The following is a 144179-nucleotide window of genomic DNA, read 5'->3' on the forward strand; positions in this document are numbered from 1 at the left end:
ACAGTTTCTTCTTATGTTTAAAATAAATATGAAGCGTGTTATATGCATTATTTTCATTAGATAACTATTTTAAATTTCGTTTTTTGAGTAGGTAATAAAAATTAAGTTTCAAAATTGTGTCTATGTGTACGTAATATTAGCAATTTCTATTATTTACGGAAATTAAGTTTAATAATATTGCGATGTAGGAATACAATGCATATGCAAATTAAATATTATGTGGAATCTAATTAAATGCTCCTTGATGACGAAATAGTAATATGGTTAAAAGTACGGCACGTTTTAATATTACATCATTCGATCTCTACTTTGCATTCAGTAATTCAAATTGGTAAACTTAACAAATGATTTCGTGCACTTGGATACAACATTCGTCATAGCGTACAGGTGGGCCGCGTCATCCGCGACACGTGTTCACATATAAGGGATCGGTATGTAGCTTCTGTTATTACGTCTCGAATTTCAGTTTCAACATAATGCATTATTAATGTATTGTGCAATAATTTAGATTACTTCAAATTTATCGTATTTAACTTGGCAATTGCATATAATTATAATCTTACCAACTTTTGACCATATTAAACTGAACATTAGTATTTAGAACTAGATTGTTAAGAAATAATAATGTACTTGAATGTTTCAGATTTTTTTTCTCAGAATTGACTATATAATGTTTTACGGATTTAACAATGTGTGGAAAATGTGTAACAATGTGTGAGATCTAATAAGAGATAAAAAGTTGGATTATTTTTAAATTGGTGTAAAATGGATATGGAATTTGTTGGTATATGAAATGTTTTTGTTATTTAGGTATAGGAGTGTTCAAGTTTTGTTTTATTTGCGACGGAGTTATGGCTAGAGGTTTTATTAATGTAAAGGGTGGAATAGAAAAGAATGGTTTGTTTTTTTAAATTAGGTATGTGTGCGAGATTTTGGAAGTCGAGTAAATTGAAGCAGGTAAGTTTTTCAAAGAGCGACTGGTCTGATCAACCAAGGGTTGTTGAAATTCTTATTTGTTGAAGTTTTATGGTGTTGGTTTAATTGTGGTTGGTATTTGAAAGTTTTTTAATGAATGTAACTGAATAGAAATAATTATATGCCTATTGTCTCTTCGGCTGCCCAAGAGGGGCCTTGAGCGATAGGTATAGCAAGGGTATGCCAGGATACAAGGCAGGCTAGGGAATCCTTGGAATCTGATCATGATTCGGTCGAGTACCAATCGTGAAGACTCCTTGGACACATGGAAGGTTATTATGAAAGGACGTGTTAAAAGAACTGCCTGTGTGAGTAAATATATTGTATGTGTGCGCGCTTAAAAATAAATATCCTTGTATCCTGAGCAAATAAATAAATAAATATGTAAGGTCGGCCGGCCAGGTAAGTAAATGCGTTGTGTACCCTTGCCATAAAAAAAAAAAAAAAGAGAAGCACGCTTTAGATGCACAAGTAAATACAGTGTTATTATTATGATAAAAATAAAGTTAAGACGTCTATGAATGAAAGTAAGACTTGCAAGTAAATAATGAGATAAATATGATGTTCACCCAAGGTACCCTAGATTGGGAGTTCATACTCGTACTGTACGAACTATCTATTTGGATTTGAATTGTATCGACGGATACTTATTTCACTGTGGATTTTTTTTTATTTACTTAGTGTAGTTTTAAGTTTTGTGTTAAGTCTTTGATGTTGTTTACATTTTGTATTCTGGTTATTTTTATACAAATATGTATAATTGTTTATTAAACGATTCGTCATCAAAGCAAGCATAGATAACTAAGTGTATAAGTTGTATAACCTTTATAAAAATACATGGGTACCCACCCATGGTAATAACTATTGTATGGTGCCCTTAGCGTATAATGGAAATTTGTGTTTATTTTAGACAAATTTTATAAGTAAAACTTATAATTTTCATTTACCTATTGTATAAGTATCTCTTTAAAATTATTTTTTTTTATTCGTCAAATATTCTTTCTTTGAACTTCAAAGTATTTTTACTGTATGCCTAATACCTATATGTGTAAAAAAAAAATGATTTAATTTTGTATAAGATATACATTTCCTGAGAGCTTTTGCTTACAAAAGATACCTTTCCTTACTTTTTTTTTTAATTTTGTGGAATTCTTTTTTTTTATATTTAAAAAAAATATTCCTCATAGTATAGACAATATTTTTTTTTCTCTGAGGGGGAAGGTGTAGTGTGTGTACCACACCTTACCCACACATGTGCATAGCTTAGTATATATTGGCATGTACTTGTTATTTAAGACACATTAAACGTATACTCCATACGAAGTAGTTATCATTTACGCTCCACATCCCAACGTAACCTAACATAATTATGTTATTAAAACAATTTATTAACGTTTAACAATATTTTTTAGAACAGCCAACGAATTTTGGAAATAATTAACATCAAAATTTAATTCTCGGGTCTACCAGTTTTTACAAAAGTTTCTGTGAGCTCTAACGATCGCTAAGGTTGACTTGACACACGGCATGACGTAAACATCATATATAGACAGAGCGATTGTCACTGACATAATATTATTGCAAGCGGAAATAGACCTTGTTGTCTCATGACGTTTAAACGAACCTCACCCGTAGGGTGGTAAACCACATTTTTGGTCGACATGTGTAATATGTACTTTAAAAAAAGTCGTAGCACACACGACGAGGGAATTCGTGACTCGTGTCTCTTACTTCAATGTTTTAATTTATTGCCACTCGTTTTGAAAGTCCTCTGTTTTATTACATTATGTGTAAAAATCTCTACCACTTCAGGCGACCAAGATTTTCAGGAGCTAAGTGGATAGGAATATAGCCTAAGGTAGGAAACGTCGTTATTCAGCTCTTTATTATTATTTTTGGCACGAACTTCATAATGAAACAAATTTCAAGTGAAATATTAAGCTCTGTAAACTGTTTAATTGATATTTCAGCTTGTTGGCGTAGAATTTGATAGTTAATTTTGGTTTATTAAGGTAATCTTAAGTAATTCAATCTATGGTAAACATTATTAATGTTGAAATTAGTTTTGTCCTTATTTTAGAAGCTTGTTTAACAACAAAAAGTATTTACGTCTAATATTATTTAAAGGAGATGGCGGGACGACTAACCCCCTTATTACCCTTATAAACATACACTAAAGTTATCAATCTGAGAAGGTTCGTTTGTCCCTTTCCGACGTATTGGTGCGATAGAAAGGGACAAACGAATTTTATCGGCTTGGTAACTTCATTGTACGTTTGTGAATAAGGGGGTTTTTAGAAGTTAGACGCATTCTACCTAAAATGGCGGGAAGCGCCGATGACAGGTTCGAGTGAAAAATAAATTTCTACGAGGAGAGGCTTTTGAATACTAAACAAGTTAACAAGCTAATGAAAAAGTTTAACTATTAACTAAGATAATTACATTGCTTTAAAGAACTAATAATTCAACTTTATATATCTTCAAATACTCTCTAACAGCTACTGATAGACTTCACTTACCCATCACAAAATAAATAAAACTAAGGAAATTCGGAACACAATAAAATCCGTCCCAGTTTATTGCCTCTCGAAGTAGGTAAGAACAAATGTTGGCAACTAGAGCAATAATTGCAAGCCGGAGTTCGGTCATTTCCATTTCAGATTGAGTTCTATTGGATGGAACTTTTCGAGTGAACCCAGTGCTTTGATTCCTTTGATGTCAGAATACGGATGGTGCAGTAAGGGTATTCGATTTCATACTTAAGGCCCAGTCCTAGCAATAGTCGTAGGTTTTTTTTGAATAGTCGTAAATCATAAAATTTTAAAAGCGCTACCTGTCAAACGGGATGAATAGTGAAGGCCGGGATTAAGAGGCCAAAAGATAAATAACACTTTACAAAGCTGAAGTCCGACCCTGTATGGAGTATTGCAGTCACCTGTGGGACGGCTCAGCTAAATACCAACTCGCTGCTTTGGACTCAGTGGAGCGCAGAGCCAGGAGGATGATTGGCGATAAGAAGCTAACGGCTAAGCTACAGTCTTTGGCTTTGGCTCATCGGCGAAAAGTCACCAGTCTGTCGGTGTTTTACAGGTTGCACTTCGGGGAGTGTGCTCAAGAGCTATACGAGCTTATTCCACCATCCCCATTCTACCATCGGACTCTTAGACGCACGGCCGGTTTCCATCCTTTCTTGGTAGATATTCCGCGAATTCGCACGAAGCGCTTTGCTTCTTCTTTTCTTATGCGCACTGCCACGGAGTGGAATTCCTTGCCGGCGGCTATATTTCCGAGCTTATATAACCCGGCGAGCTCACTCCATCGTAGGCAACGTCTCTGCCTTTGGCTAGTCTGTGGTCAAGAGTAAGCCCATACATAATTAAAAAAAAATGATTTTCTTGGCAATTTCTTCAAAAGTAGCCACAGAAATGTTCAATTGAAAGGAGTAGAATTAGTATGATAAACTTGACGGTACGGCTTTTCTGAGTTTTCTGAACCTAATAATGCACATTATGGTGAAATTTCTTACGTTCTTACTCCCGTTTTAGTGCTAGCAAAAGCTATTCAGACGTTTTGACAAAGATTCTCTTGTGACTTTCAAATAGGATGCAATTCATAAAACGTGATGATACAGGTATTTTAAAAAATGTTTTTTTTTTTTAATACGAATCATTGGATTAAGTACCTAAAATATTGGCGATTAAGAGTACATCATGCATTACATCATACATTATAGTATACGCTACGATTTTGGTTAAAGATGTTAGCATTTGTAATATTTCGCTTCTTCGTATCATTTGGGCGTTAGTACTCCTCAAACTTTATGTACTCAATGTCATAATATACAGAAAACTATAAGTATAACACCAGTGTAAAACTTTCTCCTAACGATTAACAATAATCGATTTGATATCGAATTGCAATTCTCCAATTATGAAGGCGATTCCATTTCTAAAAGTGCCTTTGTGTTGATACTACATAGAAATCGCAGGGCTTAAATGCTTTTCAACTTAAATGACTTTTCCTGATAGCGTCTGCAAGTATTTGTATTTGCATAAAACATTTTATCATTGAATTAATGTTTGGAGAGGGTAATTTTGAAACAGAAAGATTGCGGTGGAGAATGTTGTTAATATATTTTCGATGTCTTCCTCAAAATGGCTTAAAGGCGGAAGTCTTTTAGAAAATTACTTTATACACTTCATGGGCATTTATTCACTACAGACTAAAAAATCCACATGGCCTGTGCCCACCGGACGCGTGTGCACGTTGTAATATAAGACCATTATCGGAGACGGCACATAGCTTGCGTGAAGTTTGCGTGTAACATTTTAGTACCCGGCTCTGACCACAGTTATCCAAAAAAACGAAGAAGTCTCAATAAGTTTTACAAGCACACAGCGACCATTTTGTCCATTTTAGTTTTGCTGTATCATCGCAAACTCAGTTTTGGGCTTAAACTAATCCGAGCCTTAGATACTCCTTGAACCTGTATGGAAAGAGCGACTTCTCTCCTTCTAGAATATATTGGGTGAATTGGGTCCCTGACATTTCACACCACAACTCTTGTCTTTCCGCACAGACTTTATCTGAGAAGCGCCCCTTTGTGTATAATCATATGAACCTCATTTTCCTACCTGTATAATTGTTCAAGCGACCTTATAGTAAAATAATGTATTTGTTTGCAGGCGGACATAGCACATTCGGCCAAAGGCTACGAGTCGGAGGATGAGAACGCGGGCAGAAAGCGGCATAAGGCCAACGACGACCGGCCAGCCAGCAAGACCACCATGTACTCTAAGCAGGTAACTATTATTAATCCAATTACCTGCACCTCCTCAAAGAATCCTTTACAGGATTATGATATAGCAAACTGCCATCTACCTAATTCCCTATCCTATCCAGAATTGGAAATTGAACTTAACTGTCTGAGATATTCGAATATGAAGAGTTATGACTTCATCGAGCAGAATGGAGCTAGGAAAAGTATTTGAAGTAAGACAGCCTTAGATCACATCACAATCTTCTACCTAATCAGAAAATGTAACATTTCTTAGTTTTCCTCTTTGCTGGAAACTGTGCTCCACCTTGTTAGTAGGCAACTGGTAAAATGCCATAAACTGAAATAAAACCCCCTTAGTACCCCCCCCCCGCGAGAAGCGCGACACCGAATTATATTTTGTGCGAAAAAGTTAATACCTATCCACTATACTTTTGTCCAGAAACAAATTTGACTTGAAATGTTTCAAAAGGAAGAAAGAAACTTAAAACCCATTATTTCACAGGAATTCCGGGAGCAGTACTGCATCAACAACAAGCAACTGGATCTGCTGGAACTGGAAAAATCCAAGAAGGACAGATTTCTTGGATGCCTCTCCCAGTACCACATCGAGAGCCCCTGTTCAAGAGCCAATCGGTGAGTTGACATTACATTTTTTACCAGTGGCTTTCGATGACAGAAAGGCCCAGCCCCGATATTGACCTAAGCTAAGCGCGACAGCGGTGAGTGGCAGCCATACGTGCGAATAAAAAGTCCTATCACTGTGTCTCGCTCCAATGTATGGCCGCCGCTCACTGCTGTCGCGCTTAGGCCAATGGCGTGGCTGAAGGGCATTGAGGTGAATCTTAGGGAACTTTTAGGCCTGGAAGATTTTTTAGGGGTGACTCTCAGTACTGCTTTAGTTTAAGAGCCAATTGATAAGTTGATATTGCGTCACTTTTTAAAGGACAATGTGAAAAAGGTGCTGGTTTATATGGAAAATATGTCTTTTAAGTTTTATCATTGCTTGTCGCCCACCGCTGAGGATAATGCCTTTGTATTTACACCATTTTTTTTTCTAGTAAACAATTTTAGATTATCTTAAAACTGGTATAACCAACTAAGCTAACTTTCTGCATAGTGAGATGGTCATATAGGTACGTTGATATAAATTTGACTTTCTACACTTCGTTATTAGTTTTACACATGCCGTTCAGAGTTAGCTAGGTGCGACTATTTTATGTATATGAATCAAAAGTGATAAGGACAGAACCATCGTCGTCAACCCAGAGAATAGAATACCGCTATCAAACAATTTAAATGAATTCTAACCCTGAAACTTTCAGCTTCACATAATTTTATGATCACTTACAACCTATTGTTTTACGTTCCTTAATAGCCAGACTTCAAGGTTTTGTATTTTTATTATATCATTTAGCTTATAAGAATAATATCAAAAGGTCTTTGCAAAATATACCCCGAGGAAACTAATTAGAAATGTATCTTGGCAACCCGTGATTAAAAGGAAACCTTGTAAAGGTCAACGTTTCAAGCTTGTAATAATAAAATAACCATCTTTAGTAGCTACAGTAACGCTACTATAAAATCAGTATCTATAATTAGATAAGTACAGTCAACCAATCTGAAAAGCCACTGTAGAACCCTTTCACAGTAAAAGTCGAACTGACTTCTATAGCAAATAAAGCACGGTGTCAATACGACAGGGTTCTAGAGTTGCCTAGGATTCTAATTGGTTGACTCTACATTAACTCATCTTTCATTCGGAAACACGACGTAACGTAAATGTTTCGGCAATCCTCATTTGTCTCGTTATTTTACCAGGTTGCACTAGCCGTGGTTACGGAAGACTGATGTCCCTGTCGCAGAGAAATGGCCAAAACAGAGATTTGATAAAATCTCTAAGGAGTATGATCAAATCACGTAGGATGTCAAAATGGCGAATCCATTTCATAATTTCTCTAGAAAATTTCAGTCATGTGACTAAATCCCTGACCCAGTTTATTAGTGAAATCACAAAATATTATTGGCGAAATAATAAAACTAGTTGACTTTATAACCTCGTTTCGTCAACTTACTGTCGTGGTTCAGGGGTTTTATCAAATCCCTAAACAAATCTAGTGAAATGATAAAAAATGGCGTTTCTATTGGCCGATTTTGTAATTTCACTAAACAGAGTCAGGGATTTAGTCAAATTACTGACATTTTCTAGAGAAATAATGAAATGGATTCGCCATTTTGACATCCTGCGTGATTTGACCATATCCCTTAGAGATTTGACCAAATCTCTGTTTTGGTTATTTCCCTGCGACATCCCCGCAAAGTAACAATAGAGATACAAACAACACTAAACTACTCGATATTGAAAATGTATCGTTTCCGAATGAAAAATCACTGAGATCCCACCGACTGCGCCATGTAGGTAATACTTGTATTGTAATGAAAGATAGTTTAAAGGAATCGTAAGTAGGTACATAAGTAAATATTATTTAATTCACTATTAATAGACTCACAATTTGAATTTCTTTCAACCCCTTTTTGCCAAGAGTGGCACTGAAACTTGAGTAGTTCATACTACTCCTTTATCATGCCTATCCCTTTATTTATTGGATACAGGCATGATTATTATAAATGGGCTTACTCTTGGCCACAGATTAGCCAAAAGCAAAGACGTGACCTAGCTACGAACCTTATTTGAATATATGGTTATTATTTTACGGAGTGCGTACCTTTGAATCAGCTAGCTTACAGGAAATAGGGTGTTGACATTTGTACACCATTTCAACCAAGGATGCGTTCGGAAACAAGATACTTTACCAAAGACAGTGCATATGTGTAATCCTTTACCATCGTATTTTCACGAAAATGCACGAACATGATACGCTGCGATTATGTTTATCAATTTCGTACAAACAGTACTGATGTTGATTGAAGTAGTATGAAATATAGGAACGTTTCCGAGAAAATACAGGGACAAAGTTTGTACTTTATCTGCATTATCGCGTAATAGGCTGCAGCAGGGCAAATCTCGACTGGGGGGAAATTGTAACTGATCCATGTTTTCCATTATTACACTATAATGTTGAGTTCTACATATATCCACTGAACGCACCTACCATATATAACCGGTGGGCACTCAATTTAATAATGCAAAGATTGCAAAACGTGGAAAAATGGACCAGTTACATTTGCCCCCCAGTCGAGATTTGCCCCGCTATACCTCATAGCAGTTCGCGTCCTAAGATATTTGTTAACATTTAATTATTCTGCATATACTTTGTAAGTACGAACTTTTTCCAACAACCGTTGTTTAGACGCGTAGTGTGTGATTATGTATGTATAATAAACTAATATTAACACTTTCGAAACCGGGCTCTACGCGGCGCTACGACATTTTCGCTACATACGGGGAAACCCATGTAATCGGCTACGCTTCTACGAGCGGTGTGCCCGACAGTCGGGTTCTTGGTAGCGAAAGTGTTAAAACGAAAGTGTGTCTGGTTCTCTTTTGCCTCTTATCTCATTAGACTACTAAGGCGCTATACTTGCTCTCTGGCTGCCGATACTATAACTCTGTACTTTTAGTTATTCAAAAAATCGTAAAACAATAATTTGTACAATTGAGGGTAGTTACTAGTTACATTTGTTTGGGTAACCAACCACTCTTGCATTTTGAGGGTAGATGTTGTTTACATTTATTTAAATGCTTAAAGATACTAATTCAACGCAAAAATAGCGTCGAGCAAAAAACAAATTGATTTTGTGTTATTTTATCAACACAAAACAACAGGAAAACCACCTTATCGTGCACTATCCGTATGATAGCCATTTACTATAACGAACTAAGCACCGTTTTCCTCAATAACGTTACACATAAACTAGCAACGTAAAAGATTTATCGCATAAAGTTTTATGCTACTTTGCGAGAACGTTTTCGAAGTGTATTTACTACGTGCGTAACTGCGTGATCTCTTGGGGAATCGTCGATTAGCCAGTTTTATCATAATAAATTGGAAACAGAAGCGGAATTGTTTTGGTTAGCACTTAAAGTGTTGTTGGGTGTGTAGGTTACAATATGCTCTGAATCTTTGTATAGGCTGTTCTGTATTGTATTGGGCGTTTTTTTTTTTTTTTGGTTAACAAAACAAGTAACTGACATTAATACAAGAAGAAAATACAATGTTATTTAAAGTACTAATCTAGCCTATAATTGTTTACTTACATACAGGTGTGCACAGAAAGTGTACTCACGCCTGTATCCCATGAAGGGGTAGGCAGAGCACATGAAACTACTCAAGTTTCAGTGCCACTCTTGGCAAATAAGGGGTTAAAGGAAAACGAAACTGTGACATTGCAGTGACAGGTTGCCAGCCTCTCGCCTACGCCACTATTTAAGGCCATGCATCGATAAATATTAGGATTTTAGATTCACTGGTGTGCTTAGCCCCGGAAACCTAGAGATCTCATTTTTGGATATGTATATCTTGACTATATGATTGAAATTTTTGTACAAGTCGAAACACGAAAGCTTACAATTTTCTCGATAGAAATCTAACCCAAAGAGAGGTCTTAATTTTTCGTTTAACTAACATTGTGAGAAAAATATGCAACTTTAATCAGCCTAACCTACTTTAAAGTGAAGGTTTCTAAATTATCTAGTCTCTCGTAGAAGGAAATATTTTTTATTATCGTATATACAAAGATTTATCATCATTTACGATATCATGAATTCAACAGAAAACGGCCATTTTATGCGGTTTCGTTTCTCTTTCTTTCATACGTCAATAGTATACTCGCGTCCCTTTTGTCAAAAATGTCAGACGGCCGGCGGGCCCTGAGGAGGCAAGACCTATGTCAAATCGCGCAGCGTTTTTGACAATTTATTATTACGAAAATTTGGACGTAGTTTAGATAAAAGGATCCATTCCCAAAAAAATGACATTGAAATTAACGACTTTTCCTATTGACAGAAAGTTTAAATTCTATTGTCAATTTTTGTGTGTTCGGTCCTTTGACCTTAAACTACGTCCATTTTGTGTATTTATTATGTATACGCATGTGTGCGTATTGCCAAAGCTACGTCAAAGTCTATACTCTTTGAGTTACAAGATGCTATGAAATTTCGACACGAACGATAATGTGTCCGTGGCCCTGTGGTAACAGCCATCAGCTAAATTTGCTAACTTCTAGGTGCCTTTTTTCCATTTTATTTCGAAATTTCTACTTTTTGTTTTTTTTTTCTTTCTTATTATACCAAATAAATTATAAAATAAAGAATTTAATATTGATTCATCTTCAAAAGAAGAAAACCTTTTCTGAGGGAGCCTAACCTAATTGTCTACAATGTTGTTTTGTATGTTGTACATAATTTACACAATTATAAGTGAAATAAAATAAAACAAAAATAAAAAATACATTCATTGAAAAATAAGAATATATATTGCAATAAAAAAAAATTACAATGTTTAAGTTGGTTGGCCACGCAACGGGATTTGAACCCACAACTCTGGAGTGAAATCCTTACGTGTACATATTGGACTGGACTGGTCCTGCCGGCCTGCTAAAGCTGATGTCCCTTGTTCGAATCCCGCCAAGGGTATTTATTAATGTGACGAGTACTTACAGATATTTATTTGGCTCATTTTCTCATTTCATCATCTCCAAGAGCATTTACATAAACGACTCATGGTTTTATAGGTATTAGGTACTGATAAGTTGGATGTGTTTCAGTACAATTTTAAAATGTTAGATCTGCCGTTTCGGCTTAGCTATTAAAACATAAGTAGTTATGTCGTTCCCTGCTATAATTCTTTGATATTTTATACTTAGTACGTACTTCGCTGTCAAACAACCTGTATGGTCTGTGCAGTGATCTTTCTGTTCTGCGGTTGTTTGTGATTAAAACTCGTTGACGTTAGTATGTCAAAATATTTTATGTAGCGTATGCTAAAAATACAAAAGATAAAAAAACAACGGTATAATAAAGGAAAAAGACAGACTCCAGGTACATGGTTATTTTTTAAATACATCCAGCAGCAGGGCAGGCAGGGTCCAAGGTGACCGACCTACGCGCCGTGTACAGAAGTACCGCCTTCTGCATCTCACTCCTAGCGAGAGTCGCTCACTTTTGCCTATGAGATCGTTCGCCGAAACGACTAGTCAGGGACCAAACGACCTCTTTTACAAAAAGTCGTCGACATCTCTTCTAAATACCTAAAACAGGTATGGATGTGTTCCTCGTTATCTCCAGATTACGAATTGACCTGTTTTAGTTTAAGGAGGGGGGACGGGTTGAGAAAAAGGGGGAGAAAGATGGCGGCCGACCATCATAGATATTTATTCACATCTCGAGTCCTATGGCACCAATCTGTTCGTGCAAGGTGTCGTTTGAAAGCTTATTAAACCTACTTTAATTGTTTTTAAATAACTATACTCATAAAAGTAACCGTTTACGAAATATTTGAAAATATGTGTTTTTTTATCGCGCATTAATTGCACAAGTACTAGAAAAAATGCGTGTAACTCAATAAACAATAACTTTACCGCAATTGATGTTATTATAAAATTTTCGCGTCTATTCATGCTCTTTCTAAAAATATAAGTTTCATTGGTATATGATAATATATAACCATGTAATTACGAATTTGGTTTAGCAGGAGTCACTCTGCCCGGTCGCAGAAATGGGCGCTGACCGTAGTAAAGTATTCAATATTTTTGAGGTCCTATTTTACGGATCCATATGCGAGAGGTATCGTTTCAAAGCTAATTAAACCTACTATATTTTTTTATAAATAACTATAATCATAAAGGTAGCTGTTTAGAAAATATTTGAAAATATGTGTTTTATAGACCATGAGTCGCACAAGTACCTACTGGTAAAAAAGGCTTCTTAATCAATAAACAACAACTTTCCGGAATTGATGTTAGTATAAGATTTACGCGGAATTTCGTGTGCTTTCTAATAACATAAGTTTTATTGGTGTATGATATTATATAACCAAGTAATTACAAATATGGTTAAGTAGGGGCCACAGCGCCCGGCCACGTATGGATGCTGACCGTCGCCAAATTTTCTATATTTTTCAGATACTATTTTATGTAACAGGAATCTTTTGAAAGCATATTATGCGTACTATCATTGGTTCTCAATAATTTTAGTTGTAACTGTAGTATAGCTAACAAAATATTTGAAAATATGCATTGGAACCGATGTGAGTAAAACATGCTTCTAGCTCAATGAATTATATTTTTTCCGCAATTGATATAATAACAAAATAAACGGCGAAATGTAGGACCTTTTCAAATAATAAGTTTTGTCAGTATTGCATAAAGAATTAATGTTAATTTATCCATCATACTCACTGCGCACCGTCATATACATGGATGACCATTTTCGTTGCCGTTTTCATAATTTTTAAGATTGTATCTTGGTGCATGACCAATAAACAATAACTTTACCGCAAATAATGTTATGATAAGATTTACAGGACATTTCATATGCTTTCTAAAAATATAAGTTTTATTGATCTATGATATTATACAACCAAGTAATTACGAATTTGGTTTAGCAGGTGTCACTGCACCCCCGTGACGTAAATAGGTGCTAACCGTCGCCTAATTTTATGTATTTCTCAGATCCTATTTTAGCGATCAATTTGTGAGAGGTATCATTTGAAAGCATATTATGCGTACTATCGTTACTTTTTAATAATTTTAGTCGTAATTGTAGAAGTTTACAAAATATTTGACAATATGTGTATTTTTACTGTATATGAATAGCATTCGCACTGATACGAGTGAAACATGCTTCTAGCTCAATAAATTATATTTTTCCGCAATTGATATAATAACGAAATGAACCGCAAAATGTATGGCCTTTACAAAAAATGAGTTTTGTTAGATTTGCTTAAACAATTAATGTTAATTTGTCCACCATACCCACTGCGCACGGTCAATCGTCATATAAACGGATGTCCCCCGCCGTTGCCTTAATTTCTTCATCATTTTACAGATTTTATTTTACTGATCAATTAAGTATATAAGTAAATTCGATACGTGATAGATTATATTTATTATGAATATACGATTAGTGAAATAAAATCTGAAAAATCATGAAAAAAGGCAACGACGGTGGACATCCATTTATATGATGGTGCGCAGTAGGTGAGCTGAACAAATTCAAATAAATTGTTTATGCAATACAAACCAAACTTATTTTTTGTGTAAGTCATACATTTTCCGTTTATTTTGTTATTATTTCAATTGCGGAAAACTATAATTTATTGAGCTAGAAGCGTGTCTTATCAATGCCAATGCTATTCATGCACAGTAAAATACACATATTACTAATCAAATATTTTGTAAACTTCTACAGTTTCGACTTGAAATATTAGAAATAAAGATAGTACGCATAATATGCTTTCAAATGATACCTCTCACAAATTTATCAGTAAAATAGGATCTGAGTAACGTAGAAAATTTGGCGACGTCAGTCAGCACCCAATATCGTGACAGGGCGCAGTGACACCTGCTAAACCAAATTCGTAATTACTTGGTCATATATTATCATACACCAATAAAACTTATATTTTTAGAAAGCGCATGAAATTTCGCGTAAATTTTATACTAACATTAATTGCGGTAAAGTTATGGTTTATTAAGTTAGAAGCATTTTTTATCTGTATATGTGCAACTCGTGCTCGAAAAAAAAACTCATGTTTTCAAATATTTTGTAAACAGCTACCTTTATAACTATAGTTATTCAAAAATAATTATAGTAGGTTTAATTTTCTTTCAAATGATACCTCTTACATATGGATCCGTAAAATAAGAACTTAAAAATATTGAATACTTTACTACGGTCAGCGCTCATTTTTATGCGACCAGCGGAGTGACCACTACGAAACAAAATTCGTAATTTAATGGTTATATTATCACTTACCAATAAAACTTATATTTTTAGAAAGCTCATGAATAGTCGCGTAAATTTTATAATAACATCAATTGCGGTAACGTTATTGTTTATTGACTTAGAAGCATTTTTTACCAGTACTTGTGCGATTCATGCTCGATAAAAAACACATATTTTCAAATATTATGTAAACAGCTACATTTAATACTATAGTTATGTGTAAACAATTATAGTAGGTTTAATTATCTTTCAAACGATACCTCTCACATATGGATCCGTAAAATAAGACCTCAAAAATATTGAATACTTTACTACGGTCAGCGCCCGTTTATGCGACCTGGAGGATAACCCCTGCCAAACAAAATTCTTAATTATATGGTTATATATTATCATATACCAATGAAACTTATATTTTTAGAAAGAGCATGAATAGACGCGAAAATTTTATAATAACATCAATTGCGGTAAAGTTATTGTTTATTGAGTTAGACGCATTTTTTACTAGTACTTGTGCAATTCATGCGCGATAAAAAAACATATATTTTCAAATATTTCCTAAACGGTTACTTTTATGAGCATAGTTATTGGAAAACAATTAAAGTAGGTTTAATAAGCTTTCAAATGACACATCGCACGAACAGATTGGTGCCATAGGACTCGAGATGTGAATAAATATCTATGATGGTCGGTCGTCATCTTTCCCCCCCTTTTTCTCGACCCGTCCCCCCCTCCTTAAACTAAAACAGGTCGATTCGTAATCTGGAGAGAACGAGGAACATATCCATACCTGTTTTAGGTATTTAGAAGAGATGTCGACGAAAATCGTGAAGGAGACGACTTGTGGCCAAATTGGCTCTAGACTAGACGGTCAGGACAATGATCGTCGAATCAACCAAGTATCTCGACCATTTTCGAGAACTGGCGCAGGTGAGTACCTACTTTTAGCACGGTACGGTCTACAAGACTGTATGGAAAAAACAAGCTGCTGGTGAATTATCCTGGCTACGAGGTCATGTCTGTGCAAGTACTCCCCGTTAGCAGGAATACAACAACCGAAAATGATGTGCCCGAGTCATCGAGATAGTGGCATGTACGACAAACGTTATTATTATTATGTATATAGCTAAGCTCAAGCTTAATCCAGAACAGTAAAATAAACCTTAGCACTGGCTTTCTCTTTTTTAGGGTTTCATACCAAAAATATAGGCACAAAAGGATAAGGTGTGTTTTCACATCATCCGATCCGATATTTACCAAAAACGAATTCAGAAAAGTGTAAATAAATAATTTTGATATTCAATAAAATTCCTAATACAATAAAATTGGAACCTGAAAATGAATTATTTAAAAGCAAATATAAGAAATTACTAATTCATAAATAATGATAATATTATAATTTGGATAGCATACAATAATCCTATAGAATATTAAATTAATTATATTTATTCAATGTACAACTAGGGAACAAATAAAATTATTTTATTGAATACTTTGTGATTTGTTCTTACGACGGCGGGCGGGTGGTCTGGTGGTGAAGACGTTAGCCGCGTAACCTGAAGACCCGGGTTCGATTCCCGGCTCGGCCACCATGGGCCTTGTCGTTTTTTCTTTCGTGTATGATATCTATTTTAAATTTATAATTTATTCAATGTAGTCAAATGAAATCATTAAATTAATTGTTATTATATAATAATATCTAAAGATTAGTTTTTATTAGTCTAGTTTTAAGTTTATGTTGCATGCCCTTCCAGGGTGTCACTTGTTATCCGCCGCCTCAAATCTCTCAAGGAAGGACGGTTCTCAATTCGTCTTCATGTTTTTTAACCCCTGACGTAAAAACGACGGGGTGTTATAAGTTTAACGTGTCTGCCTGTCTATCTGTCTGTTTGTCTGTCTGTGTGTGTGTCTGTCTGTGTGGCATCGTAGCTCCCGAACGGATGAACCGATTTCGATTTAGTTTTTTTTATTTGAAAGCTGTGTTAGTCAGGAGTGTTCTTAGCCATGTTTCATGAAAATCGGTCTACTAGGTCGCGGTCGGGGGTTTTTCAAAATTTTAATTTTGTGGTTAGGTTAGTTTTATATTTTTTTTATGTTTGTTCCACGATATCTCCGTCGTTACTGGACCGGTACTGAATTTTTTTTTCATTGAATATATATGCATACACATTGGTCCCATTTTTCTCAGGACCCAGTTCTGATGATGAAATCCTGGAGAAATCGAATGAACTCCTCAAATCTGAAAGACACGCATATGGTGATTTTTGTGTTTTTTAAGGAACAGCATGTATTACGTACGGAACAGTGCCATTTGGTGCAGTGGAACTGCTGATGATGGTGAGAACGGAACTCCTCAAATCTGAACGGCACGCTTATAGTGATTTTGGTATTTTTATAAGAACAGCATGCCCTTACGTCCAGAACAGTGACATTTAGTGCAGTGGAACTCCTGATGATGGTCAGAACGGAACTCCTCAAATCTGAACGGCACGCTTATAGTGACTGGTATTTTTATAAGAACAGCATGCACTTACGTCCAGAATAGTGACATTTGGTGCAGTGGAACTGCTGATGATGGTCAGAACCGAACTCCTCAAATCTGAACGGCACACTTATAGTGACTTTGCTATTTTTATTAGAACAGCATGCATTTAAGTTCAGAACAGTAACACTTATTTAGTTATGTTTGTTAAGCATATTGAGTTTTCAAGTCAAATTTTGTCAAGCTTCGATTTCTTATAATCGGATTCATGAGAAATTGAGGAAAGTCCTCAAACCTTAACGGTATACGTATATTGATTTTTGTTGCCATAGAATAATTAATGCATTAAAAGCAGTTACAAAAATACCTACACATTTCTACATTATCCAACATTCGCAAGTAGCTTTCATCAGAACTTTTTTTTCTTAAAAATTAGACCTTATTATGTAACATCTTAATTTTACTGTACATGACTACAACAAATAAATGAAATAAATGAAATGAAACTTTTCAACGACGAATTTAACGAGTTAAGTTTTTTAAGCACTTTGAGGTTTCAAGTCAGATTTTGATCATGCTGGAGTTTTAGTGATGGTATCCACTTTTGTATTATGACTAAAATCTCTAATGTTTTGGATTATGAATCAAGTAAGTCCTTCACGAAGTGAAACTGCTGATGATGTTCAGAAAGGAATTCCTCAAAAACGCATTGCTCATGTTAAGAGATTGATGAAAGAACTGCTGATGATGATCCGATCAGGAACCCTTCAGTCACACATAGCTCATGTTAGGGGATTTGCTCATTTATGCCTGGCTCGCTTTTGTGTAGTGTTATATAAATCCGGATGTAAGGCTCGGTCCGTGTTATCAAGGTCCGGGTACCCAAGTTACCCGTATGTCCGGATTCACGGATTCTAAATATAGTCCAGTTTGCTTTCTACGTACAGTTGAATGGATGTGTTTTTAATTATATAACAGTGAGGAATGTAAATCAATCTGTAAAGGACGGGTTCGGTACCTCGGCAGCTTAGTAGAACGGGTACCTTTGGTGACTTTTGACAGAGAAGGTCTTGGTAATCACAACTATCTAGGAGGCAAATGTTAATTCGTTTTCATACTTTGATTTGATAATCCGGTTATTTTTTTTTAATGGTTCAGTTATTCCGAAATAGAATATTCATTTAGTCTTTTAATATACAAATAGTTATAAGCTTTATGAATTTATAGTTATGGAGTAGAAGAAGCTCATGTGTTAAGGAATGGTACTTACGTGGTAGCTTTTACATGTGATTAGAAGACTGTAATCAGGTCCAACTAAATAGGTCCGTCCTTGCCACTAAAAAGCGCCGTGATATCATCGGACAGTGACGGATGAGAGAGTGTTTTGAAAGATGCAATAAAAATTCAATAAAAAACGTAGGGACTTGAATATCGACCTGTGGTATACTGACGTATGTGATACCTATCTGTGTATTCCCGAACCATTAGCACTTTTTTTTTAATTGTTTAGGTGTATAAACGATCAATTATGTACAGTAGGCAATTTTTTATATTTTCTTCTATATAGGAATAGGAATCGAAGATGGTATGATGGGAAGTATTAGATAGGTCCAAAAATATCCTTGTACTGCATTAACGCCATCTTCATAACTAAAACATACATAATATCTGTAATAGTAAATACAAGGAATCTTTGGGCAACTTTGTCCGATGAAAAACCAAAAAAACTATTCATTTTAGACTGCGTTTTTAAATAGTTTAAGAGAAAAATATTTACATGTTCATAAATATTTTTCAGAAAATGCACAAACAATGAATGCGTCTGTTTCTACATGATTACGTGTAACCATCATCATAAATATAATATTTTCTTAGCACGAGGAGTATACGATAAGGCATAGCATCGCTTCTGGTATTTGATAGTGATATGATACTTAAGAGGATTGATCATCACTAAAGGAGACTGGTATAGTTAAGTTAGAGAGTTACTTCAGCTAATATACCTATGAAGGAGGTCCTCTTCGACAGTATTAGGAAACCCTAGGCTTGGTTCATTCCTTGGCCAAAGAATTTAGCGAGTAATATTGATGTAATAGGCATACTCGACTACTCGTACTTCCAGCGGGAATTCATTTTGGTGTATTTTTTGGTTATTTTTAAGTTAGTCTTTATTTATTGTGTAAGTTTTTATTTCCGATACCGGATTTTATACAAATAATGTATAATATTTAGGTCATTATATCTAGTGCTCGACATGCTAAACAGTCATACATATAAGTACAAACTAAGCGTGGGTATGTAAGTCTGTATTATGAATATTATGATTATTTCATTTATTAACTTCCACTAATTTTAAGCCACTATTAATAAAAGTGAACAGAGTAGTCCCCCTAGGTTAAGCTAGATTTAGTTAGATTTTAATTGTTTAATTTTTTATTTCTATCCATCATATTGAAAAAGATTTTACCTCTGTAAATTAAAAAACCTATACAAAAATTGTATATTTGGTTATCAATTTAACTAAATAATAGCAATATTTTTAATCTTTAGTATAAAAAGATTAAAAATAACTCTGCTAAAAAACCTTAGTTTACGTTTAAAAAAAAATAGTTTTGTTTTATATTAAATCAGTTTCGTTTTATCACCTGTTTTCATAGCTTCAGGTTTTTTTTATCGATGACATAAAACTTGTCAGTAAGTAAGTAAGTAAATAAGTTAGTCCGAAATTTTAATGAATTGGGCAATAAAGTTTACATAAAATAATATTTAAAAACATACATACAACTAGCCTGTATCCCATAAAGGGGTAGGCAAATCACCTGCAAAACTACTCTTGTTTCTATGACTGTCTTGGCAAATAAGGGGTTGAAAGGAAACGAAACTCTGACAAACTGTAAAATAAATTAATCACGTGGATTTACCTTGTACGTTAGTTTGACCTAGCCAGTGCGTTTAGGTTTAATTTACAGTTCTAAATTAATCTTGACTAACTTGAGCTTGGCTTAAAATAATAAATAAAATTAATACCATTCTGATGGATTGGACCTGACTAAGGGGATTCTAATGTCATCAGAGCATCCTAGCTGTCAAAAGTGATGAAGATAATTATGTTAGTGACTAAGGATCTGTCTACAGCTTCAACAACGGACATTTTTTCAGTAAGAAGGTACCTGCTAATACCTAGGTTTTTTGTACTATGTTTATGGGACAACATACGTATGATCTGAAATAAGTTCTGGTAACAATAAGCAGTCATAACTACTTGTATTAATTTGTGCCTCAATCCTGTGTTCTAGAAATTATCGTCCTGTCGTGTCGAATTCCTCGACGATTTCAAGCCCTATTTTTGTTGTTACCGTTATTTTGATTTTTAAATGAACAAAAAATTGTAACAAAGCCTCTCTCTTTCAGTTCGAACAAAGAGATTTTTCATGTTCACCGGTTCACCTGATTTGACATCTTTGTTTTAAAAACGTAATTTTACTACCTACTAAAAAATTTTAAACTTTCAGTTACATGTCAACAATCAGGAAAAGGTTTCGCTTTCACCGTGGCTGCAGAAAGAGGAGCCGCCGGACTACCCAAGTCGTATTGAAGATCACAACCTTCTGAGTGAGAATAACTGAGAGATATAGAGATTCTCTCAAGACATGAATATTATACACGATGTTTTCATAATTTCGTTAATTTTAAGGATACATTCCTATTACTCCTAAGCTTATAAAATAATTTACACCTGAGCTTGCATACGATTTTAATTAGATTGCAGACCATTGAGGTCAAATCGACTCCTGCAATTTAATATCATCAAAAAAATTAATTTGCATATAGCATAACCTGTATTCTTCATCTTCTTAAATACATACCTTCAAAATAAAACAACATAACTACCAATTTGTTTATTTCAATCAATTATTTCACTCAATCACATCCTTTTTTGGTTGTTTGGGATAGTTTGTGTAGCACATGATAACCGCGGGAGTATGTCGCCGCGAGATAGATGACACGTCTTCTTCTAACTGTATTAATGACATAAGGACGGGTAGACTATCTCGCGGCGATATATACTCTCGCGGCAATCATGCGCTAACCCTGCAGGTACCTATATCTCTAACGATTAAATCGTTATTCTTTATTTTAAAAATGTATATTGATTCACTGTGTCCTCATAAGTATACACAATCAATATACTTAGCCCCATTGAGTAAGTTTTTTTTATGAGGTGTCAGATGTTTGTCATTTTTTAAATAGGTATATTGAGTAAGTTTTTTTTATGAGGTGTCAGATGTTTGTCATTTTTTAAATAGGTATGTGGTTTATTAGAGTAAAGCTGTAGGTGAAGTAAAGTTGCACCCTCGCACAGAGGTAAAAATATGAAAATAACAAATCTGTTATAATTATTTATTACCAAACAGACCTCTACATGTTCAACATAATAATATGTAATAGACATGTTAGACTACATTTAATAATAGTAAATTAATAATAGGTAGGTTAGGTGCAAGACATCACATAAAAAAATGTTTTAATTGAAATTGGTAGGCAGCACGGAGCGTTGGGTTTTATGCTTTATATGGTTTATATCCGAGTTATTTTAAATATATCAATCGAAAGCAACGTTCCGAAACTGCAACCTGTTTTTATTTAATCCCATTAACTACATTAAGGGAAGGTTCTTTAGATGAAATAAAATTAATTTCTATAAGAAACTTGCGTATTAACTCTTACGGTTATCGAGTTATTAAAAAAATATAAATCTGCAAGACGAAACACGTACGTGACAACCTTTACCAATTCCTAATGTAGAATTTGACATGTGCCGTCAATCACTTGACATGCACTTGACACTAACTTGAATGTTATTCTTAAGGGTCTCTCACATTAATAAATTTATTTATTATGTATGAAAATTATGAAAAAAATTTTTTTGCGAATTTAACTAAAAAAGGGTGATTCCTGATTATGAACTTAGCTACGTGTCGAATTTAATGATTATATATAACAGATATACCCATTTTAGACCATCGCACGGTGGGCTGGATGGCTCGAAAAGAGGACATTCGCACTTTTTTCAAAAAATCATTTTTTGAAAAATGCTATTCGATAGAGAATTATATAGGGAACAATAAATGTAGTATACATTTTTTCGAAATAAGGCATATTGACAGCAGGAAAAAATGAAGTCTAAATATTGGTACGAATATGTATATCAATCACGCCGACAAAGTATTTTCGGAAATAATCGCTCCTAAAGGAAAAAATGTGCGCCGCCCCCCCCCCCTCTATACTTTGGAAACATATGTTTAAAAAATGTGAAAAAAGTCACAAAAGTACTTATAAAGTCTTTCTAGGAAAATTGTTTTGAACTTGATAGGTTCAGTACTTTTTGAGAAAAATGCGAAAAGCTACGGAACCCTACACTGAGCGTGGCCCGACACGCTCTTGGCCGTTTTTTTTAATATCACAGCAATCTGTTGTTGTAATTAACAATATTCAATTCCAAATAAAATTCCATGAATTCGGACATAGGATGTAACACGGGTACACGGACGTTCATTACATGGACCCTAATTCGGATCCATGTAACAACGAAGGTGACCGCAAACTCAACGTTATTTTTAAGAATGAAAAGAGATTAAATAGCGTATTTATATGTTATATATATATATAGCGTATTTATATAATTTACTTGTCAATATCATTATATCCTGATATTTTCCGACGACGACATTAAAAGCTAGTTTTATTTCACGAGTAATAAAATAACTATCGCCCTAACCGAAGACAATATATTTATAATGTAATGTAAGTCTATGTTGATCGGTGTTTGCGTTGTACCTGAGGTGCCTGTGAGTTAGGTGGCGTCCAGTCAGTTCTAAAAGATATTGAATGAAGTTAAAAAATTAACTAACTAAAACTTTATATGCAGAGAAAGTATAATATTTGAACAAAATAAGAATTCGACATTTTGCTAAAGTAAAAATTAAACATTCCGGGAAAGTCAACGCTTGGGATTTCAACATTTCAGGAATTGAACTTCCTGGTCCTGAACAAAATAAATTAAATTGGGATTTAGTTATCAATATGTTATCATTAGGCTTTGGACTTTTTATCTCAAATTTTTGCACTTGTACTATTTCAGCACTCTACAGACGGTGCTTTTATATTACACGTACTAGTGCGAGAAGTGGGCCATTTTTGTCAGATCGAAATTTCAGAGAGCCACATGTACTGAAAAATGTAGTCCTTTTTTCCGCATTTGTATCGTAATGAGGCATTTTCGTGAATAAAGATTCAAACATTTTTTTTTCCCAAATAGGTACCTATACTTGGCCATTTTTTTTTTCAAAGTTGTTCACCCCACTTTTTTTTGGATTTAGAAATTTTTACGTGGATTCCACTCAAAATCGCGAGCTCTTTCAATTCTAATAGGAGAAAAAAAGTGTCCCAAGGTTTTTTCCCATTCCGTTACCATATTTTCATACATATTGTATGGTGATAACGGAATGGAAGGTTCGAAAAAATGTATGGAAATCTTGGGATATTTTTCCTCCTATTAGGATCGAAAAACCTCGCGATTCTGAGTATTAACCGCGTAAAAAATACCTATGTTACAAAAAAAGAGGGGTGGACAACTTTGAAAAAAAAAATGGCCCGCTTAATGTTTTCCTAAAAAAAGGGTCTCAAATTTAATTTTTCCACTTCGTTGCCATTTTTTAGACACTTGGTGTTTTTTAAGCACAAGTTTACATAAATACTAGGATATTTCTTTTCATGTCGAAATTTCAAAGGAGTGTACGAGTTTCCGGACTTGTATAGTAATGTAGGTCCTATATCATACAGAAATAAAGCACCGGATAACTGGTAGAACATTAGTTATTATTGAATTAAAATTGTATTAAGTCTGATAAATATATATTTCAAAAAATAAATAAATATTTATTTATATATATATCATATGATAAAAGTAAATAAATGAGTTGGCCGTGGCGTCAGTAGCTACTTAGTTGCTTTTGGCTACTCTAGTTCCTAGCTCTGCTGTCACCTCAGTGAGACTCAATTTCATATTAATTCCGTATCAGAAGAAAGTTCAGAAATTCGTTTTGACAGTTATTAAAATGAAGTTTTTTTTTGCACCCACAAGTTTTTTTTTTCAAAATCTGTAAACGCCAATTTTCATTAATTTCAAATCTAGAGGTTTTCTAAGTTTCCGTATAGCAGCATTAGCAGCACCTGCATTTCGCATAGTGGCATAGCAAGATCTGGTAGCTGCTGCGCGACGGGTGTGAAAAATGGAACTAAAAAATGCTGTAGAGGCGGCTAATGACTCGCTGTAGGTACGTAGTGCGTTTTCTCATTATCCGATCCGACATCGGATGTAGGAAGGATTTTCAAGGAAAAAATCAAAGATGGCGGCGTAAATATATGTGATCAGATAATGTAAAAACGCACTTGACCTACATCACGGCTTGCAGTGTTACAGAAGTTATGGTATATTCTAAAAGGTAAGTAAATTAGATATTTATCGTAGCAAAACAAAACAATTACAACGTATATTAATGATACCTAGGTAGCAAGGAAATTTTATCGTAAGAAGGGAATTACCTACTTAGACCTATATATACCCAAGAATAATTCGTAATGTACATATCGATATTATAGCTGTCTCCATAAAACTCCTAAGGCGCATAATATGGAGTGTAGAAAAAACTCTATAAGCCATAATAACGTATAATAGCTTTGATAGGAACATTAAGAACCATTCGTTTTGTTATTTGACATTGGGCGTACGAATTTAATACAATACTAGTTACAACGCCATCTGTGAAGCGTGAAATTGTCTTATGTCATTTTGCCTAAATATTTTTCTTTGGCGGACTACCGATAGTTGTAGTTTACATTCATAAAGCTAGATGGAGCTCTATTGCTCCGCGGATCGCATTTCGGCGCTTCTATGTGTGCGTGCTTGCGGGGGCTGAGGTAATTGACAAGCGTGGCCTATGAGCTGTCAGTCGCTCCTTTAGTAGCCCCTTAACCCATATCCCACAGTCGCCTTCTACGATAACCACGGGAAGAAAGGGGGTATGGCGGGGGGCCGGGGGTTTAGGTTAACAATAAAAATAAGCGCTAGGAATGTGAGATGTCATCTTCCACATTATTGTTGTTATTCTGTATCATTTGATGTGTGTGTCTGTCTGTTAGTCTGTTTGTCCGTCCGTCCGTCTGTCTGTCTGTCTGTCTGTCTGTTTGTCTATCTGTGTGTGTGTCTGTCTGTGGCTTCGTAGCTCCTGAACGGATGAACCGATTTAGATTGGAATCGAAATGGTTTTAAATATTAAAATGTAATTAATGTATATATATGTAATAAAAAATAAAAAACATTAGCTTAGTTCTAAACAAAAATATTTGCTAATTTACTGTGAGTTTCCTAAGAGCGTAAGTTATAATCGATGTAACATTGGAGCATTGAAAGTGGAACCAAATATTTGGGTAGGTCAGATATATAATAATTATGATGATATAATATGTGTATGTCTTGTTATTTCCGATCACGTCTCGGATTTCGCCAAGTGTGTAGGGACTATGATAACGCTATTGCAACTTTTTATCCTGTTTGTGATGTGTGTGTACTTTCCGTGTTTTCACTCGCAATGGCCCCGACGGAAGATCAGCGTTGGCCCTCCCAGGCTAAGACCATGCTGAGTCGGGACCATTTTGTGGCAATTATTATGTATGTACCTATATTTTTGTGTTGTGTAAATAATTTCTGTTTTCACTTGTCACGAATAAGGTGGATGTACCACTGCTCGACAGGTTAAGGGAAAATATTTATGTGTTTCGTGATATTACGATAATTTACCCATCTATACAAAACATATCCATCTTTTTTGGGAGATGTGACCTTTAACTTTGTTAAATGCAATTAGTTTCATACAGTGATAATATAAAAAAATCTCAAAATTAAATAAAACCTAAGTCAATACGCTTGTCCGAATAACTGACAGGTGCTTTTGCTGGCAGTCCTAATAGATGACATCTAAGTATGATTCAGGAAAAACAGTAAAAAACAAGTGTTTTGGGTTAAAATTTACTACAAAATTAAATAATTTAATAAAAAAAAAACGTATTCTGTTGATAACATTTACTTTTTACGTGTTACATTTATGTAATAAAATATGTAATTTACATTTATGTAATTTCTTTGCTGCCGAGGCGATGGACGAACCCCTTAACACATCTTCTACGAGTATGGCCTTTTCTAAGTCTTCTTGAGAATATCTCTTCCACTGACCTTTATCAGGCGGCATTTCTGAAAATATGTATACCCAGTTTTGTGAAAAATGACATGTCAAGCACTACCCAAAGAAATTATACAGATTTCACTACATTTAACGAGAAAACATATCAATAAAACCGTAAAAGATATACAAAAAACTGTCTATGTGCATGTAATTTGTTTTTTTCAGTAAAGTTAATGTGACTTACAGAAAAATATGCTGATAATATGAAACTGTAAACGATTCGTTTTGGCTACTTTAATCGTGATATCCTGAAAAAACGGCTCGACAAACATTGGGACTTGGAAAATAACGTAACAGTCCCAATAAATGCCAGCCGTGTCGAGTTTTAGACTTGCGACGGTTTTCAGTCCTAATAAATGACACGCTTGTTTATCACAGTAACAATGAACGAAATCGACATTTAATTACTTAAATATCTTCCCGCACATTCTAGCACCAACACAATTATAGAATATGTTCACAACTTACCGTGAAAGTATTTCAAATAAGTCAGCAAATACGAGCAAAGCTTTACCAAATCGCTAACAAAATTGAGAGATTGATTGCTCATGACAATGTCATCACATATATTATTCATTAATTGAAAAAAGTTTCTATATTTTATAATATGGCGTATGAAATGTGAAGGCTACAAACATTTCTCATCTAATAAATCTAATTGCGATGAATGTAACGGTAATCTTATCTTATTAATCGCTATTTAAACCATGGGTGACGAGTACTAGTACCGCGTCGAGCACTAGTACATCCACCTTACATATGTCGGTGTCAAAAATGACGTTTTTGTTTAAAAATCGTCTATTTGACAACAATGTTTCAAAGTTCAAAGTTCGAAAACTTTTATTTGCTAAAATGCACGTACATCATCATAGTATAATGGTGATGGTGGAAATATAAACATATAGCATCAGTGCATTGACCCATATGGCATGCAAATAATCATAAAAATATACCTAAATTAAAAAAGTCATATTTACAAAACTATTTACAGCATACTTACACGACAAAATTAAAGCAATGTGTATGTTATTTATTAGTATGTAAGTACTGTATATTTTCCAAACAAGTTATTGTTTAATAATATTTCCGTTTACTTGAACCCAAAAAAACTATGATAGTACATAATCCGCGAAATCCTTAATAATTCATGCCTATTAGGGCCGCCTAATGAAGAGAAAGGTCAGGGGGGTTACCATGACGTGCTAAAGCCGTTCAGTTTAGGTTGAGAGAGCGGGACGGAGCTATGTAACTGCTATAGCTGTGTCCCTTTCTCTCAACCTAAACTGAACGTCTTTAGTACGTCATGGTAACTCCCCAGGTTATTAATGATTTAAGCTGACCCTCCATTGTGAGAGGCCATTGTAGCACATAACAATCTGCGGTGGAGGAATCCCTTAATGACAGACAGTCTCGACATCGTAAGGCCCTTAATAGATCATTGAGACGTGAATCCATATACTTATACGCCGGATGATTCGAACATTCACATAAGGTACAGGGTTCAATTTCGACTGGGGACTATTAGAACTGATCAATTTTTTTCTACGTTTTACAATGGGCCATTTTTTTTTCAAAGTTGTTCACCTCACTTTTTTTTGGATTTGGTATTTTTTATGTGATTTCCACTCAGAATCGCGAGCTCTTTCAATCCTAATAGGAGAAAAAAAGTGTCCCAAGGTTTTTTCCCATTACCATTTTTTAATACATTTTGTGTAGCGGTATCAGAATGGAAGGTCTGAAAAATGTATGGAAATCTTGGGACATTTTTTTTCTCCTATCAGGATCGAAAGACCTCGCGATTCTGAGTATGAATCGCGTAAAAAATACCCATGCCACAAAAAAGTGGGGTGTACAACTTTGAAAAAAATGGCCCCAATATTAACTTGAGGTTCATATGTCCACCTAACAAGAGTATTCTGTATGACCAGTAGGTACCTACTCAATAATGCAAAAATCGTTTAGTTGAAATTGTCCCCTGTACTAAGGTACCAGAATGATAGCTATCAGAAGATAGGTATATGATTTTTTTTAGGTTTTGTACATTTTGCTGGGTAACCCAGCAATGTCTTACGCGTAATTATTTTAAAAATCGGAACAACGCTGTCCCTGAAACATTGGAGGTCAGTTTAATATGTATTCACACACGATTAAGTCCCGATTTAAAAAATAATGATGTGTAATAATCGTCAGTTTAAATCAGTGTAATGTCTTACGCGTTCACTTCATAAGCGTTCGTAGCCAGTGTGCATAGCCGAATTCACAAACTCTCATGAAACACTCACGATAATATCTCTTTCGTAGCTATATATTTCTATCGCTCTTTCATATTGGCACTACAGAGCCAGACTACATTTCTGCGGCGTTTTGGGGGCGTTTCGCGTCATGCCATTTGCCTACGGGGCCTACTCTTCCTACGAGCGACAGCTCTGATTTTCTATAGTGGCGCGACAGAGCAAGACTGCGTTTCGAACGACACGTTGCTTCAACGGTAGTCCCTTCGGTTAGACCGGCTCACATAGGGGTATTTGACTAAAAAAGCTGGCCAAAATTATTTATATACATTTTTATATGTAGTTCCATCGTGTCAATCCAAATATGCTATTTTTATTTATTTTTATTTTTACTTATTTATATCGACTAATGGACAGCTTTTTTAGTGAAGTACCCCTATGTGCGGCTGGTGTCAATAGTCCTGGGTACGTAGCCGAATGGCACAAACGCTCACGAAACGCTCGTAGATATCTATCTCTATCACTCGTGTCGTGCGTATTGGCGCGACAGAGCCAGACTACCTTTCGCGGCGTTTCGTTTTCGATTCGCGTCGTAGAAATGCCATTCGGCTACGGCACCTGTATGCTGGCTCAAAAGTACGAGCGAAACTGTCTCAGTTGAACGTCATTCTGTTATCGGAATTCCCTCGAATTGGCCTGGGTCTCGGCACGTTAAACCCTTTAATAGATTATTGTGATGTGTATTCCACACTTGATACACTCATATTGGTGAGGTTTATCGCGGTAAGGGTTTTGATAGGCGATTTTATGGACTAAGAATTAGATACACATTTAAACATTTAAACATTTATTTCAAATAATTTACACGGCATCACAGCTTAAGCCAATACACCGAATAATTAAACTAATTACAACTATAATTACAGAATATGTATTAAACTAAGTAATAAATAAAACCTCAGACAATTTACATGCAAGTGCTGGGAATCCTATCGTGCATCTTCTCACAAAACCTCAGACACTCTCGGCACACATTCGCCCATCTGCATGCAAACAAGTCACACTCCGGTGCTGATGTCAAGAGTGCATTAAGCAGCGATAATGCGCGAAGTAAAGGCGAGTTTCTGTGAGATACAGTGCGCGCTGCCGGCACGGCCAGCAGTGGGCGTGTCCGCGGCCTCAAGCCGACTCGAGGAATATCCGGAACGTACAACCTCACTAGTCGACCAACCAGTTCCGGGCAGTCCGAGTCTCCGCGCAATATTCGACAAGCCGTAGTCAGCAAGATGTTGTTTCGCCTTACCTCTAGAGAATTATATCCTAGGCAGCCAAGTAAAAACTTTGTCGGATACAAAAATGGATAATATCCAAATCTTTTTTTATACAAAAATCGCAAAAAGGTCTTTTGGATTTTCTCCAGAAGTAAGGCGTATGACGACTCGTATGGGTTCCAAATAATAGATGAAGTTTCAAGCTTACTCCTCACCAATGCGTTGAAGACCGAAGCAATGGCTCCGGTGTCACGGAAATCCTTGACATTGCGGGTTACAAAGCCAAGCTTCCTAAAACAATCCTTGGTGAGTGTTCGCATGTGTTCATGAAAAGTTAGGCGCTCATCAAATAGAACACCAAGATCTTTGACAGAGAAAACTCTATCAACAACCTCGCTTCCCATTGTGTACTGAACAAGAAGAGGGGTCGATGAACGACTGAAAGTACACACACAACACTTTGCTGTGTTAAAAAGAAGCCTGTTTACTGTACTCCAGTTGACCACCGAATCAATGTCGTCTTGCAAAGAGGCACAGTCTTCTCTGTTTTTAACTGGGTAAATAAGTTTCAAGTCGTCGGCATACAACAAGCATTTTGCATTCATGACGACCGATTCCAAGTCGTTAATCATTATCCCAAATAAGAAGGGACCCAGTATCGAGCCCTGTGTTACGCCAGATCTAGTATGGTATGGGGCCGAAACGAAACACCCATGCCGAATGTACTGCTTTCGATCACGCAGATAACTGGCAAAGAGAGTCAGTAGCTTTGGCGAGAAGCCCAAAGCGTTTAGCTTGCTCATCAGTGCATCATTATCTACGCGATCGAAAGCCTTTTTAAAGTCGAAATACACGACATCCACTTGATAACCCCTGTCCAGATATTCAGAGATGGTGTCTGTCAGAATTAAAAGGTTGGTATTAACTGAGCGATTTGCTCTGAAGCCATGCTGGGAGTTAGACAAAAAGGGTTTTAACTGCACTGCTAATAATTTATGGACGATAGATTCAAATAACTTTGCCAACGTCGACAATATAGCTATTGGTCTGTAATTCTCAACGTCGGCAACGTCACCGGTCTTCGGGATAGGTGTGACCCTTGTCGTTTTCCACAGCTGCGGATATGTTCCAGTTGATAATATTAGGTTAAATATGAAATAAATAGGTAATATTAGCTGGTCTATGCATCCTTTGACTATAAAAGCTGGAAGATTGTCAGGCCCAACAGAGCTCTTAGCTTTGAGCTTCCGTATACCAACAGTCACCTCCTGGATAGATATATTTGAAATGTTAATACATTGCGCCAAGCTACTCTGGTTATAAGGTTGTAGCGAGTTTACATTTAGTCGGGGCGAACTAGGTAAGAATACGCTAGAAAAAAACGTTGAAAAAGCTTCAGCTGCTTCGACACCAGAGTATCGCTGCCCTTCAAACACGACTTCATTAGCGAACCCACCCCTAGACTTAAGAGTCTTAATATGCTGCCAGAACGAGTGAGGATCAATTTTCACTTTACACTGAATTTGATCCACGTATCCGTCATAAGCCAAAGAAATTTGAACCTTAATATCTTTCCGTAACCGGGAAAACTCGTTGTAGGCCTCTAAACTCTTTGACGCCTTCCAGGTCCGATGGACACTAGCTTTTCGCGCTATTGCAGTGATTAGTTCTGCTGTGTACCATACTGGGTAGCGTCTGCCAGTCTTGTTTGTGCGAACCTTTCTGGGTATACTAAGATCAAAAAAACCATGAATTATCTCATAGAAAATGCCCACCGCTGTGTCAACATTTTTAGCCCGGAGAACTTTTTGCCAGTTTTCCGAAGATACCAATCTATACAACATTTCATAGTTTCCCTTTTTAAAATCCCAGTCTTGTCTGGAGTCTAAATTACTGGCACTCATACGCTCCGATGTGGGTCGCAGTGTAACTTCGCTTAAAGGGACCAATATCTCTAACGGTGGGTGATATGCATCCCTATTAGGTACCAGTCCTCCGCCCGCGATTTCAGAAACGCTAACACCACGAATGCGCTCCGACACCAGCACAACGTCTAATTTTCCACCATAAGCATGCATCACCTCATTCCTCTCATGCAAACCACAGGTTTCTAAAAAATAAGCATAATAATATTGAATATTTTGAGACGTATAAAGAGGATTTAAGTTTAGGTCTCCAACTATGATCATCAATCCATTAACATTGTTAAGCATCTGTTCCACATTTTGAAACCAACACAAGTACGTATCGTCTGTAGCGCTCGGAGGAATGTAAACCACACACATATAACAAACAACACCAGCAAAGGTCACGGAAATCCAAAGGTCCTCTCCAGTAGGGGTCTCGAGTTCTCGACGTCTCTTCATACTGAGTCCAGGACGAGCTGCAAACAACACGCCACCTCCACGCGAACCGGTAGCGCGGTCCCGGCGCATAATGCTCCACTCCCCACAAGAAAGTTCAGCATCGTTGACGGAATCAGTTAGAAAGGTTTCAGTAACAGCAACGATGTCACAGTCTAACGAGAGCAAGTTCAATCTAAAATTCTTCAGCTTCGTCTTTAGACCCCTGACATTTTGGTAAGTGACATTCAGCATAGATTTTGAATTTGCCCTGGGTTTGTTATTGGGAGTGCGAGGGGTGTTTTGGTCTCCGAAATAACCACATCTTGACTCTAGCATTGTCAGGCCAGACCTCCGCTGAAAGACACTTATCATAAATAGCAGGCGGCACTCCAATTTTGAAGGATTTATACTCCCCCTTTGGCTTAAGTTCCTCCACCGTGCAAGTGCTGTTAGGTGCTAAAGTTTGCAAATAGGCTCGAACTTCATCTGCACCCGAGATCATATTCCAAAGGTGAATATATTTCCTGTATTCGACAGCCTTCAGGGATGTGACATCCGGACCAGCAGTACCCCGTAGAGATGCGTAGCGCCTTTTTCCATATCGGACTTCTGTGTATGCTCCACCAGAGTGTTCATCTTCATCGGTGTCATTTTGCAGCTCGTTGCGATCGCTAGATGGCGCTACAGGTAACATTTGGGATTCACGGTCCAACTGCGCTACCTCATTCTGTGTAGTCCCACTTACCTCGGGCTCTTTTGCAGTACCTGACGTCTGCTTTCTGGTACGAGACCTGCGCTTTCGTTTTGGCTTTACCTTTGTGTCAGCGTTGTTATAATCTGATAACGAGGACCCAGCTTCGCAAGACTTGCAGGGATGTGTTGACGATGCCTCTAAACGCGTCAGTCGGTCGCTAACAGCTTTGAACTTCTCGTTACTGATCGCAAGCGCGGCCTGGTATTCCTTAATTACAGAGACTGCCTCCGTCAAGTGTTCAGATAGCCTGTTCATTTGTTCCCGAACTTGCTGTAACTCTAAGGCCAGGGGTATCGGATCAGCGGTCGCGGCTGGTGATGTTGAGTGACGTATTTCGCTCTTATTCCTGAATGCGATATTTTTAACTGTAAGCGGCGTCCCGACCGGGGATTCACAGTTACGTCCGCTCTTTTTAAAAGTAATACAGCATTCAGGACATACCCATGTGTCCTTCTCTTCCGCAGTAAGTACTCTGTTGTTGCACATATGAAGGACCTTTAAGTTTAAAGATGTGTGTCGGTCCTGACATCTGAGAGTGACTTTATTTAAACAGAACTGTAAGTGAACTTACACAAAATACTGGTAAGGTACAGCGGGGCAAATCTCGACTGGGGGGCAAATGTAACTTGTCTATTTTTGGCGTTCTACAATGTTTGCATTATTAAATAGACTCTTATATATGGTAGGCGTGTTCAGTTGATACAAGAATGGATTAGTTACAATTGTCCCCCAGTCGAGATTTACCCCGCTGTACCTTAAATATTTGACGTAACATTGACATTTTTCATACGTTAGACGATAATGAAATCAACCTATTTTAACCAGTTTTTACCTCTCGAGTGCGTATGGTTCAAAAAATCGGGGGTTCCAACCACGGTAATATGCCATGTAGGGCAAAAAAATCGTTCCGGAAAAAAATGCAAAAAGATGACCTAATTTTACGCACGGCATACGACGGGTTAATAGGCACCATACCGTCCATGATTGGCTTGCAGAATATGGTTTTTTTTACTACGAATACAAATACTTAATGTAGTTACGTATCTACTATGAATGTGCTAAAATCAATCAGTTGATCAGTTTAATTCTCCAAGATCATTAAATTCTATGTCGGTAAACATCCTACAGATATATCGTAGGCCACGTCTTTGCCTTTGGCTAGTCTGTAGTCAAGAGTAAACCCATTCATAATTAAAAAACCGGCCAAGTGCGAGTTGTACTCGCGTTTCAAGGGTTCCGTACACTACAAGAAGGGCTTAAGGGCCTCCTTTTTAGTAGGAACTTAAGTAATTTTTGCGAATAATAATAAGCGATATTTTGAACGAAACGAAACAGAAATGAGTTTATATGTAATATTCAACCGCGCTCACACAATTTCAAGAGATTTGGTAACTATTTGCAGCGGCAGTGAGTGAAATTCGTAATTTGATTTTTTTTTAAGTCCGACTTACGCTTTACTGTAGATTTCTAATAGGTTTTCCTGTAATCTATAGATTGAAAACTATCTCGTGTATTTTTTTGAAAATGTTACGCTTAGTAGTTTCGGAGATAAGGGGGGAGGGGGAATGGTAATTTTTTGCCTATTTTCCTAAATTAAAAAATATATTTGAAATACTTATAAAAAGCTCTTTCATTTGATATGTAGCACAATATAGTTCTAGAAACTTTGATTTTAAATTTTCACTTTTACCTCCCAAAAGTGCTCCCCTATAATAAAATTTTCTTAATTTAAATTACATGCCAATCTTTGGGTCACTGGTTTACATAATATGTGTGCCAAATTTCAAGTTAATCGGTTCGGTAGTTTCGGAGAAAATTGGCTGTGACAGACGGACAGACAGACACACGAGTGATCCTATAAGGGTTCCGTTTTTCCTTTTTGAGGTACGGAACCCTAAAAAAATATATATTTCATTAGAGCAATATATCCTCTATTGAAATATACTTTTATATACTTAAATACTTATTTCACGAATTCATACTTTCATTTTAACGAAAACAAGTTCATTAATTTCAGAAAAGATTATTTAACTTGATCAAATTCATTTAAGCTCTAAATGGTTTCGGTGATGTTATAAGCTCTTTAAAGTAATATTGATCCGATTTCGTACCCAAAAGATGTTGCTGCTTTGAAACTGCTAACATTGAAGTAAATTTATATAAACTTAACATAAATCTTCGTTATTTTATATAGTACCTAAGCCACAGGATATTAAACCTAGAAGCTATTATCCATACTAATATTATAAATGGGAAAGTGTGTGTGTCTCTTAGTTTGTCCGTCTATCACGGCAACACGGAGCGAAGAATTGACGTCATTCTTGAAGTGGAGATAGTTGAAGGGATGGAGAGTGACATAGACTACTTTTTGTCTCTTTCTAACGAGTGCGAAGCCGCGGGCAAAAGCTAGTGGTTTATATATGGATAGGCAGGATAATTTCGTTTAGCTTTAGATGTCCAAAGGAAAACTGCGTAGAAAATAGTAGCGGGAGAGGACCAGCGGGTATTCGTCAACAATGTTATTTTTACTGTTCACGATATGACTAGGACTTAAACTTTCTGCCGGATTCTAAGTTCTGCCTCCGCGCCGCTTTATATTACTGATCAGTAATTTAGACTCTAGAACTTACGATATCATTCAAATGACCCGACGATAGCTAAAAGACACCATGAAGATACCTTTCTTATATCAATGTACTGAATTGGTCTGTACAGTAGTTAAACTTTCGAGATCGGTATTTGCCTCTCTCGCACGCGCCGCGCGCAACCTTGGCAGCGCTACGCAGCGCGGCGCATACTGACGCGACCGGCATCATCCGGTTCCGCATACATATAACGCCGTGGCTTGCGTGGGCGACGGTCGCGCGATGGTCGCGCGACGGCGATGCGACGCATACGAAATCAAACCTTATTGATATGGAAGTAGACGATGCGATGAGACGCGACGGCGACGGTCGCGCGACCGTCGCCCACGCAAGACACGGCGTAAATTACTCTCTGCACCTCGCTCGCGCAGAGCGCTACTCAAGGACAAACCGCGCGGAGCAGAATTTTGTTATAAGAATTATTACTAAGTCGTCCTTATACTGTGGTCTGTTATCTGTAGTGTATGACATTGTGCACAGTTTCCCAGCCATCTATGACGTAATAGAAAGTTTGTTACTAACCTCGCTTTAACTATACCAACTTCGCCAACACTTAACCACTTCCCTCGACTACTAGTTACTACCTAGTTAGTTTTAGGTAATTTGCCTGTGTAACAGTATACCCCAAAGCTCGTTGTCTATTTTAATTATGAAACTGTTTAGTATTATCTATTTTGACGCTTGATGTCATCCTTAACATTTTCCCTATCTTTCGACATTTCTCCATTATTACTTACCTGTCAAAGACAAATTTATCTCAAAGTTACTGTAAAAAAGACCGAGGAGTGAAAGCCATTAAAAAAAAAGTTACTGTAGTTTTTGTGAATCTTATCTAACTTCGCCTATTGTATTTAAAGAAATCTCAAAATTGATACTGTTTCAACCTTGTTCGTTATACAGTTAGCTGGAAAATTACCGGGCCAGAATACGCGTCAGAAGTATGCCTACCATTGTTATAAAAGAGATTTGGCTCTTTATTAACAATTCGACTAGAACCGACACTTTGAACGCGAAATCCAGAGATTTATCTCCTCTTTCATCGGAAAATTGTTGGAGACTGGCAGATACTTTTGGTGTGTTACTTTATCTGCTACTATTAAAGCGAAACTGGTGGTTTCTCAAATTATTCAGTTCGTTATAACTCTCTATTTTGTGTTGTTTCACTTTCATTGACATTCATCAAGATTTAAAAGTTGATATAATAATAACGGCATCAAGTATACAACATTCAAGACACTTTTCAACATTTATCAAACTGAACAAATTGTTTAGCCTTGTGTATCTTCCTCTGATCCCCAATACCCTCGTGAAGCCTACTAAGCCTAATGACGTGATATTTTAGAAAAATACTGCCACTGTGTGCACTCGATGTAATATATTTATGACATGGAGCCCTTAAAGGACACCATATGCGTACTTTGGTTCAATTATATCTATAGCAAAATGTACATTATTATCGTCATTAGCTTCAACTTTCTTCTGTTTTGAGTTACCTCGTTCTACGCTACATTATTTAACTAGTCTTGTTTTTATTCTTATTTATTATTCTCTTCGACCTTTGCTGTTTCAATATTCAATTGACTAGCACCCTAAGCAATCAAGCTAATAATTGTCTTAAGCATCCCGGTGTTTCTCTTATTCAACACAAGTACAAAGGTTCCGTATAAAACCCGGAGGACGGCCCCCAGAGTAATTTACGATTGTTTTCATTAGAACCGAATTAGACAATTCCCGACTTCTGCCATAGATCCGGTTCTTAACTAAATAGATTTCCAAAATAAATAGAGACCTCTTAGAAAGGTAAAGGTAACAAATTGAGCATCTTATTATACTTTGCACCCTTGTAATCTTATTACGTCTTAAGTGGGGTGAACGGACGGTTCTTGAATTTTATTTGAGCATTTGCTTGGGCTCCTTTTGACCTTCCGAATAGCAATATATATGAGAAATGTATGTGCGCAATAGCACTCTGGAGAGCCATAAGATGCTCTAATACTTGTCCTAAGAAGTTGACCCATATTCAATGTGTTGGGATGAGTATTAAGATAAAGGAAATATTTATAAGGGTTATCTTAGCAATATTCTAGATGAAATTTGAGCAACAGTAAACTATTATATTTAGTCCGTATTTCATCGTAGGAAGTTGTTAGTGATACAATCGCTGTAGAAGATCTTTGAGACTGTGGGTTTGTAATAAGGGCGCAAAAATAACTAAGGAACTTGCAAGATTTTCTAGGATAAAGTATGAAAAGAAAATTCACCTCGAAAATAAAAGGTCAGTCGGTTAGACTTGGTCAGGCGTAAGTCGGCATAAGTTAACGAGATCAAGGTAGCAAAGTCTACAATTATTGATAGAAAAAGCCAATCGAAACTTTATTATGATAGGGAATGACTCCTGTGATATCTTCAGCCTTTGTTGTGTTAATACGTTTCATTTTATTTTTGTTCGGCTTTTGTCCAAGTACGGTTGTCGGTTGTCAGTTATAGTATTTATTACCCTTGGCTTCTTTCAGAAATATCCGCGTTAACACTCTAATAGAAACAAGAAGAACGAAATCAAATAGGTACGTCTCTAAAACAAGAAACAATATTTCTTCCACTGAAGCCTAAAATTCAACTTCAGCGGAACTCGATTGGAAATTTATGTCCCAAATTGCTACCGTGATACCGTAATGTCTGTTAATATCCCATCTAAAATCACTTCCACATAGATATGCCGCTCCTTGACTCGTTGGCCCAAGTTTTAACTAAGTAACAACTCTTGGGGTTCGAAACACTTTGTCGCGAAGCCCCTTAACGGTACTTACATGACGTTAATAATGTATAATGTTCGGCGTTCAAGGTTAGAATTGTGCCCACTTCAGTGGGTTTTGGAGGGTTGTGTAACTTGTAATGGAATTATAAAGTCTAAACATGGAACAATAGGTAACTCATTCAAGTTTGCAAATCAACGAGTTAAAACACGTGACTTTTATAAAAATCTGTTATGTCTTCTTGCGAAATTATAAAGGAAAAAATTACTAGGTTAATAATGGGTGGCTAAATGTCAAAGTTTTCAGCCAATTAGTGTTTCGATTTTGTTATGAAACTACAAAGTGTCTTACACGATGGTGTGCGGATTGGTCAAATCTGACCTCTGACATGGCAATACGATCAGTAAAAGCATGCATTTTGAATGTTACACTATATACTACTAGCTTTCGCCCGCGGCTTCGCTCGCGTTAAGTTCGAAAATTAGGGAAGTGGGGGGTTAGAAAGAGACAAAAAGTAGCATATGTCACTCTCCATCCCTTCAACTATCTCCACTTAAATAATCACGTCTATTCGTCGCTCCGTTTTGCCGTGAAAGACGGAAAAACAAACAGACACACACACACTTTCCCATTTATAATATTAGTATGGATTAATTGTTACTTAAGGGACCAACATTGTCCACATCTCCATAATAAACTCGACATCTCCATATATATTATAATGTCCTACTTGCGCTTGATTCTATTATGCAATGTCCAATTATCGTAATACACTATAATCCACATTGTCTTGCCACTACTAAGTAGATAGGTAGTTGAGTTACTAAACGAACGTTAACGGTTGTTAATTAGGTACCCGCTAATAAAATTAAAAATGATAGTTATATTGTTGATATAGTGTGTATTTTCAAATTGTAAATTGCGTTTTATCGCGTTGTCCAATGGATTCATCTCTTCTTCCTCGTTCCCTCAATGCTGAGGATCGCGACCACAAGTAGCGTGTTTCCATTGAACGCGGCCATAAGCCACGTGGACTGCACGGTAGGCTGCCGCCAGTCGACTTCTTCACACAGTCAGACCATCTCTTACGAGCCCCACCCTAAGCGCGTTTACCATTCATTCGCTCCAAAATTATACACTTCTCCAAATTATGCTGGATTCATAATAGTTACCCTTAGTACATCGTGAGTTAGATAAGAATTTATTATAATTTACATTATGTCCTTTAGGAGAGTAGCGTACAACATGGGAAATAATTCATATCAATCTGGCCAAACCCGTAGGTTTTTTTTTGTCAACGGGCGTACAATTATTGCTGCACGAAAAACAAGCCTTGTAGCTGCCGAAACTATAATCAATCCCTGATTTGTACTTACATGAAATTGTCAAATGTGAACATTGTCCGAAAAATTTTTCTTGGTCAAACATTGACATTTTCTAGTTACACGTTATAAATGATACTTTTTTGGTCTTGTTTCAGAGCATCATTTCTATCCGTATGTGTCCGTCGTCGAGTGCCCTCGGATGAGAATCTCAACACCGACTATGCACCCATACAGAGGTATCCCAGGTAAGAAGGGAAACACACCATGCACTAGGAATCCAGAAGTGAGGCGTCAATTAGATCTAGGTATGGGCATTGAAACGTTTAGAAAAATTAACACCAGACCAATGCTTACCGCCTGCGAACGTTTTTAACGACAAGGATAATTTGCTATATTAAAAGATACTGAATACTACTCTAAAAGGATTTTGTATGAAGTGGAAAATCGTCCTGTTCGTACGAAAAATATACTAATTGTGAAAAAGTTGCCTTTACTGACTATTGAAAATCAAAATTGACGCTTCGCTTTTGATTCCTCAATTTCGTGCTAAATTGATAAAATTGATTTTACAACCATGGACCTTTTCCGATAATCTGAATAGTAAAACCGCCCATTTTGCTTGTCTGTCTGTAACTGGACCACCTCACGTTAGCAGAATATGTAAAGTAAGCACAATTAGATGTGATAGATGTCGTAATTTACATGTCGAAAGGCCAAAGTAGCTCAAAATCTCTGCATGAGTACCCTATCGCTAGCTAGTCCTACTGTTTCTTGAAATTGTCGGATATTTCTGCATCAGTGCTTACCCCGATTGGCGAGAATGCTACAAAAACTATAGGTTACTTTAGTTTCCGATCGAAACTTTAGTGTTGCGATAAGGTTTTATGTACACCCAGGTTTAATATTGAGCAGTTCCAATATCGTGGCAAATATTTGTTGAAGGTTCGGCCAACCATCTCCCGCGCCACCGGAGCTATGTGCCCACGACGCCGATCTGGAGTGCTCGTACTTTCGCCGCCGGCCAAGATCCGTGTGCAGCCAGCCTGACCCCAAACGGTACACGTGGATGCCTGAGGATGAAGACTTCACCCGGATGGAGTGGCCACAGTGAGTAGAATTCAGAAGATATTTTACTGGGCAAGATATATGAGCAAGCTTAGAGATTAAGGGTTATTTTCTACGGGGAAATTAATCATTGACTTGACATATGTCATATCATAAATACACACACATACAGATTACCTTTAAGACACAAACAATTCCCACTTGTACAACCCAGATCCGATTATTCATACTACTTTTTTCATCGCGAACTTACGGGATGTTCCTAAAAGACGTCCTTTTGGGTAAATGTATGTATAATCATCAAAACATTGACTTATGATTTCGGAGAAAGTTAACAAGCGGCCTAAAATCTTTAAATTAAAACAATCATTCGTTAAAATATCCCTGGTCTTTCATTTCCAGGCGTACAAATAACCGTGAAGTGCTCCTGCGTCACCTTGAGAATTTGCATAACTGGGATCAGAAACGTTCGTTAACTTGACAAACTCGCGGAATTGGTGTTTGCATAATTTGCTCACAGGCCTTTGCGTTTGTTGAAAAAAACCTTCAGATATTTGTCGTCGTTTTTATAAAGTTTCTTCGATGGGCGTACCAAGTGTTGAGCCAAAGTTGGAATGTTTTTTCTTTTAATATGTTGAAAGTGTGTTCTCTCGCAGTTTTACTTAACGGATTTCTTTTAGTTTTTAACCCCCGACGCAAAAACGACGGGGTGTTATAAGTTTGACGTGTCTGTCTGTCTGTCTGTCTGTGTGTGTGTCTGTCTGTGGCATCGTAGCGCCCGAACGGATGAACCGATTTAGATTTATTTTTTTTTGTTCGAAAGCTGAGTTAGTCTGAAGTGTTGAAGCCATGTTTCATGAAAATAGGTCTACTATGTCGGTTTTTTTTTTTTTTGTGGTTAGGTTGTGCAGTATTTATTTACTGCGATAGTAGACTACTTTATGGATTTAACCTCTCCGACGCTGCTTTAATAATATAAAGCACATTATGGTCCGTACGAAATTCTAATTATGCTCTTTGGACTTAAAACTGCTCCACTTGTTGTATTTAAATGTTGTGCAACTATCACCATTGTTTACTTTATAACATAGTTCCTGTGTCAACACGCTAACAAAAGAGACTAAGAGGTGAACTACTTTTACTTTATCACTAGAAAGTGTCGACCACCGCATTCCACGCTGTGGGGTCGGACGACCGCGGTGTGACCTAGAATCTGCGTCCTACATCCGACCTAACTTAACGCTTCATATATATCTCATCCTATATGCCCTATAATGTTGTCTGTTGATATTTTAGCGAATAAGGCGTGCACGATCGTGTTTAATATCTGCACGGCCAATATAGCATCCAATTCAGATACACATGCCTACGCCTAGCGTGCCAAACAGAATGTATGTACGTTTTTCATAACAAGAGTGATAATATGAGTTCGGGTAGCAGTCTGATAAAACATTTGAAGTTTACTTTGTTTGTCGTAGGGGAAGGTTGCGATCATTGGACCAGCGCTTTGATTGGACCACTTCAATATTTCAAAATCTAATCGTGCTAGATGGAATCCAGTAAGGTACAAGGTGACCTTAGGCCTCACCTTGGGTCACCCCGTAACCTCAGTCGCGCCTCGCTTCCTGGAAAAGAGTGACGCGTCCAAGTGTATTTCGAGCGCTGTTGAAGTTAAATTACGCGAAGGAATAAAATCACGAAAGTATAAATACATTGACAATTGAATTTGTGTGTTGACGTAGGTATAATGCTTAAATATTTATTAATGAGCAAATGAAAAAAAAAATTAAATATTTATTTTTCAAGTAGGCATATTACAATGCTCATATGAACGTCAAATAAAGCGACGCCGGCTCTAACCCTACGCCTCAGCCTCGAGAAGATTTCAGTCCCCCCTCAGTTGGGAGGGGGGTATCCACTGTGGGACCGGCAAGAAACTCGGCGGGCAACTTCTTTTCAAAACATTACATCTTATAATTAACATGCATTAAATAACAAGATACAATTTAACATGCAAAAGTATTCATCAAAGAATATGAGCAGACTATGTACTCTATGGAAATTAATTTCAATAAATTATATTATTGCTTAATAATACGTCGTTCTTCTTTAGAGAAAACATATATTATCAAATAAATAAATTTAAAACAACAGTTTCCAGGCATTTGTTTTCTTTATTTTTTAATATTTTTATTTGTGATGTGATACCTAGTTGCTATGAATGCCACCTGTGGGTTCTATCATCGGACCGGTCCAATCATGGCAACTTTTTTTTTAGTATTATTCACCCGTGCGCAAATAGACAATATGTAAGAAAAAAAACCGGTCAAGTGCGAGTTGGACTCGCCCACCGAGGGTTCCGTACAAACTTTCAAACTCCCCAGTTAAAATAATCTCATGTTTTCACATAACTCTAACGACTTGACTAGAAGACAAAAGTATAGGTACTAATGAGCATTATTGTGTATAGCGCCATCTCTCGGTGAATTCGCTAACTAATTTGCGCGACCATAGTATGTTGGTTTTTCAGGGATTATTCTTTATAATGTTAACCGATTTAAACAATTTTTACTTTATTGGAAAGAAGATGATTTACGTAACATCTCGTATTAATTTGAAGTACTATATACAATGCAAAGGTGGGTAAATTAAAAGTAAAAATGTGAAAAGTTTTTTGTGAATTAAAAAAAAAGTTTTCAAGATACAAACACGATTATATTTTTCCTGTAATATTTAGCATAAAACCAATGTTTCCTAAAATTTTCATAATTTTTCGTTGGTAAACTTCGGGTTCGGTTTTTTTATTTTTTTCTTTATAATGTTAACCGATTTAAACAATTTTTACTTTATTGGAAAGAAGATGATTTACGTAAAATCTCGTATTAATTTGAAGTACTATATACATCCGCAAAGGTGGGTAAATTAAAAGTAAAAATGTGAAAAGTTTTTTGTGAATTAAAAAAAAAGTTTTCAAGATACAAACACGATTATATTTTTCCTGTAATATTTAGCATAAAACCAATGTTTCCTAAAATTTTCATAATTTTTCGTTGGTAAACTTCGGAGATAGGGGGGGGGGGGGAACGGTATTTTTTTTTACATTTTCCTTCAAATTTCTTTTTTTTTTTACAACAAAAAAATTATAAAAAATAGTTTATTTACGTTCAATTTAAGCTCTTTCTAACGATACCCCACTTGACCTAGTAACTTGAAATTTACAGTTTGCCCCCCTTTCATTTTGGCCATTTTCTACAATTAATATTAATAAATTTAAAAAAATTATACCGTCTATTTGTAGAGGTTCACAATGTTCACAACTATTCCAAATTTCAAGTTGATAGCATTAGTAGTTCTCGAGATATTTAGGAATGTGACAGACGGACAGACAGACGGACAGAGTCGCACCATAAGGGTTCCTGTTGTACCTTTTTGGTACGGAACCCTAAAAACTAGTACATATGAAAAGAATATATATATATATATATATATATTAATTATAAAATTTGTATAAAAAATATTTCATTAAAAACATTTTTTTTGTCGATTTCCATAAGTTTCCTTGATTGGTCCATTGGTCTAAATTTCCTAAGTCCATTGGTGGCGACTTTGTGGTCCAATGAAGGCGACTCTAGTCCAAAGAAGGCAACAGCTTATGAAAAAGTTTTCACGAATTTTCTCTATTTTTTTTTTTTAATTGTGAATAAGGTAATTCATAAATAGATGTCAAGAATTAAAACTTCTCAAACTTCTGAGCATATTCTTTTTCGATATTTCACACAGCTCAATCACATCCTACTCACATAAGATGCTGTAAGCTGAAAATTCGTAGTTGACGCTGTAAATAAACGTTCAACTTTATAAGCAAATAAACGCTAGAAAGATTTCTTGTAGTCTGAGTCAAATAGTATTTGCTATTAGTTACTATGTATGCCTATTACATATCTGTACATCACTCGTGACATATGGTTATCTGGCAGTGCGGGAATCTGCATAGTTTGGAAGTTGGCCTCATCGGAAGTTGCTTAATTGTCCTTTGTGGGCACATATAAATTAACCCGTTCCGGAAAGTTTCGGGTGAAATGTAAAGCTAGGAACAAATTATGGGACGCGGACGCGCGTCCACTGCCGCGTTCTAGATAATTAATATACACTGAACTGTGCAAATTATCGGACGTAAGCCGTGGGTGTGGCCTTGATCGCACGGACGTCCGGACGTCATCTGGCGCGCTGGATGTTTTAAGACTGTGCACACTTATCGGTCGCGGCCGTCAGCCGCGTCCGTGTGACCCGTCCCATAATTTGTTCCTAGCTTAAACATTGACCTTCAAAAAAGTGTTCATAAATATGCGCATAGATAAATTAATTTAAGTGTGATGTAATATTTGTATGATTTTGCAATAAGTACCTACTTTTAATTATATCTCATTAAAATCCTCATATATTAAAAAATACAAGCTTATTTTTTGCGTAGAACAAATTAGTTTTGAGAAGCGGAATGACAGGAAAAACGTCCAAAATGCATTAAAAGGTCAAGAATTAATATACTATTAAAACTTTGGTTGCCAATTAAAATTTATTTCAAAAGTTCTTTTATTGCATGAACATTGAGCTTAAATTGAATGAAAACAGACTTTTTGCAACAAATTATGAGAGTTACTTCGTCGATATGCCCCTACAGACTACTAAGGGGAACTTTTAGCGAACTCGAGGCTAATACGTAGTTTTCATAAAGCCAGAACAACTTTTGGGCGTTTGATCAAAAGTGAATTTTAAACTTATATGCGAAAAGAATATTTCAACAAGCCAACCCTGATATAAGAGTCAATGATGCGTTAATAACAAGTCGTCGTTAAAAGTGGAAGTCGTAGTAAATCTAAATATGGTACCGATTTTTAATTCTCCCAAATGGGGTATGCAGAGCACATGAAACTACTCAAGTTTCACCGCCACTCTTGGAAATTACGGGGTTGAAGGAAACGAAATTGTGATAATGCATTGAACGGTTGCCAGACCATCGCCCAGACCACAATTTGAACCCAAATCCCACAGTCAACTTTCGAAACGCAACCCATGGAGAAAAGCAGATGGCGAAATTCCAAACCCACCACCACATGGAACCTACTGTATATATTTCTAAACATACAAAATTAAATAGTCTATAAGTAAATGAAGAGAAATGTAGCGAAGAAGATAAATGTTGCCCAATACTCTATCATAAATTTCTAGTCGCTTTTCGGTGAAGGAAAACATCGTGAGGAAACCGGACTAATTCCAATAAGGTCTAGTTTACCCTTCGGGTTGGAAGGTCAGATATGGCAGTCACTTTCGTAAAAACTAGTGCCTGCGCCAAATCTTGGGATTAGCTGTCAAAGCGGACTCCAGGCTCCCATGAACCGTGACAATTATGGCTGGGTATGGCTGAGAGCGACACAAACAGCTTCACAGGTGCGAATGGTGTCCGGTAAATTTTCAGCAATCCCATAGCCTTGGGTCGACCCTGTCGTAAATTACTTTTTTACTGCTGACTTACCACAAAGCAAATTTAGAGGGTAATAGAATTAATTAACTGTCGTCATAAAGTTTTACTCACGAGTGAATAAAACCTACGATCCCAGATAAAAACATATAATTCATTGTAAAAGTAATTACGCCCGTATTTGAGTTTTTTGTTTGCGCTTAGGTACCTACTAATTTTGAACTAGAATTTTCAGTGCAATTTATTCTAGTGCGGAGTTTATCTGAAGGCTGAACAGCGTTTGGCGGTCTTCCAAATTGTGCAATATTTTCACAGGACTCTTATCAAGCCAGCGCTTTAAAGTTTTAAATTTAATTTAAAATATATAGAAAAACAAAGTAACTTTGCTTTTTAGGGCAACTCAACACTCTCAATCAATAAGTACTGGAGTGGATTAGGCAAAATTCAGTATTATTTGATGATATTTAGCAAATACCGTATGATTCGGAAACGGAAACTAGGAAAGCATTAAGTCTATTACTTTGAGGAAAATTTATTGATTGTGTAAACTTTAGTATTGGGCCAAATGGGGAGCTAACAAAATCTGTGGTAGGTATGTGCCCGAATATGGGATTTAGGTATATAAGTTGCACAGCTAAGTGACGTCCCTTCGCTGCATATACATTTGTTTGTCACTCAACTGCAGCTTGCTATAAATAATTGCTACGTTGCCTAGAACTAGACCGACCTATAGGGTCCATGAGCACGTAATACTATTTATAATACCATGTATGCAATAATTGAATATAAATATGAATATGGACGTTGTTTTAAATACAAATATTTATAATTTTCAGATCGGTAATAGAAGATAACGCGGGTTGGCCGCAGAACTATAATCTGGACCAAATCGCGTCAGTTACAAGAGGGGGCTCGTTGCCGAGGCCACCTTCAATAATACCGTACGTATCATTTTACTGTCATCGATTTTGAAAATATCATCTACATTTGACGAAAACTAACAATGAAACTTTACCCTTCCCTTTCATTTTTGCCAATACGCGCTTGTACCCTGTACTACTACTGCGGGTGAAAAAAAATGTAAGATGATACCAAATATTGGGCTTAGGACATACTTTCGATAAGCCAGTGTTTCAGTGCCTAATTCAACATTTCTTCTCTTACATATGAAACTTCAAAGTTTTTAACAGCACACACCTTCGTCATTATGCGGTTATGTGACCTCCAGAGTGATGCAGTCCCGCGCGCCTAAAGTACATGAATATTTCACGTTTTGAACCACATGCCATGTAGGATATGACGACCTCAACTGCCAAAGTCATAGGCACAATCCCAACTAAAGGTCGCGACCCCTCATTTTAAACAAAAAAAAAAGCAAATTCAGGTACATTTTATTACATTTACATCATGTTTGTATTCCAGATGAAATTAAATTCCCTACAAACACAAAAAAATATCAAGCCTATTCAAAAGCACCAATTAGGCTTCTGTTCTTATTTTTCCGAGCTAAGAACAATAGAACCCTTTTAACCTTTTTCCATGACGCATTCGGGCAATGCTTGTCTTTCTAACTGCTTAAGCTCTTTAAGGATAAGACGGCTAAAATTCTGATGCTCCGATTTTCTCCGATCACATTGGGAATTTTGCTTTGTTATATTGCGAATATTTGAGAAGCCGGAAAAATATCATCGTTTGCTGAGTCAATGGGCAATTTTACGGAAGAGCTAAAAGCAATTACATCAGCAGGTTTCCATAAAAAATGTACCAGTTTCGTAAACTAGTGAAATGATAGATTGAAAAGTCGTATTGTGCATTTAGAATTGAGCTATCGTTATTTGCCCTACATCCGAAAAATTCATCGATCCAACAAGATTACACTCTTCACAAATACAGAACAGCCATAATTTTCAAATAAACAACATATTTATAAAGCTGACTGTTTCCAACCCAACTACTTCATGAAACGTTCCACTGAATTCGATTACAGTCGAAGAAAGGAAACTTCCCCTGTAAAATTACAAAGATGTTTGTTTTTAATTTCAGCTGTCCCGCCCACACTCCGATACCCCCACCGCCTCCGCCGCCACCTCTCACAATACCCCCTCACAGGTAATGGTCCCATGTCGCAGGTGTCACCTCGAAACCAGTATAAGTCTGACCTTGAAATCCTTGACGTTCTTGCGTAATCGAAGTCCTCCTTATAATGGATATGTTGAGCGATAGTGATACGCATAACAACGTTACCATACTGCCGGGATATTGGGTTGGCACAAAAGTAATGAGACACTTGGTTTACGTTTTATATTTTTTATTATTATTACAATACAAAAAGCTTAGTCGATGATGTAATCACCATTAGCATCTATGATTTCTTGCCAACGATCCGGCAAAGTTTGGATGCCTTTCGCCCAGAACTCTGATGGCTGTGCCTCGAAAAAGTTGTTCAACTCCACCTGTACATCATGGAAACTATTGAATTGTTTACCCCGCAAATGTCGTTTCAGGGCTCTAAACAAATGAAAGTTTGATGGTACGAGGTCTGGAGAATAAGGTGGGTGGGGTATCGTCTCCCAGCCCAAGTTATGCAGCTGTTGGCGAACGGTAGATGCGACATGAGGTCGAGCGTTATCATGTAGTAAAATTACAGTGGCTCGTCTTCGTCGTTTTTTCTTGATAGCAGAAGATAGTTCGGTGAGCTGTGTTGAATATTTGTTAGCGTTTACAGTTTCATTGTGTAATATTTCATGAAACAGCATGCCTTGCGAGTCCCAGAAACAACAACGCAAAACTTTTAAGCGGTTCTTTTGACTCAGCTTCGGTTGAGTTGGTGGCGTTTCTTCTCGAGGCAGCCAAAAAGCACGACGTGTATCGTTCTCATAATAAATCCATGATTCATCTCCCGTAACCAGATCAGTCAAAAACTCTTTACGTCGGGGTCGCAGCAAAAGTGATTGACAGATGGCGACACGGACTGCACGACTGGCGTCGGTAAGCCAAACTTTTCGATACCCAAGCTCATGCAGATGGTATTCCACAGCGTGGTGACTGCAGTTAAGTTCTTCCGCTAATTCACGAGTAGTAGCATCAGGATTCGACTGTAGTTCGCGGCGTAAATCGTCATCATTAAATGCAGGTGGTCGCCCTGAGCATGACTGACTTTCAAGGCTCCTGTCTCCTGATTTAAAACGGTCAAACCATCTGGACACCGTGGCATGGCTTGTACTTCCAGCGCCCAATGCAGTGTTGATATTGTCAGCCGCAGCCCGCGCACTGTGGCCTAACAAGTACTCGTATAAGTAAAGTGTTCGAACTTGTCGCTCGTCCATTTTATTTCAATCTAACTAAACCAATCACGAGGGCGGCTTTATATACCCTCACATTAGAAGTACCTAGAATGTTCTACATACTAGAATATTATCGAAAACAGTTAACTTAAGAAAGGAAATGTATAGAGTTTTGTAGAGTGTGTCATTACTTTTGTGCCAACCCAATATTTTGCGCATGATTAATTTTGTATCGATTATACACAATAACCAAGGAACGTAAACATAATGTTTGGGGAAATAAGGAGCTCGGCGTATATTGTAAATAAGTAAGTACCTAGTTTAACGAAAAGATTAATTCGTTTTGGTGGAGCTAATGATATGATTCCAGGCAAGGAAAACGTGCATGTGCCAGTAAGTGTTATACCAAAGATCACAGAGTTTGTAACCACCCAGCTAACTTTTCGCCTCTTTCCACTCTTAGATTTGGATATTAAATGTTGTCCAGCCCAGCCAACTTACTCGAGTACCTAATTTCTATATCATTGCTATATCGAGTTAGAGTAGAAGTAAAATACGGAATTCACTAAACAAAACGTAAGAAAAACAAAAGCTGCTGAGTGTCTACTATCCCTTCGTAATCTACCAGTTGAGTACCCATTCTTAAAAGGGGAAGCTTTTGATTAGATGTGAGCATGAAATTGACAAAAAACGTGACTTTCCAGGGCTAAACACGTATCTTTCGCTCGCTCGCACACGCTGACAACATTCGACGACTCAGTCATGCCGGCCGCTGTCAGCAACAATAGGTTTAGAAGAGACTGCGAACGGCTTATCGATGGCCGTGTTATTAAGGTAAATCACTAGAATAATGACAAGGTTTCTCAAACGTAAAGATCGACATTTCGAATTTCAACATTCAGCATTTCTCATCGTTTTTTATACTGCACTTGGATGTAACATCAAAGTTCTCTATATGAGTCGATAATAAGATTAATGAGTTATGTAATTTTTGTGAGGAGCTCCTGTCAACACTTATGTTACTATTCGGGGCTAACAAAGCACTGTTACAGTCGTAACGATGTATTCCATCTTCAAACAGTTGCTCTTCAGTTAAAATGTGATAAGTAACTCTTAATGGAAATTTTAAAAATCCTGATCTTTACATTCCAGCCTGAACCAAAGCCGTACTCCACACTGCCAATAATGTTCCAACCGTTCACACCATACCCGCAATACGTCACGCAGCCGCCAGCGCCGATGCACTACCCGCCAATAACGCCACTGCAGCAGCACGCGCCCACAGTGCCCATCCAAACACAAACGGAACAGCCGAAAGTCGTCGTGCTCGGTAAAGTTTATAGGACAAGTAAGGGTTTTAGAGGATTCGTGCATGCTGACAATTTATTGACAGCTTCTGGCACTTTCTTGGTTATAGGTGTTTCGCTAAGGGGTTCATTTGCTAGTATTTGAGATTTTTTAGAATATTTTATTGCATGAGAAGTCAAGACAATTGCGTAAATAGAACCAAGTGACCTCGCCCTGACCAAGTGCTATATCGGGTATATTTTTGGTACTCATCTGCAAAACCTTAAAAATATATTTAATAATACTGTGTTTTAACTCGAAGTACTTATACTTATAATCGAATAAGTAGTCTCTTCATTAAGGAGATTTAATAACATGAATAAGATGCAATGCGAAATACTAACATATAATTTTGACGAACCGACAACGACATTTGGAATCGCACCACAGCATAAACATATCGGTTATTAAATATCTATGAAGTTACTCATCAATGTAAATGAAATGATTGTTATTTTTCCTATGTTTAGATTCAATAAAGAAAGGGGTTATGCGGACACAAGCGACGCAGACTGAAGTGTGCTTGGGGAGGAAACCACTACCACCGAATTACTTGTCTCTTAGTCCTAGGACCATTAAAAGGGTAATTAACCACATAATTAACAGTAAAATAGCTAACATTTGTATGAGTTTGTGTTAAGTCACTTCTTGTTTCAGGTAAAAATGGTAGCTGCGGGTGTACAAACAAATGGAATAACTGTTGGGCCTCGGAGGTTAACAAAATCTTTCTCTGAAGTCGGCGGGGACCGTTTAGCTGGAGATGCTCAAAATGATATCACAGCGTCTGTGGAGAGGTATAATATTTGTATAAATAAACCACAAGAGCGATGATTATAACACCATTAAAAATCATTTCACAAGTTTCTATTGTATTTTAGTTTCATTGGTATTGATCATGAAAAACTTCATCGGACGCAGTCTGAGGAACCTCCGAGATCACCTCGATCACCCACTTCTATGGTTCCACCATCACCACACATACAAAGAGGGGATTCCGAAGACACTACCTCTTCTCCCATGAAATCAGTAGCATCGTCACAAATAGACAGATCTTCCGAGCTAAGCGCACTCCAAAGACAAGCTCAAGAATATTTTCAACAAAACTTCCAATTCATCCATGAAAGTGATAGGGACGACACGATAGATGACGATATAGAAACTATTGAAAAAAGTATGGCGCTAAATAGAAGAAACTTAGAATATCTTCAACAAGAAATTGCAAAGCAAGCCAAAGGAGAAAGATCATTAAGATCAATTTTATCTAAAAGCACTAGTGATACGTCTCAAAAAACAAATTCTCATCCATTTTCAAAAACTTCTACATTCCAATCTGAACCTTCAACCGAAACGTCCGTTACGACGACTGACGATAGTGAAAAGAATGAAAAGGAAATTATTATAGATTTTGAACCAAGGCCTGATGATGAAGCAATACCGTTTACAACTCTTCGTAGAAATAGACGTCTTCTTCAGAAAACTTTATCAGAAGGCGAAATATTATTAGATGTGTAAGTATAGTAGTACTAATTGTATTGCAGTTTAGCAAACACTTGCATATATGATGTGTAATATGTATTTGCTTTTGTCCAGACGTAAAACGGAAATTTACACCAATGGAGATGGCGTCAAAGATGCACCTCTTATAATGTCTACTAGCCAAGAAAATATGACTCGGGAAGATCGTGAACGAGAAGCGCTTTACCTGCAATATATTGGTCAAAATTACGTTCAAACGCCTATAAAGGATGAAGGTATCTTTGGATTTGAACCAGACGGATCTTTCAGGTAAATATTAAGTAGACTAGTCTAGTTGAATATGCCTTTAGAGCTGAATCACTTAGACATTTTCCATGCACATAACACTATCCTTAGATCTACACATACACTGTAAGTAATATAATATTGCTTTGCTAATAAAGTAATGACAATAAGTACATAGAACCATTGATGCAATTTCTTCAAATGCTGCTAGTTCTTATAGATCTTATTTTTGAGGTTGGTATGCCGTGCTTTCATTCATACACATGCATTTAATTTTCTTCATAGTTCTTCGGACGGCAATGCACCATACGAAGATTTTCATGAAAAATACATTAGTTACAAGCATGATTCTTTTAGAATTCGAAGCGTAAGTTTTGAAGAGCAAATCGAAACTGCTGATGTAAAAAAGGATGACATTCCTGCAAACAGGTATGGTACACATGTGTAGTAGTAATGAGGCAGTAGATTGATGCATTTTTATATTGCTGCTAAACTTAATGGAAGACTAAGAAGAGAGGATAAGTAATATACAAAAAAAATCTTTCAGATTCTCACGTATTTCTGTAAAACCTTTCGTCTCCTTTGATATATCCTGCATAAGATCCAGATTAAAGTACATAAAAGAAAAATGTCAATGAATCATTAATGTATAATTAATTATACAAGAGTATTCGGTGTTGTTTACAAATTGATAATCGTAGATCACCAAATCAAACTTTTCTCTTAAATTTTCAGCACCGCTAAGTCAAGCCCAGGGTCTCCAGAGCCAGTTAGTCTTGATATTGACATTGACCATAAAGCAAAAAGATCTGTTGTATCAAAAACTGCTACCACTCTCACTCCTTTGGATAAGATATCGCCATGTGCATCGAATGAGTCATTAACAGTTGATCCTAGCAGGTAAATATTCAATCAACTCGTATACCTACTGTTTTCGGCGTTGATTATTGGCATGATTACTAAAAATATTTTTTTAGGGATCATTCTGACGGCATGTGGAATGAGTCTCAAACAACTGTTTTACAAGTTGATTCGGGAACTGAAAATGGAACTGTTATAAGGTAAGTAAGTCATGACTGTATTGGATAGTTCTTAATTAGAGAAAATGTAAATTCTAAACTCATTAATTAGAGAAAATGTAAATTCTAAAACATTTTTCATTACAGTTCGTCGGACTTGAGCTCATTGGCAGCATCACCAGGGGCTTTAGCATTATTAACTCCTACATCTAGAAGAAAACAGTTATTATTGTTACAACACCAGCAAAGGTCATCTTTAGATACAGATGTATTAGATGAAGAGTTTGATGCTTCGCAGGTAACATTATGTTCGGGTTTATGACTGAAAAAAATAATGTAATGTAAATAATATGAATTACATTTAAACTATTTTCAGAGCCAATCACCAACATCACCTAGAAACAAATTAGATACGTCCAGTTCAAGTTCTCAAGCAAGAATCTCACTCTCACCGCCAGCCGTTGTTCCTAATGTCACATTACCAATAACAAAACAACCAATGATATCAAAGACTATTTCACCAATCGCATCTATAAAAGCTAATCATACACCGGCTATTGCTATCACTCATCCTAGTTTAGATTTAGCGGATGTTCCGTTTAAAAGAACTCCGAGTTTTATTAATAAGAAGAGAGAAAGAGCACTGAGCCCGTCAAGGAGAAGAGATTTACAGACTAAAGCTAAGCCAACAGAACACAAGCCAAATTTACCGCCATTAATATCAGAGTCGCCGTCAGAAACAGCGACGCTTTCAAAAGCCGGCAGTAGTGAAACTAATTTAGCAAGAACTGATTCTGGAAAGACGAATACTACTGATGTCTCGGAAAGCACTACTACTACTGAAGACTATGTTACTGCTAATTCTGATAGTTCTAAGAGAAGTACTAGTAAAAATCAGAATCAATGTAAGTATTTCTTAATTAAAACTAGTTACTTTAAATTGGCTCGTAATATTCTGTTAATGTTTACATTAAATTTGTGTTTCAGATCCTGAAAATAATAAGACTCAGGAAGGTTCATCTTTTGAAAGCGCGTCCAGTTTATATTCAACTACTCGTAACGATAACGCCACAGAAGACTTAATTGTGCCAAGTTTTTCTCCACCTTTAGAAATCAACGACGATTTTATAGTACCAAATCTTACCTCCCCTCCGTTACCTTTGCCCGAGAGGTTACCAAAGAGGACGGTAGAAAAAATTGAGGTAAAAGCAGATATAACTCCACGAACTGAATTAATTAGGAGAGATAAGACTGATAAACATAAATCTAGTGACGAAGTCCCTAAACCTGTAAGTTATTTTAAGTTTATAAAAGATTTGTAGAATGCAGTTATATAAAAACAAACCGACACACAAGACTTCTATTTCAGAGTACGACACGTGACGCGGTTAGTGGTAAAAGTAGTTCTAGTGGAAGTTACAGTTTAGGTGGTTCAAATCCTACTATGACCGAAGATATGGGAGACAAAACACCAACAAATAAAACAAAAAAACTACCAGAAAAAATAGAACCACCACAAAAAACGAAAGAGGACAAAGTAACAAGTCCTATAAGTAGTGTTCATCGAGCTCCGAAAATGATGGTTAGTATAGTATCTAAAAAGAGCCTCCTTACTTATTTGTCGTGTTGTCTTTTCTTCGACATCGTGTGTGTCTCGTTGTCGTTATATTTTTCATGTGTGATAAAATATATAACACACTCGATATTCATTTCAGGGATCGCTCTCTGATGACGAAAGAAGTGTGCACTATTCATCATCAGGATATTACGAAAGCCCTGTGGATGATGATGACGACGGTGGACTAAGTATGATTGCAATATAAAGTGTGAAATATACAGCTGTGTTTGTTAATTTACTAACTTGTACTTTCGTTTTCAGCGTATAAACATTCTCAAAAATATAGATCCTCACAAAGGCAAAAAACTTGGTTGCTGGATGAAAAACGGAGGAAAAAGAAGGCTTTTACTTTGGAGTTCTCTAAATCTTATGACGATTCAGTTTCAACGTCTCAGGATGATTGGGCTAAGAAGCCAACAGATCCCGATAGTATAAGCCAACGCTCTGAACGAAGTTCATTAAAAGGAGCGAATTTAAAATCTCCAGAAGAGAAACCAATAGAAGTAAGAAAAAAGAAAACTCATTTTGCTGATAAAACAAAAAGCATACAATCGTCACCTAGAGAAGCAGTTGATGTTGAAAAAGCAATCAAAGAAAAGATGAAAAAAGATAAAGAGTCAGAACCTAAGCGGTTAGAAAGAGAACGGTATGTAAAAAGGACAAAACTAAAAGCTAAGAGTCCAATTCAAAGTAAGCCAACTGATGGAAACCATAGACCTCAACTTTACGATAGAAGGGATAGTGTGGGACCAAATATGAAATTACATTTAAATATCCCTACCTCAGATGACTCTAGTGAACAATATCGAAAAGATGGTATGTACCCAAATCGTAGACTTACATTCTATTAATTTTGAAACATGCTTACGCTAGTTTCTTCTCTATGAAATCATATTTCAGGGCCAAGTAACGGGAACATTTCTCCGAGAAAACATAGACGTTTACGGGATAGTCCAAGAAGGAAAACTACGCAAAAAACTAATTTAGTTAGTTCTCCAACGTCAGCTAATGCTCATTCAAGTTACAGGTAATTGTCCGGTTTATCATCATCATCACAGATTAATTTACTAATTGAATTTCAATTAAAGTGACTTGTTTCTGATTATAATTATGGTATTATAATTAGGTACCATAAAAAGACTGACTATAGCTTCCATAGATTCAAAAGTTACTGACCCCAGCCTAGGACTTATTTGTCTTACCAAATCACAACATATCTATTTACAAGTTTTTCTACTTATATTATTTCTACAGTTGCCGTCCAAGACGAAAAAGTGCTTCTAACGAAAGTATATCGCTTCCTGGAAGCTTACCTAGAAGAAAACAGTCCATTCCTATAGCCGCTGGTCTCAGTTCATTAGAAGCCGAAGACATTGAAACGACAAAAGTTCTTACCAGTGCCGGATCAAGATTGACTCCATTACGATATGTCAAAAGTCCGACGTCATCACCTAGACATCATCGCAAGCAGGATAAAGGTAAAATTTACGTTGACGGCAATCCCTTCCCTCGAAACCTTGGAATATCAATAATTGGCTTACTATTAATTTTTGTAAAGGTTATCTTAGTACGACACAGATATTTGTATCGTATTCGTTGTAGTAAGAATAGTAAAATAGAATAGAATAAACATTTATTCATGAAAACAGACAAGACAAAATACACATAATAACAACAAGACATAAAGGAATGAAGTGCCACGAAATGGCCTCATCTCAGCATGTTGCTGGTGACTTCCAGCGCTGATCTTTCGATGAGACCATCAAGTGAGAAATGTGTACAGAATACGATGCCACCCGACGCATCCGTGTCGTACTAACCGCGTTTAAACGTTAAACATGTTCCCGCCGCGCGTCTTAAGCCTGCCCTTTGCCCTTGCTTTCAAAATTCAAACTCCGCGATTCAATAAGGTTTTCTTTAGAAGGGAAATTCGCTAAAGCAGCATCTGCAGAATCCCTGCGCTCGGTGTCTCCTGGGTCAGACTCTGTGTTTTATTCAGAGCAAACGGAGCACAGTTTCGCTGGGGCCGATGGGGAAGCCAAAGCACATTGTTTACACTGCGGGAAGGAGGTGCATATTGTGACGGCGGCCCATGAGCATGACAGTTTGGCTTCGAGGACTTCGCATACTGATGTGAGTTGCTTCAGAAAATGTATCTTTATCCATGAAGAAGTCCACACTCAGCGTTAGTAGGTAACTAGCTATATATTGAAAGTGACCAAATAGAATTGGAATAGGAATGCTTCTACTTATACAATAGTTATTTGTTATACAAGGGGGCAAAGTTGTATTTTAACGCCGAGTGTGGAATTGAAAAACGAGCAAGTGAAAGGATTCTATAGTTGAACCACGAGCGAAGCGAGTGGTTCGAGAATAGAATCCTGAACTTGTGAGTTTTTTAACACACGAGAAGTAAAATACATTTGCACCCGAGTGTAACACAAAACTTTTCCCCTCACTATAGCGAGGAAACTACAACGCAAAAAATGCGTTTATCACTGCTTCCAGTAGTTCCACAGGTGGTAAATCATCTATATTACTAGATTTACCTACTTTTATCAATTTTAAAGCAATTAATTTGACTTTATTCAAGGTCAAATTACTTTACCCACTAGTGGATAAAATGCGTTTTTACCCGCTGGTATTAAAGGACAAAACACGTGTTTCCGAGCTAGTGAGGGGAAAAGGTATTTGACGCTGATTGAACCATTGAATGAGATTGCAAGCTGTAGACTACATACTTCACTTGCGTTTTTTAGGGTTCCGTAGCCAAAATGGCAAAAACGGAACCCTTATAGTTTCGTCATGTCCGTCTGTCCGTCTGTCCGTCTGTCCGTCTGTCCGTCTGTCACAGCCGATTTACTCGGAAACTATAAGTACTACAGTGATGAAATTTGATGGGAATATGTGTTGTATGAACCGCTACAAAATTATGACACTAAATAGTAAAAAAAAGAATTGGGGGTGGGGCCCCCCATACATGTAACTGAGGGATGAAAATTTTTTTTTCGATGTACATACCCGTGTGGGGTATCAATGGAAAGGTCTTTTAAAATGATATAAAGTTTTCTAAAAAACATTTTTCTTAAAGTGAACGGTTTTTGAGATATCAGCTCTCAAAGTCGTAAAAAGTATGTCCCCCCCCTCTATTTTTATAACTACGGGGTATAAAATTCTAAAAAAAATAGAGGTGATGCATGCTAATTAACTCTTTCAACGATTTTTGGTTTGATCAAAGTATCTCTTATAGTTTTTGAGATAGGTTGATTTAACTGTAATTTTGGCAGGTGTATAAATTGACATAATAAGTTTATTATATTTGCTGCTACGGAACCCTTTGTGCGCGAGCCCGACTCGCACTTGGCCGGTTTTTTTTTAATGTAGTCATATTGGTTATCTAGTTGCATTATAGCATTGAAGTAAAAAAATAAGAGTCCAGAATTACTGCATGACTAATATTATGCTAGTTATGTACTTTTTAACAGTGTGTATACATATATAGTTATAGTTACTTTTATGATTCGATGTGATATGTATTACCATTGGTATTTTACTTCCATTACTTTAAAGCAGTGACTTTGTATAGGTAGCATATTAAATATCATTTTTTTACAGGATTCATACGCAGACGCGACACCGGATATAGTCCCGGCACCAGCTGGTTTCGCGGACTCCCCAAACTGTACGTCTTCAAAAAAGGGAAATGGTGCTAGATTATATAAAAAGCTAGAAAAGAGATATCGCTCTGAAGACAAATCACGACAGCATAGGCATAGGCAAGATGTTCGAGCAAAGGTAATGATTTTTATAAACGCGTGTACCTAATTCCTGTAGTTGATAATATCAAAGAGGATCGAGTATTATAGAGAGTCACTGTCGAAGTAAAATGTGTAATCACAGTGCACAGACTGCCATCTCTCGACACAAGCTTAAAACTTTTGAACCTCAGTTTTGATAATTTGGCCCATATTCTTAGCTTGATTTATGTGTTAAAATGTCAAATATTAATATTAGCGCCATCTAGCCGAGCGTCCCCCAAAGGTGTATCGCCATCTAGGTCACCGTACCTTTTTCTGTATGGTTTTGAGGTACGTTTTTTTCTTAGACTTTATCTGTCTATACGGAGTTACATATGTCTTTGATGATATTGATAATTTTGTTTTAATTGATGTAATTATTTCTGACACTTTTAATCTCTTTACTTCGTGATAACTTAATTTACTTTGTGACTATTCTCTAAAAGAATTGCAGATGTAGCTACAGAATTACAGATCACCATATTTGGCAGCCGCTCAATTCTTAGTCAAGACGACCGGTCTGGCGCAGTCGGTAGTGACCCTGCCTGCTGCGCCGCGGTCCCGGGTTCGAATCCTGGTAAGGGCATTTATTTGTGTGATGAGCACAGATATTTGTTCCTGAGTCATGGATGTTTTCTATGTATATAAGTATTTATATATTGTATATATCGTTGTCTGAGTACCCACAATACAAGCCTTCTTTAGCTTACCGTGGGCCCCAGTCAATCTGTGTAAGAATGTCTTATAATATTTATTTATTTATTTATTTATTTATTTTATTAAATGTGCTAGTCGTTTGGGGCTTATCAAAGCTTCTAAATTTAGGATAGCCAAATGTTTGTAGATGCGTCACAACAACACCAAAAAGTATTGAAGTTTCTAAAATTGTTACTAGACTTCTTTGTTATGTCTGAACACTGTGTATTATGTTGTTTACTTATTTAGGTACCTACTAACGCAGGAAATGGAATTTGAAACATTTGAAATGTTAAATTAAATATAAGGTTTTGATTTTTTTTTTAGTCTGAAGAAAGGGGTAAGGAAGAGTATGCAGCCAGTGAAAAACCTCAGGACACCCGTATTGCGAGATCTGCCGGTAACAGCTTGGATAAACTTGCTGGCTCCAGTGGAAGCGTAGACCCTGATGGTAAGTCAAATCAAAAGTTTACGAAAATTGGCCACTTGACTCGTATCGCATTTGGCACAATAAATCAGTCTTCTGTAGTATTTGACATAAAAAAACAATATTTATAGATTTTGGGTATTAAAAGTGTATGGTGACTACGTATTTCCGATTAAAATTTGGGTAATTTTTTATTTATCTTGGCCACCGAAAACGCTGTCAGCGATGTATGTGACGTCATCGAATTCGAACCTTTCTGCATGTCAAAATAATCACTGACATATTTTTATGCCTTCATACTTAACAAGTCAGAAAATGTTGTTTTCGAGTAGAATGACCTGATGCACAGATAATCTATACATTAACATGACTGTGTTGTTTTCGCCTGATTACTTAAAAAAAATTTTTTGCTGTTTTTAAGTCATAATAAAATATGATAATATTTTATTTCGGTTGATTGGACAGTACTTAATCATATAAGACGGACTTTAAAAAAGGGTCAAGTAGCCTATTGTTTAGCGGAACTATCACTACCTACACATTTATAGGTATTTCGTAGTAACTTAATACGTACTCGTACTGAGTAACGCAATCTGCTGGCGCTGGGCTGGGTGTTTTGTTAGAAGACGCGCAATAATCAGTTGTACAGTTCACCAGCAATAACATATTACTCTTCAAAGGCGGCTAAAATATGTGACGCGCTCTTACGAGTCTACCAATAAGATCATGTCAGATATTTTTGCGGCCTATTGTATAACATATTTTTGCTAGGTAGTGACTATACAAGTATTTAACCTACATTACCTCGGGCTAGAGTAGCTCGCCCTGGCTCTAAATGCGTTAATAAATCGCTTTTTGAAAGAAAACTTTTTCTAAATATAAGTGTATGTATGTAAATACGGTTTCGTCATCGAACATGAAGCTCTCTATCCGATAAAAGTGTCTAAGATTTCTTCAGTGTGATACGTTCAGAAATTTTGCTATCATTATTCCAATAGGCGCTTCATGATTGCTCTTCTAAATCTATTCAGTCTTATTTTATTTATCCTCGTTAGTCCCGGGGTACTTGTACAAGTGCAAATGAAATTCGATTTTTGAACTCTTACAGAGAAATAAAAGAAAGTTCCAAATTCAAAATCGGAAAAATTGACCTGGGACTTACAAGGATATAGGTATGGTTGACATAAATTATTTTTTTTGTTCAACAGAACACGAAGAGTGTTCAGTAAGTTCGGAAGGAGCGGACGGGAGTCGCAATGAGCGGGGCGTGTACGCAGCTCCCTGGTGGTGCGGGAACTGGATACTGCTCTCTGAATGTGACGACAGCTGGACGAGGATTCCGCCAGGTATAGTTCCTTGAAGTATTATTGATTGGACCCTTAAAGGGGCCACAGATAGCTAGGCAGGTTACTTTTTGCCAAGAACTGGCAAGCTGATATGAATAATAGTACCTGGGTTCTGGGGTACCTTTCAAGGTACAGTCAAAGCTCAATCAACTAGGTTTGTGTTCTATAATAAGTCACTCTGTTAGCTTGTCAACGCTCAGTATTGTCGTGCCTTAAAAGTAAATATATAGGAACTTATAATTAGAAAGATCTTAATATTAAGGTAGTCTACTTATTTAGTTGGTATTTAGCAGCGCTTCTCTATATTTTCAGACCTAACAGACACCGACATGAGCTCCGAAGACCCCACGGAGTCAGAAACGGAGTTCAACAAGCGTTACGTGGCCCTGACACATCGGCTGGTCCATCGGCGGGCGTGCATCGAGCTCAACAGGCGGCAGTCTGACAACACTTTTGGTAAGTGAAACAGATAATGACACAGTATAAGACAAGTAGTACCTTACACGCGTTGGGCTCCAGGGATCCTTTAGAAAGGCAAAAGATCGGCATGAGTGAAGGGCACTGCAACATTCAGCGACTTGTTTTGGTCACGACCCTCAGTCATGAGGTCTCGACGAGGAAGAAGAAGTAGGCAGTACTTTGTTCATTATTAAAGGTCTAATAGACAGAGGACACCGACACGACATCCGAAGATATAATATGGTCTTCAAAAATTCAAGAATAGGGCGAACCAACTGTGCATTCAACCAAAGCAACTGTAGAACCTTTTCACGGTGAACGTCGAAGTGACTTCTATGACACATATTTACAGCACACTGTCAATAAGACAGGGTTCTAGAGTAGCCGAGGATTCAAATTGGTTGACCATTACTCTCATCTACGCACTTTCAGCTCCTCAGCCGGCAAAGCCAAAATAACAATCGTTAACGCTTCGGCTATAGGTAGTTAGGTACCGGCTGATGTTGCAGGTATCAATATATGCCGGTAATCGCTTACTATCGGGCGATTCGTCTGCTCGTTTGCCAACTACATTATGAAAAAAAAAAAAGACTAAGCAGTGTTTAATATCGAAATAGTGATGTAGAAAGCGTCTGCATGATTCAGGGTGCAACGATTTTGTAAAATTATCGTATTTTTTCTCACGTCCGATTAGCGCACGCATAAAATTTCGTGCATTTGCCAAGTCCCGATATAAAAAGAACATAACATAACCTAACCTAACATGATGCAACGTGCGATCGTACAAATAAAATATAGTCAGCGTACAAAAAAGGCTCTAGAAATAACATTGTGCCAAATATTAGGTATTGCGACCTTTTTTGTGCAATATTATTGTCCGTAACTGTACCTATAGAATGAAGGAATTTAATGTTTTTCCAACTCAGAATCGTCCCAAATTTAATTTTTCCACTTCGTTACTATTTTTCAAACGCTTTGTTTGATCAGCGGTTACAAAGTGTTAAGTAAGTATTATGCAAAATAATAGAAAATTATGGGACCATTTTTTTGTCTCGTTTTTTATCCTAGATCGATAAGGCTCGTGATTCTGAGTAGGAAAAACATAAATTTTACCTACCTTAAGATTTTTTTTGGTAATTCTTTTCGCGAAAATGCCCATTTACTGATTTAAACCTTTAAATATTAGAATTGAAAACTTAGTAGTTACATACTCAAATTAAGTACCTATAACATTTTCCCAGTACATAAATGGCGCTATTAGATCACATCTCGTGTCGATTTAGAACTCTCCCTTAGTCTCTCTCTATTTAGTAGTGTTTTAATTTATCGCCACTCGTTCCGAATCTCCTCTTTCCCGCAATTGAATAGTAATTTACCATTTTATTAGTGTCTTTATCTCCAGGTTAACTCCTCAATTTCCTGCTTCCTAATGAGCACATAACCCGCGGTTGCGTCACCGTTAACCGGCTAAGTGACGTACACGCCTATTTCTAGTGCACTCACTCGTTTTAAATAGCGTCACCCATTATTTTGAGAGTGTCTGAATTCTTTCGGTTATCACGGGTATTGGCACGGAAATATACGCATACTAGTAGTTGTGTAATACCGTGTTATCGGTTAATTATTTTTCATCACACCCGCACTTTAAATGTGCTATGGCACGCAGGCGGAGCTTGAGTTATAAGAAAATCGTTCTCCCAAGGGAATAATGAAATTTCTTGTACCGTACATAACTTTTTTACATATATTTACATATTTTTTACATTGCGAGTGTGATGAAAAACATTGTGTGTAACTCGGGGAGTATGAATATTACTAACTCGAGTTTTTAAATCGCTCCGGCAAGCCGTCGTGATTTAACTTACTCTCGTTAGTAATATTCAACTTCCTCCCCTTGTTGCACAATGTACTATTAGTGCTGCCAGTTAAAAATTGGAATAAAGTTGGTAAATACCCTTATTCAATAAACGTACCTACTCTAAAGGTACTTTCGGACGTATTGGTGTGATAGAAAAGGACGAACTTTATGGGCTTCTTAACTTTAGTGTACGTTTATGAATAAGGGGGAATCTTTACTCATTTAAATAAACTTTTAAGCAACTATTTGTTGTACCTAAGTAGTTACTACTTTGGTTAACCTTTATGAGTTGGCAATAGCCGGTGTGCCTACATAATAAAATAATATAATAACCTATTTAAAATAATCCGATTTATATATTTTATGATACAGAATATCCACAGGCAAAAAGATTCATATCCAGAAATATTTCGGTAAAAATCGCCCCATACAATTGATACAATACTTACTTACATTTAATTTAAGCACGTACTTAATGTATTGTATTGTTATTAGAACATGTTTTTGAATGTATTTTGACCTGTAACTCGATGTTATAAATAAAGTATTGTATTGTAAGTAACTGAACAAACTAACTCAACAATAAATTCGTATCAAAATGTTACTGGGCAACTTATTTACCTTATTTTTTGCCTTATTGATTTGACTTTACCTAGGTTAAAATCGATTGATTAACATTAGTGGTTACCGTGTTAAAAATAAATATTCTTTCGTCTACAATTTTATTGTATCCCTAGGATTGTTGAGAAAAATGCAAGTGCAATTTGTCAAAATTGCCATCTACTTTGCGATCTCATTTATGTTACTGTATGTACAGTCAACCAATTTGAACCCTAGACCACTCTACGACCTTGTCAAAAGGACAAGCAGTAAGAGATTTCTTACAATATGATTTATAACGTCACTGTGACATAGTTCTACAGTGGCCTAGGGTTCCAATTGGTTGACTGTACCTTGGCCTGACCTATCATTCGGTAACTGAAAGCGAAAGCGATTCATTTGTAACTCGTAACCGGCCGGCGGGACCGAAACTATATTTACTTCTCAAAACACTGCGAACGTCAGCCCTCAGTTGTTAAAGACACGCGACTACTGACTGGTGTTAGCGTGAATAATTTCGGACGGATCGATTCAGAACTATGTACTGAAAATGACGTAATTTTAGCGCATGTGCGTTTATATTCAAGTTCAAGAGTGTTTTAGGGAAATTATACAAAATGGGGCTTTATTGTAAGTAGAAATTCAATTTATAAATATTAATTTTGAGCTTACAATTGGAAACATTATTGATGATTTTCTTTTTTCAATAGTGTCAGAAGTGTTAATGAATCCAAAGGGCAGTTTGAGAAGCAAGTTGGAAGAGATATTCAAACTCATGCTGACGCTGTGGTGTCGACAGTGTGAGGCTAATAAGCTAGTCGCAGCTGAACCGTGTGGTAAAATCGATTTTGATTATTCATTTTCTCATACTAAATTAACACGTGTGTGATGAGTTAAGAATGTCACCACCTCTCTCTTCTTCTCCCGTGAGTCTCCTTGACGTCGACTGTAGGATATGGGATCCAGTGTGGGATGGGCGATGGGTGGGCAACATTTCCTATTCTTTCAACCTCGCTAACGCCAAGAGTGGCTCTGAAACTTTACAGTATTTAAGTATGTAGATCCGAGAATTTCTGTCAGATGTTTTATTTAACTGACTTGGATAATGCTCGGTTCTTCATTCATCTGATGCCTGAGCTAGGTAAGTAGGTACCTACTTCTAAAACACCTGTAACTTTATTCAACTCTTAATACTTACTCGTAAATACTTAGAGTAAAGGCTTTGTAAAATAAAAATCAGTACTAAGCATTCGACAAGATCCAAAAAGCATCCAGAAAAATCGTCTTTTCAGCTGTCAAACTCAAAATCATGACTTTTCTTTAAGACCGTACAAATTGTACATATAAAAATTTAATGCATGCTTACATCGCCTAACTAATTTTACTTTTCGTGAACGCAAAAACGAACACAAGAATACGACTAATCCAAGTGTTGTGATTAACGAGGATACATTAGGAAATAAATGTGACATAATCTGGGTAAAGGGACCTTATTGTCGATGGCGCTTACGGCGTTATGAGCAATGAGCGTGTACAAATACGACGCTGCGGGACGTAAGCGCCATCGACAATAGGGTCCCTTTACCCAGATAACGTCACAAATAATGGATAGTATGTATGTAATGGATAGCTTTAGTGTGCTACTAACACCATCCGTGATTTCCATGGAATCCTTTATTGACAAGGGTCCCTTTCCGAACAAAACACGTCAATTACAAGGCAGCATCACCCTTTGATAAGTGATAAGGGTTTTCAGATAGTGAGGTTGCCAACAATGAGCCACCAAAAATTTAAATCTTAATAAGTCAGTCATAATAGGTCCAAATTCCATTTTTTTTTATTCAGTGCATTTGTTATTTATCTAGCTCTAAATTTTCATCATTATTTTTTAATAAAACTGAATAGAAGTCGAGATATTTTAGTTTTTTTAAAAGATGAACAATGGCTCATTGTGTACAATCTCTGGTACAGACTGAACCGGTACTATGTATTCAATGAACCGGCCTAGTACACAATGAACCTACCATTATATAATTGCATAGTTTTTGATAAATAATTGCAAAATATACAAACTGATTTAGGTAAATATGGGGCAATTTAATAAATACAACATTTACAATGTCAAAAATGCTTATTTATTTAAACTAAGAGTAGTTTACTAATGTAACCGTCACAATATTCTTCGTTATATGAAAAATAAAGTCTTGCACTTCAAAAAACTTAAATAATATATGTATTATCATATATTTTTGTACTATATAGTAACGTTATATTAGATATATTTATATTAACTCTTAAACATGGCAAAAGTTGTACAAAATAGACCTTCCAAAGGCTAACTAGAGAATTACCTAGAGAACCTCCTGGTTCATTGAGTACTCTAGCCTTGTGGTTCAATGTGTGCTAGATATACATTTTCACTTTTTAAATTCGGTAAAAAATAAACGACACAAGAAAGCCGCATCAGTGAATGTCAAAAAGATAGAGAAATAGTCACTCCGCACAACTGATTAATTAGATAAATCAAACATAACTACATTCTGAGAAAATAAAAAAACTAAATACTTAATTTTTTTCTGTTTTCTTGTCCAAAATCACAAAATACTTCACTACACGTGCAATTTCAACGCGGACCGGCCGCCGACTGGGGAGCGAGCGGGGGAACCTTAGCGGCGCGTGCCTATGTTCGCAGTGCAGTTTGGCAACGTCGCATTTTCGAATAAAACCGTTGGTTCCTTGTGTACCACTGGTTCTCTGTTGCCCACCTTACCTACACGTCTTTAAGGATGTGTGAAAGCTTTATTCGTATAACAATTGATTGGTGCATTAGATTTATATTGACCGGGATATAGATAGACCGTAATTGAAGCGCTGGTAGCCTAGCGGTAAGTACGTGCGACTTTCATTCCGGAGGTCGCGGGATCGAACCCCGGCTCGCACCGATGAGTTTTTCGGAACTTATGTGCGAAATGTCATTTGCTATTTGCCAGTCGCTTTTCGGTGAAGGAAAACATCGTGAGGAAACCGGACTAATTCCAATAAGGTCTAGTTTACCCTTCGGATTGGAAGGTCAGATGGCAGTCGCTTTCGTAAAAACTAGTGCGTACGCCAAATCTTGGGATTAGTTGTCAAAGCGGACCCCCGGCTTCCATGAGCCGTGGCAAATGCCGGGATAATGCAAGGAGGATGATATAGACCGTAATTACCTTTTTCATTTTTACTGAGGTCCCGATATTCCATCTTCAGTTTGCCGTGATCATGATGCATGCAACTGCGTCGAATTCGTCGAAATATCGGGACCTCAATAAAAATCAAAAAGGTAATCACAGTCTATATCCATGTCAATATAAGTCTAGTGAAACTAACCGTGAATTATTTAAAACTCTTAATTGATTCGTGATTGATTTTTATACTAAGGGTCGGTTGCACCAACTGTTAAAAACCGTTTACCAATTTTAACGTCAATGTCTTTAAGTAAAAGCAAATATTTAATAATATTGTAAAACATGGAAAATAAACTAACAATTTCCATTTTTCATGTGCCCAAATCATCAAGAACTTGACCTACTTCTAAGAAACAATCTTAGTAAGTAATGCACTTAGTAAGTAGTGACTTAACACATTACGTCTAACATAATAAATAGTATATGAATGAAACAAAGCGGCATGATTGACAATTTGGTATTCTGCCAAATCATTTAGCACAAAGTATTGTACACAAATATTTGGACTGATGACTGTATCCGCGAGTGAAAACTATGTCATGGTCAGCTTTCGTGAAGTTTATTGCCGTCTATATGTATCTGTACTATTTAGATAATTGTATAAATAATAGGTCAGTTGTTCAAAATTAGTTCCTAAATATACTAAATTGTACTCTGCAAATTCTAATTTTGTTTGCAACTCTTGAAGATGGAAGCATTTCAATGTTGCTATAATTTGTGATAGCCAATAAGTTATTTACGATGCTTTGAGCGTAAAATTTATGTGTTGGCGTTATGAATTATAAACTCGGTTATTGGTATTACAATTTAATACAGCTGTGTGCGTAGCCGAATGCACAAACGCTCATGAAACGCTCAGGATAATATCTCTTTTGTAGCTATCTATCTCTATCGCTTTTGCGTATTGGCGCGACAGAGCCAGACAACATTTCTGCGGCGTTTCGGTGGCGTTTCGCGTCGCAGAAATGCCATTCGGCTACGGGGCCTGAAGTTCAAAGCCCTAGAAAATTATAGGACAGGTTTGTGGTCTTGCAATAAAAATACATTATAAAGGGTGGTAGGGTAATAATTGGTCTATATGCCAACCTGCGATATGTCACTGGATAGCTTTTTTTACTAGCCCGTTATATGTACACTGCTGGGTAAAGGCCTGTCCCCTTGATTTCCACAACTCCCTCTGTCTGGTGTGCTTTTTCCAGCCAATCACTCATAAAAGTGTCCAAGTCGTCCCGCCATCTTCGCCTAGGTCTGTCACGTCCCCGCTTCTTTGTCGGCATCCACTTGGTGGTTATATTAGCCCACCTATCAGGATAGCAGGCATGCATCAGGATGCATGCGGCAGACGTGACCTGCCCAGTCCCACTTCAGCCTGGCGGTATTTTCCCCTACGTCAGCTATGCGAGTTTTTGAGCGCAGCGTAGTGTCACAGTATAATAAAGAGTACTATCGTACAGTATGGCCACTCCCGCTCCCCGCTGAAAGCGCCGCCCACCTCCTCTCGGTTACCTCACAGTTACCGCCTGTCAAAAACGCGAACAGTCAACTGTCATATCTCACTCATACAAGCATGGCACGCGTTCACCTACACGAGCTTAAAATGTGTGCTAGGAACGCACCTTTTTCATATATTTGATCGCCAGTGTCCGAGATGTGGTAGTGTTTTTGATGCGGTCCATCCTTGTGACACTTCATTTCTCGCTGGCAAACCTTCAGTTGGGACTTCTGACTCTTGTTATAAGTTCGGATAGCTTATTATAATATTGTCTTCGGTTACCGCGATAGTTACTCATGAAATAAAACTATGGAAACGGATTAAATCATTCATTATACGCGATTTAATCCGTTTCCATAGTTTTATTTCATGAGCTTATTATAAGTTCTAAAATATTTGGTAGTTCCAAATATTTGTGTGAACAGAGTTATCGGGGCAGCGAGGCACAAACGTAGTACAAGTGTTATTTGTCGGATGAACAAATATTTTTTATTTTTATTTTGCCATAACTTTATTCACATATCAATTCTAGATTTCCTGCCATAGACTTCAATATAAAAAAACTCTCTAGTTTTCTTCAGTTACATAAACGTATTCTTGTAACCTTGATACACTGCTTTGCGTCTTTTAAATCTTTGCGAAAATTTTACAAGGGCAAGACGTTGGAATTTCGGTACGTGTCTACCTATTTATAAAATTCTTATTTTCCTCTGGAAGACTTTTTGAACTATTAGATCATCGGGGAAAACTTTTCATCAAGCGAAACGATCGAAACGATCTGTGTCTCTACTCTAACGACAAGGAATTTCAGTAGTAGCAAAAAGTGTTTCTTTTGCTACGCCGCGTTAGCTATAGTCATTTATAACATCGCATCAATCGCATGGCTTGTTACACCCCCCGTTCGATACACATATTTAGTTTCAGTTAGATAAATCAATCACTTTAACCCGAGGATGACCTTCCATTTTATATGAATTTGACAGTTAACAGTCCACTAACCTTTGGTTAAGCGGGTGTTGCAGGTGGCCCTTATTTACCTTATTATACTAATTTATATTTCTGCAGTTTATCTGACCAAAGATAATTCGCTAATCATATATTCACGACAAACGTTTTCCAAAATGATTTGGCATACGTAATTAACATATATAATCCAGTTGGTTGGTTGAAGGTAAACAAATATTTGACGACCGGTCTGGCTTAGTCGGTAGTGACCCTGCCTGCTAAGCCGCGGTCCTGGGTTCGAATCCCGGTAAGGGCATTTATTTGTGTGATGAGCACAGATATTTGTTCCTGTCATGGATGTTTTCTATGTATATAAGTATGTATTTATCTATTTAAGTATGTATATCGTCGCTTAGCAGCCATAGTACAAGCTTTGCTTAGTTTGGGGCTAAGTTGATCTGTGTATGGTGTCCCCAATATTTATTTATTTATTTATATAATGTAAAATACCCTATAATGGACGGTGATGCCATTATGGACAAAATAAACACAAATCCTTAAAAATAAGTATCTTAAATTAGTTTCTAAAACTGACGGTATTGTACCATAAACAAGAGTCATAGAGCTGCTTAATTATGAAGTTTCATTTAATTCGGTTATTTCTGAAGGATTTGGCGGCAAGATAAAATTCATCAATTTACTGAAAAAAATATCAAGACGAATTCTTAGCAATGTTGCTAAGAGAGTTGAGTTCACGTATAAAATAATAAAAAAATAATACTCGGTGTAAACTTGAATGAGTTTAACTTACTGCATTAACCATGAGATATGGTACAAAACATACTAGTTTGTTACTCCAAAGATATAAAGAAATAGTGTTATTTTGCGAGTATCCATAACTGGAACCGGAAAACTGCCTACCTCCTATGATGGACAAGGAACAACTTACGAAACCAAAATTTACAAGAAACAATCCTATGTTAAAATAACCCAAACTAATTTTATTTGGGATATATAAAATTGACTAATTAAGTATCAGTTGGCTTTAAAAGTAAAATTTTAAACTTATTTCCTGTCCATAATGGGGGATCCAATACTGGAGAACTGCCGTCCATGATTGGAAAAAAAACACCTCATTTTAATTTGTTAACTATGAAGAAACCAATACGTAAGAGTATCTATTCTGCAATATGCTTAAAATGTAAAAGAAGGATAAGACATTCAAGTTTTAACACGCTTAGCGGTAAAATTTATACATGTAGGTATCAGTGAAATATCAAAAATAGGCAAAATTTTATCTTAAACAGTCCATGATCGGGTCCGTTACCTTACGTAGTTCATCTGATTTCAATGAAATATATGCATAATACCTTTTTTCTTTTACAGAAAGCGACAAAACAGTTGTCGTCCGCCGTGGCAATGAGGAGTTTGGGTTTCGGATCCACGGGAGCAAGCCAGTCGTCGTGTCAGCGATCGAACCCGACACGCCAGCCGAGACCTCCGGCTTAGAAGTCGGCGATATAGTCATAGCTGTTAATGGTGAGTATCTCCTAGCTGTCAATGCATATCTACTAGCTGTTGGATTAAGTATCTACAGGGGCAAGCTAATCGTGTCAGCGATTGAACTCGAAACGTCAGCACAAACCTCCGGCCGAGGTCATCGATATCGTCATAGATGTCAATGCACATCTACTAGCTGTTAGCTTCAGGATCTGCACTATCTACAGGATCAAAACCAATCGTGGCAGCTATTTAACTCGATACGTCGACGGAGACCTCCGGCCGGTCGGTGATATCGTCATAGCTGTTAATGGTATCTCCTAGCTGTCAATATGTTTGGATTCAGAATTCAAGAAAACAAAACCACCAAGCCTCCACGCCAAGTAAGCTCTGTAAGCTGCTTCGAAGGTCAGCGAGTTGATGATGATTATCACCCTACTGTCAATAACGAACTCAGTAGTTACTGGTTACTTCTGTCAAAGAAACAAGCTAATATCAGGCATTAAACCCGCTACACTTTCTCCAGCCAGCCTCGAGGTTCCTTAATTTGTGGTTGTCAAATGTTTTAATAAAATATTTCTGAATTATTGCGACCATGACATATACCAATTATCTTTTTTTTCAGGTATCAATGTTTTAGACAAAACACATTCAGAAGTAGTTAAAATAGCGCACTCCGGTTCAGAAATACTTGAATTAGAGGTAAGGAAACGTTTATATTTTTGTAGAATTAAAGCAAATAATTATGTTATAATAATTAGAACGTATGATGCATTTTCCTCATGATAATCACTTGCAAATGCTATATGTTTTGCCAGTTAAATGCTAGATAGTAGGGATAGAAGTAATGATGACACTTTATATCTTTATACACACACATACGTTAACGTAATCATTTCCTATTTTTCACATTTCAGGTAGCGCGAACATGTGAAGTGGTAGCTTCTTTAGCGCACGAGAGCGGCCCAGCAGCCCTATACTCGGGCTATTTGTGGCGAGCTGCTCCCCTAAGGCCGCACCACCCGCCGCGATGGACCAGACGGTGGTTCGTCCTGAAGAGAGACAACTGCTTGTATTATTATAAGACGGATTCGGTAAGCATTTCTCTCTATCTAGGATGTCCGTTAAATATACATACATACAATCACGCCTGTATCCTATAAAGGGGTAGGCAGAGCACACGAAACTTCAGTGCCACTCCTTCAAAGAAGAGGTTGAAAGAAAATGAAACTGTGACATTGCAGTGACAGGTTGCCAGCCTCTCGCCTACGCCAGCCTTCTACGACACCCACGGGAAGAAAGGGGGGGAAGGGGGGGGGGTTAAATATGAACAGATAAATCTCACTAGTCCCTATCCCTATACTCGAAGAGACCTAATTAACCTCCTGAATCCTGAAAGCATTTGTTTTGTTTTTGAATTTGAAACCTCCTGTTTCTCAATAAAAGTTGAAAATAAATTTTGGACTATGTACCTACCTACAAAAAATTGTTATCTGCTTCCTACAAACATACCAAATATTTCCTTCATTGCATCTTCCAAATTTCCAGAGCATTCACCCCGTCGGAGCGCTCATGCTAGTAAACTACCAACTAACCGAAGAGGACGCGGGGCGACCGCACGGATTCCGATTGCAGCGCGGCGGCGGCAATCGTCTGCAACTAGCTGCCGATAGTGCGGAGGCCGCCGCTAGATGGCGTGCTGTTCTAGCGCATGCTATTGATACTAGTAATCAGGTGATACAGTTTACACGGAATTTCAACATGTTTTTAGATAAACATTCAGGTTAGAATTATAAGATACAAATAAAGAGCAAGTGTTGAAAGTAAGTTTGGCTCATTCTCTCAGCGATACCATTATGATAGGAACTTTTAGAGTAAGCTCCGTTAGTCTCCGGGCGGACAAGGGTCGCTAAGCTCTGTCACTAAATGTTTAAAGCTAGCTCCTCGAGATGGCGTGGTTTACGTGCATTTAAGAGAGTTTGCCTTTTGTTGCATTTTGGAATATTTATAATTTATTAATATAAACAAACAACTAATAAAGTAGCGCAAATAATTATATATAATTTGTAGTTTTATAGCTAGCGCAAATAATTATACATAATTTTGTAGCTTTATAGCTATAAATTATATATAATTATTTGCGCTACTTTATTAGTTACCTACCTATATTTGTTTTACAAGGGGATAGTAAAGTATTTAAATATTTCCACAAGAAATGTTAAGTTACTTTTTTTGTTTTTCCTCAGCGTGACGGCTGGTTAGAAGTAACAATGAGAAACATGAAACTACCCCCATCATCAATACCCCGTCCAGACTGCTTCGGCTACCTAATGAAACTCGGCTCCAAGTGGAAATCGTGGGCCAAACGCTACTGCGTGCTGAAGGATGCCTGCCTTTACTTCTATAGTGAGGGGAACAGCAAAAACGCATTTGGTAAGTAATCGCTACTACACCGCCAGCAATTATAATGCAAGGATGCAGAAATGTTGGTCACATGGACGAAAAAGCTCATATAAATTGCTTAAATGTAGATAATAGTAGGATCCGGGCCGTTGATTGGAGGATTTTAGTCAAAAACTTTTGTCTAGAGTGGGCCGTGTATCTGGGACTACTGTTAAGCACGGCTGTACACGCGATATTGGGGAAATATTATATAATAAAGTCAAAAACCGGTGTCTGGTGCCCCCAGACTCTTGCGCCCGGGTGCCATGCACCCCTTGTAACCCCCGGGTAAAGATGGTCCTGGAAATATAAATATAATGCCTTACTTCTAGCTTTTGATTCATTGCTTCTTAAAAATCAGTTAATTATTTTAAATGTATGTGACTATTCAACAAAGTCTATTGCATCCGATAAAACGTTTCCAGATTACTTAAAAAATGATACATTCTTGTTATCATGGAAACACAACAGAGGACACAATTTCATGACAGCATTTTTTTAGTGCAATTTAACCTAAAATTAGTCCCTTTAACTCGACGTTAATTACTTATCGGAATGTCTACAACGCGAAGCATTCAGCACTAAAGTGTTTCGAAGTATGCAACCTCAGCTTTTTTTTTTTAAATATCGTAAGCAGGCAAATTTCGTAATTAAATGTACGTAAAATTCTTTAAAGCTCCATAATGGCGTCTCTTGGGATCAGAATGACATATCCCAAGTCTTGGGAATGCTGATAACGCAAAAGATTGTGAACTAGCCTTGCTAAGTTTCCTTATTGTTTGTTGGGTCCTGGCGAGTCGAACGACAAACGTATGTCATTTTACTCTGGAAAAGTCCTTTTAAGGGATCAGGAGGGCGATTTTTGAATCTCGCATACGGGATTTTGTAGTAGTAGCAGTAGTAAAACACTTTATTGTACCAGAAAATAATACAACACACAAGAAAAAGAGCTTATCACTAGTACAAAGGCGGACTTATCCCTTTAAGGGATCTCTTCCAGGATCTTTTCTCTTCTTTTGTTACTAAAATACCAGTTGAAAACGGTGACTTGCTTATTATTTTCAGTGACCATTTTCTGAACGCGTGAGACTCAAAAATCGGCCCGCAGTAATCCCGTTCAATTTATTTTATTTCTCTAAGGGTCACTTGCACCACCGAAAATGGAGGGTTAACCCTAGGTCAACCCACCATTTTATATGGATTTAGACAGTTGATAGCCCACTAACCTTGAGTGGTGCAAGTAGCCCTAATCCCTAATACAGTCGATATCTACAATACCGATTTGTCAGTGTCAAAATTGACGTATTCGGTTTAAGAAATGCTACAGATATAGTGCGAAAAGATTTGCCTTCGTATTGTTACGGAAACGTACGAACGTGTCATGCTATTTCAGTCAGTCTCAGTACAATTTACTGACATTGACTGAACTAGCATTACAAATACGAACGTTTCGATGGAAATGCTATACGGAATCGCTTTGCTATCTTAAAAGCATTGTTTGAATTGAGAAAATAGTACCTGCTGCTACATATTTGTATTGATTTAAAAAGTCTGGTTAACGAGACAATTCACTGCCAAACCCTCCCAAAATTAGCGTCATCAACATTTCCAAAATATTTCATTCGATCAATTTGAAAAGATCAATTTCATTATAATGTACTGACACTATTGGCTCAGTAAAATCGTGTGTAAACGTTCCATGCTGGACAGTCAAAGCTTTAGGCTCGAGAAGCGATTAGAATAGCACCCGTATGAAACACGCGACCGCCTGAGCCCAGCCTCTGGCGATGGTAATTGGACCCCAGTCCTCATTAATACGCATACTGCAATAAGAACAAGTTTACAATCGATATAAGATTTGACTGTCGTTTTGAGAACAGCCTGTAGGACTTATTTACTATAATGATAGGGGTTATGTAGTTTACGTTTAGTGTGTTGATGTATAATTAGTGTTAGATATCTACATATCTGACTAAATACGAGTATGTATTGTATATGTAGGTATACTTTAAGCTTGGTTGGTGGAATCTTTTAAATTATTGATAGAGTTGAAGAGATATGCTAAATACCAGTTTAGAGGGTACCAATAATTTCATATCGTGTGTTTTAATTTTGATAGTAATATAAATTATCAGTTACTAGAATATTAAAATGTTTAATTATATTAAAAGAAAAAAAATATTGTGTAGGAAGCTCTTGTCGTCCACACACCAAATTAGTTTTTTCTATTTTGAGTAGTAAAATAAAATTCACAATCAAAACATTATTTTAAGTCTCTGGACGGATAATCCTGGCTCTGTAACAGGATTCAATTTCAAAATTATAACACACCCTTTTAAACACCCCGTGTGGTGACGGGTTAAGAATTTCATCACCCCCTTTCTTCACGTGGGTGTCGTAGAAGTCGACTGTGGGATATGGGTTAAATTGTGGCGTAGGCGAGAGGCTGGCAACCTGTCACTGCAAAGTCACAATTTGGATTTCTTTCACCCTTTTTAGGGTTCCGTAGTCAACTAGGAACCCTTATAGTTTCGCCATGTCTGTCTGTCCGTCCGTCCGTCCGTCCGTCCGCGGATAATCTCAGTAACCGTTAGCACTAGAAAGCTGAAATTTGGTACCAATATGTATATCAATCACGCCAACAAAGTGCAAAAATAAAAAATGGAAAAAAATGTTTTATTAGGGTACCCCCCCTACATGTAAAGTGGGGGCTGATATTATTTTTCATTCCAACCCCAATATGTGATATATTGTTGGATAGGTATTTAAAAATGAATAAGGGTTTACTAAGATCGTTTTTTGATAATATTAATATTTTCGGAAATAATCGCTCCTAAAGGAAAAAAAAAGTGCGTCCCCCCCCCCTCTAACTTTTGAACCATATGTTTAAAAAATATGAAAAAAATCACAATAGTAGAACTTTATAAAGACTTTCTAGGAAAATTGTTTTGAACTTGATAGGTTCAGTAGTTTTTGAGAAAAATACGGAAAACTACGGAACCCTACACTGAGCGTGGCCCGACACGCTCTTGGCCGGTTTTTGCCGAGAGTGGCACTGAAGCTTAATAGTTCATGTGCTCTGCCTACCCCTTTATGGGATACATGCGTGATTATATGTATGTATGTATGTAACACACCCTTTCTTTCCAGGCATGGCATGTCTCCACGGCTACAGAGTGCAGACCTGCGCGCCAGGAGGCAAGAAGTACGCCTTCGAAGTCATGCCTACAGAGCCGAAGCAGCGACACTTCTATTTCCACACCGAGTCCGAAATGGATAGGAAACGGTTAGTTCTAAACTCTTTTTAGGGTTCCGTAGTCAACTAGGAACCCTTATAGTTTCGCCATGTCTGTCTGTCCGTCCGTCCGTCCGTCCGCGGATAATCTCAGTAACCGTAAGCACTAGAAAGCTGAAATTTGGTACCAATATGTATATCAATCACGCCAATAAAGTGCAAAAATAAAAAATGGATTTTTTTTTATTAGGGTACCCCCCCTACATGTAAAGTGGGGGCTCATATTTTTTTTCATTCCAATCCCAACGTGTGATATATTGTTGGATAGGTATTTAAAAATGAATAAGGGTTTACTAAGATTGTTTTTTGATAATATTAATATTTTCGGAAATAATCGCTCCTAAAGGAAAAAAAAGTGCGTCCCCCCTCTAACTTTTGATCCATATGTTTAAAAAATATGAAAAAAATCACAAAAGTAGAACTTTATAAAGACTTTCTAGGAAAATTGTTTTGAATTTGATAGGTTCAGTAGTTTTTGAGAAAAATACGGAAAACTACGGAACCCTACACTGAGCGTGGCCCGACACGCTCTTGGCCGGTTTTTTTTATTTAGTACCACAGAAGTACTGCTGGTGGTTTGAACACGCACTAAAAGAGTGGTTCATTTGTTGTCAGGTCGAAACTTCAGAGCCATCTGTACTGAAAAAAGTCGTACGATACAAGTGCAACAAGGAAATTCGTAACTCGTGTCGTACCTCCTTTTTTCCGCGCTTGTATCGTAATGTAGGATGTATATCTAGATTCTTAAAGTTTTTAGAAGCGATTCGGATTTGTGTGAGGTCACGGTTCTAACCTAACCCAAACCTACCTTTCTAACAGCGAATCGGTTATGGGTAATATCATTTTTGGGGCAAAATTTAAATTATGCCAAATGATCGTTAGGCCAAAAGAGCGTTAGGCATTTCATAATTCGGCCAAATGAGTTAGGCCAAGTGATTTTCGAACAAACGGCATTAGGAATGTAGAGGTAGTCCCCGTAATGTACTATTATTATAGTGTGAGACATCGAGTCCGAAATGGATAGGAAACGGTTGCTTTAAAATGCTTTAATGATGTGAGATTAGATTTCAGTGTTGTGATGTAGTTGTTAAAGGGAAGATGTTAAGTGGGTCGTAAAAATCTGGGCGTGATGTCCGGCGTAAAATTTACTCGATTTCTATCGTATGCTAAAGTTATTAACTTAATGTTAGAGCAGGCCTGTCCCACTCGCGCGTGTAGGTATAGAACTGTAAGTACCCCTCGCGAGGGGCAAATCAGTAGGGCCTCACGGGCAAGCGGTGACGCGCGCGCGAGAGTTGTTCCTCGCATACCTACGTACTGATTCGACCGTTGTCACAGAATTGATATTTTATCGTGATACTATTCGAAACCTCATTTGTTTACAAAAATAACTAAATTATTCAAGGCCTTTGAGTAGGTAATATCAAGTCTGTTTCAATTAAGGTACCCATTTAAGTAAGGACGCCTAACTAGTTACACGTGAATTTAATTGAATTAAACCTACATACCACTAAGACATAAGTATACTAGGTTTATTTTACTATCAGAAGTAGTAAGAAAATATTATTTTTTAAAAGGAGGCAACCTTGATATCGTCAGAAAAGGTACGAGTTACGCGATAGAAAGAGAGCGCACTTCTACGTGAATATAATTGTAGGATTTGTAGGCATTTAGCGTTGCGCGGTCGGAATTTGAACTTTATAGTATCGCAGCATGAGTCGTTATTTCTTTAAGCGGGTTTTTAGAGAGGGCTTTCTGTACTTGTACTAATATGTATTCTGTGGTTAGAGGTAGACATACTAATGATGCCAATTGCCAATTTAAATGTTTATATCGGAATGAAGTACCTCATTTTGTTATCAATGTTGACACTGGCTTATAGGTCATTAAACTATATATAATTTTCATGTCAAATTGTTCGATTAGCCTTACGGGCTATATAGGCACAATAATTATCATTACTTACAACCGTCAAATGTCCATAAAACTATACTACTTACACTTTTCCTGAGTATGAGTTCAAGCATAGTAGGGCTCTATCAGTTACATTTATAGATCAAGTTTTTACTGAAGCTTTTACTGATATCTAAGTAGTAGCAAAGAGGATCGAGTATTATAGAGAGTTACTGTCGAAGTAAAATGTGTAATCACAGTGTATAGACTGCCATCTCTTGACACAGGCTTAAAACTTTTGAACCTCAGTTTTGACAATTTGGCCCATATTCTTAGCGTGATATGTTTTAAAATGCCAAATATTAATATTAGCGCCATCTAGCTGAGCGTACCCCAAAGGTGTAATGCAATCTAGGCCACCGTACCTTTTTCTGTATGGTACTGAGGTACGTTTTTTTCTTAGACTATCTGTCTATACGGAGTTACATATGTCTTTGGTAGTAGCAACATTGTGCCTACTCTTTTTTTCTCTTGGATATTCGCCTACTCTCACACTTTTGAAAATAAAAACAAAATGCTTTATAATGGCTAATTATACGAAGACTTTTTTTTTCTATTTCAGATGGATGGCGGCCCTGGAATACTCCATAGACCGGTGGATGAAGGCTGGTTGACGACAATGTCTCGCTTTAGAGGACTCCTACATATTCTTTATATTCTAGATACAATTATAATTCTTTTTATTTATTTATTTTTTATTATTTTCCATCTTATTCACACCTTTTTCCCCATTCATTCGCTTGCCCTTATCCCTTTTATTTCATCGTCGTCCAAACCGTATCCGGCTATGGCGACTCCTTGTTAGTCCATGTGGTCTGAGTTTTGGTTTTGGTGGGCTCTTAAATGACTCGCAAAACCGAACTTGGTTTTATCATTAAACGTGCGATTACACGGAGCACAATATAGCTGGCCAACTGTGTTATATGTGTAAGTGTAGGACGGCTTTGGTCTGGTCTTCCGGGAATGGCGTTTAGCGTCAAGGTTTTCTAAACGCTGTGTCTCAAAAAGCCCAATACTTTTGTGAACCGTACGACGCCATTCCAGCCTCAGAGAAGCACGTTCCTCCCACTTATCTGTGGGTATATTACACGCTTTGAGGTTACGTTTCAGCACGTCTTTATAGCGTAGGTATTGTCCGCCTTGTGGCCTTGTGGGCGCAGCATGGGTTTTTCTTTCGCCCGTCGTGTTCTCTCCCCAAACACATCGACTCCTAATCGGTTTTCGCCGACTAAAAATCGATCGTTAGTATGGACATACGTCTGCGTTCAGTGATGACGACGCGTAAACCTCTTCATACAAACGAGCTAGTTTTGGCTAGATATTTCCGCGTCGTTATTATCAGAGGCCGAGGTAGACCAATATGAGATGGCGGAAAGACCATGGGGGTTACCATGACGTACTAAAGACGTTCAGTTTAGGTTGAGAGAAAGGGACACAGCTATAGCAGTTACATAGCCCCGTCCCTCTCTCTCAACCTAAACTGAACGGGTTTGGCACGTCATGGTAACCCCCCAGGACTCATTTTGTGGCGGCTGGCGAGAGCATGCACAGAGCCGTGACGAGTGGTGGAAAACAGGGGAGGCCTTTGCCCAGCAGTGGGACACATCATCCTCCTTGCGTTATCCCGGCATTTGCCACGGCTCATGAGAGCCTGGGGACCGCTTTGATAACTAATCCCAAGTTATGGCGTAGGCACTAGTTTTTGAAAGCGACTGCCCTCGACCTTCCAACCCGAAGGGTAAACTAGACCTTATTGGAATTAGGTATCCTTACGATGTTTTCCTTCACCGAAAAGCGACTGGCAAATATCAAATGACATTTCGCACAGAAATTCCGAAAAACTCATTGGCTTAGGCGGGGTTTTAACGCACGACATCTGGAACGAAAGTCGCACGTACTTACCGCTAGGCTACCATCAGTTCTCAGCAGTGGGACACATTATAGGCTATTAAAAAAAAGTCCGAGTCTATAAGTTTGGGGAAACCTTATCATCTCTCACACAGTCCATTCAACTTTTCTTTGGTTACCCTCTCTCGTTTATTTTTTCCACATTAATTCGCTATACCTTTCTCTTTCTTGCCACAGATCCTCTATAATGTAAGTACTGTTTATTTGCACCATTTCTTCTATTTAACATAAAAATTGTGCGGTTGCAATTTTGGTAAATTAATTATTTATACAAAATTACATTCTTTAAAAAAATGGAATCCTTCTAAAGAGATAATTGAATTATAAAAACCGCAAAAACTACAACTTAACTGGACATTTTGTTATCCTACCCGGATAATATTATAATCCTCTGTTTAAACGTTTGGAATTAATCACTGATAAGAACTTTTAGAAGTCCCCTTATATTTGGACTTAGTAAAAATAGGACACTTATTTAAAACTTTGTAACAATATTGGCATATTTATTGTTATTTGTAACTAAATCATCGAACATGATTAATTAATCCAGCATAAAGAGCTTTAAGAGTATTGAATTTTAGAAAAAAAAGGCCAAGTCGAAACTTACAAAAGTCTTCGACTACTTAGTGAGCGATATCTTGTTTCAAAATGAAATATATTTACAACACTAAATAGCAGTTAGCTATATAAAGGCAACAAACGAACGTATATATTGGCATTTGTATACATAACCTATAAACCACTTGATAAAAAAATAATAATAAAACATTTCAAATGCCAAATCTATACACTGCAAATAACATCGAAATGAAATAGTACATTACAATACAAGTGCGGAAAATAGGAAATCCGAAACGAGTGGCGATAAATTTAAACACAAATATTTTAAATCGACACGAGTTACAAACTCGCTCTTCGCACATGTTTTGTATTGTACGTTTTTCAGCACATAATGGCCCTTTAAAATTTTGACTTGCCAATAAATGCGGGGAAAAACTCCATATGTACTGAAAAATTATTATAATATGTAATTAAGTAAATAACGAATGGAAAGCACAATGTTATCATGGGTGTTGTATGTAAAAAGTAAACAATTGAACATAATTAATTATGTATTTAAAACGGTTGAAAATGAAACTCGTGAACTAAATTTTCGAAATTATAACTAACAACTTATAATATTAATTACGGGATTAGTATAAATGAAAGAAATGCTAAATATATTGTAAATAACGCTTCTAGAAAGCTTATAAAAATATGTTATCGTACTCTCAAAAATGATGCTATTATGTTAAGAACATGTGGAAGCATTTCAGGATGATATTCAAAATTGATACCTATGTATTTGAATTAAATACGTCATGAAATAAAAGTCGAACTATGACTTTAAATAATGTTAATATTTATAATAGAGATTTAGATAAGTTTTTGGTGCGGGTATTAATTTAGGTGGATATATTCCTAACGAACCTATGTATTTGTGTATTGTAGAAAAATGTTATTAGGAGGCAGGATCCGATATTCCTAATAATATATCTGTGCCAAAGTCTGTTAATTAAGAAATCATAAATATTTGATTTTGCGAAGCACAATCGATGTAAATTTAAGAAGTAATATATCTGTAACCCCTCGTATTAAGATTTTTATTAAATTTGTGATTGTTATCAGTGTTGTGATTTTCGTATTTTCTTATTTTAAATTTCATTTTTACAAATTGTAAGTATATTAACGTTTAGTGGGTTACAGAATTCGTACATCACATTATACTTATAATTAATAAAACGTATTTTAAGAATCATAAGTATTCAATATCATTATATGTATTTCCCCATTAGAACGTGGTCCATACTTAGGTGACTTAAATCGTGCATTAATCTAATAAATAATAGAGAATTTAAACCCATGACGATGATGTACATAAATAATCACGTTAAAGCTCAAATATGTTAAAAATAATAAATAAAAGACTTGAATATTAACAGTATTCGGTTTAATAGAGTAGCCTTATATTAGTGAGTGTTTAGAACATAAGAAAATTGAAAATCCTGTTTAATAATCGCAAAAGATATTAAAGCACATTATGAAATATAGGTTTAAAGTTTATTTGTAATTCATAGAACTATCGAAATGTTTAAGATGGAAAATATAATTATAATGTGTTCAGTAAGTAGGTAATTAAAGATGGAAATATGAGAAAAGGGAATAATATCAATAGTATTTACCTATTTCAATTGTCGTCTTACAAAAATATTTTGTTTAGGAAAAGTTTGTGCCAGATTATATTAAGGGAGTTGCCAATATAAATTTTATTTATTTGAGAATATAGGTTTTTGCCATATTGTGTCGTGTAGTAACGTAACACTAGTATCCATAGAAATTTAAAAATTGTTAACAATTTACGCCCTAAATTTCACTAAAAGATTGGAAAGCAGAAAGGAGCATGTTTGTGTAATAGGTGATTTTTTAAATATTTATGTGACTATATCGATAGATTTCGTTGTAATAAAGGGGAAAAATATAAAAAAAAGTCTTTTATTTATTTTCCTCTCTAAATACATGAAATAAAACTGTTGAAGTCGTTAAAAAAATCAATTAGCAAGGCCGAACGATATTCGTGAACCGGGCGGCGTTAATTTACGTGACTTATAAGCTACTAACACGAAAAATAAACAATCCAGAGATATCCCTTTTTTATCGCTCCAAAAGTAAAACAGTGACAGAAGGCAGAAGGCTTCGATCTGGTGGCGCGGGCGGCGGCGGCGGCGGGGCGCGGGGCGACGCCACGGGAGCGCTACTGCCTCCGACGCAGGCGCGGTAGTACGCTCTCGACTCCCACCAGTCGCGCGCCAGCGACGCACGCGCAGCCGACACGCATGCCACGCCACTGCCACAGATAATACACTCAACTGAAACGCAACAACCAAATTCCATAAAACGGATTACAGTGAAACGAACATAAGTGAAGTGAGAAGTGATAAAATTCAGTAACTTTTCTCGACGCGCCTATTAACTGTTTTATGACCTGTGCAGTGCGGCTATTGTTATGTTCGCATCTACTAATCTCCTATTCACCTGTTGAAGCCACTGCGGTTGGACTGTGAAATGTGACAAAAAATTGCAATGAGCCTCTATTGTGGGTCTGCGGACCTTGCGTTTGGAAACATTGTGGGCGACTACCTGACTACCGGAGGGTTGGGGTTGGACATCTGACGATCGATCGGCCAACCCGTCGCCTTGTGAGTTCTGTTGGTTTTTTGTTTATGAGGTAATTTAATACAGCGGATGTGGAATAAATTGGGTAGGCAGGGTGCACTTGATTATCGCTACCTGTTTTATAGTCAAGTCATGTGTGTAACTCGGGGTTAGTATCATTGTTTATGCGGCAGATGCCGTAGGAAATAAAACAATTCTGAGAATCAGTTCTGCGGCTTACCCATTGTTCTTGTGCTTTACACCGTCTTTAATGATTATTTAAATGCTTCCTGCCACTGTGTTTCGCAGTAATTATCTAGGTATAAGATTGTCTCGGTTCAGTTGTCAAGGCTGAGAATTTATGGTGATAATCCTACTGTGATATGCTTTTTGCGGTAGGTAAAGATAACAATCCCATTGAGCGCTTGATTGTGAAGAAGCGTTGCGGTTTAAAGTCAACAATGCCTTGCCTTTCTTCAAAGCATGGTTTAGGTACCATAGCGGGACAGTTATACAGCTTTCTCACTTCTGTTCATATCTTGATGGTTTGGTTACTTCACAATGCCCCTTTTAATTATTGTCAAAGGTTCTTTAGCATATGCCCCCCCCCCCAACCCCTTCACCATTTTATCACATGTTCTAGAGGGTTGCTCACAGATTCGGAGCTCTCTTGCTTTAAAATAGGTACAGTCAGCTGCAGAGAAAAGGATACCCCTTGCATACAAATTTCTTTTTAGGGGGGTATACTTTTCTCTGCAGCTGACTGTACAACATTGAGCAACTCCCGTAGGATTCAGTGGTGCCATACTAACTCTTATCAGATTAGGTAATAAGTACAAACCAAACATGTCCTAATGCTTTTAAAGAACAGTTGAAAAGCTATTGTTAGTCACAATGTCAAAATAATCGACGATAATGGTCTGTTATCGCAGTACAAAAGCAACCGCTAAAACGTTACGAACGTACCTACCAGTAACACGGTAGAAGCATCGAGTTGTTTAATTGCTGAACAAATGGTAGTTAATCTTCACCATCAACTGATAACGCTGATAATCTAGAATCACACATATCTCGAGTGATATTGTCGAACAAAGCCTTGTACTGCATTTATATCTGCGTTGTAGGGGAGATCGAGGTGAGTTGTGACAGAGGCGAGTTGTTATAATGTAGATTTTTAGGAACTTGTTAACTATCAGCAAGTTCACAATAGCGCGTGTTTGCTAGCCCGAGACTGGAACTAAAAAACCTGCCCTGTTACAATCTTGCTATAGTTCCCAATAATCAACTTTGTCACAACTCTCCTCTGTCACAACTCACCTTGGTCTCCTCTTAAATGACACCAATAAACTAATAATTGTTTATAGATAGATGAGTTACCTAACAAAATTTAATTGTGTCCTTTAAAGATGGATTTAATGGGTTACTTAAGTGATTTAATAGGGAAGAAAAGGTGTTATTTAATTATTTATAATTATATTATTTATTATATGGTAGAGTCTGTTCGGTAAGATAAAAGTTCAGTGACTTTTTTCTTTCCGCACCGACTATGTAATTTACAAATGGTATACGTATATAGATAATTAAAAGTAAATACTTTGTAATTCGGAAAAGGATTTCAATCAACAGATATTATTTTTTTGTTACAAGAAAAGAGCGTACACCCATCTTAAAGCCCGGCAACGCACCTCCAACACTTCAGATGTTTCGGGTGTTCATGGGCGGCAGTGATCGCTTACCATCAGGCGACCTGTTTGCTCGTTTGCCTCCTATGCCACAAAAAAAATTAAAGAACAGTTCCAATACATATACACAATTGCTTACAAATCTCATTAATTAGTATACAAAGGATCAATTAGTGATGCAACTGCATCAATAATTGTAACTGGAGCTTTTGCCACCTACACACTAATTATGTAACGATAATTAAAGTCATCTGCTTGCATAATAATAGGATCACAATGTTATATTCAGTGAGACCTGACGATACCCTATCATAATTCACGGTTTCTGCTTTAAAATTTAAATAACTGAATAGGTACGTATACGCAGCTTGATAGAAATACACTCAGTAACCAGGTTTAGAACTTAATGTAAACCCTCTCTGAACAGGTTCCCAAGAAACCTCATTGCTATCAGTAAACGTCTTTAAAACTCCAACCCCATTACTAAAACCCTCCTTAAAAGTTTTATTGAAATGACCAGTTATATCCCACTCCATTTGGTACTTGCAGTATCTGAATACATATTCATATCTTTAAAATCCTCGAGCCAAAGTCGAGATAAAAGTATTTCACCGCTTTGGAGCGAGTAAGATGGTAGAAACTCGATCAGCCATAACCTTAGTGCAAGCGAGAGGGAACGAACGCCAGATGGTCGAGTGAAAGGGATGGACAATCAGAAGGCTTTTACGGTAGAACGGGCAACGCGTAGTGAAATGTGGACCTGGCGCGCCGTCGTTTTCGATCTCGCTTGAATAAATTGATTCTAAGATTAATCTTTCGAAGCTGTACCCAACTGACATGTACTATCGCGTTCGCCGGAGGTTGAGCATGCCTAGGCCTATTTTGGAATACACCCGAGAAGCGGTCACTTATTTACATTATCTACCAATGGAAAGAGTTTGTGACTTTTTGACCAGTGAAATACACTACATAATTTAAACCTTAATACCTTACAATAGGGTACAAATTATAACAGATAAGAAATCAAAGGGGGGTGGCGATTTTTTATACTACAATTAGTTAGCGTACAATAACATCAACGTTTGCGTACTAAGGATAAGGCTCAAATTAGGATGATCGGTCATTTAAAATCGTGGCAAAGACACTTACTAAAAAAACTGCATTGTAAAGACCGAATTTTTTTGCTACAGTCCCTACACTGTTTTTGTTGTAAGTTTAAAACTTAAGGAATCCAGTGTGAGTTTGACTATTTTCTAACCTGGTTTTTATCTTACTTTTACTAAGTAGGTAGTTATGTAGGTTGAAATTGAAAAAGAGTTTAATATAAATAAAAGTTTAATAATTAACTAACCTAACCTAACTACAAAAAGTTGCAGTCGTCCATAGGTTACGGTGACCGCTTTCCATCAGACGGACCGTATACTTGTTTGCCACCGACGTAGTATAAAAAAAATAAAAAGCTACACAGGCACAGAAACACACACACTCACACACAAGCACACACACACACACACAATCACACACGCGTTCTCGTTTCTCGCACTAGTTTAAAATGGTGCGCTGTGCCTGCGTTGCACCAGCGGATTAGGGTTTATTATTGGCGGCCACCATATTTCTGCCGCCACAAGATCCGGCGGCGGTGTCGACGGCGGTGTCGGCGGCAAAGAAGGTGAACGCGGCGGAGTCTCTGCCGATGATGTAGATGCCTCCGGCGTCGGGGGCGTCGGCGGCGGAGACAACTCCGGCGGCGTCGGCGGAGGCGTATTGATACCACTGAAGACAGAATAAACAGTTTACTATACTTATTTTTTTTTACTTTCGTTATTGCGCAATGCACCTTATTCAGCACAGTCAAAAGTGATTTAAGTTTATTTTTACTTACTTTCCGTCCATATTTATGCAAGCAAGAGCACAACAAGGCAAGATGTCACAATACCAAATGAGGACCATGTTAAAATATTGTCGAGTGTTCGAAGTTTTAGCCACTTTAGTTCTGGTCCTCTCAACTTCAGTCGATAACAGCTAGCAAGTAGATTCCCTTGACAACATAAGAGCGTATAACATAAGAGGGCAATATAACATGTCAGGTTTCAGTTTTAATGACATGACTAATAACATTAGGGGACGTACGGAAAAAATGACAAGGTGCTTTGTTTGGATATTATTATGAATATGCCGTTCTCATGAGAAAAAAGCGCTGGTAGCCTAGCGGTAAGTGCGTGCGACTTTCGTTCCGGAGGTCGCGGGTTCGAACCCCGGCTCGCACCAATGAGTTTTTCGGAACTTATGTGCGAACTTTTCGGTAAAGGAAAACATCGTGAGGAAACCGGACTAATTCCAATAAGGTCTAGTTACCCTTCGGGTTGGAAGGTCAGATGGCAGTCGCTTTCGAAAAACTAGTGCCTACGCCAGATCTTGGGATTAGTCGTCAAAGCGGACCCCAGGCTCCCATGAGCCGTAGCAAATGCGGGGATAACGCAAGGAGGATGATGATGATGATGCCGTTCTCACGTTTATTTTGTCATGAAAAACCACATATGAACACAACTCACCTTTTGACATTTTTACCACTCGGGTGTTATCTATCTTGTTAAGGACTTTTTTGCAAGAAATAGGGTCCACTTGATGAGCACTTGTATAATTTCGTAGCTGTGATGGAAAATTTTAAACTGTGTCACTTAGAAGCAAGTTTTTGGTCAAAATGGTAGTGTGTGTCGATGTGGACAAAGTTTTAACAAAAAGTGACCTGAGCCTGCTACTAAACGACGAAGCTGTGTGGCCGTGGCAGGGCCCAGTCCACTTCGTGTTAATAAGTGTTTGTGACTGTGGTCATATAGTGCTTAACAGCCCCCAACGGCCTGATCATTTTGTGACGGACCTGCGGGACAAAAACAATGTGTTAAATATAATTAACAATAATTTGTGCTGGTGCTTCGCCTGTGGTGTGTCGGTTTATGACCACTACCCGGAGGACGAGTGCGAGTATTGTCCGTAAAAAGTAAGTATGTAGTTACAAATATATTCATTATATTGCATGTTTAGCTAATATCAAACAATTACCAGAGCCAGTTTACATTGTTCACAATTTCTATTGGAGTTTTTAATTGTATAATTATAACTATTTCTTTCAAATACAGCAACTGAGAGTATTTGGGATATACTTAAAATCAAGAAGAATGCTTTAAAAAAAGCCGTGACTAAAATAAGTGTTACTTAGCAAACAATAATTATGGGTCAGGTAACAAGAATTCTATGTTAGAAAGATTACACATCTGGTGGCAGTTAAACCATTGCTTTTTTTATACAACCATAATGTTTTCTATTTGGAAATTTTGGAATACAACGGCCGCGCAGCGACTATCATCTATCAGTTACAGTTTTAATTATTTGAAAAGCTCAAAGTGGTTTTTATGTGACTATCGAAATTACCACAAGGCACCCTATTACATTGTTATAAGTGGTGACGAGGCGGACCCGAAATCAAAGGGTTTCCTATTTCTTTATTAGGCGGTGTTGATCTGTTGAAGTGCCGCAAGCTTTTTGACTGTGTCCAAAACAACTCTCTGAGGAATATGATATTATTTATAAACAAAAGGATAAGTACTAAACTGTAAGTTCTCTCTACGATTCTCTCAGTTGTTAAATATGAATATGTTAAGGCGGTTGTGCTGCGTAAGGTAAGAAGAAAGTGTTCGATCAATAAGTCTTAAACACCGTGTTCCTCAATAACCCGAAAGATTTTAACATGTCTCAAAATCGTGCAAGTTAAAATTAATGCACTTAACCACTTTTTTATTATTTGCGCAGCAGACCTCAGGATTCTGAAACTGACTGCCGATGCCGATGCCGGCAGACGCTGCGGCCCTCCAGGTGAGAACTTTAACAAGTTTTCGTTGTTTATTGTATTTTCATCACTCTCTCTTCACACTCATCACACTTGCTTCTAGTACAGTATTTAACTTTACTACTAACTAAGAGTTTTATTGAAATATAAGATAAGCATTCAGTTATGAACTATCTTACCTTAAAATAAAAACAATAATAAAAATCATAAACCTAAATGTTAATCTAAAAATGAAAAATCTAATTAAACATCTTTATATTGCAAGAGTGATGAAAGACATTGTGTGTAACTGGGGAGGGCGTAAGAATTTTGCTACCTTCGAGCCTTGAAACCCATGCAACGATCAAGATTCCACTTTGTCAACCACTCGCTACACTCGCGGTTTAATATCGGAATCTTTTGCTTGCTCGGCATTTGACAACAATTTTGCCCCCTTCTAAAACAAATAACCATTTTATATTCACAGCAACTAATAATCATAATAATCATGGTAACCACGTTCACGGTGTAGTAATAAATAAATAATTAATTGTTTTATTTTATGTTCACAGCGTTCACAGCATGGAGGTGGTGGAGGAGGCCCGCACCTGTTGGGGTTGCGGGCAGCCCCTGCCCCTATGCTTAAGGTAAATAAGTATTACGTTATTTCTTATAGGTTTTTTTGTAAATTTTTACGTTTAAAGTGTTGATCCTAGATTTTTACCAACATCATTGTTTTCCATCCCTCGTATACATAATTGCGCGCATTAGTAACACCTTAATTGAACACAGTGATTTTATATGATATTGAAATTACTTGCCTTGTTTACAGTTTTAAAATTTGTGAGCGACAAAAAATATGGTAACATTGATAACAAAGAGCCTAACACGTGTAAACAGTATTAATAAAAAAGAACGGATTTCTTAAAAACCTTTGCTGTGTGGTGCCGACAGTTGAGAGTTTATTATGGGCTCGGAAAACAAAGCAACAAAAGAATAAACAGCACAGCTGCGCAAATACAATAATTTTCGCAACTTTAAAATCTTTGTTTTAAGTCATTTAAAAAATGCCTACCCATTAGCAGGTGTTTAAATTTATACTTTTATTTGGCTTGTTTTCAGGGACTCCCGGGCGCCGCCAGCCGTGATGCCGCCAGCTGAGGTGCCCCCGCCTCCGCCTTCGACACCCATGTCACGGCGGCGGCGACAGCAACCTTCGGCGCCAATCGAAATTCCTCGCCGACGAAGAGACTTTTAAATTATTTCTTATTTATTTATTTCTTCGTCGGCGAGTTTTAGATTAATATAATTATGTAGAATAATATAGATTTAGAATAGGCTAAGGTTAGTATGTAAGAAGTTGTCTACTTATAATAAATCATTTTACGTTTTTTTTAATTTCTTTATTAGTTTGATTTTTTCCAAGACTAACGTGATCCACTCTACACTGTAATTATAATATGTGATCGTCCATAGGTAAAGGGCCCTTATGGCTATTGCCATCATAATCTTATCAGAGTTCGATTTAAACCAAAATAAACCTTATGTTTGTGGATTAAGGTTCACAATTTTTAAGTTTACCTACTTGATACTCCCTTGTTTACTTAATTTTAGCAGTAGAGCAAATGCAACACGCTACGCTCGCTGAATAGACAAAATGTCGTGACTCTAAAAGGTATCAAAGTTTATTTGTAAGATAAACTCTCGAACTAGCCGGATGCCGGGATGCCGGACAACCCGCTGGGCGGTTATAGATATCGTCCGGTTTCTTACGAAGTGCACCATTTTTTGTCCGATGGTAGTGAATACAACTGCCGGTCTAGCACAACTGGCGCTGTCGCCCGCGAGTCCATACTTGAAGTCGCGCTTGATGTATGGACTCGCGCCGCGCGCGACAACGCAAGTTGTGCTAAACCGTCTGGTAGTAACATGTCCACTACCTCTAATACTTAGGGTGTTCTTAGGAAAAGTCACATGGCGATTTATAAAATTAATGTTTATTTTAGCAATACATAAAGACTACCATTTTTATTCAAATGTCATTCAACTATATTAACATACAAATAAAAACATAATAAAACTACTTATTTTAAAAGTATTTATATAGGTCTACTAGGCTACCTGTGGTTCAATTTCGTTTACAAGCAACACGCTTATTTCACTTGTTTATTTTTAAGTAATATGGGTAACACAATATGTCAAATTATAAATTTGTGGGCCTAGTGAAAAAGGCATCTGATGAAAATTAATATTTAGTCATGGCCCCCCCGGCATCTCTCACTTGAACACACCGCCTTGACATGGATTCTACCAAGCGTTCACACACATTAGTCCCCCTTAGCGATTCCCAAACCTCTTTAACATGTGCGACGAGTGCTTCTTTGGTCCTTTCCTGTCTCACGTCCCACTGTCGAACCATAATGGCCCACAAATTTTCTATAGGATTGAGATCTGGTGAGCGAGCGGGCCACTGTAATTCTGTTAGCCCAGGTTCCTGTCGTATCCAGTCCGAGACTATTCGACACTTGTGAATGGGGCAGTTATCGTGTACTAACAAAATTTGGGGCATTTCTGTCGCCGGGTAGATAGCGCTAACCGACGGCAGCATTGCGTCTCTCAGTACTGAGAGGTAACTTTCCCCAGTGGCCCTTTCCGGTAAAAATACCAGCTCACCAGGACCGTCAGCAGTCATCCAACCCCCCCCCCCCCCCCCCCCCCCACATGTTAACTGTCACCCTTCCAGACTCAGTATTTGATAGCACGTTTTTTTCACAATACCGCGTATTGTCCAAGCGCCATAAATGGCGCCGGCCATGTTGACTAGAGCGAAAAGTTTTTTCATCCGTAAATATGACTTTTGAAAAATCGAATTCTTGCATCTCAGTCGCGAATCTCAAACGTGCTATCTTATGATTGTCTGTAAGATTTATCTTCTTGGCCGGAATACGGTGGTGAATGCCGGCTTTATGAAGGGCTCGCCGGACGGTTAACATGGAGCAGTTAAATTGGTTTGCAAATTGCCGCGTAGGGGTAAACGGGTTTTCGTCAAAAGCTATCTTCATTGCATCCACGCCGGCTTGAGTGATGATAGTAGGTGGAGGACGTCGCACTTTATTGGACACATTCCCTTCCTGCTCGTAATTGCGAACCCATTTTGTCACAGTTAAAGTATAATGTCAAGTTTTTTTTAAATTATTTTCCTCTTAATCTACATATAACCTAACCACAAAATTAAAATTTTGAAAAAACCCCCGACCGCGACATAGTTGACCGATTTTCATGAAACATGGCTAAGAACACTCCCGACTAACTCAGCTTTCAGACAAAAAAAACTAAATCAAAATCAGTTCATCCGTTCGGGAGCTACGATGCCACAGACAGACACACACACAGACAGACAAACAAACAGACAGACAGACAGACAGACAGACACGTCAAACTTATAAAACCCCTTCGTTTTTACGTCGGGGGTTAAAAATTAGACATTATTTTATATATCTCAAAATTTTAAAATAACAATGGGTCGTATATCGGTTGGGGGCTCTATGAGTAATCCTAAAGATTAGATTAATGGAGTTTATGAACTTACCGCCACATTTAACTGCCTCGAAATTTCCGACTTATTGCATCCCTGCTCCCATAGGGTTATTATTTTGCTCCTCTCCAACTCACTCAAATTTGCTGGCATGCTGGCTAATTTTAAATTAATTTAAAATTAACAAATTGGTTGGTATTAGTCACTTGGGGAAAGCGTTGTTGGCAGGAGGACGTTTAAAATGAAACTGATAAACTGACAACGATGTTTGGTCAACAAACACGTGTTTGAGAGATTCAGGTCAAAACCCTAAAACAATACTGACGTTATATACTTACTGCACGACCCTTATTGGTTGTCATAAAAGAGGCGTGACGCCTTAAGAGTTTTGGCTACAAACGAGTCTCGTTAAGAAATGCTCAACCTCCGGCGAACGCGATAGTACAAAAAGTTGGATAGAATATGAAGTAGACTGAAGCTATCTTAACAATTAAAGGTACACATACACACGAAAATGGTCCTGACTCAGCATGGTGTTAGCCTGGAGCCAACGCTGATCTTCCGTCAGGGCCATAAAGGAGAATAAGAAACAATATGTGAGGACGACTGCATGAACTTTGTATCATTCGCGACTTCCGTAAAAACCCGTTCGTAATATATAATTATCACAGCAGGATTACCAGCCATTAAAACTCAGCAAGACATAAAATCTCACACGAGTCGTAGGGACCGGAAATCTTACGAAAACATACGCGCTATACAACCACGGCAGTAAAACGGAGCGTCAGTTTTATTGTCACTGGCCCGGGATACTAATTTCAGTTGGTAATAGACGGACAACTCGTAAATCCGGTGATGGCCCTCTATTCAGAGACGTTGTTCAGGTTATACAAATAGTGAAGAATGGAGGAAAACAGATTTAATGGGTTAAAAGGAATAAAAATATCAGAGAATTAAAAAAACTCAAAACGTACGAGTAATTATAAAGATACATGAGTTCATGGCAATAATAGAGCAGTTAGGTACAATGTAAATAATAAAGATATAATTTGTGACTATACAGAACAAAGCATTGTGTTACTAATGGACACAAGAAATATACATAATATAATAATATGTAGACTTAACTAGCTCATTTATAATCCTGTCCAAAAACTTCAGTTTTATAATGAATAACAGTGATCATACTTTATTCATGAATGAATCGACATCAATACTGGTATTAAAATATAAATCCGATCATCATTTACATGTCTAATATCACCAGAAGCCAATTAAGAATTGATCGGAATCGAAACTGTTGAATGATGCATTAGGCTATAATTAATAGGATTACTATTCTAGTATTCTCTCAAAATTATCGGCTTATCACTTAAGATTTTTTTTAATTTATAATGTCTTGAAGTGATAAATCAATGAAATGCTACTAAAGTGAACAGAATGGAAAATTTTCATAACAACAGCACGTCTCATTTAGGTACAGTAGACATCGATGTTGTCTAAAGCGTCACATAGTAAAGAATCGTTGCTGTAACTCCACATATTATATACTGTACCTAGTCACTATACTTAGCAACAGACGAAGAACTCTTTGGAATCAATTATTCTGCATCAAACTGTTACCCACTTAGTAGGCACTTTGAAAAATGTACGAAGACCACGTGAGAAATAATGAATATTTTATGTTAATAGATACCTGGAAACAATGTAGAGCTACTTAATTAAGCATGTTTCTCCATCCATAAATCTTAATGGTCAACACCAGCTTTTAACTGGTGGGAGATTATGAACATGCAACCGGTCGCATTGGGATCGTTTATCAAACTTACGATCAAGTGAAAGCCAATATAGATAAGAATCGTTCAGAAAACACAAGTGAGGTGACCTACGTGAACTATTGAATAGATAAATAAATACATTCATATCTCAGATCACGAAGCTAAAAACAAACATCAAACCTAATGTAATTTTTCTTCTGTTTGCAGATTAATTTTACGTCGTGATGTCGGAAAATGGAAGCACGGTTGTATCTCGGGCGTCCACACCACGCCCTGTCACGGACACACCTGTCACAGCTCCCTTACGCTCGAGACATGACCAGTTCTTGGCAAGTTCAGCTGAAAGAGCGACTCAGCGACCATCATCTAATAGCAGAAACCCTAGCGGAAGCTTCGACTCCCCACCATTACCTTATCATCGACAGATGACTTCAGGCTCACTGCTTTCATCAAATCATAGAGAATCGTCGGCCTTTGTCCCTGTTGTCCCAACCAGAGCCATGCATCCGATGATGTATCCCAATGAAATGCACCCAGCCTTAATACCCTCTGAGATTATTGAACGAGAAAGAATGTTAGATCGGGACAGAACCGAACCAGCCAAAGGCTCCCCCGATAGAGTATCTGGCAATTTTCCAAAAAGGAATTCCTTTGATCTAATGGCTATGATGGTTGAGAAAAGAAAAGAAGTTGCTCTTAGAGAAGCTGCCGCAGCAATGCTCATACCCCACCACCGCGCGTCATCTATCGAGGGAATTATGACCGATGGTTCTTCGCAACCACCTATATACGGTCCGCCTGGTGCTTTCCTTGGTGCTCCAGGTCCATCACCAACTGCCACGAATAGTTTTACATTTCCCGGGGCAGGTTTATTCCCACCCGGTGCTGGACCGCACCAAATGCATCCCCACCTAGACAGACGGCTTTTAAGAGCTCCAGGAAGAGCATCTAGACCGAAGAAGCAATTTATATGTAAATTCTGTAACCGGCAATTTACGAAGTCCTACAACCTGCTGATACACGAGCGGACGCATACCGACGAGCGGCCATACTCCTGCGACATTTGTGGCAAGGCTTTCCGCCGGCAAGACCACTTACGAGACCACAGGTAAGACATGTACTTACTGATCATTTTTCTATTAGGTAAAGCATAGTTATAAGATACTCGCAAGTACCATGTAGCGCCGCAAAATCTGGTATGAAAACGCAACATACGGTCAATTTATTGCGTCAACATCAGGTTTTTTAGAAATCAAACTTAGAATACATAATAATGAATTCAAAAAAGTAAAAATTTAGCTGTTACATGAAGCATGATGAAAATATTAAAAGATAGATATCTAATACACTAGGAAATTATAGGTACTTCGCGTTAACTCTGGTCAAACTAACTCGGCACAAGACCGTCGCAGTAAAAATGCACACATGTCTCTATAAGCTCTTTACTTGACCTGACTTTTGACATAAAATCTTAGCGTGATCAGACCTAAGAAGTATGAGGGCGCCATCGTGTGTCCACAACTATTTTTATAATACGGAGCCTATAGGTATCAGGTAGTCAACGCATGCACTTATAATAACCAGTAATTACGGCCGTATCCGCTTCTTGCACATTTTAATTTTCTGCCGCGCTGATCATAGTTATACTTGGTTATACGTATAAAATTCTAATTTATATGCACGTAAAGCAGCCGGTGTAACTCGAGTTGCAGATGTTAAGCCGAGTGCATCCGCCCCGCTACTTGGAAACGGAATATTTATAAAGCTACCCGATTGTTGGCTACTAGGAAGTCTTGATTAATTATGATGGTTACCTTTATGTTAAATTTAGATGCGGAGTTCAAAGGATTAGTTACCGTTTTTGTTTACGTTTCGGATGCTAGAATGCCTAGAGCCGTACCAAGCTAACTTGGTAGCAATTTTGACAGCATTGCCGGTGAAGTTATGGGGGCTCTATTGGTTCCCATAAAGTCTTAAGTATCGTTTGTCCACATTTTCGTTCGTCATAATTTGGTTTATCTCAGAAACGCGCAACTTTTCAGGATTGCCATAAAACAAACTTAAGTAAAATATCTTTTTAATGACCTTAATGAAAACCCTGAAAAATTAACCATTTCAGAATTACAAGTATTACGACTAATGATAATCTGGTAATCATAACATCATGACTTTCAATTATGTATTTATTTATAGTTATGACTTTTACACACTGGCTACAAAACTTATTATGTACATTAAGTCGCATTATTTGTTAGGGTTATCAAATCTTCAGCGGACTCGTTGTACTTGGTAATGAGGCACTCGAAAACTATGTCTGTGTAGTGCTTTCAATGATAGGCGAAACGACTAAAAAAACGAATTAGTCCGTCAGTCAGATTATCAAAGAATTTTAGACACGTATTTTTTTCTTTTTTCTCGTAAACGAAAAATGACGACAGGTACAGGTACATTGCGTTGAAGTTTCGCATGACTTCACGCCTAGTTACAATTTTTACTTAGAAGTTACGTCATCATCAAGCCACCACTCCGGAACTTTGATGCTCTATCACATACACATACAATACAATCACGCCTGTATCCCATAAAGGGGTAGGCAGAACACATGAAACTACTAAAGCTTCAGTGCCACTCTTGGCAAATAAGGGGTTGAAAGAAAACGAAACTGTGACATTGCAGTGACAGGTTGCCAGCCTCTCGCCTACGCCACAATTTAACCCATTATTTATTTTGATGCTCTATATCTTTGTATTTTTTTATTGATTAGAAAAAGCGAAAAATATGTGTTTAGTATTAGTATTTTTGGACGATCTAACTGACGGACTAAACAGAATGCCATTTTCTTTATGTAGTCGTCATCCCTATTATGTCAAATAAAAGGGATCCGAAAATTATGACGTTTACTTAACCCTTGGTCAATCGAAATCATTGCCAACTTAGCTTGGTCTGACTCTATTTGCAGAATTCATACTGTTGTGTTTTATATTATACTAGCTTTTGCCCGCGGCTTCGCTCGAGTTAGAAAGAGACAAAAAGTACCCTATGTCACTCTCCATTCCTTCAACTATCTCCACTTAAAAAATCACGACAATTCGTCGCTCCGTTTTGCCGTTAAAGATGGACAAACAAACAGACACACACACTTTCCCATTTATAATATTAAGTATGGATGAACTTTGTACAAAATGTTGCGTCTCAGTTTTAGACACAACAAAGAATTGTAAGGATAAAATTTTTATTGCACTTATTTAAGTAAACCAGGACAAAGATTATTCTTAATTACTTCGATAACGCTGTAGTCGCTTTTAACACTTCTACGTCAATTTACTTAGAACTCCGTATCAGACAGTAAAACAATAATATCTGTGATAAAGATCTACTATAGTTTTTTGATGGAATTCCTTGTCAATCTTATCGCGTCAATCAAGTTCGTCGATCTCTATCTAGCTATGATACAGTCAAGTAACCATTAGTAGTATTAAGGAGCTTTATATTATTTGAAAGAAGTAATTAAATTTTAGTAATGTTGGTACGAATAAATTACAAGAAAAATTAAAGGCCACCACACCAACTGATAAAGGCTTACTTTGCTATTTGAAAACAGATAGCAAAATTGCATTTTATCCACAAGAGTGCAAACTTGCAAAGTAATCTCATACAAATATTTACTTGATATAAAGATATAAGAAAAGTTAAAGAACTGGCTGGTAGAATTTACCAATAAATGATGATTTTGAATCATAAATATTTAATAAATTGATAGATTTGATTTCGTTTGAAGTTGCGAAAAAACACTACTACAATGAAATAAAACAATAAACAATCCGAACTCCCAATTTTCGCAGTGACATTGACGCATTTTTTGACAATTCAAGCTTTGAAGCTTTTGTTGCGTTCATATTTTAGATTTTGCTATCCATCCAACACAATTTATTTATTTCATTGTGTGCCATAAAAAACATAAACATTTACGATTTGGGACGATTGTTTAATACATACCTACATTTTAATTCAATCGACCATTTATGCCTCGAAGTATTGCAAATAACATAAAATTATTATGACAAATCGCGTAACATATTAAGGTTTCGTTCCATTTCACGTTCTGTTTACAGTAGTTTACACGACTCATTATGAGCCACTTTTTCAAAGTATAACGCCGTGGCTTGCGTGGGCGACGGTCGCGCGATGGTCGCGCGACGGCGATGAGACGCATACGAAATCAAACCTTATCGATATGGAAGTATGAGACGCGACGGCGACGGTCGCGCGACCGTCGCGCGACCGTCGCCCACGCAAGACACGCCGTAAACCATTTTATAAATTATGTTTAGTATGACTAAAAATAAACAATTACATAATGAAATATCAATGTTTTAAACATTACTCACTTAATAGTATGTTTATAGTTTTATTCCGTCTTAGTTCCGTATATACTAATATTAAAACAGCTCGGTAAGTAGTCGTAAAATGGAACGCATACTTTTTACGCACTAGTGCGTAAAATACAACTTCTCGCACGCGAAACAGCCAAAAAACGGGCACTTTTTGAGCGACTGTATTAAAAATATATTTTACTAGCTTTTGCTCGCGCTAAATTCTAAAAATCGCGGAGTGCTCCATACAAACTTCCATTCCATCCATTTGAGGGAAGTGGAGGGTTAGAAAGAGACAAAAAGTAGCGTATGTCACTCTCCATCCCTTCAACTATCTCCCCTTAAAAAATCACGACAATTCGTCGCTCAGTTTTGCCGTGAAGAACGGACAAACAAACAGACACACACACTTTCCCATTTATAATATTAGTATGGATAGTATGGATTTGTGATATCCTATTTTTTCTCCCTTGATAAAGACGTTTAATAAATAAAATAAAGTACAATTTTTCGTTAGTCCCCTATGCAAAGTTCGTAACAACAGAATAACTTCAAATTACGGATGTAATGATTTTTTATGGACCCAAATGCCTGACTGAGATTTCGTCTCACATCAACTCGTGTTTTTTCCTTTTGGTAATTAGTTTAGATACTGATGACTCATCCGATTCTATTGGTCGGCCCGGCAATGTAAGAAGATTGGTACAGTCCGCAGTTACAAGCGGTACCACAGAATATAATAGATTTAGTAACAATTGGAAATTAATAAAGCATGTACTTTGTACAGCCCAGTTTGTGTTGCATTGTTATTTAATAATTATTAGTGTACGAGTATATTGTTCAGTTAATCTTAAAGATTTTTACTAACTTATTGATATCATCTTACTATTTGTCAATTTTTCTAATGAAAAATGAAGAACCAAATCACATGTAATTTCATAATTTTTCAGTTACTTAAAAGTTAATTTTTACGGTATTCCCTTTTATTTACTTACTCTCTCTCTACTCAAAAGCTCCGTTCAAGGATTTTAGAGCATAATATTTTTTTTATTTTTTTAAATTTCATTTGATTATCTTTTTTGCGATCATACTTTATCATCCTTAGGTTCGTGTCTATGCTGACGTTACCGTCTTTATACCTTCAAATTCAAAGGCAATTTAATACTTCTCGAACTCGCTCCGCCTTATCATTTCAGAGTTGTCGGTCAGGTATTGAATGGTAGTTACAAAATGCTTTTAAGATTTTAGACACAGTTCAATATTAAAAGCCTAAACTATATTTTAGAAATTTATGAACCGGTTCTACTTTAAAAAGATCCCTCTAAATATTGTTTGTGTTGTTTACTTAGTAACAACTTGTAGCAAATTTTGGATAAAATACTCAGAGCGTCTGTATCATACGTAGCAGTTAAATGATGGACATGATCTTCCTACAATAAATGGAGGTTAAACCAATTAAATATTTGTCCTCAGCATCAAAACGGAAAGGAATGTGAGTTCATCACCGCTCCGTCGTAATTATCCGTGGTTACGTTTTTTGTCGCGAGCACATAAAGATTGCCGTATAATCGAGATGCACCGCACAAGACCTGCATAATACCAGCCCATTATATCCCGCCATAATTAATACCCGAAACCACAACGCCTTTAACGCGAAGGTCTCAGAGGACAAGCAACGCCACGGTTATTATACGCGCAAAAATCCATCACGCTCGCAAAAACATGCCACATCCCATGTGAAAATTTCTCGTCGAGAATTGAACTTCGCCGATAAATTTTCATGAATATTTAACGAACAACCGGCCTTACGTAAATAAGAAACGTAACGACCGCGGCTTATCCGCCATCGATCGAAAAAGTTCCGATCTGACTTTTCGACCACTTAATTTTTCGATAAAAAGTGAGCAAATAATGAGCAGATCGCTCCGAAGATGCGGTATCGGCATTAATATTCAAAAGGACGGGTTAGCGTAATTACATTTAGTTTCTAAAGTGTAGTTATTCCGAAATCAAGATTGCGTATATGGTTAAACGTTGGAGCATATTATTACTCGGATGTGTAATAAGACTAATAAGTATTCGTGGTTTCTACGAATCCACCGGTTTACTCGCTAGACGTAAAACTTGCTATCGTCGCATGTACCCATTACGTTTAACTTGTCTACGAGTTGAGGTACGTGCTTTAACGTCGACTTAATATTAAAGTAATGGAGACTTCTAGAGAAACTTTAGTACTAAAATAAGTTGCAAAAGGGTTCTTATAAACGGATTTTTGATGTTGATGAAACAGTAATTAAAAATACTCATCGATATTATTAAATACTCATTAATTTACTCTCGACAGCGTCGCTTGCCAAGCAAGTCCTTATAAAAATATTTTTGCATTGAACATAATTTTACCTCGGCGCTCATATGCAATTATGATTCGCCCGAGACCACCACATAATAGGGCTTGGGCAGTCCTCCACTCGCTCGCTCAGATAGCTCAAGGGCCTCAGCAAAAAGGGATATCAAATTAATACTGAATCCATAATAAATCAAATCGGGCAGGTGGAATCGGTCGCAGGAACAACACTTTAGCCTACGGATAAGTTTTGAAATTATCATGCAAATACCAATTTAATCGTAACACCGAGCATCCTCGGGCGCTGTTTTCACTAAAATATTTACAAATTGGTGGCAAAAATTTACAATATGCGGATTTGTTGGGCCCATTTCGTTCGATCCGAGTTTTGTCACGCGATCTCTGAATTTTTATCATAATGGTATCGAATCGTTATAACAATAAAACGGCATCAACGACCCAGTTAAGACCCAATTTTCATATATTAAACCGGGTTTCGAAACTAAATAAAATTTGAACTTTTATTATAGTCATTTTAGGATCTTAAGTGTTTAGCGTTGACTTGGCCTGAAGCACTGGATCTGTAGATATACAAAGCTCTTTCTGATGCTTTAATAAATTCTTACTAATTCAAATGCAGGTTTTCTAAGTGCATGTAGTATCTACGTATGGTTAGAAATAATCGTGACTTAAGATGTTGAATAATTAGCTACAACCACGCGGTCCGTTCGTCGATTTCACAGTTTCTTATTGGCTTTTGAAAGTTCTTTCTGGCCATGCTCTGTCTTGCGCAATTCGTTACATACTTTTAAAAGTTTGTGTATATTCGTAATTTATACACGTTAACTTCAAAAAAGTATGACAAAGTGAAAATGAAAATTATCTCTACCAAAAATATTATTCTTCCAAGTATAAAACCAAAAATTTGCTGGTCCGTTTAGGAACCGCTTTTATAATAGCAGCTGCCTCAAAAACTATAATAGCAGATGCAATATTTTATGGAATCGATACAGACAAGCATTATTACTATCTAAATTATACTTAACACGCTTGCGTGTTAGGTTGCAAAAGAGTTTTTGTCGCTGCATCGAACCAATTAAGTTTAGGATTCGCGTGATTCAGGTTCTAATGTTTTTTTAGCCCATCATTTTATTGTTTAAAGTAGTTTTATTTCATAATTGTTGGTCATCCATCCTTTATTTATACAGTTTAGTTAACCTCAAGAAGTCATTTACACAGTCTGGTTATTCTTTGTTGATGTAAGCTATTAAAACTATTTCAAAACGAATACAAATTATTTCACGGGTTGGTCAAATATATTGAGCTTATAACTCCGTGTGCAGTGCACCATAGCATTATGAACAGAGGTCATCTACAACATAAATTCCCAGCACGAAATGGTAGCTATTGAGAACGAGGTTTTTTGCGCTAATCCCACGAGGAATGTATAATCCGACTCAGAGGTATATTCTTGATATTCTTACAAGTTTTTAATCAAAATATTATATAGGTATTATAGGTTCAGAATACTAAAGTGTGAATAAAAATTGTTTCATCCATTAAGTTTTCGAAAAAATTCAATAGAGTTTCGCATGACCGGCGTTTCGAATTTGTAGACGTTCTTTTAAATGTTATTAATGAGTTGTTCGTGGTATGTGGTCCATGTTCAAACAATAGGAATAGTGTTGAACATTATGTCGAAATCAAGAACGGGAGGTAAAAGCCTTAAACAACCAGGCAACCAAATTTAGTTCTTCTTTCAATTCTCTCAGCGGTCAAAATGACTAAGCTGATATATTATCTCGGTTCCTACCGCGTGGGTTGACAAGACGTATGCTTATCGTCGATTTGGCATTTCTCTGCTACTTAATCCAGTTTTAAAAAGCCGTTAAAGTTGTAGTAGCTATATCATTACATTAGTGCTTTAGTATAAATCTAAAGCAACTTTCCTTTAGCCGATTTATCAAGTTTTTCTTTAACTTCTATCTATTGTTTCGTTTATCTTCCGTGTCCTTGTGTTCCAACTTCGTTACCACATATTTTTTCTTTTCCAATATTTTGTCCATCCAAAAGTGTGTTACGTACTCCGTTCATTCTTAAATTCAACACCGGGCACTTATTGCTTGCTCAAGAGTTCTTAGCTCAAAATATTTCCGAGTGCTTTCGAGGAGTCTCAGAGCAAACAGTGACCGGTCGGTTGAACAAACAAACGTGACGGCGTGTATACCGGTACTGTACCTAAGGCCTCTAACCAGCCCACACTGCTTGACGACGCTTTGTTGACTCTCCGACCCTCCGATATTTGCATGTGAATATTGTAATTAATAGTAAACGTTACCTGTGAAACTATTTCGAAACCATGCCTTGAGAAACCTGGATAACGCTAGATGGAATTTTAAGTACCTGTACAATGCTTGGTAGCTCTTGCATCTTTTCATATTAACATTTTATCTATATTAAAAAGGACTAAGTGAACCTTTTACAAGAATGCGGTCTCACTACGAAATGCTTCTTTTACTTTAGGATGCGTGTCTGTAATATTTAATGCCGCATTCTTTACATACATTTATTATAAGTAATATTGCCGAAGGGATATGATTAAGTAATAGAACCATAATAGTTAGCGTTGTCATGATTGTTATCTAAAAATAACAAAATTTCTCACAGATACTTTTTATATTAGAAGGAATCCTATCTTTTGACCCGTGACGTGGTAACATTAGTAGACGTCGAAAAAACGAAATGGCTGTTTGACTGTCCCCAAAAACAAGTTTTGAAATTATTCCTAAGCCTTATACCATTGTTATTTATGAAGTTACGGAAGAAAGAGGTTGAGGCGACTTTCTGTACGATCATTTATCATACGACGACGTCTACCTCAGATAAAATCCGTAGCAGCACACACACTGACGCAGCACATATTTGTACACAAGCCACACAAGTGAAGTTAAATAACCTGGTAGAGATTTTTATATAAGTAGAAAGAATTGTTTGTGAAAAATATTTATTGCATTTTTTATGTACGAGTAAATTCTATTACTTATAGCTTTGTTTAAAGAAGAGAGTAAAATTATTTGTCAGAAAGATTTTCTATAAAAAAACTTTTGATAGCGACGTACATACGTCCAGGTACTTCAACAACATGAAAAATAAGAAATACTTGATGGTATCTTAAAAGTAAGTACCTAGATAGCCACCACGGGGCTTAAAAGCCATACTGTTTCAACCGGTTGTCCTTGATGGCTTGAACCCTTGACTCGCGTAACCATGGCTTTCCTTCATGCGTCTATTTAAATTGCGATTACAAAGCCTTTATTCAAGCACATTGCCGTGAGAAAAGAATTTTAAAATTCGAACAAAATCACGCACGTAAGTAAACCCTTTTGACGAAAATAATTTCATCTGAGACATCTTTTGTCGAATGAAAGGTAGCAGTTTCATAAAGTCAGAAAAAATCTACTCACCGGTTATGTCTTCTTAATCCCGTTAACAAAGTGGTATTTCGGTTGATTTAACTCGAAAAAAGCCTCACAATATAGCGGAGCCAGTTTCAAAAGGAAATAATCACGTTATTTATTACCTCTGCCTAAGCCAACCAACCATCTTTAATCTGCTTTAAGCGCGTAGATCGATTTTATGAGAGATTAAAAGCATTGATCGACTAAGAAGTTTTTCGGAAAGCAATAAACATTTATTACTTGAGACAGGATTGGAACTAGATTCGAGCTTAATGAGACCAATTACTATGCTCTGAATTAATGTCTAGTGGCTTTGTAAAATCCTTTTTCTCACAATCTACAGAATATGTTATTGAAATGAGACTGTTAAACGTTTTAATTGTGTTAATAACTCATTCGTAGGCTTTTTTTGTAAAACACGTCATTGGAGGCTGAGAGTTGAAATAGATCAGTACCATTGAACTAATCTTCAATTCGATACTTAAGACCAGTCTTAGGTTCGTATTCATTTGAATCGTCATCAGTATTAAAACGAAATAAATTTGTTTACTAAATTTGACTTTGGTTACAAATGTGTATACTCTGGATCAAATAAACTGACCTGCTGAAATCAACTAGTGGTTACTAAGTCGCTAGTCAAAATTTTTATTAAGAGCAATCTTGTTGTGACTTAACCACATCAAATGTTGAATACCAAACGCCGATTATAGACGATTAGAGCCAATTACACTCAGTACTAAAACCAAATTTACGACTAAACCAAAATTAACACTCTTCCCATTGGCCTAATTGCAGTGCGTCTGACTATCGTAAATCTTAAATCATTGAATATAAGAAAATTGTAGGAAGGATCTCAGCTCTAATTGGATTTGTACATAGCTCGGATCTATCAATATACTTTGATTAATGGTATCGAGAGACCTCAACGTAATTACAAGCTGAGACCGTCATGAATCAACTGCCAGAGTTATAAATCTGATAAGTAGAACTTGTTTTAAGCAAGTTGAAGTATCACTTCCTAAGCTACTTCAATCGATCCGTCTCTTTTCTTTTTTAAAGCATTTACTTTTATGATACAGGTGTGTTTTCTCATTTGAATCTTATCAATTTTTATGTGTACTGGAATTGCTCTAGATTCTTGTAGGCGTGTTTTTTTTTAACTAAAGTCATGATTTTAGGTTTTAAATTGTGACTTTTCACTTTAAAAGTCGTTTTTGGGTGTAAAATTCTATATGGATAGTGTACAGTCAAAGCCGATGTAGTGGAGAACTTTGAGAAATGTTTTAGTCCATCAGGCACTTTTGAGTTCATATAAAATAAAATAAAATAAAAATAAAAAAGCCTTTTATTTTTTGCAGACTTAAATAATAACATGCTACAATTTATCTTGTTAATATAATTAATTAACAATTTAAAATAATATTATTTAATTTAGACACATTAAAATAATTTAATTATTCAAATAATTCTACTTATCATTCAATAATTTACGTTAATACAAATATTATAATTTAAACTAGTTAGTTTTAGATGATACAGTTTTGGGAATTCAGCTAACAAAGATATTGCATGGTATATTAACATAGGTACTTAATGCATTTCTTATTTGGAAGAAAGTAATCATCAATTATTATAGAGTTCATATTAGGTGACCGAAATTTCATATAAACTTAGGCAGACAAAACATAAAAATACTAAAAACAACGAGTTTAGGTATTATAAAAGCGGTCTTAGTAAAGCACCTGCGGAACAGCGAAGTCAAATACGAAGCACAATAAATGTTTGCGTCCGTCAGAGGTGAAATTGAGTGTGAAGCGGCAGCGGCCTGCCGTCGCTCCCAATACGTCGCTTGGGCTGCGCCGGCGCAAGAACCGGTGTTTGGCGGACTGTGGTACGATATAGGGACCAGTCTTTACAGCCTCAGAGAATTACAAAAAAGAACCGTCTGGTGTCTTCTTTAAAATTAAATTTGTTATAAAGACGAATAAAGAAGTTCGTATTAACAATTAACAAAAAGCAATACTAATACTAGGAGGTTAAAAGAACGTTTATAAAAATATTAAGTTAACTTTACATACCTATGTGACATATCAAAAAAACGATTCATTGATCTACGAATAGCTGCAATCAATGGATGACGATATTTACGATAACATCGACGTTTTTATACATTCGCTAGCAAATATGTGTAGGTATTTAATTGGCACTTCTACATCTGAAGAAGCTAAACACTTGACGCCAATGATTAGCTTCCATGATTGGTAAAGATGAGCAAAATTCTTTTTGAATATAGTTTTCATACATTTTCTCCTATTAAGTTATTGTTTTGAACTTTTTACTGTTTGAGTAGTAAAGTTAGCAAAAGAAACGTGCTGCCACGAGTAACAGCACAATATCAAAACGCGAGCTCCAATCTCACGGTAACTTACCGCACCGCGCCCGGCCCAACCTCTTTGCCGCGCTCCATTAGTATTTTCCATTTATTTTTTGTCCTCGTACCTGTCCGGCGTCAGGGATTTAGTTTTTATATCGCCGCGCGATGAATACAGAATTTCTTTGGTAACAGAAAATAAATGATGTAACGTGAAACTACGCAACCCTATAATGCGGACTTTATTATTTTTCGATTAACTTTTTTCTCACTCTGTATCAATAATGGTACGCAGAAGTATGCCGTTATTGGTTATTATGCTAATGGACCAACAAGGTCCACTCTTCCGTGAATACACGTTATTTCGTCAAGCATCGTTTACGGCCATTTTCAATATTATTGAAAATTAAAACAACCATTTTATGAACTTACAAAGTTTAAAAGCATTGAACTCATTTTCTTAAGATACACCATACAAACAATTTTTGAAAGTAGTGCACTAAAAATTCCGTTCCCAAGCTTTTAAAAGCAGCGTATTGACTAGTCAGCTAAACAAACCTTTATTAGAAGAAATAGTCATTAAGTCAGGTTGATAATATTTCAAACTGTACTGATTGGATACTGCACATTCATTAAAGCGAATGGCTCGTTTGTAAGTAGCATGTGGCTCGTTGAAGACCGAGCGTCTACCAAATGCTGGGTATTCCCTTTGGTTTCTTGAACGCATCCACGTTGAGTATATTAGTAACCAGTGAAATGTGATCCTGGGGTTCAGAAAAACTATGCGTATTTGGATGCTGTTTTATACTGGTTGATTGAGCATAAGTCTTGCTAAGATCAGAGAGCATTTGGAATGGCTTCCAAGTAATGAGTCATTGTACTAAAGTGAATACTGATTGAAAGCCACACACCCACGTATAATCTATTAACATACGAACGTACTATCATAGTAATGACTCCTCTGGTCACACAACAAGATACGCTGATATATGATAATAATTTAAAATAATTGCATACTGTTTAAGCCATCAAAATAGCAGGGATTATAAAATATAATGACTGTGTACCTATATAGTATTCAAAGTTTAACACATTGCAGTACCTACAGAGATTCACAAAGATACTGTAAACATAGGTAAGAAGTTCTTTTAAAGTACTTACTTACTTACGCAAACAAATAGCAACCACATAGATTTTTGTGAAATAAGATCATGAAAGCTGACAAAAGAAAAAAAAAAACACAGCTTTCCTCCAAAAAAACCTGGCTCCGTTTATTGACGTCTCATTTGTTAAACCGGAGGTGCAAAAAACGCCGTATAATTAGAATACTAATGTAGCCGAGTCGTTGCTAAAACATTCATGTGAACCTGGCTGATTAGCATAATGTCATATACAACTTGATGTGTTTAGCTACCGATGTCAATACTGGTTCTGCTTATGGACAGTACGGTAAAATAATGTGACTTGTGTAATAATTTGTAATGCTCTTGCAGCCTTAAGAGGAGGTGTGAGCTGGCGGAGAATCTGTACAAATGCAAATCAATTCTGAAGTTTTGTTTTTTAACTTTGCGTCTCCGAAAAATGAAGTAAAAAAAATTATAACCCCAGAATAAACTAAAAGTATTGAAGAGATGTACAGCTATCAATAACTTTATGGTCTTTAAATGGCTTGAAGGTTGCAGTATAGGTCTGTTTATGGAAAATTATGTGTGACGATGCTCGTTATCACGTTATAAACGACAATATCTAAGCAAGTAGGTACTTTAGTATTATGATAATCAAGGTCTATTATGGTTCAATGGAATTCACATTATTGTCATACATTGTAAGCTTTGCAACGCATTAACAAGTAACAAATAGCAGTCTTTGGTGAGTTTATTGGAAGAGAATGCGTAAAAAGTACCTTATTAAAACTGGAGCACGCAGAGGACAGGTTTCTCAAGATGTTCGTTAACAAGCTCTAACAAATCTTCTATTCTCATGTTAATTAGTTGAAAGTCAAGCAGAGCGTTGGCGTTCTACTACTGACGCTGAGATATTAGTAGCATAACAATAAATCGACTTAAAGGAAACCAGCTTAGTTGGCTGTAGAGATAAAAGGTGCGTGGGGGCAAGCGACAGCCCTGAGACACACCGCTGTGTAAGCTCTGCCTTTATATATCCAAAGCCGGAGGATGTGATATCTCCTGTGAAAAATCTTGAGGCAATTAATATTCAAGAAATCCAAGCTTTTGAGCGTCGTATTTATCTTTCAAATCTTCATAAAGATATTATTCAAGCAACTAGACTGCCAGCTTTTACGAGTAACATAATCTTACGTTAATGCAAAGCTTTCTAACATAACTTACAAAGTCAATGTAAAATCATCGTTTTCTAAACGATCAATAAAGAATGTATTTTTGAAACACACGGGAGAACAGTTCTCAATAAGAAAATCAGTCACTTCATTATACAAATTGCATGATTATGATAATGCAAGCTATTTATAAGCGGTTTTGATTTACTTACAAGTCTGTTTGCGGTTTGTGACCATTTCTGAGAATAAATTTATGCATTAAATTCCGCTACCGTTCTGCATTAGTGTGGGTTTTGCAAAATTCAATTTAAACGGGCTTACTTATTACCATAATGCACCTGCCTGATATTTAGATACATTTCTGCATTAAGAGTCTTGGTTATTTCAGTTTAATTATTTGTGTCGACGAATACGAATATGAAAATTGCCTACCAACAAATGATGGATTCTATAAATGTTGTCATGAATTATATTATGTATTTTAAAGTGAAACAAAGCTCTGCATTTATTTTAAGGTTAACGCGAAAATTTAAAGTATTATGAGCTCTGCCTTGCTTTGGCAATGATATAATGGTAGTGGCATGATGAATATCAGATTTGTATTTTTAATGGCACACCCTCACTTTGATCTACATATTTTAATCTGCCCCAATTAAGATACTTAAAGACTTAAAGAAATTAAGAGACTGGATCAATTTTAACAAACAAATTTTATTTGACTAAAACTAAATACAAACATCGTTAAAAAAATAATTAAAATTACAAATTAGAAGGCCAGTACGATTAATCTAGTCGATAGGAGGCTTACAGATGCGGAGAGATGAGCTAGAGGGGGGAGAGGAGGGGGATCGGGCACTGACCCACGCCGCGGCATTCCAGCGAGCGGACTTGCTCTCTTTACTTTTAAACTGAAAACTTATGAAATAACCTGCTTAGAAAGGGGAAAATGGACAAAATCTTATGTTGGAAAGTTTGTGTGCTGTTGTAAATGAAAAATTTGAGCATATATTAAGAATTCCTAAAAATATAGGTTTTATGAATGTTTCTTATAAACTAGTCTCCATTGAAGAACAAAATGATTTTAAAAACGAAGTTACTTGTCCTGTGTAGGAGATAAAGACTTAAACAGGCATTTATTATCAATTTATGGGCAACTATATCTAGCCTTTGCACTACTTCAGTAGTAAAATACTTATTGTCGTGCATTAATTTACAAACTTATTCGTCCAAGAGGCTGTTTAGTGCCCTTTTCCTCACTGCCCCTTCGAAATATGGTTTAGCCGATCTCTATACTTAAAATGAAGTGGCCAAAGTTACGTTTGTCCCAGTTTATAAACTCTGCGAATAAAAACTAAAGCACTATTTATCAAAAGTATCGACCATTTGGTTGTCTGACGCTATCTGGCCACTCTGACCAAGTAGGCAATGGAAAAATCTTTTGAGAGAAATTGATTCGCTTCGTGGCACCACGGCTGTGTAGAGTTAGGGCTCTATTAGAACTGTTTCAAGAACGGAAATACTGACTAACGAAAAAGGTAGGTACAAGCCTCTAAATGTAAATACTAAATACTCTTAGCCGATGGGAGAAGACTGTTATGGTAAAAACTTCTCTGGGATTTTTATGCCCTTGATCTGTTATATATTTTACTGAATATTTAGAACACTTTCAATGTTAGATGATGATGTAGCTTTAGATTCTACTCCCAAAATCGATTTGTTTTAAAGGATCTTCATAACTATTACTATTTTTTTTATTAAACTAAGGTACTTTATTATAAGCATTCCCACATTAGTCATAACTCAAATGTCTTATTCTTAACTCTACATTTTGTTACCGGACTCTTGATCGTCGATAGGCAATCTCCAACGCACGAATGAACAGAAAAAAAACCTTCGAAAAAATACTACTCAGAGATTTTAGTGTCAATCCAGCTACGATGGGATCTACGATTTAGCATTTCAATGTTAGTGCAACTTTCGAACGTTGATTTTGATTTGCTGGGGAGAACATTTTAGTCTAAAACTGTGTAACCTATAACCTATGTTAAAGGAAATAAAATATGAAAATAATAACGAACATAGACAAATCAAACGTGATTTACTTATACATATTTTTTCCTGACTTCTTAGATGTATAAACGGTGTTGTCACACTCGCGCGCTGTTTGTAAAACGAAACGAGGACGTCTGCTGGAACCTGTTTCGACTCTGTTACCTCAATGAATACTGCTTTGGCAAAAAATATCCACGAATTCTTCAATGTGCGAGTTAGCATTACGTTTATGAGGTTTGGTATACGTTTAATATCACTTTGTTTATCCTGTTTCGTTTAAGTAGATCATTTATTTCCTTTACGACTTTTTTATCTTCTGTTAAAGTAAAAAACATTCCCAATTTCACAAGTGACTTCACCAACGTTTTTTCCATCGGCGCCGAGCCAGCTCAAGTTACTACGGGCATTACTCGTCTGGCAAGTAATGGAAAATATTTTTTAATGTACACCATTAGCACCGGGCCTTGGTCCTCTCTGTAATTTCAAGCCTTTTTTTAATCTCCATTGCCCTGATGGGATTCTGAGCGACTGTCCAACTTGATCTTATCTCGTATAATAAGAAGAGACAGACGTTACTTATATTTTATTTAATGTCAGAATTGATCGAACTGGTACGATAACGCTGCTGGAACGAAGATTTGTTTGTGTCATTAATTACGTTTATTATTTTTGGTCATTTCTAATCCTGGTTTTTTACTAAGTTTTTTCTCGGGACGTGAATTAATTCCGTTCTTTATAAGCAATTCAATTTGGTCAAAGGTTTTTAGGTTGCTGCTTGGTTAGAATTGTATGCAGGGGCCGGTTTGTTAAGAACTTTTTCGTAGTAACGTGGTAATTGCCTTGTTAATTTGATTTTGAAAGCGGCCTCTTTGATGTCTATGTGTAGTGTAGATGTTTGAGGGCTTGCATCTCGCGGTTCACTAGCTGAATAGAAATTACCAATTCAATTTATTTATGACTACCTTTTATTATATTGTCGAATATTACCACGGTAAGTATACTACTTCTCGTTGTGCAGTACTTACCTGGGTATGTACAAATGTACACATAGTTATGTAAAATTATTTTTATAGTAAATTCAGATTCTCACCAAGCTATATTATGTAAGAAACAGATATGTATATTATATAGTGTAATCATTCTCCTTAGAAATTATTGTATCAAACATTGCCATACTTTTTAAATATGCCTACTTAACTTCACTGTACCATCACTCGTATTACATATCATGAAGAACTTATTTAAATTACTGCTAGACGTTTCACGGAAACTAACTCTACTTCACTACGGAAAGAAAATGTCTTATAACTGTATGAAAACTTGAATTTGAAATGTCTTTACTGCATTCTTCTTCTACGCCTTAGTCCTACCTTTTACCTTTTTGTTTGAAGAGTCCGAGTAATGATATATTGTTTACGTGGCGCATTCTTCAGATGGCTGACGGGATGAGGAATCTTAAAAGTCATTATCATTAAATTTGTGGCACGGTGACGTCTGTCATTAAGTTTTTTTTATCAGGACCTCATCTAAGTAAGGATAGTTGTTGTTTACCCTTTGAACATTTTCAATTAGGTTTTTTAATTTAATTTTCTTCTTCCTTAGTCGTAATTAGTACAAGACTTCCTAGTGCATTAAAGAACCTAGGTTTATAACGTTTAACCTTTTACTTCCACCATACTTAGGTAACCTACTGACGCATATCATATTTTTACAATAACACTTTGACACTTAATTTGGTTCTACAGAGGTCTGTAGTTCCTCATTGCCAGTACTTTGTAAATTACAGTTGTCTTCGGCTTCAACTTTTCAGTAATAAATAACTTTTAACTCGAAGTCTAGTAACTTAATACAATTTTCATTATAATAATAATCGCAGACTGGCCACAAAATGATTTTAACGTAATTCGATTCGGCCGAACACTTGTAGAACGAGACCATTTTAAAAAGACCCCTTAAACAGTTTAATGGTCTAAAGAAAAGGGAGTTTTTAAAGTGGTAAGGTTCTCGCGCATGCGTATAGTCTTGCCTTGAGTCTGGGATCTCGGGTTACTCGGATCACGTTCAAGGTGCGCTTGCGCCGGACAGCCAACGTTTTAAAACGTTCCACATTTAAAATTTTCTTCCAGACCTTAGGGTGGCCTGTAAAAATTTTCGAAATAAGAATAAAATACCGTTACCTACTATAAACTTAACTGGAAAGAAGTTGTATTTTAGAATATTTAAAAATTGATGGATATGTCATGTACTTGAATGGGTATCGAAAAAGCTTCTCATTAATATAGCTTTTAAAAAGTATTCAGCTCTTTGTAGATGTATATGGGGCATGTGCCTGGTATTATTCACATAAATTAAATTAAGAACTATCGAATATAAATGTATCAAGAATAATCCAATAACTATTAATCCTTTTGAGATACGCCAGAACCCTTCTCAATAGTTTCAAGATTCATTATAAAGATCTGTAGAACTTGTTTCGCTAACTCCACCTTTCTCAGACATTTAATTAAGGCGCGATACTTTATGGTACGAATAATATGGTAAGACATACCAATCTAAAAATGTATCAAGCATGTAATAACAAATGCTTTATTTCTTATATTTTTTGTTTAGGGCAACTATGTACGCAATAAAGCCTGCGTTTGATTTTAAATAATTGAGCGTGTGAGTTGAGATTGAAAAGCACACATCAACAGGAAACATTTCTAATATTCTCTTTTGTATTGTTTCAGGTACATTCATTCTAAAGAAAAGCCGTTCAAATGCACAGAATGTGGAAAAGGATTCTGCCAATCAAGGACCCTGGCGGTCCACAAGATCCTCCACATGGAAGAGTCTCCACACAAATGCCCCGTCTGCAGCCGAAGCTTCAACCAGCGATCCAACCTTAAGACTCATTTGCTGACACACACCGACCACAAACCGTACGAGTGTAACTCGTGTGGAAAAGTATTCCGAAGAAACTGTGACTTGAGGAGACATGCTCTTACACATGCCGTGGGCGATGTCCCACCTGGTGATGTTTTGGATGTAGGCGAAGAAGATATCGGAAGACCTGGCTCACCTATAGAACCAGGATTTGAAGACGACGATGCTGAGTTATCGTCTCCAGACCATTCTCCTGTAAGACGAGCACGTTCTTCATCTATCGAAAGCATCGGAAGGGAACAAAGCATTGAGCGGCCGCGACCATTATCGCCTTCTGCAGTCGAACAGACCCACTGTCACCACAATGAGCCACGAGACCGCGCAAGTCCTTATACTATGCGCCCACATCATCCAGAAAGATACCGCGGTCAATCTTCTGAGTTGTATGAAAAAAGGCGTTATACTTCAGATGAAATTATAGAGAAGGAAATGCGCTACACTGATATGTCCGACCCACCTATCCGTCATCCACAGTTACAAATAAGAAGAGACTTACATCAAGTAGCTCCGCCTGATTCGTCGAAGATGGGACAAGTACCTAATATGCCAATAGATCCAGGGCCATCTGCGATGTATCTCAGTCCATTTAGAAAAAGAAGCCACCCGCCAGATATTGGAGAAAATGTCAGAACATGCGCACCGGTGTACAGGAGTCGTTCACCGGAACCGACAAACTTAACAATGCCCCGTCAATCACTCGTGACTGCAGAAGTAGGAGTGGGCATTCCTCCTACAATAATGGGAATGCCATCGTATCATAAATTTGGTTTACCTATGCCCCCGCCACATCCTCAAATCGCTTACGGGGGCGTGCCACATACCGTGCTTGGCCCACAGCAAACGGTCGCTCAAGATCTAATTGTGAAGCATGCCCCTCCGAAAGATTCGTTGCCGAGCACGTCGACAAGCGTAACTAATTGCAAAGATTTGTTGCAGCCTAATGCAAAAGATACTGAAGATTCGAGTTCGAGCTCCATCACTAATGGGATAAAAAATATAGTAGGCATCCAGCCAAACACTAATCCCAAGCCAGGGACGAGCCAGTCCAGTGGACCCAAGAAAGGATTCAGCATAGAAGATATTATGAGACGTTGAAGAGTGATAATAAATGATAAGTTGGTGCATTTTACAAATATTCATGTATTTACTATTAAGTGGAGTATTAGATTAATGAAAAGTATTATTAGTTAAAGTATTGATTTCACATCATGTACTATCCTAGAGGTATGTTTGTATGTATTTGCAATGTGGATTTGGTTTTCGTAAAGATCTCATAAGGTTTGTTTGTGCAGTGTTTTGTTTACCTCGAAAATTTTAAAAATTAGTTTATCAAAATTTTAATAATAAATAATATTGTGGTTTACTCTATTTGTTATTGTTGGATATCTGGATATTATAAGGAGAACAGAACAGTTTATATGTCTCAACTTGGTTTGAACCTATCAATGCTGATTGTAACATTATTTAAGGTTTAGTTTTCATTCGCAATCCTATTTATAAGTTAGTTATACAGTAATTACGTATAATGTTATTTATTGTTTAGTTATTTTATTAGTGATAAGTGCATAATGTGTTGCTTAAGGATATTTTGTTAAATTAAAAGTGGATAGTGACTCAGCATAATGTTTAGCAATAAGAAAATCTTTTTTGTAAATATCATTCATTTTAATATCTAGGTAGGTATTATATTTTAGGTAGGGTTTATATTACATAAAGTTTAGCTTTTATTGAGGTTATCTTTAGCAATATCTTATGAAATAAATAAGTAGCACATAAACATTGTGATGTCAGAATAACAAAATTGATATTTTCACTATCTTTTAATTGTTAAAGAAAATGTTATGTCAAAATTGTGTCATTAGCCCAGTGTATAAATTTACTATTTAGATTTAGAATATTTTGCTCAGATATTTTTAGTAAACTTTTGTTTACGGACTATGTATGTACGTACGATGATATTTTTACAAATAAATTATGATGAAAATACTTATGTCTTTTCAATAAAACAAATGAACTTCTCTCACTAAGTCAGCTTTATCAAAATACCTACTGTCACATCAATAAAGTAAAATCAAACGAGTAACTGAATAGTGTAACATGTAATGGAAAAAATGGATCAGTTAAAATTGCCCTCCAGTCGGGATTTGAACCGCTGTACCTTACTGAACAAAACATCAAGTTGTATCGCTTAGCTTTAAGGCCTTAATTCCGCCTACAATTGGCGATATACCTAGGTATATTATACAGATTTTAAATCCAATCATGAAATTAAAATTATGAGAAGCATCTTCAAGAATCATAAATACATAATCATAATAATCATCATTCTCTTGCCCTTATCCCAGTCACTTGGGGTCGGCGCAGCATATTGTCTTCCATACATCTCTATCACTCGTCATCTCATCATTAACTTGTTTTAGTTCCATATCATGTCTCACACAGTTCACCCACCTCTTTTTCGGTTTTCCTCTCCCGTTACTTCCACTACCTTCCACATTCATTCGTAAAATCTTTCTCGTTCATGGACATAATTTATAGACAATATCAGTGATTATGAATTTTTAAATTTACTTTTTAGAAAACTTATATCAGTAAGATAATGTAGGTGAAGATTGAAGGTTTTTTCCTGAGGGGTAAGATGAAATAGTGAAGCCTTCCATATAGTGAAGCCCTACGGGCGGCTTTCTATCTTATCCCGCAAGAAATGCCCTTGAATCGTACCCCTCCTTACCTTACAGTAAAAACAAATGAAATATCAGCCGCTATTGACTAGGTACATCGTTTTGGCTACATACGTCATACATGAATCTGTTGGTTCCCATAAATTCTTAAGTCATACGAGTGTAGTCGTTTGTCCATATTTTCGTTAGTCATAATTTGGGTTTTTCTCTGAAACGCGAAGTTTTTCCGGATTGACATAAATTAACACTTTCGCTACCAAGAACCCGACTGACGGGCACACCGCTCGTAGAAGCGTAGCCGATTACATGGGTTTCCCCGTATGTAGCGAAAATGTCGTAGCGCCGCGTAGAGCCCGGTTTCGAAAGTGTTAAAGCCTGGGTTTTTTTCCGTTTCAGAATTATTACTAATGATAATCTGGCAATAATTACATTTTGACTTTCGATTCGATCATTATGTCAAACAAAGGGATTCGGTCATACATAAGATTATATTATGTCTACGAGTTTCACAAATCATAAGGGTTTACTTACACGATGCAAGATCTCGCATACGAGTTTCAATACAATGCTGCATTTGATAGGCCGACTGAATGGTAGCCCCAATAGCTTGTAATGTAATCGCATGCAATTTCGCGTGCCGTCTAGATAAGCCCTAACCTTAACTGCATTACTACGTGCACTTCAGTTCGTTCGTGGTGCGCGTGCCGCGGCCGCTGCAGGACACCATCGCGAGCGCAGACTTCTGGCCGAAAGGTGTGGTTTTTCGGCGGTTCCGGGGCAACCTGCCGAATCCTACACCGGGGCAAACGACGCAACGGAGCCACGCTGTTTCGTCATCGCCCAAATCAATTGTTTAGTTATAATACTTTTATTCTTTGTAATGTTTTTTTTTTTTTAATGTTCTTATTTACTGTTTTTTTTTATTATTTAATTTCATGACGCATTGGATTTATCTGTAATGTCATTGAAATATGTTTTCAAATAAATAAAATAAATAAATAAATAAATAAATTACAGAAAAGGTACTCAATGAAGTCAAACTATAATAAGCTACTCTCAAGTGTTAATTCACAGCAGGTGAATTAATTTAATCTAGTACTCATTTGAATAAGTGGAGCTGTGGGCAGAGAACCAACCACGATCGCTCGACAAGTTGCCTCTCTGTCACAGTCACACTTATACATTCATACAAAGGTGTGACAGGGAGGCAATATGTCAAACGCCGTTCGCCGTTCAGTTGAAGTAAATTATGGTCTCATAGCATGAAGTAGATATGTAAAGCAATGGGTGGTCTACTATTAATATGGCTCTTTGGTGACTGTAATGATTTTTAAGTCTTGTGACTTTTTTTGGGTAGGTGCTATTGGACGCTTTGACGTTAAAATCTTAATCTTTGACAGGGTTCGACGAGGATAACATTTGAATATTAATAAAATAAGTGCCTGCGATAATGTATCAAGTTATTTTATAAAGCAAAAGTTGCACACGTTAAACGACTTTATATTTTAAGTTAGGTATAGCTCTTTTAATCATCTAAAAACTATGGAAAACCTAATAAATGTGAACGTGGAGTGTCCGGAAGCCCCTATGTATTTTTGGCAATTGTTCCACCATTCTGATATATGATAACGCGTTCATCAACTCATCATCATATCAGCCTAAAGTGCCCACTGCTAATGTCACTGAATAATCTCTATTACAGCGGCCGGTCACTGATTAGGTGGTACTAGAATCAACAGTCAGTAGGTAAGCAATAATAACTACCTAAGTGAAAATCTTATATGGAATGTTAACTCAGAAGCCGTGCCTACCCAAAACAATTGAATAGGCAACATATATGGCAACTCCTAAAGCCCCTACTAAAATGTGTCTGGATGTATAAGGCAAATCCCATGTCCGTAGCAAAAGAACAACTTCCTTTATAAGCAAAAAGGTGTTTCTTTTATGATCACCATTTTACGACACGGCGCGCGAACCTCTCACACGCGTCTTGGAGTTGGTGGTGCAAGTCATAAGCGACTGAGCAGCGAGTTGATAAGCTGAAGCGGAATTGTGTTGGTACGTATGAAAAGTAAATGAAGTTAAAGAAGGAGATATCTCAGAGATTCTAATAAACAAGTAAGAAATGTTCTCATGAAACTTAGGGTGAATAATAATAAAAAATAAAAATCATTTACTGCAGACCAAAGATCCATAGAATATTAGTAAAAATTTTAACTTACAAACTATAATTAGAGTGCAATTGTTTCTTATGATGAGTAAGCAGCGTTTACAACCATCATAATAAGGTACAGCGGGGCAAATCTCGACTGGGGGGCAAATATAACTGGTCCATTTTTTCCGTGTTTCATAATGTTTGCATTATTAAATAGAGTGTCCTCCGGTTATATATGGTAGGCGTGTTCAGTGGATACATGTAGAACTCAACGTCATAGTGTAATAATGGAAAAAATGGATCAGTTACAATTGGCGCCCAGTCGAGATTTGCCCCACTGTACCTTACATGACTTTTCTAATAATTAAATTGTACAAAATGCATCAAAGGATGGAATATTGTTTTGCTTTTTCGATATTGTGGGACCGAAGGTGAAATTGACTTATCACTCAACCTCGTGAATTGACTCTTACGAGTTTACGAGTAGATACTAAAATGCTACTTATGAATTTGCCTAATACCAGCTACGAGTTCAGTAAGTATCTACTAACTTACTAAGCCTTGCAGCGGGTTTAGTGTGGCTGGCCTTTACCTACACATTGATTATTATTTATCGCTACTTTTGTCACTGAACTCGCCCTCGCAACACCTGATAAGGGGCAGCATCGCTCGACTCGAATTTCTACATTTCATTAAATAGGCTATCAAAAGGCCCTGTCTCACTTCTCCTGGCTGAGCCTGGCTTTATATTGGGGGCTCGCTAGTCTCACTACAAAAAATTCCGTGTAGTGAAAACCAGCAGGAAATTCAAAAACGCTTCAGCTATTAAATCACGGCAACCTCCCAGAGGCCATTCCGCCTGCTACTTGGGTGTTTATGCAAAGCGTTCGCCGCCAAATGAGAAATAATAAAAATAATTTTACGAGTGAATGTCGTTTCGATATTTCAATCCGGTCGAATCGAGGTGAAAGCACTAAAAACGGAGCGGTGGCAATCGATTACAGATCGCATTCGTGCAGTGTGAATAATCCGCGATGGGCGGTCCGAATGGATTCGTTCGAATTTCAAATAGGCACGAAAGAGTAGCTAAGAAACATTTGGCATCCGAAAAGCACGCTCTTCAAGAGTAAGAAAGAAAGAAAGAAAGATCTTTTAGATACTTTACGATGGTAATTCCAGGACGATTGTCTCTGCGCTTTCATGAAAGTCGTTGGTGAATACTTTTTCTAAAGATTGCAGAATTTAAAGTAGAATGAGATTTAATAAAAAAAGGGTTTAATCAGCTAATATAAATAAACTTAAACCTGAAGAAGGTAACTGTTGGACTAGAAAGCAATAAAAACGGAGCGGTGGCAATCGATCACAGATCCCATTCGTGCAGTGTGAATAATTTGTTCGAATTTCAAATAGGCACGAAAAAGTAGCCGACAAGCACGCTCTAGAGTTGCCTTTCATGGACCTTATACACATACTACTGGTGGTACCTCCACCGGTGTGAAAAAATATATATAAGTAAATAGGCAATTTCACCAGAGATACTCATGATGCAATTTTTTTTATCCAACATCAAAAACGTTAGCGCATAAGTCTGGAAACTTAAGTTGCATAAATAACCGTTTCTCCGTAAATAATTTCCATGCCATTGCCACATGTATTCCTAGCACAATGCATGACTACATAGTAACCGCACACCATGTCAACTCAAAGGATTCCGAATAATCGTAAATCTACCACGTGCTCAGACTTCCAACTACAGTTACTAAACAACTACATTTTACAACTTTATCGCTCTAACTGTCTCCTCTACACGTCAAGCAAATGCCTGTAAAGTCTAAATGCGACAAAGTCTTAAAGCGAATGAAACTTTGAGTATGACTCGCTCGCGATTCAGTTTTGGATGGGAAACCCTGTATAGGTAATCAAAACCAACTTTGTACGTGATGTGGAAACATATAGGTATAGTAAACATATGAAATATATCACAGATAACTTCGTACAGAATAGAGCCTCTACCATTTTTGACGTTTTTCCTTCGTGTTTTCACGGAAACACGAACGTGGCATGGTCGACGTTAGTAGGTACTTCTTGTACTGAGACTGACTGAAATAACAAATAAACAATATATTAAAAACATTTCGCCCTACATCTATGTATACGTTAATCGATTGTGTGCAAATCTCAATTTTTGACACTGACATATCCAATTCATATCGTATGTTCGAATTCTGCTGTTTGTTAATGTTGCATCCACAGTTTAATAAAGAGTACTATCGTACAGTATGGCCACTCCCGCTGCCTGCTGAAAGTGCCGCCTACCCCCTCCCGGTTACCTCACAGTTACCGCCTATCAAAAACGCGAACAGTCGACCTGTCATACTTCACTCCTACACGCATAGTACGCGTTCACCTACACGAGCTTAGACTTAGACTGTGTGCCTAAGCACGCACCTCTTTCATATATTTGATCGCCAGTGTCCGAGATGTGATTGCACGCAGATATCTCGCGTCATATACTCGTATGTTACTCGTACGTATAGACTAGCATATCGTATGTATGTTATAATCTGTGTTCTCGGCGCGAAGGGCCAACGACGGCAAAAAAGGGATCAGAACAGCTCGCGGCTCTTTGTAATTCGTTTTTGAGTTATGATGGGAAATGCAGGATGAGTTGAGTTATTTCGTGATTATTGCTTTTAAAATGAAAGTACTTATATATGTACCAATTTACTCATACATAAAGAAATCATACATAAAAATTATATTTCACTCATATCATAAATATGTACACTGAGAGAAATTTGCATTGTGAATTTAACAAGTTCGACTTGTTGCGGTTTATCCGTTTGAATCAGCCAAACGTATGTTTAAAACAATATGTGTCAGGTTGTTTTTATAAAATCGACTTGTTGATTCAAATATATTGCCGATTCAAATGACAAGTAGCTTGTTGTTTGAACCAAAGAGCACGTAGGCGCTATTTTAACCAAAAAACTTGTTGAACGAACATGAAAACTGGTTGTATTTTCTCTCAGTGTAGCTATATATATTATTATAACATTAAATAGCATTAGTAACTACAACTTGATTAGGCCATTAGTTATCTTCATAGCACACAGCTTACAACAGACCATGAACGAACAATCTTGTGTACTGATGTGCCGACGGAAAGTTTCCAAAATTCTGAAATTTTCACATAGGAAAACTTCGGAAACTTTCCATACTTTGTATGGACAATTGTATGGATGGAAACTTTCCATTTCATAAATTAAAATTCCCTTTATTTTTCGTGAAAGTTTCGTGAATTTTTCATGAATTTTAAGTTTCCGTAACTTGCACATTACTAATCTTGTGTGTGTAGAGTTGTAAACGTAACAACAGACAGTCTTGTATTGTATTGTAGTCCGGGCGATTTTCCGCAACTCGACGTCTTGCGCCAATTTGCGTGATATGGGTTGCCATCCCAACTCATCGGGAGATCCTGCTCCCAGGGATCCGAGATGTTTTGCCCTGTGTGGAATAAAACATAATTTAACTAATTCAAGCTCGTGAGTTCTTATGAATAAGGGGGATAGAAAATATTTACCTTTTCGTGACACACCACTGAGAAAAAATACAACCAGTTTTCATGTTCGTTCAACAAGTTTTTTGGTTAAAATAGCGCCTACGTGCTCTTTGGTTCAAACAACAAGCTACTTGTCATTTGAATCGGCAATATATTTGAATCAACAAGTCGATTTTATAAAAACAACCTGACATATATTGTTTTAAACATACGTTTGGCTGATTCAAACGGATAAACCGCAACAAGTCGAACTTGTTAAATTCACAATGCAAATTTCTCTCAGTGCAGTTGGACATATCCGAGTACCTACTACTACCCACATTAAGACGACACAGGAGCGAAAATGCTAAAATGGAAAGGAGCTCCTCTTTCAATTTGAGAATTCTAGTTTAATATAAGTACTAGTGTAATTAACTAGATTTATCGAAAAAAAATTGTCCAGTCAGAACAACTCAGTTAAAAGATATTGAGAAAAAATCTTTAAAATCGAGGTTCCGCTCTCGGCTGTTTCCTCCTTCAAAACTTAATCAATCGTAACGAAATTTGAGAATCTGAATAACAAATAATCTGTGTCGGACCGTTTAGTCTTTTTGGCTAGTTGTCTCCAATTTTGAAAACCACACCTTTTTTTACTCCATAACCAATAACGCCGTTTTTGGAAATTTTTCATGGGCTCTAGCGTCTTTAAAATAAGAATATCAAAAGAATCAAAACGGTCCAACATAGATAAAAATAATAACAAACTGTGTTGAAAAAATCATTGCGGTATCTTCAAAAACCAGGAAGGAAGTAGTCGAGAGCGTTTGTGTGGAGAATTGACCCCTCCTGTAGAGTCTTAAGAATGATGTAGCCCTGTAATTTTGCAGCTGGTTCCTTATACAAGACATACTTTAACTACTGCATGCGAACGATCTAACTGTTTGATCGTAAAATCAAGTGTATCTAAATGTATTGCCTTTGTTAAACATCTTCCATTGATCATTAAACTTACGATAGTTGGCAGTGGTGTGTCAATAGAACTTGTGAGGAACGTAGAAAGCTTTATGACTAAGTCAGATGTGGACATGAATCAAATCAACACCGTGGCTTATTAGCTGTGGTTTGATATAACCAAGATATATATACATACTAAGTTACTAAGACATACACGTACCTCGATTTTGTAGCGCCACCTATTAAATACTATCATAACATAACTACATTGATGACGCCTACAATTTTTTTTTTTCAAAAAGTGTATTGACATGATATCATGATATTAAAAGAAAAAAATGTGTCATTTAAACTTATAACTATATATTTGGGGAAAATATGATTTTGGCCACTTCCAGGCTGCGAAACAGCGCCATCTAGTTTTAAGCCTAAAAGGCCCATACATTTCAGGGATACACTTTTTTGTATGAGCTTTGTCTGTCCCGTATTATATGATCCTTGCTTTATAAGTAATACTATAAAGAGGGTACTCTAGCCACTTAAATAATATTACAATATACTATTCTACTACTATATGTTTCTGCCGGTGGGTACGAGTATGTAAGTTTGCCAGAGCTCAACGAGAGTGAGGAGCCTAAGGTCATTATAACGCATCTGGACTTGCAGGCTTACAATCAGGCGCATCGTACTTGTTTGCCACCGAAGTAGTAACGCTGGTTGTCAATGATTGATTTCGATGTGGGTGGGTTGAAACAAATTCCGTTACTCCTTGAAATATTTCAAGCAATTGCTACTAAATAGTGGTCTTCAGGAGAACAGATTAAGCTAACTGCAAATTCTTCTATTACCCGTAATATTCCAGATTAAATCGCAACATCTGTACTACATAGACAAAATCACAATTATTAGACGGCCAATCATACTCATGTGGGGATATCGTAAAACTTTATAGACGTTTTCCTAGAAACTTAGGCGGGCTCGGACGGAGGCAAAAGGTGGTAAGTCGCTTTTATAATTTTACTTACGAGTGTAATAAACCTGTTTTAGTACTTGTACTGCAATTAGGTACATGAAATAAAAGTTATTAAGCCTTACCTATTTACTGCAGTATTTTAATGATGCTGGTGCTTTTAATGATTTAAGGCGCGCCTGCGCAATAACATGGCTTTTCAACTACTTTAATAATAAAAATGACTTTTAAGGGACTCACTGACTATCAGCTAGCCGTATGATTCAGCCTATCGGTTAGTAAAAAGTGACAGTGCGGAATAATATATAGACCGTCCGGCGAATTGATAGTCAGTGGGTTCGTCAACATTTTACTTCAAGGGGGCTTTACATGTTTGTTGTCAACATCCTAAGTACGTTTTCACATTATCCGATCCGATATCGATATGTAGGACCGATATCCCATACATTTAAGCAGCCATATTTTATTTTTGCCTTTGAAATCCTTCCGACATCCGATATCGGATCGGATAATGTGAAAACGCACTAAGGCCTGATTTAGATGGCGTGCGATCTCGCATGCGATTTTAGTTACATTGCGGGCTGTTGAGGTTACATTCAATTTTGCACAGCCATCAAATACCGCAATGTAATAAAACTCTTATGCGAGTTCTCGTACCGCCTAAATGGGCCCTAATTCCTAATCAAACGTATGCCTTATACAGAGTAGTCAGGCTAGGCTAACTATGCATGGCATTTGTAAAATATGATTGCTATGCAAATGTGACGTTTATATTGACCCTCCTTCACTTTATTCAACGGTGTAAATGTCAGCTTAAAAATCCCTCTATATTGTTTATATTATTTTAGTCCAGACTTTAAGTTTTTTTTTTAACTACCCTGCTGCTCTACTAGGCCACGTCTATAAATAGTAAGGTCTTATACGCAAATTATGAACCTAGAGTATGTAAATTATAATACAGTATCAGATTTCGCAAAAAACAAGAGTTTTTTTACTTACTACATTTTGTTTCGGTGTAATATATTCGCGTCGCTTGCAAAACTGGAAACAAGACGAATATCAAGATCAAATTCGAAGATAAACATTTTTAGGATTCCGTATTTCAAAATGGAAGCTTTATGAAGATTCCTTTATTTCGGAAACTCGTGGAGGTATCAAGTCACATACATACATACAATCACGTTAAGTAGTATCCTATAAAGGGGTAGGTGGAACACATGAAACTACTAATGTTTCAGTGCCACCCTTGGTGAATAAGGGGTTGAAAGAAAACGAAACTATGACATTACAGTGACAGGTTGCCAGGCTCTCGCCTACGCCACAATTTAACCCACGCGAAGAAAAGGGGGTGGTGAAATTCTTAACCCGTCACCAGGGCACACCTCGGACACTGGCGATCAAATATATGAAAGAGGCGCGTTCCTAGCACACAGTCTAAGCTTGTGTAGGTGGACGCGTACTATGCTTGTATGAGTGACATATGACAGGCCGACTGTTCGCGTTTTTGACAGGCGGTAACTGTGACGTAACCGAGAGGGGGTGGGCGGCACTTTCAGCGAAGAGCGGGAGTGGCCATACTGTACGATAGTACTCTTTATTATGCTGTGACCAAGGCGAAGGGGAAATAAAAACTAAACTACTGCAAAGTTAGTACGGAACTTTCGGTGCGTCACGTGCTCGAAATTGTATTTTTTTAACAACCGGGTCAAATGAGGCGTTAGTATTCTTATAATGCGTGTCAAATGCTTTATAAATATGAAATAGGATATGTTTTTCTCACATGAGTCATTGTATGGTAGCACATCATATTTTACAGACAAAGCACGGAGACGTTCCATTGTCAAACAAATAAATCTGATAACATTATGTGTATGTTTGGTATATGACAAGTTAAATGTGAGTTTGTGATACTGTATAGTTGATCAATTAATCATTGTGTAGTTATTATGACAGCATTTGGTTTTTTTATTAAGAATATAATTTGGAGATAAGCAGGATAACGTCACGCCACAATTTAACCCGTATCCCACAGTCGACTTCTACGACACCCACGGGAAGAAATGGGGTGGTGAAATTCTTAACCCACACGCGGGTATCTGTCACTGCAATGTCACAATTTGGATTTCTTTCAACCCCTTTTTGCCAAGAGTGACACTGAAATTTAGTAGTTCATGTGCTCTGCCTACCCTTTTATGGGATACAGGCGTGATTATTATGCATGTATTATTTTATTATGCAGGATAACGTAATTGCCTTGGAATTTAAGCAAGCTTTTGGGGTTCTTGGGACCGATTTTTTATTTTCAAGTCCTCGTTTTTGACACTAATAATTATGTGCAAAACCAAAACGTACCAATGTTGAACGAAAGATAGTGGTATTTAAATTTACCACTTGCTTTTTTATTGGTAGCATTAATTTCTAATAGGATAAGCCTAAGATATAATATTGGAGAAGCCACACAAAATACCGGGCCTGAGATTGACTGTGACAGATATACATAATGCTGCAAAAATAGTTCATAAATATCGGATGATCTAAGGTACTATCAGCTGCTACAGTGCATGGCGAATTTATCAATGAATTCATTCATAATTTCTCCATGCACTTTTGCTGCTGATAGTATGTCCTGTGGGCAAGACAAATGTAAGAACTAAGAAAAATAATTGAAAGAATTTTTCCGTAGAATTTTCTAATAAATAAATTAATGAGTTACCTCATTCAGTTTGACCTCGTTCCAGCTCAGTCCATATTCCCTCAGCTCGTTCTCAACGCTCCGTCTCCAGGTGTGTACGGGGCGTTTGCGGGCCCTCTTTCCTCCTTGAGGCCGCCACTCAAACGCGATACTGGCGCTGTTGGTAGCTCCTCTTCGAAGGGTATGACCGATCCATCTCCATTCCGCAAGGTGGTGGCTCAAGATAGAAAGGCGTGGAAGGATCTTGTGGAGGCCCTATGCACCTATGGGGTGCCTTAGGACATACAACAACAACATTCAGTTTGAATAAATACTGATGGTCTCGATTCAAGCTAAGACGTTGCTGCGTAAATAGTGCACTTGTCTACACAACCGGTTCTAGCCATGCGAGGTGGTTCACATGGGCCTTAATACTAGCTCATCTCATCATTGCCTACCGTTCCAAATGGAGGAGGCACACTGACATTTTATCCCACCAAGCGGTGCCTGTGCAAGTGTCTAGGCTTGTCACTGTCATTCATATGTCAGAGAGAGAGAGTATGAAATTATTTATCTATGCAATGGACTAATAAAGTGGCGCCATCTGTCATAACCTCAATTGTCAGTGCCTCCTCATTAACGCCATGTCCTCGATTGATGTGATTCTTGCGGCCCAAATTATTGAGCTCAACCAGTGTGCGTTGCCGAATGCACAAACGCTCACGAAATGCTCACGATAATATCTCTTTCGTAGCTATCTATCTCTATCGCTCTTGCATATTGGCGCGACAGAGCCAGACTACATTTCTGCGGCGTTTCGCGTCGCAGAAATGCTACGTAAAGAAAAGCGAACCATCACTGGGCGTTTTCCAAATTAAATCCCGAAAATCGAATTTCACCTGATCTGGACGTGTTTGGGCTCATTCTACTCAGAATCACGAGCTGATTCGATCCCGACGATAAAAAAATGTGTCCCAAATTTTCCATACAAAATTCGAGTTTCCAATACGTCACGCTCGTAGTAAGTTCATACTAAAATCGTGACGTAAAAGGAAAAAAATATTAGGACACTTTTTTTTATCGTCGGGATCGAATCAGCTCGTGATTCTGAGTAGAATGAGCCCAGACACGTCCAGATCTGGTGAAATTCGATTTTCGGGATTTAATTTGGAAAACGCCCCACTACACCTGTCATATAAAATGATTCGCCGGAAGTTCCAATTAGGACCTAGCCCTCTAGCCAAGAGTACAACCGTTGACGCTCCGTATTTCTATCGTAGTTATCTCTCTCTATCGCTCTTCCGTATTCCGTATGTGACAAAGCCAGTTGCGAACCGTTATTGTTAGCCACGAAGCGTCAACGACTGTCTTGGCTAGATCCCCTGGACCCGTCTAACGTGTGTGATCCTAGAAACAGCTGGAGGCTTCCGATATTTTTTTTACTTCTATAACATAAGAGGGTACATTATTTTAATTGCTGCATTAAAGTGGCATGTTGTAGATTATTTCCTTCGCCGGAAAAATGTAGCTTTAGTCTGAACGGATGCGAGTTGCCTTTAGGCTCTGTTTAATGAAAAGCATTTTGCTCTATTTGTACTTTATACAGGGCTTGCACGAGGAATATTGCTGAGGCTGTTAACAATAATAGCCAAGCAATGTTGGCATACTTTTTACGTCGTTGTTGTCTTAATACGTCGTTGATGATATACGATCCGCCTGATGGTAAGTAGTCACTGTAGTCTGTGAACGCTTGCAACTCAAAAGGATCAAAGGATGCTAGAAACGCTGACCCCAATACTCATAACCCTCATTGTGCATTGGCAACTTTGCTCACCGGCAGAAACACAACATTATGAGTAGGGTCTAGTGTTGGCTGTTGTTTTCTGTAAGGTACCTACTTCCCTAGCTAGGTTTTGCTCCTAAACTGTAATGACATACACCATTCTGCCTATTCTATTACACAAAGCGAAAAGAGATTCACTATGCCAATCCATATCTTTTGGACATAGTTATAAGGAGACGCAAGTTCTAGTTATCTAACAGTTCTACTTATTCAAATACTCGATGTTGATTAGATCCATATTTATTGACATAAATATTTTATCTGAAGCTGCCAATGCAAGATTTATACATACATACATACATACATACAATCACGCCTGTATCCCATAAAGGGGTAGGCAGAGCACATGAAACTACTAAAGCTTCAGGGCCACTCTTGGCAAATAAGGGGTTAAAAGAAAACGAAACTGTGGCATTGCAGTGACAGGTTGCCAGCCTCTCGCCCACACCACAATTTAACCCATATCCCATAGTCGCCTTCTACGACACCCACGGGAAGAAAGGGGGTGGTGAAATTCTTAACCCGTCACCACACAGGCAAGATTTACGAGTATGTTATTTGTTAAGTTTAACAGCGTGGATATATTATGCAAATATCGTCTACCTTCATCTCACATGTGTGTTGTTTTTTAATTATCGATACAAGCAACCATAATAATGCCTGAGGCGTAGACTGTTCTCTACTTAGGATGGCTATACAATAATATACAGCGTGTGTATTCCATACGGGCGAATATCTTAATAGCGTTTAGTATCGGACCTAAGGATCCTAAGTACAGGGTTTTTTTTTAATAAATGAGAATTTTATTTTTCATACATAATGATTCAGCACGCAATGTATTATATCCACACCAATTAGCGTACCTGCCTAAACGTCCTTACGACATGACGTTTATGTCATGTAAAATTAAGTTGGACGGCGTACATTGCTGCTTGGTAAGATTAAAGAAATTAATTACTCTTAAATAATAACACTTTTTAACAAAATTATTATCCTATACGATTCGTATGATCACATACCTACTATAACTGGATATATTATTCGCCCGTATGGCATCCACACGCTGTATGTATTTCCATGACAGAAGGATCCTTATGTTACTTACAAGTGCGAAAATACCGTTTCCATCTGAAATTCTGATAAAAGGTGATGAAGCAATAATAACCCTTCAGAAATCAAAAAACAAACTGCTGAGATCTTTATGTGGACTATTAATTTATTAAAATGATTATTTATACTCAATTACTTAAACTGTAACTGGTTCCCCGCGATACAGGCGTAGCCTAGTGAAATGGGCAATAAAGTTATTCTTATTCTTATACAAAGGATTGAATATTGATAATGATAACTAAGTACCTAAAACATAATAAATAATAAACTAAAACTAACTTAAATTGTAAATATTTCAAAAAAAAAAACTACAGCAACCCAATCACAAAAAAAATACCCCATCCAGCTGTTCCGCCTGCGGCATGGTGCCAATTAATTATCGAAAATTTAGTTAGGTTAGGTCCTTATCCTACCATACCAACTTTTCTTTGTAAGTAATATAAAACAGTAATATAAAATTGTAAAAACAAGTTAATAATTATAGTTGAACTTAATTCGTGTAGTTATGTTATATATTTTTAGACTAAGTAATTTAAATTTAGTTCTTGTGTAATTCTAGGTTAGATAATAGTATTAGTTGGAGCTCGCTGCATTATATGAGAGAATGTTATGTACTCCGTAATTGTCATGTATATCAGTACTTAATGCCTGTTTGAATGCTTGTTAATGTAATCTACAATATATATGATGTGGATGTACTTTTATAATAAAATAAATAAATAAAAAATAACAGTCATTAAGTCAATTACCAACACCACACAACATTTTTAACAATAAGGTATTATAATTGCCAGTTATTGGCAACTATTATCTGGCGACAATACTTGCTAAAATGTCCTAAAGCACTATTTACTTGACGTTTTCAAAGCTACTTACAGTCGTGTAAACGACCAATCTGTTACATAATGTGTTTTAGACGTAATGGGCAAGCCTTACATGGTATCTTAAACTACCATTTCTGCAACAAGTATTATGAGAATGGAAACAAAATTGCTCTTAAGTCAGTTTTATTTTAAAGGGTTAAGAGGTCTTATATTCGCGGAGTCGATCGCGTTAATTTCGAAAATTGCGGAATGCTCCAAACAAACTTCCACCTCCCCATTTTCGAGAAGTCGGGGTTAGGAAGAGACAAAAGTAGCCTATGTCACTCTCCATCCATTCAACTATTGCCACTTAAAAAGTCACGTCAATTCATCGCTTCGTTTTGCCGTAAAAAACGGACAAACAAACAGACACACTTTCCCATTTAGTATATAGTTAGTATACTTATATGGATAAAGTCTTGGTACTTTAGAAGGAAACGTATAGTTTTAGCTACGGTTTAAGAGTTACTGTAATAGGAAGTCTTGATACTTGTGCTGTTTTCGAAGGAAAGGTGTAGTTTCAGCTGCTAGACTGCGGTATAGCTAAATAGGACATTCTATCGGTCCGGTATCAGATCTGAGCCGAATTGCACTGCGGCGGCTGGCTCGGATAAACTGAGCAAATGTATAGCTTGACCACTGTAAGTATGGATAAGGTAAGATTTCAGGTTATTTTTATACCTAATATACCTAATAGGTATATTAGGCTATTTTTATACCTAATAGGTAATATACCATTACGATGGCATTGCAGGGAACCATCATATCTAAACCTAAGCAGCGTTAGCCTACGGATGCTTGAAACATAACTACATGCGCATTGCCGACTCCTTAAATTCTGTACCCTCCTGTTTTAGCAACTCCAGAAACTTCATAAAGTTTAGAAATAATAAGTAAACATGAGTGCTCCGAAATAGAAAAGTAATGGATTGGTTTTATAATTAATGTAGAATTTTAGAGTGAGCACGTTCCTAAATACTCTCCGTGAACTCTGGCAACATTACTCACAGAGGAACACAAGAGTAGGTACTTCTACAGTTTAGCACTCCTATAGATTTAAAACGACATCTACTGTGCTGTGCCTTACTAGTTACCTACCTTTTGGACAACGTTTACATAAATAAATAAATATTATAGGACATTCTTACACAGATTCCCACGGTAAGCTCAAGAAGGCTTGTGTTGTGGGTAATCAGACAACGATATATATAATATATAAATACTTATATAGTTATATAGAAAACATCCATGACTCAGGAACAAATATCTGTGTTCATCACACAAATAAATGCCCTTACCGGGATTCGAACCCGGGACCGCGGCGAAGCAGGCAGGATCACTACCGACTGCGCCAGACCGGTCGTCAACACGACATACCTGGATCCTTATTAATTTCATACAATTTTGTTCTTAATGCATTCTATATCAGTTAACTAAGTAATACTTAATCTAGTCGGGACATGAACTTGCCATTAGTAAACAGTTTTTTTCCTTTAATTAAGAAAAGCATCCTATGTCTACAGTCAGAGTAGTCGGATGGCTGTAGGTACGCATTAGCCGCGGCACCGGCCAGTGGATCGCAGGCGGTTACATACCGCATTGCAACTGTTAGGGTTGCTGCACTCATCTTTTTTACTTAGGTTGCAAGCGATAATACGTATTTTTAAATTAAAAGAAAAATTCACACCTTCAGCACGGGTTCCGGTGCGACCTTCTGCAACATATTAGAAGTTGGTCATAGCGGCTGGGCCGGCAATGCAGTGGGTCGCAGGTTCAGATCAGCCAGAAATACGAAGAAGATAGGTGTTGGGCCATCAGTGCCATCACTACAATAACATGTCGAACATATTTCTACCTACATTTCGATAGAAATAACATGCTTCACCACAATCATCTACATTTTTCTCCTCAAGTCATTTGACGGTAGCAAAACGGTCAAAAGGTTGTGAAGTTGATGGGGAGTGTTTTATAATTAGAATCTTTGCTCTATGGGCATTTTCAGAATTTGGGAACCCCCAATCAGCTTAATTTGTTAATAAAAAGTAACTCGCTGTCAGTTTTGTGACGACAATCAAGCATAAAATCTGTCTAAAAATTTACCTGTTTTCACATTCTGAATGTTTATGTAATTAACATAAAAACAATATTTTCATAAAAATTTCATGTTTAATTATCGTCACAAAACTGACAGTCAGTTAATTTTTATTAACAACTTACGCTAATATTGGGAGGGGTCCCAAATTCTGAAAATGCCCCTATATGAAATCTCTGGCAAGCAAGCAAGGTCGTGTGATAAATGGCACATAACGTATCGGGTCGTCTTTTTCGCACTATTAGTAAGTGCGATAGGGATGCCAAGATGCGATAAAGTTTATCCGACTAGTGTGCGTCGCCCGCTGATCTAATACCTATATTTTCGACAATGCGAATTATATGGTCTCGCCTTGTATTGTTGCCAGAAATATGTTTTGTAAGGATATATAACAAGTGGCAACCCTAGTCCCTTGGACTGGATACACCGCACCGACTAATTAAAACGGTCCAGGGACCCTTTTATCGCGAGATACGGTTACGTCGCGGTGACACGCGAACCTTCTGCAGTTTTCGGATGCCTGATAAAACAGGGACCAATCTAAGGGGTTTGATTGTGGAATGCAAAATTAATTTAGTTTATTAGGTAGCTTAGTTTACAGCTGAGTTTACTAAATACAAGCATAAAATTATAGGTACTGATAATAAAAACGAAACTAAAAATAACTTTGACAGAGGAACGAAGATATATTTTTAAATGTTATATGTTTTGACTTAGGCCATTTAGGTTCCTACATAAAAGTAGAGATTTTTTTTTCTCCACATTAATGTTACAAATAGTGATGTTTCCTAGCTAACGCAAAATGAGCCGACAGAGTTTAATTGCATCGTTTTTCATTGCTTTTGAAATTTTAATAAAGTTTTATGATTCCTTCAGAACGCACCCAGCGCTGCGTTTATATAGTGCGGTTGTTGAGGATTGGTCACCTCTTAAATAAAAAAATACGCGCTTTAAATAATTAGTTATTGTTTTTTTTAGATATAAGAGGCATGCAAGCAGACATGACCGCATGGACAGATAACATACCAGAGAAGTTGGAAGTGACTGAAGTGAGTTACCGGATTTTCAGGAACAAGTAGGTATGCACTTTTATAGAAAGTTAATTACTTCTGAATAAACGGCTAATGACTTGTTTGTAGGCGACGGAACTATCGATCTCCGTGTTGCGACTTGCGAGCAACACGTCGGGGGGTCGGTGGTCACGCGAGCGTAACTCGCGATCTAGCAGTCTGGCCGGTACTGATACCGCTGCCAGCCCGCGTCTTTTGTTTATGTACAGATTTTTATCTCTCTAAAACAGTAATTGAGGCACAAATGTTTCTTTTTCACATACTTTTGTAAATACGCGATTAAGTCCTGTTTGCAATTTTAAATATGTGTAAAAAGTTTAAATCAGTGTTTTGTAAGTTATTGTGTTAATAGATAGTTTTTTAGGGTTCTGTAGTCAACTAGGAACCCTTATAGTTTCGCCATGTCTGTCTGTCTGTCCGTCCGTCCGTCCGTCCGTCCGCGGATAATCTCAGTAACCGTGAGCACTAGAAAGCTGAAATTTGATACCAATATGTATATCAATCACGCCGACAAAGTGGTAAAATAAAAATTGGAAAAAAATGTTTTGTTGGGGGGTGCCCCCCCCCCCCCTACATGTAAAGTGGGGACAGATTTTTTTTTCATTCCAACCCCAACGTGTGACATATTGTTGGATAGGTATTTAAAAATGAATAAGGGTTTACTCAAAACGTTTTTTGATAATATTAATGTTTTCGGAAATAATCACTGCAAAAGGGAAAAAAGTGTGTGCCCCCCTCTAACTTTTGAACCATATGTTTAAAAAATATGAAAAAAAATCACAAAAGTAGAACTTTATAAAGACTCTAGGAAAATTGTTTTGAACTTGATAGGTTGAGTAGTTTTTGAGAAAATGAAATGAATGAAATGAAATGAAATGAAATATTTATTTCCAAGTAGGCATATTACAATGCGCTTATGAACGTCAAATAAAACTACGCCGGCTCTAACCCTACGCCTCAGCCTCGAGAAGATTTCAGTCCCCCCTCAGTTGGAGGAGGGTATCCACTATGGGACCGGCAAGAAACTCGGCGGGCCACTTCTTTTCAAAACATTACATCTTATATTTAACATGCATTAAAAAAAACAAGATACAATTTAATAAGCAAAAGTATTCATAAAAAAAAAATATATTAACACAAGAAATTATACAAAGTACAAAGCTATTATGATTATTAATAAGAGATGTTAGAGATGTATAGAGTCTCTAAGTGTCAAAGTACATCTAAAAAAATTATACATGAAGAAAAAAAAAACCGAATAACTAAAATAACTTTAGAGTTGTAAAAGACTCTTGTTGTCTTAAGCAAAGGAAAAAAATATATATGTATACTTAATCTACTTTTTTCCTTGGAGATGTATATGGTCTCCAAGAGTCAGAAAGAAAAATAAACAAACAAGGACCGAACAGAGTGCCTCAACGTAATCTCATTCAAAATTAATGTTACATAGAATAGCATAGCCCCTATTAGCTGAAACAGACCGGTCTTCACAAACAGCACCCGTTCACGAATATGGCGCGCATCTCAGCCATCGCCTCCCTCAACCTTCATTCGGGAAGGTGGCGACCCGATCAGCGACGTCACCGTAAGCAAAGACTTTACGAAAAATACGGAAAACTACGGAGCCCTACACTGAGCGTGGCCCGACACGCTCTTGGCCGGTTTTTTTTTATATATATTATTGTGTTTTTCTTGTGTTTGTGTAAATAGATGTATTATATGTACTGTACAGCCCCATACATATTTACGCGTTTCAGTCATCTCCGGCGGCCCCACAGCATTGGTATAGAATTAAAACTGAGAGCGACTTTCCTTAAGATGAAGTTCTAATGTCAACTACAAATGCATTATTATGCGGTGTATTATAGGTCGCATCATTAATGAATACCTAAGATATAAACAAAACAGTGGAATAGTGAAACAGTGGAAGAAGAAGTGGAATGTAGGTAGTTTTGAAAATTGGTATGGTTAAACCTTGTGGTGTCCAGATTAACATACATATTTTGTAGAAAATGGTATGATGAAACTTTTATCGAAACTAATAATAGTGATACCTACTCTATTTTCTAGGTATCAGCAAAAATCTGAAATAAGTTACCTTCAGACCAGATAAATGAAAATGAAAATGAAATACTTATTTATTTTTCAAGTAGGCATATTACAATGCGCATATGTTATGGACGTCAAATAAATCTACGCCGGCTCTAACCCTACACCTCAGCCTCGAGAAGATTTCAGTCCCCCCTCAGTTGGAGGGGGGTATCCACTATGGGACCGGCAAGAAACTATTACATCTTAAATAACAAGGTACAATTTAGCATGCAAAAGTATTTATCAAAAAATATTTACAGACTTGGTACTCTAAGGGGAGATTTTTGAACATTGATCGTTCATTTCAAATGAGTGACCATACCAGTAGCCAACATATGGCGTCTCTGGTGATCTTTTTTTCAAAATATCATTTAAATAGCCGTTTCTCGTTTATTCCCTAATTATGAAATCAAAATTGAGAAATCGACCCCCAGACCATTTCAAATTCCATTTTTCGTGCAGTAGCCATTTCTCAGCGTCCCTCGTACAGTAAACTGCGATCTCGACCGGCGGGCGCTCGGGCAGGAACCAGTTTGGTTGCCTTTATAGTGCGCCCGCCTGCACTGCAGCTTGGCTAGGGGACCCAAGCTTTTTAAGGTAATAACTTGTCTAAGCCCCTATATAGGTAGAATACTGCTCCTGACAGTCCTGAATTAGGAGGTTTTCCGATAAAATCAATTTAGTTTAAGACAAAACTAAACTCCTTTTTTTAACTAATTTACTACAAGACCTAATCTATGTAGAGGTATTTATCTTGTATCTAGCAAACGAGGGATCTGATAAAAAAGCTACGTTAAGGTATATTTTAAATTCTGGCTTAGAGTTAAAAACGTTTCAATGATTGGTAATAGGTACACATTTATCTTACTAAGGCTCTCAATGTTCCTATAATTTAGTGCATAAGAAAATTTTAGTTTTTGTTTCTTAAGATACGTTATTATTACTTTTTTACAAAATTATTGTATTTTATATTTTAACGCATTTTAAACTCCCTTTGGTAGTTCCTTAGAATTCTGAAATACTTAGAATGTCAGAAACAACTTTCGTTATTTATTTGTTTTGTTTATTCGGTAAATATTCGGCAATGTAACTGAACTATTCGGGCGAATACGAACATTGAAAAACTTGCCGAATTTGCCGAATACCGAATATTTACCGAATGTTCGGCCCATCTCTAATATAGAATTTTTATTCAATAAATAATTTTCATCGATTTTACCTAAATAAAACCAACCGCGAACCATGGTCACTCTAACTAACCGGTCTTACAAACGTATACGCATGAATTATTATAATGAACGGAACAGCCTATTTTATTGGACTAGCCTTACGGTGTATCGCAGGGGCTTTCGTTCTAAAACTAATTAAATGGGATTGCAAAAATCGATTGGCTTATTTAGAAAGCCTGAGTATAAAAGAGCCCATCTATCAGTTTGCCGGACGGCAATGGATCGGTCAGTTATTACTTATTAGGTGTCACGTTTTAGTTTTTACTTCTAAGTTCTAACAACTAACTTACAGTTCTAATTGTTAGATAGTTGACAACTAAGTAACAGTTCTAACTAACAGACCGATATAGTCCCACGAACTAATTGTCAAGGGGCCATATAAGAGCCCTAATTAATTGAGTTTGATAATAGGGACCACAAAAAACTGAAATATAATATATAACACAAAAAAAGACATACACCTATATATCTATTTTTTATTGAAATTAAATACAGTTCGTAACAGAACAAACATTTTACTATGGGGTCAATATCGAAACTGTTGAAATTTACTCTCCCATAGGACAGCATCAGACTTGCAAATGCAGCAAAAACAGTCAAACTTTTGTACTGTAATTTCGAGGATGATCTCATATACGTAATATGCTCAGTATGGTGCAGGCATCGGAAAAGAATAGCACCAACCCATCTCATCCCGTGGATGTCATAAAAGGCGTTAAAAGGAAACCTGATGGCGGCACAGCAGATATTTTATGCACATGATCAAGGGTTGTCCGTACCCTTCGCGGGGTCCTTGCTCAGAATGCTCAGGAGTCTTGTGCGCGCCGTCGCCAACTCGCCACATAAAAATGCTCAGTAAATTTGAGCTAAACATTCACAGAAGTGAGTAAATAATTTTCATATACCTACCTATTACGGTCTCGGAGACTCAACGTTAAACTAAACATATTTTGAAATACTTTTACTTATTCCCTTGATCTAGGTGAAATTCAACTAAAACTCTGATACTTCTTATTTTAATATCCTTTAACCTTTTCACTCTTTCTAGCTAGTAGTGTGTTTCTGATGCTATCTCTTTCTACAAACAATGCCACATTACCATAAAAAGAAAACGCCAAGCTAAGGGATGGTCCTTAAGAAGATTGACTAAATATCGATACAATTGTATTTATCGATATTTGAATATTTAATTTTATATTAATTATAGAGGACAGATGACGATTACAAAAGCATAGTCCTCATGTTGTTGGATATTATTAACATTATGAAAAGTTTCTATAAATTGAATTCAAGGGTCCATCAAATTAAAGAGCGCATAGCGCATTTTAAGCAAGGGTTTTCTAATTGACTATTAAATATTGGTATCCACAATATTTGTATTACGGTGGATTTTGTAGGATTTTAAGTAAGTAAGGAAGTTGTGAAAAAGTCTTGGCGGTAGTGACAAAACATTGCCACAATACATATTAATGGTATGTTTATTCATGTAAGCCATAGGTTTCGTAAAGTCGTTTTTGTCATCAGATTTGTTTTTCACTGGTATTCATTTCTATGATTTTTCTTGCGACTAATACCTTAGACTGAGGGGTATACAAACATAGTAACCCCGATTTTGTAAGACATGGAAACTATCGATAAAAACCGCACTATCGATAAGCTAGGCCGTGCTACTGCCACAAAAAACACTCGTATTTTATACGAGCACGGGTCAGGCTAAAAAACAAACGGGACAGTAAGTCACTCGGAGGTGGGTTATGGTTTTTTTGTCGCAGCCAACGGCACGGTCAACGCATTGTGAATGCTGGGATGGTGGCTCTCAAACTTTTGACTTACATTGAGTTTTATATTATCCTCTATAGTTCGTTGGTAGCGTTGGTGCAAAACGTGCGCCGCGGATTCAAACCCCGGGCCGAATCAACGAGTTTTTGCCAGGAACTTAAGCCAGATTTAGACGAGCAAGTTCTTGCTACAAGTTTTGAAACAGAAGTATATGCAAGAAAGAGATGCAGATATTTGCCACTCACTCTTACTTATAGTTGCGTCTCAAATCTTGCAGCAGTAACTTGCAGTTCTAAACTCAGCTTTATGTACCTATTACCGTAATTTGGTCCAAGAGTGACTTTAAAACCTCGACAACAATTTATTTTTACACATACAAACGGCAGCGTCGAGCCGCCTACATTAACCCGTAGTCCCTCGAGATAGGAGTGAGATGGGATTTCATACAAAGTTGATTTTGGAAGATTATTTCGTAGATTTTTTGAATATAGGTCAATTTTAAATTGGAATACATTATTTCTGTAGCAGTAGCTTTAAAATGCCCTTGTCCCGCGAATTCACCTCACCCTAAATTACGGTACGAAATGTCATTAGATATATTTTCCAATCGCTTTTCTGTGAAAGAAAACATCGCTAGAAAACTGGACTTATCATAAAAAGCCTGAAGGCCTAGTTTTCCCTCCGGTTTGAAAGGTTAGACAGCCGTCATAGCCGTCATGGGACTGGTTCTACGCCAAAAAAAAGCGGACCCCTGGTGTAACGGAAAGAAGAAGACGAACAGGAGGATTTGTTGCTGCCGTGATTAGAATGCCCTGTTATAGGAACTCGTAAATAAATATCGTACTTTTCGATTCCCGATTCCCGTCTCATTGTATCATTATACGGTAAAGTACTGTTAGGAAACATAAACATGGTAAGTACTGTTTGAATATTTGTGCTTCAAATAAAATTTCATCTCATTTTTTAACTTTTTGTTTGCGGAGGGAAAATACTTTGAGAACCACTGGCCAGTGGTATGGAGGGCGCATACTTAAACGTTTTGAAACCCTATACAGATAGATAAAGCCGAAATACTGGCGTTTTGATCTTGAAATATTATTATGCTTTATGGCATTCTATTGGTATGTTTTACTAATTCTTGTATTAATGTTGATCACATTCTTTAAGAGGGATAAAATAAAAGTTCTTTATTTTTCTGAACAATTAATTTGCGAAGAGGAAATTCGTAACTCGTGTCGATTTAAAACACTCCCTTCGGTCTAGTTTTAATTTCTCGCCACTGATTTCGAATTTCCTCTTTTCGCACTTGTATCGTAATATACGGACAACCAATTTGAATCATAGGCTTCTCTAGAACCCTGTCTTATTGAGACCGTGTATTATTGGCCATTGAAGTCACTTTTGACGTTGACATTGACAAGGTTCTACAGTGGGCTAAGATGTAAATGGGTTGACTGTACTATTACAAACAGTACCTACATAACTTTCTCGCACTAATGTGGAATCCAAAAGTTTTTTGCTTGGTGCGTACCAAAATAAATAACAAATAAAATAAAATAAATAAATATTATAGGACATTCTTACACAGATTGACGAGTCCCACGGTACCTAAACTCATGAAGGCTTGTGTTGCAGGTACTCAGACAACGATATATATAACGTACAAATACATACTTATACATAGAAAACATCCATGACTCAGGAACAACTATGTGCCTATTACCCATTACACAAATAAATGGAAAATAAATCTTACCGGGATTCGAACCCGGGACTGCGGCGTAGCAGGCAAGGTCACTACGCGCTAGGCCAGACCGGTCGTCAAATACCTAACCCATATCTAAATTAATTCTAAATTTAGCTTTCGACCCGCGCAAGACCCTCGAATTCCTACACAACCTCAAATAAATCCACGCGTCACCTCAATTTGATTCCGTACTGTAATGACCGATTTCCTCTCATCACTATTGGTTTCCCCATTATCGTAACGAAACATCACGTCTGCAGGTTTCTAGACAACATCACGATCGCTTACGCTTCATAGCTTGCTCTCCCTCACTCTTATGGAGTGGCGCGACAGAGCCAGACTGCGTGCAAGCGTCAACGTCAACTTCGGCTAGCCGGCAGTAATTTCATACAATCGAGAAACAATACCAACGTCGGCGTGTCCTTTGTACACCCTTTTCTTATAAAAGGACATTTCAAGGAATACATCTATAAGGAGATACGTCTTTTTAAAAGTTAGTTTTTATGATTTGCGCGCGTGCTGTCGTCTTTTGTCTTTTCTTCGTAAATTGTAAGGTGTGGCTGATAGGCTGATGATTCAATGAGGAAAAGTATCGGACAGTGCATGGACGTGCGTGGAGTATGAATGGGTGTGCTGCAATGTAAACACATAAGGTGACCTCAGACTCTAATAGGAGTTTTAGACATTAGTAGAAAACGTTACTGGTAAAATATAAACTTCAATTAATATATGTGCTGTAAACTGAAATAGATACCAAACACTAAAGAAAAAGCGATCAAGCCCACTGGTGGTGGGCTGGTGGCTATATCGTAATCCTGCAAATGGATTCATATAGGAGGTGCAAGCACAAATTAGAGATAACATACACTAGAGACATTTCGACGGGTACCTCGGCGGTCGGGGTGGTGTAACGGTTTATCACGTCAGTCGCGTTAGCTGGAGACCCAGGTTCGATTCCCGGCTTCGCCACCAGTGGGCTTGATCGCTTTTTCTTTAGTGTATGGTATGTATTTCAGTTTATAATTTATATATTTAATAAAGTAATTTGATTTGTTCTCTACATTAATATTATGTGCTCTTAATTTTCCCCGGTCAACCAATCATCTAAAGTTCTAAACTGACCTGATGTCCAGCACATAGTATCCTTGGCAATAATTTGAAATCTATATCGAAATAACATGTTCACGATAAAAGGCAGCTTTTACCATAAGCAAGCGAAACCAAAACTTACATAGTACTTACATTTGTCGCGATGTTTAAGCTACGAGTATCGAGCAACCTTAAAAAATCTCATGCTTTAGTCAGTGCGACTGCGTGGCGACTGCGTACTGCGTAGAAAGAAACCTCACATTTCAATTTTGGAATTCTAGCCGATGTGTATTGTTTAGTATGCTAAAAGATGTCGCTGTCCCAGACACAAACTGGGTAACGGAGGTTTTTATAGAACTATGTATGAAATTGATTGTCATAATAAGAATAAATGTTTGGTATCGTAGCAACGTGTCTTTTTCAAAGTGGTCCTTCGAGCCACATCTCCAGGCTATCCAATAACGTATCTACTTATTCTAAAATATCAAAATGGTTTAGCCAGTGCGACTGTGTAACGCATAGAAAGAGCACCTTTCAATTTTGGAATCCCAGCTCCTGCCGCATCTTACCATCAGAATTTTCTTGTAAAAAACACCAAGACCGCAACCTAGAACCCCTCAACTCTCACCCTCATTGTAATTTACAGGGCGCATGTGACGTTCAGGCTAATCCAGTAACATCTACTCTAAAACATCAACATGATTTAGCCAGTGCGACTTTGTAGTTCGTAACGCGTAGAAAGAGCACCTTTCAATTTTGGAATCCCATCTCCTGTCGCGTCTTACCAAGGGCATTCTGAAGAAGCTAAGCAACATTCTCGTGGAATGACCCACCAACCAAATTTTCTTGTAAAAATCCCCAAGGCAACCTTGAACCCCTCAACTCTCACCCTCTGCCATTGTGATTACAGGGCGCTTGCGCGGCCCGCCCGCTGCGCCACGCCCTCACCCCGGGGGTTGGGGGTGCAGGTTGAAAGGTGCCGACGAGGGGTCGGGTTGTCGGGTACATGGGAGATGGCTTCCACGGAATCTGAGGGTAGCGTTGACATGCAGTTTAGTATGCAGTAGGTAAGGCTGTATTTTGTGGCGAGTAAAGGGAAAATTACAAAACAATCATTGTTGAAGTCTAGTCTATTTTCGGCGACCGGTCTGGCGCAGTCGGTAGTGACCCTGCCTGCTACGCCGCGGT

General features: G+C 37.1%; 2 protein-coding genes across 3 annotated transcripts; both read left to right on the forward strand.

Annotated features, from left to right (window-relative positions):
* Positions 1-5668: 5668 nt before the first annotated feature.
* LOC125231326 lies at positions 5669-80056 on the forward strand. Its single transcript, XM_048136767.1, has 37 exons — positions 5669-5777; positions 6258-6388; positions 39921-40010; positions 40708-40872; positions 47143-47247; positions 48350-48415; positions 50295-50424; positions 50743-50920; positions 51408-51520; positions 51595-51731; positions 51816-52445; positions 52528-52722; positions 52984-53127; positions 53434-53598; positions 53676-53759; positions 53865-54015; positions 54094-54622; positions 54705-55006; positions 55087-55299; positions 55433-55523; positions 55597-56151; positions 56236-56362; positions 56590-56813; positions 57257-57468; positions 58951-59130; positions 60156-60279; positions 61464-61601; positions 61914-62057; positions 65122-65148; positions 65229-65354; positions 71566-71718; positions 72305-72381; positions 72597-72773; positions 73228-73413; positions 73926-74112; positions 77272-77407; positions 79932-80056. The coding sequence occupies exons 1-37, from the start codon at positions 5763-5765 to the stop codon at positions 79981-79983; spliced, it is 6459 nt and encodes a 2152-aa protein (XP_047992724.1). The 5' UTR covers positions 5669-5762; the 3' UTR covers positions 79984-80056.
* Positions 80057-83864: 3808 nt separating this feature from the next.
* On the forward strand, positions 83865-117086 carry LOC125231052 (protein bowel). Of its 2 annotated transcripts, none has more exons than XM_048136396.1 (3): positions 83865-84542; positions 95495-96395; positions 114911-117086. In XM_048136396.1, the coding sequence occupies exons 2-3, from the start codon at positions 95512-95514 to the stop codon at positions 116199-116201; spliced, it is 2175 nt and encodes a 724-aa protein (XP_047992353.1). In that variant the 5' UTR covers positions 83865-84542; positions 95495-95511; the 3' UTR covers positions 116202-117086. The 2 variants fall into 2 exon arrangements, with proteins under 2 accessions (XP_047992353.1, XP_047992352.1); XM_048136395.1 differs by having other exon boundaries at positions 83867-84513.
* Positions 117087-144179: the final 27093 nt, after the last annotated feature.

The sequence above is a fragment of the Leguminivora glycinivorella genome, chromosome 11 (assembly GCF_023078275.1).
Source record: "Leguminivora glycinivorella isolate SPB_JAAS2020 chromosome 11, LegGlyc_1.1, whole genome shotgun sequence".
NCBI lineage: Eukaryota > Metazoa > Arthropoda > Insecta > Lepidoptera > Tortricidae > Leguminivora > Leguminivora glycinivorella.

Coding starts and splice junctions, on each gene's coding strand:
- LOC125231052 (XM_048136396.1), top strand. CDS start 95,512: ATGTCGGAAAATGGAAGCACGGTTGTATCTCGGGCGTCCACACCACGC. Junction 96,396..114,910: donor GACCACTTACGAGACCACAG/GTAAGACATGTA, acceptor GTATTGTTTCAG/GTACATTCATTCTAAAGAAA.
- LOC125231326 (XM_048136767.1), top strand. Junction 51,732..51,815: donor ATCACAGCGTCTGTGGAGAG/GTATAATATTTG, acceptor ATTGTATTTTAG/TTTCATTGGTATTGATCATG. Junction 73,414..73,925: donor CTATTGATACTAGTAATCAG/GTGATACAGTTT, acceptor GTTTTTCCTCAG/CGTGACGGCTGGTTAGAAGT.